This window comes from Ptychodera flava, chromosome 13 (genome assembly GCF_041260155.1).
Source record: "Ptychodera flava strain L36383 chromosome 13, AS_Pfla_20210202, whole genome shotgun sequence".
In the NCBI taxonomy this organism is placed as follows: domain Eukaryota; kingdom Metazoa; phylum Hemichordata; class Enteropneusta; family Ptychoderidae; genus Ptychodera; species Ptychodera flava.
This window is the reverse complement of record NC_091940.1, coordinates 28,282,087-28,426,265: the sequence shown is the minus strand read 5'-3', so window position 1 is coordinate 28,426,265 and position 144,179 is coordinate 28,282,087. Positions and strand designations below refer to the sequence as shown.

General features: G+C 38.0%; 8 protein-coding genes and 2 long non-coding RNA genes across 16 annotated transcripts; 2 read left to right on the top strand and 8 right to left on the bottom strand.

Moving 5' to 3' along the window:
- The first annotated feature begins 2,362 nt into the window (after positions 1-2,362).
- On the top strand, positions 2,363-12,762 carry LOC139148553 (tyrosine-protein kinase Fer-like). Its single transcript, XM_070720039.1, has 5 exons — positions 2,363-2,487; positions 10,174-10,214; positions 10,943-11,039; positions 11,577-11,673; positions 12,144-12,762. The coding sequence occupies exons 1-5, from the start codon at positions 2,363-2,365 to the stop codon at positions 12,174-12,176; spliced, it is 393 nt and encodes a 130-aa protein (XP_070576140.1). The 3' UTR covers positions 12,177-12,762.
- A 3,978-nt stretch (positions 12,763-16,740) lies between these two features.
- Positions 16,741-21,712, top strand: LOC139148055 (uncharacterized). 4 transcript variants are annotated; one of them, XR_011555863.1, is made up of 5 exons: positions 16,741-17,021; positions 18,070-18,142; positions 18,586-18,715; positions 19,005-19,079; positions 21,218-21,712. XR_011555863.1 is itself a non-coding variant. In XM_070719327.1 (5 exons), exons 2-5 carry the CDS (start codon positions 18,122-18,124, stop codon positions 21,264-21,266), a joined length of 225 nt encoding a protein of 74 aa, XP_070575428.1. In that variant the 5' UTR covers positions 16,741-17,021; positions 18,070-18,121; the 3' UTR covers positions 21,267-21,712. The 4 variants fall into 4 exon arrangements, 2 of the variants coding, with proteins under 2 accessions (XP_070575428.1, XP_070575427.1); XM_070719327.1 differs by having other exon boundaries at positions 18,586-18,665; XM_070719326.1 differs by lacking the exon at positions 18,586-18,715 and having other exon boundaries at positions 16,747-17,021.
- Positions 21,713-23,091: 1,379 nt separating this feature from the next.
- On the bottom strand, positions 23,092-36,456 carry LOC139148742 (bone morphogenetic protein 1-like). The gene is made up of 9 exons (XM_070720208.1): positions 36,358-36,456; positions 35,428-35,609; positions 32,772-32,914; positions 31,962-32,300; positions 28,008-28,218; positions 26,308-26,528; positions 24,976-25,183; positions 24,553-24,727; positions 23,092-24,044 (listed from the first exon to the last, which is right to left on the bottom strand). The coding sequence occupies exons 2-9, from the start codon at positions 35,534-35,536 to the stop codon at positions 23,900-23,902; spliced, it is 1,551 nt and encodes a 516-aa protein (XP_070576309.1). The 5' UTR covers positions 35,537-35,609; positions 36,358-36,456; the 3' UTR covers positions 23,092-23,899.
- Positions 36,457-48,311: 11,855 nt separating this feature from the next.
- LOC139148740 (uncharacterized) lies at positions 48,312-52,400 on the bottom strand. The gene is made up of 3 exons (XR_011555992.1): positions 52,285-52,400; positions 49,219-49,426; positions 48,312-48,389 (listed from the first exon to the last, which is right to left on the bottom strand). It is a non-coding gene; the product is annotated as an uncharacterized lncRNA (long non-coding RNA).
- A 2,940-nt stretch (positions 52,401-55,340) lies between these two features.
- LOC139148741 (uncharacterized) lies at positions 55,341-63,856 on the bottom strand. The gene is made up of 4 exons (XR_011555993.1): positions 63,771-63,856; positions 62,838-62,990; positions 57,288-58,516; positions 55,341-56,149 (listed from the first exon to the last, which is right to left on the bottom strand). It is a non-coding gene; the product is annotated as an uncharacterized lncRNA (long non-coding RNA).
- Positions 63,857-68,220: 4,364 nt separating this feature from the next.
- LOC139148054 (tolloid-like protein 2) lies at positions 68,221-84,825 on the bottom strand. The gene is made up of 8 exons (XM_070719325.1): positions 84,717-84,825; positions 84,145-84,316; positions 83,365-83,504; positions 82,718-82,922; positions 82,142-82,293; positions 72,919-73,135; positions 70,663-70,828; positions 68,221-69,306 (listed from the first exon to the last, which is right to left on the bottom strand). Exons 2-8 carry the CDS (start codon positions 84,275-84,277, stop codon positions 69,090-69,092), a joined length of 1,230 nt encoding a protein of 409 aa, XP_070575426.1. The 5' UTR covers positions 84,278-84,316; positions 84,717-84,825; the 3' UTR covers positions 68,221-69,089.
- Positions 84,826-86,608: 1,783 nt separating this feature from the next.
- LOC139148052 (tolloid-like protein 2) lies at positions 86,609-95,992 on the bottom strand. Of its 2 annotated transcripts, XM_070719321.1 has the most exons (10): positions 95,742-95,992; positions 93,850-94,020; positions 93,083-93,221; positions 92,071-92,427; positions 91,444-91,669; positions 91,140-91,313; positions 90,082-90,282; positions 89,294-89,419; positions 88,164-88,329; positions 86,609-87,240 (listed from the first exon to the last, which is right to left on the bottom strand). In XM_070719321.1, the coding sequence occupies exons 3-10, from the start codon at positions 93,119-93,121 to the stop codon at positions 87,072-87,074; spliced, it is 1,458 nt and encodes a 485-aa protein (XP_070575422.1). In that variant the 5' UTR covers positions 93,122-93,221; positions 93,850-94,020; positions 95,742-95,992; the 3' UTR covers positions 86,609-87,071. The 2 variants fall into 2 exon arrangements, with proteins under 2 accessions (XP_070575422.1, XP_070575423.1); XM_070719322.1 differs by lacking the exon at positions 93,083-93,221.
- Positions 95,993-100,454: 4,462 nt separating this feature from the next.
- LOC139148049 (tolloid-like protein 2) lies at positions 100,455-115,304 on the bottom strand. Of its 3 annotated transcripts, none has more exons than XM_070719318.1 (11): positions 115,118-115,304; positions 114,275-114,322; positions 110,293-110,463; positions 109,765-109,904; positions 108,781-109,137; positions 107,864-108,089; positions 106,597-106,770; positions 105,207-105,407; positions 104,423-104,548; positions 102,956-103,127; positions 100,455-102,373 (listed from the first exon to the last, which is right to left on the bottom strand). In XM_070719318.1, the coding sequence occupies exons 3-11, from the start codon at positions 110,402-110,404 to the stop codon at positions 102,205-102,207; spliced, it is 1,677 nt and encodes a 558-aa protein (XP_070575419.1). In that variant the 5' UTR covers positions 110,405-110,463; positions 114,275-114,322; positions 115,118-115,304; the 3' UTR covers positions 100,455-102,204. The 3 variants fall into 3 exon arrangements, with proteins under 3 accessions (XP_070575419.1, XP_070575420.1, XP_070575421.1); XM_070719319.1 differs by having other exon boundaries at positions 114,283-114,322; XM_070719320.1 differs by lacking the exon at positions 115,118-115,304 and having other exon boundaries at positions 114,283-114,544.
- A 4,111-nt stretch (positions 115,305-119,415) lies between these two features.
- Positions 119,416-129,181, bottom strand: LOC139148552 (neuropilin-1a-like). Its single transcript, XM_070720038.1, has 11 exons — positions 129,043-129,181; positions 128,862-128,933; positions 127,985-128,136; positions 127,567-127,706; positions 125,889-126,254; positions 124,913-125,138; positions 123,552-123,725; positions 122,804-123,007; positions 121,947-122,060; positions 121,178-121,355; positions 119,416-120,134 (listed from the first exon to the last, which is right to left on the bottom strand). Exons 5-11 carry the CDS (start codon positions 126,051-126,053, stop codon positions 119,966-119,968), a joined length of 1,230 nt encoding a protein of 409 aa, XP_070576139.1. The 5' UTR covers positions 126,054-126,254; positions 127,567-127,706; positions 127,985-128,136; positions 128,862-128,933; positions 129,043-129,181; the 3' UTR covers positions 119,416-119,965.
- Positions 129,182-133,770: 4,589 nt separating this feature from the next.
- Positions 133,771-141,444, bottom strand: LOC139148739 (neuropilin and tolloid-like protein 1). The gene is made up of 8 exons (XM_070720207.1): positions 141,263-141,444; positions 140,591-140,727; positions 139,931-140,180; positions 138,580-138,762; positions 137,136-137,315; positions 135,625-135,750; positions 134,902-135,082; positions 133,771-134,478 (listed from the first exon to the last, which is right to left on the bottom strand). The coding sequence occupies exons 1-8, from the start codon at positions 141,390-141,392 to the stop codon at positions 134,097-134,099; spliced, it is 1,569 nt and encodes a 522-aa protein (XP_070576308.1). The 5' UTR covers positions 141,393-141,444; the 3' UTR covers positions 133,771-134,096.
- Positions 141,445-144,179: the final 2,735 nt, after the last annotated feature.

Sequence of the window (144,179 nt, the reverse complement as noted above, 5' to 3'; positions counted from 1 at the left end):
AAAACAAACTCTCTGGCTACATTTTATGATGTTCGAGCAGGCGGTTGTGTAATGTACATATTGTACTACAATTCAATACAGGTTTAGTTTCATGTTCATTCTGTTGTTATTCCAGGAATCACCTTATCATGACTTCTAGTATGCGCAAACGCTGACTTTCATCTTATTTATCTTCGCTTACTGTATCGGCAAAACGTTACAGTGCTTGTGCTTTTGAATTTTTAAAATCTGTCATTTTTTACCTTCCAAAATGTCAAACCAGTACATAACAACTTCCTTCAAGAGTGATCCTAACCAAATAAAAAGGAAAATTGTCCACGTGTACAGATAGTGATTACAATAGAACTAGGCATTACTTATCATGCAGATATTTTCTTCTTAGTATATATAATTGATTCGTATGTAAATCTGTATGATCATCGTTTATCGTATAGCCATTACTCAGATTAGTCAACAAGATCGGTTTGATATAAAAATGTGTCAGGCCTATATCAATGATGTATTTCGGAAATATAGCGATTAGCCTAAGGCTTACTGACAATTACAAGCTATGGCAAACCCACAACGGTCTCATGATGTTTAAAAACTCCTGACCAAACGTGTAAGGTTTCTGTCGTAAACCAAATTCCGACTCTTGGTGTTTTCTATGAAGCAAATACGAAATTTGTCTGCTGATAATAGATGCCTGATGATAACTTAACATATGTTATTATTTTGTACTTCAAGTACACATTTAAAATACCATAACACAGAAACAGCACTGAACTTTCAAAATGCACAATCTGAAGGGCAACAACAGCACTACAATATTAAACAGTCAATTATCGGAAAGGACCCTAACCTATTCAAATAAAACCAAACGCTGTAACCTACGCATAACAGAAAAGATTTATATATAATTTATTCAGATAGTATATCAAATGTTAACAAGCGAGCAGAATCCCCTCTATATGTTGACACAGCCCGAAACGTCATAATAAAAAATGTAAGTTGTTTTCTCTTTCGACATTATGCAGTTGCGTCTACTAAGCAAAACAATTATTGGACCATCGTGACAATCACATTCTCTGCCGTATTTGTCGTGGTTATAATAACGACTATACTCATACTACGCATGTGTATACGCAATGACTACAAGCGTCTACGAACAGAGGAACCGGAAATAGCCGCATTGATAAAGGTAGGAGTAATGATTAGTGATCAACTTTCTGCATGCATGTAACATTTCAAAATATAATTTGTTAACATTTTTCTCTTCCACTAAAAGGTACAGAGGTTTCTTAATAGGAAAATGAGTAATCAGTTGAAACGTACCTGCAAAAGTAAGCAGGAACATTATTTCTGAGGTATCGCAATTTCAACACTGTAAAATCTATTCTGTCACCTGTTTTAATAGCAAATCACAAAGTTTATGCGGGTGGCCGCTTTTTAAAAAAGGCGCCTCCACACAACCAGCCACGGCATCCTTAGCAGCGTCGTCTGCATGTTCTTTGACGTATCAAATATGAAGGACCGACAGCTACAGGTGTTACGGGGTAGTACGCTAAGCCCGCACCTTTATCATATATAGAATATGCAAATTTACGGTGACCTTGTACCTTAATCTGGTGTCTCGGCTGGCAAGTGATGAAGACATTAATCAACCGCCGACATTGAAAACGTGGAAATTAATTCCACGTTGGTTTGTTTTATTGCTTATGAGGCTCGTTACATAAGAACCACAACACAAGCATATCAAAGACTATAACAGTTCAACCATTCAATAGCTCATAGAAATATTGATTTCTGCAGAAAGAGCTCAAGCAGTTGAATACATGGCAGGTACAAGATAGACATATCACCAAAACTGGACCGGTCCTTGGTCAAGGAGAGTTTGGTCAAGTGCACAAAGGTGTTCTAAAGCAACCTGATCGAAATGCTCATGTTGAGGTAGCTATCAAGCAGCTTTTACCAGGTACGTGTCTGCAAAGGGCAAAGCTACAAGCATACTTGACGCCTTGTTCATAATTGTTTTGTTCATTCTTTTCACCAATTTGAAACTTCGGAAAAGAGCGATTTGTAAGTTATTTCTTATTTTCACTCTTTGCAAACCATCGACACATTAAAGATAAATCAATTTTGACTTAATCAAGATGACATCACAAGTTTAAATTAATCAAGACGCAATCCTCTCTCTATCAGGTCTAAACAACCTTCAAGGTAACTATCTGTTTTGTCGAGAGATACAGTGTTTGATAAAACTAAAAGGTCAACCTTACATAATCGATTTTAAAGGTTTCGCTTTAAGAGGAGGTAAGTTTTCTTTCGATAAAAATATCTTTCCCGTGTCTTCAGCTAAATATTACCAGCGTAAATCGTAAAAATGAGTACTTATCAGCTTTATTATCCAACATTCACAAAAATCAGCGTAAAGATTGACAATGTGGTTGCGGTACCAGAAGGTATTCGAAAATTGCATAATGGTAGACAGCAGACTGATGATAAACAGTAAGAAAAAAAAGGTATCGCCAAAGGAGCCAAAAAGAATATGCCCTAATGTTCTTAAGAATCATAGAAAATGAAATTTCCTATAGCGTAGTAATTCGTTAAACGCATTCATTATCTTGTTATCCCATGGGATCGTCACCACTACGTGGGGAAGTTTCATGCTTGCAAAAAAATGACAAAATGAATACTTCCAGTAAGATAAGCATGCATTATCGCAGATAAAACCTACTTTTGGCAGTACACGCCTCAAAACTGAAAACTTAACCTTTTGCTCAAACTTGTTTCAAGGAATTTTTCGATCTTTCTATTTCCAGATCATAAATGAAGATCAGTTTGCCAATGCTTGTACTTGAATGACAAACTACCTAAAATTTAATGTCATTTGACATTTAAAAAAACGCCGCCATCATCAATGTGTTACTCTAAGGAGAAAAAATTAATCTATGATTTTCAATAAAATAAGAAAATCGAAAAGTTTAGTTAGCCCAGAAGCTTTCAAAATGAGCCATAATTAGTGGTAAACCAATATATATTGTCTAGCTTTGAGTGTCTGAAATATAAGTCCCCGAGGCGTTGATGATCATTACAATTTCAAGCTGATTTCGTCTTTGAACTGTTCTACTTTTTTCAATTTGTTTTTTCACAGATGGAGCGGTCTTTTTGATGGAATATGCAATAGATGGCAATCTAAACGATTATGTTCGACGTCTTGGTGAAACGATACCCAAACTGAAAGGGCTTGAATTGATTCAATTTTTGAAATGCGTTACTTTCGGCATGCAATATATGCAAGAGAAAGGGGTAAATATTTCTTTCATGGCTATTGTGTACATTTTGATGGGTCCTGACATTTTTTATTCAAGTTTTGAATTCATAGTTTTGAAAGCAATAGAATTTGGGCTTGATTCAAGTATTTCAGTAATAGATTCAGTAATTTGACGCCTACGTTATTGCCAGATCAAATAATAATACATTCATCACACCGCTATCATCTGGCGGCCAGAAAACAACCCATAAGCAGCAAATATCTCAGCGATTTGATGACACCATCGATTTTAAAGGCAAAACCGTTGAACGTTTCCCTTCATTTCATATGATGCCAACGAAAAACTGGTAATTTATTCATCTCATGTGTACATTATTCAGAATATCACGGGCGTTTTTAGAAAGGCAGCCCTTTTGACCGCGCTTCATCGATAGTTCAGACTACTGAATCGTCCGATAATGTTTTGCAATATTCATGAAAGTTTTAACTGAAAAACTAGAAGTCGATTCCACTTAACTACTAAAACAAGTGCCAAAGCGATACACAAGTTACTGTAATTTGTAAAAACTGACCCACATAACTCGAACTTTTTGTTTCCTCTGTCAATGACATTAAAGATCGTCCATCGAGATTTAGCGTCAAGAAATATACTGCTGTGTGCTGAAAGTGTGGCCAAAATTAGTGATTTTGGCCTCAGTAGAGATATAAGTGAAAAAGGAGTATACGAAAATGTACCTTGGGTAAGTTAAAAGTGTATTTTGTTAATTTAAGGGTTTATAGATGGAGGGAGAGCGGAAGGGAAGGAGGGAGGGAGGGCTCGGATGATCAGATAATGAGTGGATGGCAACATGCAGGTAGGTATATAAGTTTGTACGTATATACTTGTAGACTTCATGTTTGAGGCGACTATCTGACAAAATGTGCTTACCTGACAAAATCGCAACCTTTCATTGTAAATCTCGTTGAAGGAAAATAATCCGAAACTTAATGAATGGATGAGAGAAAACGGGCATATGGCGTAGACATCTTCTGTACATTAGGCCAATTTAATCCATTGGCTAGCGCTACAGGCTAGTCCCATGGAATTTGAGGTCAATGTGGATGTACACTAGTGAAATCTGTATTTTTAGTATCATACCATTTTTAGTTATTAGTTCGCTAATAAGATGCCTCTAATTTATTCCCTGTATTATTGTAGAATAAAAAAATTAATACGTTAAAAAGCCTGCCGCCTTTTCAAAGTATTCTATTCATAGTCAGGCTCGCTACAAGAGATAAGGTGCAATTGCTGGTTTTATGTGAACGAGATATGATATGTACGCTGGTCTCATAAAACGACATTATAGGTATATGTGCTAAACAGCGGTTCCACTTAATTTACGGCCTATGAAGTTTTAACCAACAAAATTATAACAAAGTGAACTTTTTAAATTAAAGATAATAACCTGTTTACTTTTGCGATACCTAATTTTATAGCTGATTACGCGACTGCTAGAAAAAAAAAAACTTTTAAAGGGCATGATTCGGTTTTGCAACAGCCACCCATAGAAAATTCTGAGAAAATTATTTCCGAAAATTTCTAGAAAGCTTATTGTGCGCGGACTCAAAACAGAGTGTGTTTTATAACTATTGCCTTATGTTCACTAATGATATTTTATTCTTTTCATGATGAATTTTTAACCTTTGCACTTAACAAATAAAGTTAAGCTTAATACTGTCTGTAGCTTTTGGGTCCGTTCGGTAGCCCTTCGTCAGCATGAATGACACGGGTTGATTAATTTGCATCGGTCACGTGGTTCCGTTATCACATGCTAATCACATGACTGAATTAGACTACTGTATAATGATTGATAGGCCGGCCTTGGTCACGATTCAATTCTGGATATTTTATTAAATGTTTATTTTACTTTGTTATCATGGCAAAACCCCCTTGCACAAACTCTGTCGCCAGACACTCATTACAATGACAATACAGAAGTGTACACAATGTTTGCTCTCCATAAACACCCTGTGTTTTTGTAAATAAACAAGCGTGTTTACAAACTTGCACAGGGGGACTGGTAACAGCCAGAGTAATTTACAATGACAACAAGAGTGCACTTAATCAGGTGTGAAATGATTGGTCTGGCTACTGTTGGCGCACATGCCACTTGACTTTTAAAACACAGTCTCGTTAAAGGGGTTTATTTCTTAGGTTAAGAAATAACTGAAATTTCTAGTATCCTGTCTCTAATGTGGCTATTCTAACTTATATGATATAATATGATATGATATGCCGGATTCACCTATGATTCCGGGAGAAACTCCCCTGTATAACGTTCACATCACTCCTTGCGTGCACCCCACTCACGCGTGTTACATGAAAACGGAACAGAAAACATCGCGTTCACCCCACTCAAACATTCACAATTCACAGACTTAAATCAAGTCTACAGGTCAGCGTGTGTCAGAAAACAAGCGATGTACTAAGCACTTTGCCACGCATAAAATTATACACAAGAAGCAGACGAAGTTCGATTGATGAAATACGGAGAGAGTTGGTATTGAGTTGTTAATGTTTTTATTTGCTCGCCACAGAATTTTATCCAGTCACGAGAAGCATTCATCGTTGTGTCGTTTTCCTTTGTCGGCACGAGTAGAATAGTATACCATCATTCTGTGACGCGTGCCGCGCATCCCATTAAACATGTCAATCATGACAAGGTGTCAACAACATAGGTCTCATCATATGTGACCATCTTTTGTTACGTTATCAGGATGTGCACGACAAAATTTCTCTCCGGGAAGTTAGTTGTGTCGATCAACTCGTTCTCACCTTTGACTGTAATCCGGCAAACGACGGTTTTTCACCGCCGTTTGAGGATTAGGCGAGATATGGACCTGCAACGTTTGTGCCGGCTTAGTTTTTGGCATGATTGGTAATGAACCTATAAACATATAACGTTCATTTTAGAGGAATAATAATTTTTCACAAAAACATGCAAAAGTAACCAACATGCAAGATTTAAACCGGGTGACATAAAAATAATAAATTATAAACGAGGAGGACTAAAGTCATCGAGTATGACAACCTGAAAAGGTTTCTTAACCCAGATGAACATAATTCTTTTTTTCAATCTTAGGAAAACATTATGTATAGGTAATAAGCTTCTATATTTTCTATCTAACTATATTTATACTTAAAAAAGGTCTTGCTGAAATAGCATTATAAGTAAACCCCTAAAGAAAACCTTAACAAACGCAATGTAACAACATATTTATTTTAGCTAAAGTTTTTAAACGTAAACTCTTAAAAAACTAGTCAGATGCATTTTTTTTAAGTTTAGCACGTTACAATGTCAGATACTGGCCTTACATGCGTGCATACATATGTTTCTCTGTCTGTCTGTCTGTCTGTCTGTCTGTCTTGTCTGTCTGTCTGTCTGTCTGTCTGTATGTCTGTCTGTCTGTATGTATGTATGTATGTATGTATGTATGTATGTATGTATGTATGTGTGTATCTATCTATCTATCTATCAATCTATCTATCTATCTATCTGACTGTCTATCTATCTATCTATCTAGATCTATCTATCTATGTGTGTGCATGAGTATGTTAGATGTTTGTATGTATATATGTATCTATGTATCTATGTATGTATCCATGTGCCTATGTATCATTCTATCTGTTGTATCTATGCATCTATAGTTTGGTGAATTGATGAATGGAAGTGTGGCTCGCAGATGTTTATATATATACGACGCTTACAGCCAAGCCTTGCCACTTGGATGCCTGGTATGCACGTAATAGTGTGCCTGACTTTAATTTGGATATGTGTGAGTCAATAGCCATCTGGTCGTAAAGACATTAATTTGCGCCCCAGACTGGTGAAAGTAATCTGTCTCAAGGCTTGCATGTCAGATATATTTCGGTGTCGGTTTTCTGTTGTTTATCCTTTACAAACAATTCAGTCATTTGGTTCCTTCCTGTTAATGATATGAAAACGTTTAGTGTGTGTAAAAAAAACATGCATACCAGGCATCGAAGTGGCAAGGCTTGCCTGTAAGCGTTGTATATATATATCGTGTGCCAAAGCATAGCGAAGGTATTCCTTGCTTGAAACTGTGCAATGAAGGAAGCAGCAAATTTTTTTGTGTGACTTTATTTGGATAATTTTATCGTAAGTGTACTATTTTCGGAATCACCTTCAGGCCGAGGGACAAGTAGCTTTGCCATTAAAATGGATGCCACCTGAATTCCTGAAGAGAGGACTATTCTACTTCAAAAGTGATGTGTAAGTATTGCCAAAACATATAAAATACCTGTCTCTTTCAGTTCGAGGAGCGCTAATTAGATGCTAAATGAACAGATGAGAGAATAAATAAACATAGTATGACAAAATATACTCCACATAGGCTTGTTTGTTGTTTCTCATTAAGTACACTATTACTTTGGCAGCAATGTGACCCTGACGTGCAATGTTGATATTGCTAGGATATAGGATTTGTATGTTGTATCATTGCCGTAAGTAGAAGTGTGTGTTTGCAATTATGTATCTGTTTTATTGAACTCTTAATATATCATTATTGGTCAAATTGAGACATTTATTCTCAGCTGCAGGAAATACGTTTCATGTAAGTAACTGTCGTCCGGTGATTAGCTTGATGAGTTTATATCTAAGATTTTCAATTCAGAAGCCTTAGAAGACTCTTCAAAATTTTATAATGGTTAATGGTTGTAAAAATATGTCCCACGTTCCGCGTACATACAAAATGAAATAAACAGCAGTAAAGAGTAAGGCCAGCTTCACAAACACTAAATATTGGAATTAATAAGGAAGTTAAATGTATATCAGGCTATTTTGGAGGATCATCCACAACACTTCTTTGATACGGTCTCAAGACATGTATGATTGTTCTAAGATTCACTGCAAATTGCAAAAGGTAAATGAAATGGAAATACAAGTTAATTGATACTGTCGTCGTTTACGTTTTCTGAATCGTAATTAATTATAGTGGTAGAAAGCCTTAATCGGGACATTAGTTGTTTCTTATTTGAGAAATGAAATGTCAAGTTTTGTGGAAAATAATGACAAACTGGTAAATGTTGACAAAAATGAGACAAAAACAACAAACTATTAAACTGTTGACAGCAAATGAAATATCACAGTAACAGTATCTCGAAACCTTCACTTCTAGTAGATGTTAATACTTGTTAAGTGTATCTGTTAAGACAAGTGCAGACGTTTGTCTCATACAGTCAGTGTTGAGAAGAAGGAGTTCTAAGAGTTCATTCCTTTTAAGACTTGTGTACCTGACAAAGGTAGCTCTATTATGACCTATAAACAACTTGATTCATGGCCTGAGAGACGTTCAAGCAGTTTGCAACTGAAGAAAAACAGAGAAATAGATTTTGCAACAGCATACCGAAAGCCACAACGCTCGTTACACTTAGTGGACTAAACACCACAAATCAAAAGAGGTCACACATAAATAATTATATCAAATTTTGCCTAGTGACTTTGTATGTCAATCGTAAACGGCACAGATTATTATACTTGGCAATGATAAGTAAGGCTGCCGTTGATCAGATGATTGAGAATGTAGCGCTACGGGGCTAAAATGTCATGATCAACGATTCATATTGAGGCAAGGGCCTAGCAAAGCAGTTTAAGTAGCCTTTTGATAGTTTTGAGTAATGTTTTTCTCCTGCCAGTGATTCAAGCTATATTTCCTATTCTTGTAGCGTTTTTCGGAAAGCCGCATCAGTTTGTCTATTTATGACTGAATTAACATCAATTAGTATTACTCATTATGATGCTTTCAATTGCAAAACGATATTTCTTGGGGTCCACTCGATGGTCTAGGATTTGTCATCTTTGCCTGCATCTGTACCATGGCTCGTTGTTCATAATCAAATGCAACAAAATCGTCTTTTTCATGTTTATCGTGTGAGTGTGCATGCAATTGCACCAAATTACATTTTAACTCATACAATGTTCACACTCAAGTAATAATATTCGCAACCTTCCTCCCGCGGTTAACAAGGAGGCTGACCATTTGTCTCCCTTCGCACATATGCTTTTGGGAACCCATTTTTTTACCCAATGTAGCCAGTCGAGATATGTTTTATGTCCCCTAGGCTGTCATTCGTCTAGTAAAGCGATATATTCATTGTTCTGACAATTAAAAGTTTTTGTGCGATGTGTGATAGCGAGTATGTGAAAGCGAGTCCTTCACGAACTCTACAGCGTGTGGAGGGGTCGCAGTCAGAAAAATTGTAACAACTTAGCTCGGTTATTAGACCACTCTTTTTAGGTTGGAAATTTGGCCGAGCGGTTTTGACTGTGATGTCGTCTCTAGTTGACTGCATGGATGCCGTACGTTAAGTTCGAATCCGATCGAAAAAGCTACTGTATTTAAGTGTCATTCATGTACAATTATAGATATAGTTTGTTCACCATATATTTATCATATGCAATCCTTTTTTGCTGCAGTTGAGTGGAATTCACCCAGTTTAATTGTTTTTATTCAGTGATCATTCTTTTGCTTTTTACGACAACTTTGGGTAACACATGGTCTGCTGTTTGCAAGCGTTTGCTGGCTAGAGAAAGTGGGGCACCATAAGTCTCAAGTACAAAACCATTATGAATAAAAAGGGGAACTTTAACTATACTTTTGAGATTGTTTGGTGGAGTCTTTAAAATAATCAGAAAAAATTTTCTGGATCTCTTAAGCACCTTGAGGTATTTGTGAACACAGCCTAATCAATTTTCTTATCTGCTTTTTCTTCTTCTTGAAATCTGTATAATTTGTTATCGATCTATCTATCTAGATCTATCTATCTATCTATCTATCTATCTATCTATCTATCTCTAGAAAATTGTATAGCGCCTAATATCCAAAGTTAAACATTGCTCAGTTATCCCTATTCTTTTCAGATGGTCATTTGGTGTTCTTCTCTGGGAAGTATGTTCACAAGGTGAGCGATTTTACCCGCAAGTCGCTGCTCTAAATCATTGAACCCCATCTCACTAGCGTACCTCTACATAGTACTCGCAAAGTAAAGAACACGCTTTTGTTATATTAATGTTATGTATCGGTTTTAAAACATACTATGGTGACTATTTGTCTTTTGAAGCAATTACGAAACTGCCTGTACTCTTCTATATATGCTTTATAATTATTGTTGTTGTGTGGTGGAAAGCATATTCATGTCAGATTCATATCATCCACCAAAACCCACTTACAAATCTCCTAAAATGTTTAGGAAAGTAAAATGTATATAAAATATACTGATCACCATGTACATGTTAAAACTATATGTAAAGATTGGATAAATTGATGCCACCTCGTACGTATATAAACAATATATATGTAGAGATTGGATCATATGACGTCAACATCTGCAGCAGATTTCCTGAGGTTCCTGACGCCTATATATCGAGGCAGTTATACCAGATTGTCTCAATACTGTGTTGTGGTATTCAATTGGACCTCGTACGATTCATTTCAGCAACGTGCTCAACATACATTTCTACTGTATAGTGCACACAGGATGTACTTTCCATGAAGGCGTTAAGGAAAACAGAAACCAAGTCACATACTAAAGCCACAGCGTGAATGAATGATGAAACGTGACTAAACAATGTTAGACCACATCGTGACATTGTAAAGTAAATCTACATAACATGTATTTTTCCGTTGCAGGCGAATATCCATATAAAGAGTTGACAGGCCAAGAGTTTATTGGTAAAATTAACAGAGGTGAAAAGTTGGACAAACCAAAGAAATGCACTCGAGAAGCGTATGATTTTTGTTTGTTTATCTTCCAAATACATGATTGTAGATACAAATCGTCATCTAGTTTTAACGTATGCATATAAACTTCAAATTACAGATAAGAGATAATCAGAATTCGAGAAAAGAAACAAACATATTATTAACTTTCTTGGATATGTTTATTGAAAATAACAATTCAACATTGAAATACGAAATGTTAACAACACGCTCATGGAATCAAAGTCACCATGCGAAAAACCAAAAAAAATCACTAAATAAAATTCAGTGTCAAAGGTTGAATGTTGAAAATTAGCGGCCTTTATATCTGTTTTCGTCACATCGTAGAGCTGTTAGAAATACTTAATTTGCGTCGGCCTATCAGATGCTTCGAAGCTGTTCACAAAATTTTGCGTGACATGCTATTACTCTGTCCGTGTCATGTTTCTTGCAACAAATCCCTATGTAAAGAAACTACACTACACATGACTTAAAACTTAGTACAATATTCGCATGCGACGACTTAAGTGTACTTAAGTGTTCTTTGTCAACGTATTTCTTTCAGATATCAAGTGATGATGAAATGTTGGGAGTACCCATTGCAGATTAGACTATCTGCCAGACAGCTGACTGAAGAGATCAAAGCTCTCGAGAAAGGAGAGGTAATACATTCTACATTCTCTCACACTTCAGGGTATTTTATACAACGTAGGTTATTTCCTTTTTTCGAGCTGTCAGTCGTCATACTCGTCAAAACATTAGTATAAATTTGGGAAAATGTTCCCAACAGCTTGCATGTACAAAATACACAGCATGTGATTGTATCGAAGCCTTTACGTTGTCATTAATTTATTAAATATTGCCAATTAGTCTCGATCACAACTTTTACATAGGATACAACGTATTAAAAAAATATCTTAAAGGCTTACAACTGTCGAAACGTATGTTGTACTGTATGTAACTTTCCTCATCTATAAGGTACCCATATTGACATTAAAATATGACGGTTTTCTGTGTACTCTGTACTCTACAAAGAGTTGCCAACTGGATGAATTTGTAAATGCTGATTTGATACATAATGTGTATGCGAACCATTTCCATTCACAAACATCAATGTGTTCTTCCTTAAAAGGGTCTCTTCAATGATGAAGACACAGTGCCATAAGAAGGAAAGACGTCCGATCATGTCGCACCCATGAAAGAGCTACTGAAATAGACATAAAAGGGCTGAGAAGAAAAGTGCTTTCTCCGCGATTAACAAATATAAAATATACGACTAGCATTTAGGAACAAAAGAAACGAATTCTATCATCACAATTCATTAACATATCGAGGAGTGAATCCTGAGGATATGGTAATCGACCGATATGCCATAATAATAATTAATAGAAAGTCGACATGAGCAATAAGCAAGATAAGGATGTTAATTTACAATGTTACCTATAAAATTTAATATCTTTATAGCAGATACTATTATGCTGGTCAATAGTATATGAATTCATTCCGCATTTGGCCTTCCAGTTTGTAGATTAATTGTAATACAGTTTACTCTCGGATTTGTAATATAATTAATTGAAAACAAGACCGTTCCTTCCTAATAATAGCATGGGCCTTAAAAACGGAAAGTCTTAATCGTTTTGTTCATACCTTGCCCTATGAGGCTTTGATTTATTTCAACCTTTCACAAATGTTTTCCTGTGTATAATCAAGAATACTGAGGTATCACTTTGCAAATCTGAGTGGATTAAAAGAATAACCCGTATAAAATATCCTGCGGGGATAATAAAGTCACGGTTTTCACCAAATACAACTATGGACAAACTTAATTTATCCAAAGGCTTCCTACGTGCAGCAAGCCAGGGGTCATTGTAAACATTGGTTCGCCTAAATCTGTACCAGGCGAATTCTCAATCTGTGTTGTACAAATGCTTTTTGCTTCCATTAACAAGCTGAAGTGGCGTGAGTTATGCAAAATGGATATTTCTTGGACGTGAGATGCAAGTTTTTTGAAAGCGTTTTTTTCGCTGATATTGCTACGTGATTCAGAACTTCCTGCTTAATACCGGAAACATTGCACGGTATGACATCTAAAAATGCGGTAGCTTGATGTATTTATATGCTTAATGTAGTATTTGTTCGTTATCACATCTCTTAACGTTATTTGCAAAGGAAGCACACCCCTGCGTAAATTGATAACTGAAAATGAAAAAACAAAATGCATAGTTGAATTACTACTAAATTTTCTTTCTGTGTATGCAAGAGCACGTTTGATGAAACTCATTGAAATCGGTTTGAAAATTTATAATTTATAATCAGAATCAATCTATTATGATTATACAGTTTGTTTTTTAAACCCTTTGTCTTTTTTTATCATTCGCCATAAAGTACTGAATGCTGTTTCATTGACAACAATATCACTTTGAGGTACTGCCATAGGTTGCAACACTCGGCTTGCAAGAGAACGCGATACAATCAAATTATATCGGAGAACATGGCTTAACTGCCACGTCTTCAGAATAATAATGCTCCGTAAGAAAGCGTAAACGGAAAACTGAAAATATCGAAAGAGAGTTTCAATTAAAGGTACGCCTCGGAGACATTTGTTCGGATTCTAATACTTGTTTTCAATTCCTCAGTAGCTCTCATAAGCAGATATGGTGATATTGATTTTTTTCTGCAGCTTTGTTTGTTTTATGTGTGTTTAGCTGTTTGTTGTTTGTGTGTTTGTTTGTTTGTTTCCCAAATTTGCAAATATTTCTCTCGATTCCAAGAGCCGAGCACTCTGTTGTTGCACTAAGCAATTTTAAACAGACTCGTAGTCCATGTAGTTTTTTCATTTAGATGAACAATAAAATGCTCATCTTTTCCACTCTTAAAAGTTATCTTGTTTTTATTAATAATACAACTACTAGCGATAGGTTTTTCTGTCTTTCTTGTCATTGATGTTCTGAAAATCACTGTTACCCTTTCGGTATCGGCAATTCCTAAAGTGGGTTAAGTGGGAATTTGATATTGCAGACGTTTTGCTTAGGAGCCCTTTTTCCTAAGCAATCTTGCAACCTTGCCATGTAATCGTGTACGTAAAGGGCCCTGAGTTATAAAACATACCGTCATCTAGCCCTATGGGCTTTGCAGGGGCACAATGTCTTGTTCTTTGTTGCTACACTCGACTTACTTCTCGACTTACACTTGAGAATTATCAAAGACAGCTGCTTACGGAGCGTGAGGTTTTAGTAAAATCGAAGATTATTTATTTATTATTTTTTTATTTATTTCATATTAAAGGATTACCCATTTACAGACTCAAATAGGAGTAAAGACGCCTGTAAGGGTGTAATCTACCATGGGGTCCTACATAAAGTAAAACAATATTAAAACTTTACGACATGAAATTAATTTTCAAAAAAGTAAAATCAGTACATGTACACTGTTAAAACGGTGACTACAGATAGAATTATATATTTAAAAAAAACACTGCTGAAAGTAATAGAAGTAGACTATCTGCTTTCATTGTCTCTGATGTAAAAGTGTGGGTATTATCAATGGCATACCTTTGGCTGTCATTTCTGCAAGATCATTGCGAAAACTTACAGAGTGAAAGATATGGAATTGGTCGTCGTCTAGAAGATGTGACATTCTGCTTTCGTGAATATTACTGTTAAATTTAGAAATTACCGACAAATATTATTTTGTAAATTACTGAAATGAAAACATGTAGGCATTCTCAAAATAAGATCAAGAAAACTCACGTCAACAAGTTATTTTAGATTTTGCCCACCCATTTCTCTGCAGCTTGTGTTGTTCTGGCAAATAGTGCTAGACCTGAAAGTTTAGCTCTGCTGCAGTGATGATTAGGCTCAGGCATCACTTGTCCTTCTGCCGGTGAGGTTTTGTTCTTGTCAATTTGTTGTGTGCGTGTTGGATGTCTTAAAGGCGCGAGAGGATGACTGATATAATTCAAAGAGGTGTCAAATACAAAGATAGAAGTGTATGTAGTTCCGCACAAGGCACAGCTGCTGTAAACGATTCGTTCCTGAGCCAATACCGATAAAGAGCACCTCTGCCAGTTGCAATGATTGGGAGCAATAACACTTATACAGTTCTCCTCAATAACGATGTCACCTGTCTGGGTTATAACCCTTCTGTAGTTCATAACAATACAGCTATTGTCAGATGACAATTCAAAAGCACACTCTTTACAGGCATTTCAATATTTTGAATAACCCTACAAAAACCTGTTTGTATTAAAGGTATGTGAATAGCGCCCTACGCATTTCAACAATTTAAGGCAAAACAGCTGCCGGATTTAGACTTCCGTCTTGCGCGTAAAAGAATTTGTTGTGATATAAATACAGGACAGAGGGGACTTCATTGCTACTTTAGTTCATAATAGCATAAATCACTTAATATCTGTATCCATGCGAATAGAAAACACTACACTGCAAATTCTTCTGGCTTGAAATACAACCACTTGGTTTGTAGGTGGCTTGCGGGTGAACCAGTTGAAATATTTCGGTTTGCCCGAAATCCACGAAGGTTTTTAAGGTTTGAAGTCACGCCACCACACAGAGTATAGATGGCGTGTATTCATACCAATACATTGGTGGCTTATTATCAAGCCCGTCATGGTATAAATTCAAGCCGAATGGCTTCTTTTTAAGCCCGTGACAATATAGGCCTAATTTATCGGTTTAAATTTGAGCCACTGGCATCGTTGGTTTGTTTATATACCGACAAATTCATTGGCTCATCTTTAAGCCAACCACAAGTGGCAACTTTGTGGGCATGGTTTGAGTATAAACCATTCAAGTTTATGAAATTAATCGGCCTGTTTTCAAGTCATTGTCATCATCAGTCACTGGTTAATTTCTAAACCAGAATTTTACATCACGTCACGACTTGACAGGCCTTTCGCACGATAGTGAGGACCATGCACATTCAGTGCAACAGATTGATTAGCTTTACTTTTGGGCGATACGATTTTGTGAAGTTTCCAATTGAACAAAAGACATGGACTTGCTTCAAGTCTGTGGGCACATAGGCCCTAAATATCAAAACAAAAAGAAGGAATTAGCCTAATTGACAATAAAAAGCGTTGATCTCAAATGACGTCATTTTTCTTTCATTAACATGCAAAAATAAATGTAGGGCCTATACGTCGGATTGTCAACATGTTCCAAGACAACGACGAAAGTAAAAACCAAAATAATTCATGGCTCAGACTAATGCTACCACAACCGTGAGTCACGCATGCAACAACAAACTTTGGCGGAATGCGCGCGTGTAGCAAACCTGAAATCGCGATAAATGCTATTCTCTGTAGGCCGGATTGTAGGCATATCCGTAATTTTTGCCAGGCCACAGCCTTGATCCTGGGACAAATCTGACGCATTTTATTATTAAGGACATGTTTACAATGGATGTTCTATGCCTCTGAATGTGCCAAAAGTATACACAAGCCATAGCAAACGCAACTGATATTCAGACGGTCGTTCAAATTACCAAAACAGACCTACAAGGAGGAAGTCCTTAACCTTTGACCGTCGTTTCACCCTTTGTAACATTACACTTTAAAATAGTTCAATTTTGCAAAATGATTCACCTAGCCAATGTTTAAACTTCGTTATAGATATTATATATCTGTGACATATGTAAGAATCATAGTACTTGTTGATTGATCGTACTCTAAAAGGGACCGCTGGCTAGTGGAATCCCCATCCCTTCACTCAAGGCAGTTGCGTATTAATTCCTGTGTGGCACAGTACTGCACTGCGCGCCAAAAATTCCGAATTCCACTGGCCTTCGCATCGTAGCCGAGGCGTTATTGACGATCGTATCAGCGCTTACGATTCCGTACTCCGGCACAAGTCGACAGTAATGGCTTCCGTCACCGATGAAGAATTACTTCGCAAGCAAGAACTGGTTATGTACCTCAACGATAGCTATTCACGGGTCATGATCAGATGCAAGTTGCAACCGACGTCTTGGAATGAACATCCACAAATCAAACGTAAGTTTGTTTTTGCATATTCCGTGAAAGATTTGCAAAGTTATTGATTTAAACCGGGCTTGTTTTTTCCTCTAAGCATATCGATTAGCTTGAACCATTTTTTAGTAACATACATGCGTTTGAATATTGTCGAAAACAGTGAAAATTTCCTTGTCACAACTATTCGCCATTGTCTTCGACATACCGCTACACCATGGACGGGTGCACCAGCGAAAATATTGATAGCACTGCTTGCACTCATTGATATTATCAATGATCATTGCCAAGGATGTAACAAATTAGCCTTCAATTTCATTTTATCAGGCTGAACTGATGTGTGCTTGTCCCTTTCGTATGTTTATCGTGTTTGTATGGCTTTTCACGACCGCGAATGAATGTGTTTCCCGAAATCGTCCGTGCTGGGTGAATAATCAAATGTGTTTTCTTAGCTCCACTGTGTCAGCGGGTCGGCGACGAGGAGCTTTTCTAAGAGTAGCCCTAAGTACAGGTATGTGTGTTCCCGGCGTTATACGGCCTCCACCACTAGCTAGCCCTGCAACGGTCTATGCATAACTGGGGTTGTTGCAGCGAGATTCAAAATGGCGATCCCCATGGGTAAACAACTTGTCGAGTACGTTATGTTTCAGAAAACGAGCGGTTTTGGATGTTAGGAGAAGTTAATCGCATCTTTCCGTGGGTCAGTAAGGAGGTTAAGGTAGGCAGGGAAAGGATTTTGCCCCGATAGAGCAGAATTTCGGCCAAAAAGACAGCGTTTTCGTTGCAGTCCTCATCCGGACTGCAGAGACCCCAGTTACATGTATGTCCATAGACCGTTGCAGGGCTGTGACGGATAAGTTATAATGCTGGGAACACACAGGCTGTACGCAGGGCTATTCTGAATGGTGGATCATGGATGCGTCGTCCGGTGTACGTCGTCCGTAGTCCGCTGTGCATTTAATAACTCCTTGCTATTGTCCATCCTGAACGGAAAGATGGCAATCATTTAAATTTTGTCATCCATCAGTTACAGGAAAATTGCATTTAATAATCCTTTGTCATTATTGTATAGGACGGAGACACCAACAAATAGCTGCAACAAGAGCTATTGCCACAGTAAAGAGATGCCCATTTTACCAGAAAAAGTGAGTAAAACTGCACATTTGTTTCACGCTACCTTTCTGTATGATTTTCAGGCAAACTGACTTGCCACAGCTTATTTGCAGGTATCCTCATGCCATTCTTTCAATAACAAACATACTGTTTCATGGATGATATTTCTTGTTTATGTTGATAATATAACCTCAAACTGGCAACTTAGATGATTAATACAGACACATACCTCACAAATCCTTTGGCCAAAAAGATGTAATGGTTGATTCTGTTATTCAAGGCAAATTTATGTTTCCACAGCATGATTTGAACTTTGGTCCTTTAACATTGCTTACACAAATTTTGTGAGCCATCTTGTCACTCAAGACGGGTAAATGTTAAACTGATTCATTTTCAGCAAATAACTTCCTGTACAAATGTGACTATTGACTTCCACTTACTGGTAATAGATAATTATTTGTTTCTTTTTCAACAGATTGTCCAGGACATAACATACTTGATACAGAAAATGCCTTCAGCTCCACAAATTAACAATGGATTCTCTGAGTACAATGTGTAAGCAGAATGAAGACTCAGATATGAAATTCAAAGAGCGGATGTAAAAGGTGATCAAGTATCGTTATGTGCATTGATAATAATTACATCAGGCATGAATGTTCCTCATCTTTCCACATATTACACTAATACTTTGGGTTTTGTTTAAATTTCAGCTGTTATTACATATCTGTGACATATTATCTTTGTCGTGGTCACACAACAGACAGACATGTTTAAACATTTTATTGTTATAATCAATCATATGAGGGGAGCCACTTGCTTGCACCTGGTTTATGATATTGAATCTTAGTCTGGTGTATCAAAACATAATAAGCCATTTCCCTTATTTTTAAACAGGCATCAAACATTTTTGGTTCTCAAGAGTGTCTTTGGTGGAAAAACTGCAGTTGGAAAAATGGTAACAGTTGTGACGTAAGTATTTCTTGTTGAAAAAACTTGTTACTGTGATTCAGTACATAATGTGCCTTGACTAGTTTGCTCTGACATTTGGTGTAAGTTTTAGCAATTTTCAATCTTCATTGTTGTGTGTACAAACTGCAGTTTTGATAGCTATATAACAGTCTCTTGAATACCAGTGTTCTGCTTGACAATGTACTGTGTACATGCTTAACAACCATTGTTATTGTTGACAAATGAATTCTATTCCAGACTGAAATTATATTTTTAACAATAACCATGCTGTACACATATGAACTGGGTTGATAATGTATGTTAGACATTCATTATGCCTTAAGAAGTAGAACAAGAAACTGCAGTATATACACACAACAAAACTACTTGGAAATTGCCAACGGCTACAGCTGATGGAATTTCATCATGCTGGATTTATAATTTCTGTCAGATTCAGTAGAACGATGTCCGTGTAACCCTACACTGGAAATCTCTCACAGCCCTGTTACATTCTGAGGGCTGGTTCAGGGATGTGCACATACCTGTACCAGCTCTGAGAAGCTACAGAGACTACCAGCTATTAAAATAATATCCTCAGTATAGTATAGTCAGAAAAATAAGTAGCACAGCTGCATTTCACATCCATGTACCTAGTGTGTCAACAGTCCTGTACAATAGTTTTGCAAATGGTACATGTAACATGGGTTTGAAAAAATGAGCTTGAAAATTTTCTTCCAAATCAACCTTGTGGAAGCAATGTGTACAGTTCTGTAATAGGCAAATTGCAACATAACTTGTACATGAATGTCTGCATAGGCACAATTGCACTGTGTGTTTAAAATAAGGCTGGTACAGGGAGGTAAGCTTGTATGTGACAAGGGTAAAAAGGGGCTGAAAATTTCACAGCTGGTATGTGGATGTGTTCATCACTGTGCGTCAAATGCTAAACACAGGTCCTGGTACAGGGCGGTGATCAGCACTTCTGGTACATGAATATAGTGCTAGGCATGTCACATACCTACAGCACACATTCATATATCAGGGATGTGTATAAAATTACCCCTGCTACAGTGTTGTCAGGTACATGGGTGGTACACAGAGTGTCAAAGCTGTGCTAGGATGTTGTACAAGGACATGGCCATGCCAAATATGCATTTGTCAATTTATTTCAAGATAAAAGGCTGATATGACCATCAACCATACCCTCATTCACATGAATCATATGTTTACTTGGTAGATTATGGCTTAGTTCTGTTGTTCTGATCTCAATTAGCTACAACTTGGGGGCTTTCTGCCAGCATTTTTGTTCTGCTTATCAACTGCAGTTTCCCATTCAAGTCATTGAAGCATGATGAAATCCTCAATGTTTAGCTACTCAGTACAGTATGTACAGGTAGCATTGTTATTGTTGAAATTTCATTTAGGGGTGGACAAGAATTCATTTGTCAATTATAAAAATGATAAAAATACAGGCTATGTTTACAAACATAATACTTGGCATTTTAGTATGCTGAGGAAAGTAGGCCAAGAAACTGTAGATGATAAACAGTAGTGAAATACTGAAGAAGTAGCTAAAAGTTACAGTTAATGGAGCCTCATTTACTTATTTCAAACTATATACATGTGAAGTATATCATCAATGATTGCTGTTGCATAGCCAGAGTGATAAAATGCTTTCTCAAAGTCTTTCCAACTTCTTTGCAAGTCTCAAAAGCACACTGCACTGTGACTCTAATATATCTTGCCTTGTAATATATTCATTTTGATATTCTGGATTTGAAATTCATTATCATGATATTCAAACCATAGTTTTACACATTTTTGCCAGTGCAGTGATGCAGCAAGGCCTATGACATTGACAATAACTTGTAAGAGCTATCTTTTTCATGCTAAGAGACTTTACCCTGAGTAGTCATGTCAGATTATTGGTGCACCAAGAAAGACTTGATAATAGTGTACCTTCAGTCAATTATGTGTTTAAGAACATGACTGTAATTTAGAATGCTGCCAATGAACATTCCAATATACTTGCACAAATTCCCTAAACATACCAGTAGATAGGCCTTGCCCTCATTGTACTAGTAGCTTGGCACTGAGTGTTTTACCATGATCTAATCTTGTGCCTCAAATTTTAAATGTTTACATCTTTTATATTCCAGGATACTGGAAAACTACGAGGAAGAGATGCAAAGCAGCAGCCCTGTTTAGGTATGCTCGTCTATGAAGGAGCAAGCAGTTTGTGTTGTTTCTTGAAGGTGTAATATTCTGCAGCATGGAAAGAGACAATGTTATGCTGGGTTTGCTTAGTTATCTAGGGTTTCAAAGTTTAATTACATCAGATGTCTGAAAGGAACTTGTCAATTTGTAGAGTACTTCAGGCTTGACAAAGCTGGGATGTGAACTAAATGTGCTGACAATTATGAGTGGTCTGTAATGCGCAGTAGATTTCCCGGTGAAACAGCTAACAATTTTGCATCAGATGCATGAGGTAAACTTTATAACATCAAATTATGTTATCAGTATGATCTTACAAGTAGCATTCATAAGAATGTCATTTTCAGGGAGTATACCCTTGTAAGTATTAGATTTAATTATGTTGCAACAATTAATGTTTCATTTCTTGTAAATTGCAATAAATGTTTATCTGAAATTAATTTTGATGATTGTTGTTGTTGTTTTTTAATGTAGCTTGCATGCAGGATTTCTAACTATTTCAGGTGTTGTTTGTGTTTCAGATATTTTACAGTCCTGTTTTGTGTAGCTCCATCACATAGAGGACCCAATAGGCCATTCCATGGTATGATAATCCTCCCCTGTGTCTGCAAAATTTGAAGAAATCCAATTTGAATTTGAAGGATGGTCAGGAATAATTATCCCTCCCCATCCTACCCTCCCACCCCCCCCCCCCGGCAATATGGCTAATATTGAACTGGTTTGTCAGCAAGCCATACGAAAGCCCTAGAGTGGCATGTCTGCAAGCCAGCTTGTAATGGCTTGTTGGTAAACCAGAGGAATCCTTATAGTGGCTTGCATGTAAACCATAATTAGTCAGAAATTGGTTTGTTGGTAAGCCACATTGCAGTAATATTGGCTTATCTTCAAACCAGATGGAACCAGAATTGGCTTACTGTTGAGCCAGAGAAGTGTGGTATTGGTTTACAAATAAGCCACTGTTCAGCATTATTTGGTATATGGGAAAGCCACAGTATCTAAAACATGGCTTGCTAGCAAGCCTAGTTCAGATAAGAGTGGATTGCCTGTAAACCATTGTTCAGTGCTAACTGGCTTACTGGCAAGCTGAAGTGATCTCTACTTGGCATGTATATATGCCGTATCAAAACGCAAACTGGCATGCACAGAAACCAGACTTGGCATGCCAGAAAGCCAAAAATAAGCCAAAATTCACAATTCGAAACAATCCGTTTACTGACAAACAAGCCGGTTTATTTTTTGGCTTGAATTTAGCTGGCCGGCAAACCAGAAAAATTTGCAGTGTAGGTATTGCTATTTCAGAAGTCTAAAATATAAAAACAAACCTCAAAGTTCAAATTGGAGTGATGCGAATTTCGGAAAGCGTTGCTTGTCGTCTTCGTCCCTTTAGAGTCATGTAATATCAGGTTTAAAAACGCAATACTAAATTATTTCAACTCATTTCACACGAATAATCTGCAAGTGGTATTGTTTTCCAACCGGTGAAAGATCTTGCGCTAATCCAGGCCGCGGGTTGTTTGGGTAAAGTAAAGTAAAGACGAATACTGTATCAAAGTCATCACATTTGCTAAATGTCGACTACTAAAAACACATTTTTTTCTCGACTAAGTCACAGTCGGTTTAGATGGAAAAGTAGTTTCATAACACATTTCCTAATACAAGCCTGTTGTTTAATAAACTCAGAATGTATTTTAATCGAATACAGACACACTGAATAATATGCAGATATGCAAACAAACCCGCTATCATATATATATATATATATATATATATACTTATATGATATTAAGTATGTGTAAATAATTTTTCATATGTGTTTCTTGAAACAAGGACATTTATCTTCAACATAGAGATCTAGATAACAGTCACGTATGACGATAGCATGTATATACAAGTGCCTAAGTTTTACCAGAAGCACTGGACAAATTGAGAATTTACAGAACAAAAATGACATACATTGACACCATTATAGACTCAGAGTTATGTTAAATGTGAGTAAATAGACTATACACTGCAAGATCCGAGGTATATTCAACATAAACGAGTACTTCTAACACATTGAGCTTTCAATTATAGCGTTAATTTGACTTCGCTACACTGCGCAACACTTGTTCTCATTTGCATACAACTTTGCACCTCCCTTCTTGCAATCATAGACAAGCTCTGTTGACATCATCAAGTCTCTTAAGTCTGAAATTGAAAATGGATATATGTTTCCACGATAAACTTTGTGTTCAGCCGTTTAATTTTAAATAGTATCTGGAATACAGTATACGATCAGCAAACAAACGTAACCTTGCTTCGTACACAAACACCAAAGCAAAAGGTGTCGAACGATCGTTAAACCTTTAAGAATGTATCATCATAGATCTAAGCATAACTTATTTGTTTGTTGTGTTAAAACAAAGGTATTCCAACCCGACTTTTAAAGTTCCTAAAATTACAAATAAGTGATTCGCTGCTCACTAGGTTTTGTCCAGTGCTATCACAGCCATATATTTATGTCTTACTAATCATGTGACTTATATAGATAGTCTGATATAATGTTGCATCTCAGCATCCTTGTTATCAATTACTTGTATCGTCGCTGCAGCTACATGGACAAACATTCATATCTTTCCCATCTTTCACTACGGAGAAAAAATATCCTCAAGAGAGCCCGGAATGTTTGGTGACGGACTTTCTATTGCCGATGGCGTGTTGGTGGCATTACGGTTAGTTTCCCCGGCGTCGACTGATTCCGGATGTGTCTTTGCTGTTGCGTCTGGTTCGGGTCTGCGAAAAATTTCAAAGAATTAATTGTACAAATCATTGAAAACGTGAAATCACGCATACTCAATATATATATATATATATATATATATATATATATATATATATATATATATATATATATATATATCAGTTATATGTGAGTATGGTTTTAAATCTACATTATTTTGAAACTTAGGTTGTAACCTATTCTATTTAAGGTTATTTTGTCTAAGGCACAAAACGGAGATGCAACGTATAACTCTACCTTCACATCGTATTCAGTTCATAAATGCATAACAGTTTTAATGAACATCTTCAGGTAATTTAAATTGCATACATTAAAAAGAATATTTAAATTGCCTACATTAAAAGGAATAAGCTGAAAAATAAGGATCCGTGGAGTATTTTTTCTAATCTGTGCAGATTCACGCAATGTATTCAAACATGTATGGCTTTAATATACTCAAATACCTTCCCATATTAAAGTGATTATGGTAGTTTTAATCTTGCAAGATATAAAACGACTTACATTGGATCGCGCATTGACAGTTTTGGACGGTCAATCGGCTTTGTGAGGCGTGTTGTCGACTTCTTTTTCTTCTTCTTTACTAGGATATGGATGATAGCGACGGCCGAAACCAATGCAAGGAGTACAAAAGCCCCCACTACGCAGCCAACTATCACCCAAATGTTTCTTGTTTGATCTGAAACGGAAACGCAGCCTGTAGACAAACCTACAACAGCAGGTCGTTACGTTGTATATCACATAGCTCAGTTCTTTCATGCCGACCCTTTATCTTATAACAAAGGACGAAGGAATAATGCGTTAGTGATGGTGACTCTAAATTACATAGATGCAGATTGAAGAGCTGGATATGAAACTCTTACTGTTTATTGCCACAAACTCATATTTTTTCTATCAGAACAATGGAGTAAATATGTCCACACATACCTGTGCTGAAAGAGGCATAGAAACCTTTTCGGGTTTCTGAGTGGTCGGAATGAAAGTGCACGAATAGGCTGCGTCCTGATGACTTGATCTCGGAATCGATTTTCGAGCCATAATACCTGCCAAGAGATGTATCCGCTGTTTTGGAATTCCCATCAAAGACTTCGACGAAATCACAACATGGCTCTGTGTCAAACATTGTGAATTCCAGCTTTCGGACAAAATTAAAAATAGAAAACCATTCGTAAATCATTTTTTTTGTGGAGAGACACAGCAATATCTCCTGCAAACTTATAAATCAGGGTTACTCAAGAAAAAGGTGTTTATCTACATTTAAAATCTCTACATTAAAACCGTCTTTTTGGCAGGTGTCGTGAATGCTACAAGCCGAGCACCTAACCATAATTCAGAGATTAGAATGAGAAGGGAAGCACCTTGCCTGCCCATGAGGTGGCTAGAAGAAACAGCAGTGCCAACGGAAGACGCCGCGTGTACATCGGTGCAATGGGTTAATGAGGAGTATAAATTGAGAACACATAAAGGTTGATTCTATTTACAGAGACAAGTCAAAAGACCCTTGCAAAGCGCCTTCGGGAATTCAGATAAGAAATGTCGGGTGTGTCCTGCTATTGCGAGAAATGCCTTCGAAACGCCACAGAGCGACCTCCGAGATCATGGAGTTCTGTCATAATATCCCTTCAGGGGCCGAAGCAGAATTCAGAGAGAACCAGGAAAGAATAGGAAAAAATATTTTGATGTCAACAAATTTAGACAGTTACAGCTATAGTAGGGCTTTAATGAGACACATTGATTAATTGCTATTGGTCTGTGATAAGCCAATTTTCGGCAATGCTATGAAAGTAGTGAGAATTACTGCAGCTGATTCATGGACTGAGAGAATGGAAGTGGAATCGAATATGTCATCTGCATAGCAGAAGGGCGAAATACGTCTTCTTACTACACGAGTTGAACCAAGTAGGGAGATGGGCAGGGGAAATGATTGGGTCGATCATGTGTCTCATTCTCGTGTATAATCGATTATCCGATCTTTTCTCATAGTTAACAACACAAGTGGTGGTGACAAAGTTCTTGGAGAACTTCAAACATTCAAGCCATGCATACAGCAATGCCACAATTCTTTCTTTTGCATACAATATTAAAGATATGAATCTGAGTAAGTAATCAGATTTGCCTGTTGAACTAAACTTTGTCATTTAACCAACTGTGAAAATATACCATTGGCAAAATTAATTTTAATGTAAATTTTTTCTGACTAGGGTTTGTCAATTTATCTGAAAATTACATGTAACGTAGAAGTAACATATACAGTCTCACCACTACAATGTTGCCTGAGGACACTGTTACAGTATAATAACAGTCTTGCTGATTTTGGTAGGCTTCTGGATATGATGGTGAAGCAAATGATCCCGAGTTAAGGGAGAGATCGCCACCACACTCTCCGAGCGCATACATGTAGCTTGAAATATCCGTCGTCCAAGCAAAATGCCCACCTGAATCAGTCTGCCAACCAAAGTCTTGATAAAATTCACTGAATCCTAAATAGCGGAAGCGAAAGATTCAGGCTTTAAATTATAAGATACAGAATGTAATGAAAGATATTTATGCATGTTTGAAAGACAGAAACTTCGTCTTTCTTTCAGTAAATAATTATTATAAAAATGTTATGTTATTTGCTCAAGAATATTATGGTGCTGACATTCCAGGTTCTAATCTAGAAAATATGAGCAGTCTGGAAATTAATAATAAAGATGTTACAACTCAATTGGTAAAAATGATAGTTTTTGAACAGTTCATTTCCAAAAGCACTGTTGCATTTCTGCAAACGCCATCATGATTACTATAAAACTGAAGCAACTTGATATATGGTTGTTTGATACGACACAATTTTTGTAAAGTGTCTGATTTGAGTAGGATTTTTCAACCGTGTCTATACGAAATGAATTTGCGGGATTATAAACGACCAGAGACTGATAGTTTATCTTCTGTTTCTTTCATGGACGTGGTGAAATATGTACTTTTGAATGATATCGATAATGTTTTTAATGTAAAATTTAACACAGCAGCCTTTTCTGAATTAAATCGCGGTCCTATAAGCATTGTCTGATATCCCAATAGTTTAAACCTTTGATCACGATCCCTTAATTATACGGTAAATGTTCTGAAACACAGTCTTACAAATCAGTATTAAACAATTAGAAACGCTTTACTTTTATGTTTCAAACCTCTGAATTCAGTAATAGCTGTCCGACAAACGATTGGGTGATACATAGTGAGTGGCGTTTATACATACTATATATCATTAACATCAATGTTATAATCAACTTGAATGAACATGGACAGCGTAATTTGCATTCTGAAAAACTATTCACTTTGTGAAAAAGACGGTACTTTCGACCAAAATTTGTTACAAGGAACAAAAGCTGACCAAATGCGAAAGGACTAAACCATAGAAAAACGTCTTTTAGTAACTAATGGCGATTAAGCAAGGGTAAAACGGGTTGTGTTTCTTGAAGAAGTTAACGATGAAACTAATGGTAGCTATCGCTCACACGATAAATTATTATGTACTAATGATGATGAATGATATTTTCTTTCAGAAATTGTAAGTATAAATTGAAACACTCTTTTAAAACGTTTGAAATGCTTGAAGACCGTCCATTCAAAATACCAACCTACACTGCGTGCTTCGTCCAAACGCACTACGCATTACGCATTATCATTATCATCAAAATATTTGTTACACTTTTTAACACTTTAGGCACCTCTTAATTTTGAAAATCTTTACATTTTACACACTACACGAATTAAAAGTACCGCCATGAATGCGATGTTGAAATTATTCAAAACGCTGATACATAAAAACTTAAGGATCATGTAAGGTAATGAAAAACAAATAATCATAAGCATCGTGAATTAAAGTATAAAAAAGTCTTCAAGAATTATTCAAGCTTAAGTGCAGAATGAAAGGATCGGCTGGTGGACCTATATAAATTGAACTGATTCGATTTTCTTACCTTGCTCGGTAGAAGTGTACTCTACATAAACATCAGGTGCGTAGCGTGAGTGAATTTGAACACAGAGCATCTGCCCTGTTGATCTCGTATAGATCGGCGGCTCGTAGTAATCAACGAAGCTTTCTGTACCGAGAAAAACGCCTGAATCACATTGCCCATCATATGCGGTGACCGAAACGTTATATCCATGAAACTCTACCGACACCTTCGCCTGAAGAATGAAAAATAAAATATCACTGACAACTTGCCAAGCTTCCGACACTCTCTGACACAAAATCAATGAATCCAAACTCCCCTTCTCTTTTGTACTTTAAAGGATCCGTGTAACACAAAGAGCAGCTTAATAATGGTATTTCCGGTACAGGATTGTATGAATGTAATTAATATCGATGCGTATTCATTCTATCTAAAACTAAGACCTACAACATCTTTTGGTGATACAACCATTTGTATTTTAATGTATCGAACAACAGATAAGGATATCAGCCGAATCGATGTGGTCGACGAAATTTAATTGCATTTTATGAGGAAAGACTGCATCGCATTACACTCAAAGCGATCACCATGTCTGATACAGAGTGCAAAGTGTACAAGTAAACCCCAGGGAGTCTGGCGGATGAAAGTAACAGACTTACCTATGTTGATAATGTGGTAATTCACTTAGAGTTTGAATTGAATCTTATTTTAAAGTTTATTCGCTGTTGAGTGCAATGGCTAGTAATATTTTTACTATTATTAGCGTATATTCCCCCGACCTTTTTCAAGTTTGAGGGCACTAAGTTTTCCATTCAGCAGACGCTCTGGGATTTTGCGTAAACAATGCGTAATCTCCTACAGGAGGCACATGAATTCACTTTTAATAGTCACTCAAATTGTAGCATTGACGAATCTTCTGGCTGTCGTTTTTATTTCAATATTAAAATGCATTTACATATCTGGCTCATACAAGTAAATTCACTTTTACAATAGCTATTTTGACTGTAGATTTCCTATACATTTTGATTTTTGTTTTAAAGTTAGCATCATCTTCATTTTTGAAAATGAAACTCTTTTCATTTCAAGATGAATTTCAATTTTGATTTTATTCCTCGAAATTAAAATAAATTTCGATTATTTCCAGTTATGATTTGCAATATACAATTGCACAATGAAATTCATTTTCCTTTCTATTTTCACTTTGATTTTGCGTTGATATTGAGGGTAAAGTCATTCTCATTTTAAGTTTCGTTCCGAGTTGCATTTTGATTTTTAGTTTAACAATGAAAATCATTTTCGACTTTCATTTTTATAAATGTTTTGATTTCACTTTTATTTTTGTTTCAAACATTATATTTACTCCGGCCCACTTACATTTTAATTTTCGCTTGTGTTTTGACTTTATTGTAACAGTTCACTTTAAAATCAAATTCTCATTTCTGATGCAATCTGTTATGGCAGGAAAAACAAACACCTGACAAACGTCAATCAATGAGTGCCTCGCTTAGGTTTACTGATCAGACGACAATACAGTCCTATGAGTCCCAGTTTCATAAGTTTTTGTCTGCAGGGATTTCAATGACAATATATGTTCTCAATCGTTCTTTGAGCTTTCGGCAAATACTTTTCAACCACTTTTCAATCACTTGTATGCAAAGTTTCAAGAAATTCGATGAAAAAAGATCACATCTCACAGTAGTACAATTGCTTATTTAAAGGTATACTGTCACCTGTTCCAATTTTGCCTCAGTTACTATGGAAAGAGAAAATTTAACCAATCACAGATTTTAAGCGGGTGGCCGCTTTTTAAAAACAGCGCCCTCACATGGGCAATTTGAATACCAAGGAACGTCCCTTTGACCATATATGGGCATATTTAGATTATAGGTGACTGTATACCTTTAAAATCATCAGGAAAAATAACTGTAATGTTTACCTTCATTTAGTTTGGCTTTTAACTGTACAGAGAGCACTATTATTGTTTACCAAGAAACGTATTATAGCCTAAAGGTATATATTAAACAAGATTTACATATAAATGCACACATATAGCAAACTTTGTCGGGGAAAATATTTAATAGTTTACCCATAGCTTAATATTTTGGGTGAAATTCTGAGACCATATTTGTTGCCGACATATCATGTTTTTTCATAGACTGCCATGTCCAGTGAATCCACATTTTCGGTGACATTCCAAAATCAAATTTCATGTCCACATATATGTATGCATTTGCAAACATCCTATTCCGAAAAAAGTACATGTATATCAATTAAAAACATATGCACAGATATGGCTAGGGTTATATTTAGGAGTTATTACACGAATTGGGAGATACCTTGTCTGTTCGAGTGATGTGTCCATATTTTGACGAGTTGCGCAGCAACGAGTCAAAATGCAGATACATCATATGTGCAAAAAATTCAAAAAGGCAGGCGTGCGTAAAATTGTATGACCCTCCAAAAATGCTTGCGCAAAACATTACAACCCGATCTGCCCCCCCCCCCAAAAAAAAAACCCCGGGCATTTCCCACTTCAATTGGTAGAGTTCCTTAGAATGAGGCAAATAGAGGGAGGCAGGAGGGTGCATTTGAACGCATTTTGGGTTTGTTACGGGGAGCATTTAAACAAATCCGAGATTTTTTTATTCTTATCCCCCGGCTCCAGAAGTGTTTGTGAATTCAGCCTAAGATTGCGAAAACTTAATAAACTCAATTAGGGTTAAAAGTAGTCCCACAAGAGGTATGCCAGCCGAGTGTCAGAACAATTATTAGCGTGCGGATATCTGTTCCAGAACCACATCCTTTCTTAACTAAATTTTTTCCAATTAATTTCAGTAATTTTAATCACGAGCAATAATTCTTTGTTACATGGACAGGGCAGAATTTTTCCACTGTTGCGCCGTTCACACACAGGCCATTCAAACGCCTCTACAGTGGCTCTGGTCCAATACTGGCACAACAAGTTCTGTGTAGACGCTCCGAAGTGCTTCTGAAACGTTTCAAATTTGAGACGGGTTAGCTGGCTAGACCTGAATCGGTGTAGGGATTAACTATATCCGAAACTCGCTGTTTGGACGGACTGAACCGCGTCAGAGCAGTCTTAAACTACATCACGCGACAGGTATTTGTAACATATAACAAACAACAACCAACACTAAATTTATTTCGTCATGGCTGCCGAACAGAACACTACATTCCGTGGCAATAATTGATTTGACGTTGAGATCAGTCCGCTTATCTCAGTCTGAGCGGACGAAAGTATACAGAGAATACTGAAAGGAACATGTAGAGAAATCCTAGTTTACAAACACAAAATACTGAAAGGGCTCTACAAAAGGCCTGAAACAGGATAGCTGATCAGTTCCAGCGCATGATAAAGGCACTGAAACTGAAGTACAAAGAAGTTGTTGACAGCAACAGGCAGTATGAAAGTACGTCAGCACTCGTGTTAGCCATTTCGTTACAATGCTGTTTCGTTACAATGCTGAGCGCATTAAACCGGCTTAAATACCAAAACAAAAACTTAATTTTTGTGTGTGTGGACACAAGCGGACTCAAACTAGTAATCCCATAGAAACGTTTCCAATTTTTCCCGTCTGAACGTCGTATACGTGTTCTATACAAGTGTACTCGGAACGAGTCGTTTCCGTTTTGTTAAAACTGTGAAGGTATTGCTGTGAAAAGATGAACGAAGATTTCAACTGAAAATTATTGTAAATGTTTTTAAAATTAAGGGAAAAAACATATTCATCAAAATATTTGAAGGGTGTTTGTTGCAATTCCAGTTTATTCCGTGAAAAGGTAACACGATTAGGCCTTTCAAATGAAAAGCATTGTATATTTTAAAGCGTGAGATAATATGGATTCATAACAATGATGAGTTCCGAGGCAGAAAAGGTTTGACGCATGTTGTTGAAAATCATTGCAATTAAAAAATGTCATCCATGCATATTTGTGAGACAAATCAAAAGTCTATACCTGCATTGCTTTGCCCGGCGATGCAATTATTAGGAGGAAACATGTCATATCCTCTAATGTGCTCCAAGGTCTCAACCATGGTGCACTTCCGTAATCACCCATCATTACCCGATTACATGGGTTTTCTTTTGAAGAAGTTACATATCCTGCAAGAAATCCTGGTCCGTTGGCGGAAAAATCCGAGGAAAATGTCAGGGTAAGAGCGGACGTTGTTGACGTGACTAAATCTGGTATTGAATCGCCGGAATACTCGCCAATCAGTGTACCGGAAAACGATACACCATCGTATATTTTGACGACATCGTAGATTGGTTCGAGATGAAACATTCTGAAGTACAACTGAAGGAAAGATCGGTCATTAGCCACCTGCAGTGTCACAACTATATGTTAGCAGCAAAACATCTCTTTATCAACTCGACTTAATTAAATTTTATATGACAAACGGTGTGATTGTCATTAAAAAGCAAGTTGTTGTCAATTGATAATAACAAAATTAGGGTTTGAATTTGTTACGATTCTTAATAATGTCATATTAACTGAAGAGAAAGTGAAAGACTATTAAGTGTGCCAACTGAAATTGTGAAACTGTGCTTACATTTTTTCGGAACGTCTTCTTGAACGATTGTTGCAATCTAATTATGTTAAAAGTTGTCGCGTTTGAAATAATGTATATCACATCTGCATGTAACATATATTGCAGCCTGCAGCTAAAGTGATATATATGACAGGAACACCAAAGAAACGTGTAACAAAGCCTACCCTCCATACAATTGAAGAAAGGTAATGGTATATTTATATGTCATTACTTACGAATATCTGTGCGTCACTGATGTCAGCTAAAATGATATACGTGCAATCTTGTTTGGTACCATAGAAGCTAGGATATCCAGGTGAAGATATCTGTCCGAAATCGTCATAGAAAATTCCGCCACACTCCCCCAGTGCCTTCTTTTCTGTAAAGATTTTAGAGAGTGTTGATTGTAAGACTCGGTTTTACGATAATCTTAAACAGGAATGATTCTTTTTTGACATCTGGCTGTGCTGCATATCAGAGGAGATATCAAACCCAAAAGGGTGATGTTCGCAGCTCTTTTTGTTTGTCAATAACCCATGCATAAATGAGCTGCTAATCTGCATACCTAGACAATACATTGACAACTATATTGACATAACTATATTGACATCTGCTTAAAATCTCACATTAACACGTCTTTAATGCCTGACTTCGGGTTGTGAATGACAAGGGCAACGCTGCGCTGCACATCAGTTGACAATAACAACCCAATAAAAAAGTTTTGGCGGGATAGTCCTGTTAAGGCAAATATCCGAATGACAACTATCCCCCATAAAAAACCTGGAAAGTATGTATTACACGCCAGTGCGGTTTATTTACCAGTTTTTACAGTTTTGTGTCTTTTCATAAATACATGCCAAGTCGGGACTTTTGTCAGAGCACTGGACATTTTGAATTGCCCATTAAATGATAGTAAAAATACTGTACGAGCCGTTTTTCTTGTTCCTTGTTCCTTGTTCTCTTCTCAGTCTCGCCCTGTGCTTTCTCGCTCTGTGTATTGTTAATTATGTATGCAATATGCAGTGAGCCCTCTCTTGGTGACCATTTGACATTCAAAAGTATGACGTCAAGGAAGAAATCCTATACAAAAAGTTCACCAAGAGAGGGCTCACTACTTACTGCATACATAATTAACCAGATAACTAACACTGAACCGTCATGACTCAATGCACAGAGCGAGGAAGCATAGGGCGAGAGAAGAGAGCAAGGAATGAGGTAAAAAGGCTCGTACACAAAACTAGGTTTAATAGCAGTATTCTTTACTATCTTTTAATGGGTCATTCACAAGCCCTGTGGTCTGATTGGGTCCGCGCTAAAGCATTTCGAGGCAATGGCATTAAACATGCTAAATACCATCGTTGTAGTAAAATATATGTCATATCATTCGATCGACAAGTCCTAAATGCAACTTTTACGGAAACTCACATCTATACCGAATATTATGCAAACGAGTCTCCTGTCAATACAATTATGTTTGTGGTTTGGGTTTTTTGTTTGTATTTTTTGTTTTTTTGGTTTGTCTTTTGAATGAAATGATAAAATACCATTGATAGTCTATAAATAGGCTTTCAATAGAAGGATAAGACGTTGTTATACTGACGCGGGTCTGAAGTCTTAAACGCTGACCTCAGTATCACAGCCATGCATTTACATATTAAAATCAAACGACACAAATAATGATGGACATAATGATGGTAATATGACATTCGCCATACATCGATTTGTTAGTACTTAAAGGAGATATTTACATTGAAAGACGGTTTCAAGGTTTCGTGATATTCAGATAATGATTAACAATCAGCGAATCAGATTTGAGCGATCTTCTGATTTTGAAGTTTCGTCGCTGGCGTCCTTCAACTTCAAATGTTCAATTTACCATTCAAGCAGTACGCGTCTCTTAATCTAAAAAATTAAAATTGTGCTCTTGTAAAACCTCTTCTTAATGGAATCGTCCACCCACGCTTCAATCTGCCTATTCAAAGTTTAAGAAGATTTAAAATTGTGTAACATCTATGATGAAAGGACGAGAGATACGGTTTACTTTAAGAGAAAATTATTTTCATTAACTATCATTAATGGCTTTATACGCCATTTTCGCTGTATTGAAGCGCAACTAAATTCAGATGATGATCATTTTTCTTACGCCGAAAGATTTAAAATTAGTCGTAACAGGCGGAAAAATAGAAGAGAATCGAAAAACTTTGAGAGCTCAAATATCTGTCCCCGAGGAGCAGTAAGTTATCGTATCTGAATACACAAACCTATTGAAAGATTTAAAGACAGAATTTGATATAATTAAGATTACTTGTAAAGAGGCTAAGGCTTTCTGTTGTATTCTGAATTTGTCTCCTACCTTTCAAATTTCACCCTGATGCCTTACAACACACGTTTGCTGATCTACAGTGCCACACGTGTGCTCTTGATGAACATGGTTTATAGTAAGTAATTGCGTACCGGCTTGTGTCTTTGAGACATATGGTGTCATGGAGACAATGTCAGTCAAAGTTCATATGTGGATATATTTATTCGTAGGCAGTCGCGTTATTTCTAGTGTTCATTAAACCTCAAAACACTTTGAGGACCTTCGTCTGCAATGGGATTTCTCGCTGAAAAATCTGGACTTTTTGGACTGTTTTTTGGTACAAACAATGTATCGGAAATGCTTGATCGAAGGAAAAGGTGGTTTAGACGCGTCTGAAAATTTGAAATCAACATAGTTGACAATTTAAGTTTAACCAGGACTTTTCACAAACGTAACTGTGCGTGTCCACTGGTATGCTGTGTTAAGTTTTTGCTATTTTCCTTTAGAGTGTTTGGGATGGCCTGAACTCCATAGTGTTTTATTTATTGATATCATCCGTCGGCTGTGTGTTTATCAAATTGTATACTCACCGATGTTATGATGATTGTCTGTGAGTGTCCCTCCAGACAAATTTGCAGCCCGGACACACACGACAGCAAAAAGCATTGCCGCGACTGGAGCTGCCTTCAAACCCATCATTGAAAGTTTGTTGTTTTCTTTTCAGTTGTCGATTACGTTGTCCTGATAATGATAATCTGATCATATATATGTCCTGCTTGAAAAACAAAAAATAGGTTTGAGTGATAAATGAAGCGCAATTAAGGAGATTTATTGTCTTGTGAAATATTTTGCTATTTCATACGCAATTATATATGGCATCTGTATTGTCAAAAATGTTCATTCTTTCCTCTGAAAACCAGATTCCATCAGTTTTACTTAAAAGTGTACAAGTCACACTGCGTGCAGAGATGATAGTTGGGTGTCAGACACTCGACATCGACTCTTTGAAGTTGAAATTGATTTTAAAAATTGAGACAGTAACAAAGTGAAAATCATTGAATACGTCTCTACGACGGGAATGTAGGTCTATTCTTTAACTGGACTACTTAGGGATTATAAGATAAGAATTGTGGACGAAAGCTGACTGGTCCACTATCTGCACTCAAATACATATAGGAGCGTAATTCATTAGACCGTGACCGCATGAAGTTGATTTCAGTGTGAATTAAATACAGGTTTTCAAAAATTCTGGCGTGCCGAACGTGCACTTTTAAGGTGAATCGCGAACACGCGAAATGAAATATTCAAAAGGGAGACTGGGAACACAACAGAACTGGCGCCGCCACAATATGATCAAAGATTTGTAGTTTTGGAATTCGTCTCTATAGCGGCAATGGGGGTACAGTTCACGAAATAACTGGACTCTCTAAAACAGTCTCAAACTTTTAGATGTAAACCGATAAACAAACGCGAAACAACATCTTCAAATTGTCGGGATAAATGAGAGGTTTGACACTCACGATGTTGGTCCTTCATCTGTCAATTGTCAGTAACGCCGTTATCCTTTCCGTCGACGATGTACAGGTCGATTTGATGTTTCAAGCTGTTACTCACCGTTTGTTTGCGCTAAAAGTTACCCTAGCAACACTGATGACATCTTCGCATGACGGGACAAACCCTTGAAAGAGGCTTCCGTCCAGGTGACCTCATTATACTGGATCAATCAACACGAACAAAGGCTTTTGTCAGTTTCAACAACAATAACGACGAGAGGCATCTTAACTTCAAGGAGGAAGTATAGAAACGAATATTCGTTTCATACTAGTCTTCTTAATGGCGTAGGAATCGAATGAGAACAACAGCAGTTCAACAAAACAACACAATAACTTGTGTGCTTACTTTGAAGAAACTTGGCTATTATTTATAGCCGTCAAAATTGCACTTGATCCCTGACGGAACTTTGAAGTATTGTCGTCCTAGAAAAATGTATAAAAAGGAAAGTTTCATGGTTTTCTTTTTGTTTCGCATGTCAAATATTGTGAAAGATAAAACGCAAATATATTACCTTCAGATATGCAATACATTGTCTGATACTCAGATCTCTTTCATGAAGTTACAGTATATTACTGAGACGAATTTTTTAAATCTTCAAGTTGAAATCTCTCAACTGGTTGTTTGATGCTGAAATTCGTCGAATGATACAAATTACATTCGTTGATGATATTTCCCGGCAAACACGCATTCTTCACTATATAATTTTTTATTCGTAATCTTGCTGTTCTGCCAAAATTTTAAAAAGGGGATTTAAGCATAATTTGTAACTTTTAGTAGTAAAAAGTCATCTTAGACATAAATGATTTTTAAGTCTGGGAAGAAAGTTTATTTCTTCCTGTCTTCGATGAAACTAGGTCACTTTTTGTATTGTGATAGACTGGTAGATCACCGCTTTCAACATCAACAACTGTAATGGTTCCTCTTCAGTCCACTGAGACTTTTTTCAATTGAACTTTCCATAGATACCACGGCAAGAATCACTGACCCGTGATCATTTGTACAATAGCGGTGCAGTATGCAAGCAACGACGACGCTCGTCTCGACATTCTTCTACTGTGCAAATACTTCAAATATAGCGTACAACTGTTGGCGCTATCAAAACGGGCAATTCACTTGTACTGTATTAGTGTATTGATTAACCTTTAAAGTTACAAGTATACTGTTTTGGTGACATCTAGACTTCTTAATTTCATACCTAGAATGGTGAATATTTGAATTTGTAATTACGCGCGTATCTAACAAAGTCGATTAAGAAAACTGATGCCTTTTTGGAGAAGTTTTCTCTTTAATGGCTCGCTGATTTGAATGTTTCGAAGATCGAACGTTTGTACACTGGTACTATTGTAATCTGAACAAAGGAGTACCGACATATTCTGCCGCTTGTCGGCGTTTACTTCTGGAGTGGTCGTCATTGAGCTCAACTGAGCTTTACATATACGCGGTAAGTGTCAAGATTTCCCTGCAAATAAGCTTCAATGTTATTGGCTGTCACAAAGACGCGCTGATTTGTGTGAATGGCTGATTCGTTGGGTAGAACAATTGGAAGTTTGCCGACACTAAAACATCCACAAAACGAAAGACGGAAAATACCTGAAGTTGTGACAATTTGATATTTTTTGCCTTTCCTAGCGAAAACTCGCATTGCATGCTGTGTAACTTTTCAACGAAAAACAGTATATTCTAATTTTTGAAAGTTGACGCTGATCGTCGTCCACAGGAATCTGGCGGTGTAAAAAGAGAGACTCTCTTGTCGAGAAAGATCAAGTCAACTCAATAAAATGATAATTATATGGTTTCTTTGTACCTTTTGAAGATTAGTGTTCAAATAACTTTTGATGAGACCTTCTAGTGAGTAACAAATTGATGTTTAACCATGTGAACCTGGGGTGGACTTCCCATAATGCGCTACCCTGACATATTGTCGGTCAATATCAGCAGTGTTTTACTACCCTTTTCATTAATAGAGCGCGAAGCCACTGCAGTGAACTGCAATAAAACTGCTCACACTAGTTAGTTTCAGCTGTAGCCAGCTGGCAAAGTCGACAACATTGTATGTCCCATGCAGACAGTTTGTCTGGGGAAGTTGAAATAAAAAAGATTTGTATATGGACCAGTGCATGGTAATGTTACATTGTATCTTAATCTTGAACATAGGGTGCCAATCGTAAACTCTCATTTACAACTCGAGCCTCAGACAGAGCTTGTTTTGCCTTTGTACAAGCAGACTTTTTGGTCTTTATCAAGTAGCCTTGTTCAACACCAAAGTGGCCACGGCTACAGCTGAAACTAATGTAAAAGGTTTGTATTTCTTGCCCGACTGAATGATATTTCCAGCTAAAAATGTATAAAGTATTGCCAACTATAAGCTTATACATGGGAAATTTGTAAATGCAAAGTGCCGGCGGAGATTGAGTGTGATGGCTATTCCATTTTGGAGGAGAATATTTAAAAAAAAAAACACGTATTACGCTTTTTAAAATTCAAAACCTTCACAATGACACCATTAAATATGACTTCTTCGCATATAAGCTACCCATTAATGGAAAAATTTGCAAATGTAAACTCATATCTGAGCTCTAAACATAAGGGTCAATCGCCTCTATGTTACGGTTTGCTGAATGCTCTTGACTCTCACGGTTTCGGCTTTATATCTACAGGTGTCATTAAATTTGAGCTTCTATCTTATCTATATATCTATCATAGGAGCAGCTGACAACGATACGATGCCACCTGGAAAGTAGCTTCCATCTAGATGTGTGGAGAAAGCATTGTCTGGTGAACGAAGAGTGTGTGATGTAGAACGCGGTGTGATTGAGTTCCTAAGATATTGTCGAGAGAGTCCATTGAGAGTCTTGTAAGTGATGAGTAGAAGTTTGAACACAATGCGATGACGTACAGGAAGCCAGTGATTTTTTTTAACAACAGGAGCAATGTTGTCCGATTTTTTTTAGTTTTAACAACAATTCTTGCTGCTGTGTTTTAAGTACATTAATCGCTGTAATTGATGATCGGGTAAGCCATACAATAGAACAATGCAATATTCCAGCTTTGGTCACGGTGATTTAAGGGCATGGATGAGAGTGTCAATTATCCAACGTCTATATATGCACAATTATTGCAAGTTTCATATTGGGAAAAAATTATTCATAGTTTCCTCATAGACTCCAATGTACAGTGAATGAACATTTTCAGTGAAATTCCAAAATTAAATTTCTTGTACAGATGTGCACTAGTAGCCCTGTATATTTATGTCAACTATCAAAAGATTACAAATGCACAGACATTCTTAGTTTACATTGAAAAAATTGTTTATGGTTTTATCATAGATTACCATGTATTGTGAATCAACATTATCGATGAAATCCAAATGTTACATTTTTAGTACACATGCACTTTATACCTGCCACTTCAAGCAAAGTACATCTACATGAATTATCAAACACATATAAATGTATAGATATAGCTTCTTTTATGGGGAAAATGTTGACAGTTTGTCAAATAGACACCCATCTATTATTGGTATTTTGGACGAAGCACTACTAGTGTACAGTATAATATTGGCCACATTTTGCCTTCCTTTGAGGTTGGGTGGGGGGGGGCTTAAAATTACAGCAAGTCAGAAGATTGGATTTGAACACATTGTGAGTTTGTTAGGGGGCGTTTGAACAGGTTTTTGAATCCCTCCCCTTCCAGAGGTGTTTGTAAATGCAGTCTTACCAAAGGCCTTTATCAATCTCATCAAGGTCAATGGACACATACTAGGGTTTCGCACAGCTCAATCGCTAATGTCGCACTGAGGGGAACACCAGGGGTAGGGGTAGGGCATGAATACATAAGAGGCCCCTGGAAACTCATTACTATCGCTAGCCAAAGTTTGTGCCCACCAATCTCATACCACTGATACCGACAGCCCGAACTTCAATAATAATATGAAATACCTTATAAGGGGAAGTAGACGGGGGATTTCTATTAAATTGATCAAAAGAAATTTAAATACAAATTTAAAGACAAAATTTCAAAATGGAACAAGACGGCAAGTGATATGTATATTGCAAATTGTTTTGTCGATAGTTTTTGCGCTTGGATTCATGGATTGCACCCGTACAGGCCATTTCTTGACACCTACACTTTCAGGAAATCCATTTAAAGCTGGCAATTTTGACTAGCCGTCTTGTGCCTTCTCAAGCGCTTTCAGGAATAGGTTTGGCACTAGCATGAATCATGCCAATCGTGATTTAAAGGAGTTTACTTTTCAAAGCAATGAAAAAGCAAGTCTGAAACTGTACGAGGGTGAGTCATAGAGTATTAATAGCTATGAAATTATGGCTCTTAAAATGTACGGTGGATGTAAGTTCGATTCAGGCCACCGAGATATTTTTGACAAACTTAAGATAATGCAGCCATGGCTAATCGCCGGTGAATGTCTGTACTGTATGTAAGCCGCTCAGCGAAACAGGCATTGACGACAATGTTGTCTTAACATTCTTTTACCACGACAACCCTTCGAAAACAATGAACAGTTAGCGATATTGTCTGATTCAGGCATTTGCTATTGTGCTGTATTGTGTTCCAGTTAAACAGATTGTTCGGGTCACATAATGTCAACACGCCCAGAAACCTCCGAACAATATCGACGTGATATCACGACAACGGGTAGCACACACAAATGAATAATGGCCTTGGAAGTACTTGTATTAGTTGTCGTCCCAAGGTGTTAGCCCTATAACAAATATTTCGGAATTGGCTGTAGGCGTTGATATTTCTGTGTAAACCCGGTGACGGACGACATCTTCTCCATTATCGTCGCAATAAATCATAATTCATCTTATGGATTTAAAATTCATTGAGTTGCAAATATTTATTCATCGTCGAGTGTTACAGTAGTATGGCACAAGAATCCGATCGTCTTTCTCTTTCGGATTCTGTCCTCGGATTCTGTCCTAGTAAGTTTATTGGCTTGATAGTATAATATCTAGTGCGCGCTCGAGTTATTCTTGTTGTTTTCATGTCGGTATTTTTCTTTTGGATATATTCAACAATTCCTCGTTTGTGTACGATCTGCTGGCTGCTCGTCAAGGCATCTATCTCGTCATTTAAAAAGTCTAAGCTTACAGCATGCATGATGGTGTGTATGACTCATTATATCTAAACTCTGAAACGATAAAGTTATGGAATAAGTTTCTTTTTGTATAACTTAACCAAACTGTGTATATTTATCACCAGATTTTCTTTCGCTGTAATATGGACAATGAGTCCGAAATAAAGTCTATAATAATAACGCCCTCTATAGACATTAATTGAATTATTCCTGCATTTTAAATGAAAGTCATATTATTTATGATATGACTTTCATTTATTAGTTTAAAAATTTCAAGCATTATAAATAAAAGTCTAAATCGAAACATGCATTTTTTCCAACAATTCTGATGATAACGTGTGTAAAATAATACCTCAGGCAGATATTTTACAACGTGATAATATAATTTTCTCCGCATCATTTTCCGAATAAATAGGCGATTTAAACCGTACACCATTCTACTAGTTTTTAATCTTCTTACAAAGTGATCGATTTAGTCATATAAATTGTTTGGGTTGCAAACAAACAGGTTTAATTTACAAGACGGAAACGCTAGTTATCTGAAACAACAGGTGAGGAATTCAACGATTTAGGCTTTTGTTAAACAAATGCCTATATTTTATGCTAAATCAGACTATTTTTGGGTGATGACTTACTGGTTTATCGTATACTATACAAAACATTGGGTAGAACCGCCACCGAAACTTTACAGCGACTAACGTTTCAGTTCTACCGGTATCAACGGTGTTGTTATACCTGGCGATCATTATCCTCAGGCTATTTGTTCAATAGCTAGCACCTGACTGAGCACAACATCCTTTGGCTACTCAGCATATCGACTGGTAACGGTAAACTTTCGGCTGACTCGCAGCGTGTTTGCAAGGTTATATCTGATTAGTCGATTGTCACTATTCACAGCATATTAGGGAGTTTATTTGTATTGTTTTAATTATATTGGTAAGATTCAGCCAACCAATAGGATAACAGCTTCCAAATCGCTGCAAGTCGCCCCTAAACTTTTCCTCAAACTTTCCTCAAGGAATACTTCAACCATCCTCTCTCAAATAAAAATTTGGGATCACCGTGTAAATTTTGGTAGCGTATAGCTAGAGAAACAGATTTTACCAAAGATTGGCCAGCATTTTAAATTCTGACTGGTCACCAACTTTCTGTCAACCCTATGATGAAAAATAAAATCTACGATTTTTGAAAAAACAACAAAGACGGTGTAAAGTTTTTATACACCAAAAGCTTTAAAATGAACCCCCACAAGAAGGAGATCAGGGAAGAATTGAAAATGTTTTAGAGTCCAAACGGCTGTCTTTGAGGCGCATTCTACTATTGCAGATTAGACTATCTGCTAGACAGTTGACTGAAGAGATCAAAGCACTTGAGAAAGGAGAGGTGATATATTCTACATTCTCTCAAACTCCAGGGTATTTTATACAACGTAGGTCATTCTTTTTTCGAGCTGTCAGTCTTTACACTCGTCAAAACATTAGTTTAAATTGGGGAGAAAAGTTCCCCACCGCTTACATGAACAAATAAAAACTGACTGACTGACTGACTGTGACTATATCGAGGCCTTTACGTTGTCACCAATTTATTGATCATTGCCGATTCATACAACGTATTTTGAAAACAATACCTTAAAGGCTTACAACTGTCGAAACGTATGTTGTATTGCATGTACCCTTCCTCATCTATAATGTACACATATTGACATAAAAATATGACAGTTTTCCGAGTTTGCTCTGTACTGTACCAAGAGTTACCAGTGGATGCGTTTGTTATGCTAATTTGATTCATAATTTGTATGCGAACCATACCCATTCACATACATCAATGTGCTTGTCCTTAAAAGGGTCTCTTTAATGTTGAAAACACGGTGTCATAAGAAGAAAAGACATCCGTCCATGTCGCACCCATGAAAGAGCTGCTGAAATAGACATAAAAGGAGCGGAGAGGGAGATGCGCACGTGCCTTGTTCCTAAAATTAAGGATTTGCGTTACAGAGGAAATTAAATATTGCAGAAGTTTTGCTTAGGGGCCTCTTTTTCCGAAGCAATCTTGCAGCCTTACCATGTAATCATGGACGTACAAGCGCCCTCAGTTATAGTAAAACAGAGCGTCGCCTAGCCCTACGGGCCTTTGCAGGGGCACAATGTCTTGTTCTTTGATGTTACACTCTACTTCTCGACTAACAATTGAAGATCATCAAAGAATGCTGCTTACAAAGCGTAATTTTCCAGTAAAAATAGAAAATTATGAACGGCACACTTTTGTTTGTAATTTTTGCCAACTCACTGCGAATACTTTGCGAGCGGAAGATATAGAATGGGTTGTCGTCTGGAAGATGTGATATCCTGCTTCCGTGAATATCGCCATTAAGTTAAGAAATTATCGACAAACATTATTTCGTAAAATACTTAAATGAAAAAATTAAGGCATCCTCAAAATTAAACCAAAGAAAACTCATGTCACCAAGTTATTTTAGATTTTGCCCACCCATTTCTCTGCAGCTGAATGTGTTGTTCTGGCAATGAGTGCCAGACCTGAAAGTTTAGCTTTACTGATAGAGATGATTAGACTCAGGTATCACCTGTCCTTCTACCGGTGAGGAGGTTTTGTTATTGTCAATTTGTTGTGTGCGTGTTGGACGTCTTAAAGGCGCGAGAGGATGACTGATATAATTCAAAGAGGTGTACAATACAAAAATAGAAGTGTATGTAGTTCCGCACCAGGCACAGCCGCTGTAAACTATTCGTTCCTGTGCCAATGCCCGAAAAAGAGCACCTCTGCCGGTTGCTAGGATTATTGGGAGCAATAATACTCATATACACACTTCTCTTCAATATCGAATCAATTCATAACAACACAACTGTTGTCAGATGGCAATTCGCAGGCATACACTATTGCTGGCATTGTTAATATTTTGAATAACCCGACAAAATCCTGTTTGTATCCTACGTATGCGAATAGCACCCTGACTCTTTTGAACAATTTACAAAGGCAAAAGACTTCGGCCTTGCGTGTTAAAAGAATTTGTCATGATATAAATACAGGACAGAGGTCACTTCATTGCTACTTTAGTTCGTGATAGCATAAATCATTTATCTGTATCCAGACGAAAAGAAAATTTCAGGTATTCTTATTTCAGAAGTCTAAAAATGAAAACAATCCGCAAATTCCAAAACCGGAATGATGCAAATTTCGAAAAGCATTCAAAGTGTTGAATCTATGTTTGTCATATTCGCCCCTTTAGAATAATGTAACATCAGATTTAAAAATAGTTAATGATTGTTCATCGCGTCAATATCCTGAAAGAAAATTATGCTTTTGATTCAAGAAATAAGAACTTGCTAAAATCATTATGTTTTAGAAGTTTGAAATTTTAACTTGTTTTTGAAAGACTTGTACACGAAATTGGCAAACTTTGACTTATTTTCATCAGCCATTACGACATGGCGAAATATCTTTATGGTCGATATATTTTAATTGTTCAGGATCAGTTTACCATTAAGATGGCATGTTGACTTCACACTCTTAATCGGTTATATTTTATATATATATTAGTGAGTAGCTATTCTAGATGTTAAACGTTGCCAATTGTTATTTTGTCTTTCCATGAGGCAGTTACAGCCTCGTTTTACACATATAGAGGAGAACAAGCAATACAACTCACATGAGACGAGGCTGATGTTGTGGTAAGTGTGTGTATGCCAACATTGAAATCGTGTTAGTTCATATTAGTTGATACTATCCTACACCTAAACAGAACAATGCCTTTACTTCGCTCTCTGGAAGAAAAGGTAATTTTTGGTTATTAACAGCAATCCACAACAAACAACGAGCGCAGAACTTAAAAGTTTTATCATCAGTGAAACTACTAAATTATTTCAACTCATTTCACACGAACAAACTACAAATGAAATCACATTTGCTGTCGATTTCTAGAAACGCATTTTATATTTCTCGACTAAGTAGCAGTCGGTTTAGTAAGAAAAAAAATTTCATAATACATTTCATAAAATATATCTGTTGTTTAATAAGCTCAGAATGTATTTTAATCCAATACATTAACACTGAATAATGTGTAAACATGCAAACAAACCTGCTATCGTACATAGATTCCATTTAAAGTTCTATGTTTGTACAATACAATACTCACTAACTCATCACTCGCTCACTTATATGATATTAATGTTGTGCAAATAATTTCCATGTATTTTAAAACAATGACAATGTCATCTACTTTCAACATATTAGAGATAGTGCATATCATTCATTCACTTATGACAATTAAGCATCCATTCAAGTACCTAAGAGTTGAACAAAATTGAGATAAATCGATACCATTATTCACTCAGCGTTATGGTAATATGACATCAAATCATTTCTACCAATCGTTATCAATCAAGGGAGAAGGTCACCAAGTCCAAGAACAATACAGAATACACTAACAAATTCATTAATGTAACGCGAACTACTAGTTAAGTGGTGGTACCAGCTGACCGGAATGGTAGTATGCTACGCCAGTCAAGACTGAACTAAAGTGACAAAGTAACTATACGGAAATTCAGCTAGCTGAATTTATGGAAATTCAGCTAGCTGCCAAAATTACTTTTGTGAGTCAAATTATTGCCAAAAATTTGTAAAGGTAGGTGAATACATAAGCTCTGCTGACATCGCAAACTTTCTCTTAAGGTAGTATGCGCCTCGAAAGTGAAAGACTTGAACTTTTGCTCAAACTTTCCTTGAGTAATCTTTCATCCATTCTCTTTCAAAATCAAGAATAATATCGGGGTCACCACGCAAATTTTGGTAATAGGGAGACAAATAACGTAAGATTTATGACCGCCACCTCTAGGTTTACCCAATGGAGAAAAATAAAATGTAGGAATTCCAAAAACTAAGCCGGTAAAAAGTTTTCCCACACAAAGAGCTTCAAAATGAACCGCCACAAGAGGTAAATCAGAAAGAATTGTAAAATTTTGAGAGTCAAAACATCTGTCCCCGAGACGCGTTCTACCTTAAGTCTGAAATTGAAAATGGATAAATGTTTTCATATTTAACTTCGTGTTCAGCAGACTTTTATTATCGTTAATTGTTATTAAATAGTACGTCCAACCACAGAGGAACATAGACAGAGTGGCAACAGGTATTGTTTAAGGCGTGAAGCGGTTACGTAACCCATCCATGTTCGCCTCGCCTCAGGTTGCTCTCGCCTCTCTTTTCCGAAGAGTGCCGACCATGCATCCTTCGGTAATTTTCGGATTTTCGCCAATTGTTAAGCGAAAGTATGTTCGGCAAAGTTTGTGTTCTTGTTGTCGTGTGGTGCTGAGCGGAATTGACGTGCTGGCGAAAACGGGAGTGTTTTGAGCTTCAGGAAAGTGAGTTTTACCGTTTTAAAAATCCCTCTCATATTTTTATGAATATATAATGAGTGTGTTTGAACCAAATTTGAAAGTCTTTTATCGATACTGTCTGGTTTTACTCAATGGTTTACGGTCAGTCATACCGTCTTTTTCACATGCGTCAAGGAAGGACATGTTTATGAAACTGCTGGCGTGTTATGTTTTGATTGGCATGAAGCAGTGTTTCTGGCCTGAGAGCTCACAAAGTAACTATGGTTGCTACGCGACTGGCAGTACGATGCCATCTCGTCGTATTTTTCGCATAATCTCGTGTAATTATCAACCACAAACAAAGTCTCCAAAAAGTTTAACACCTTTGAAGCTCATTTTAATATGAAAAGCCAATAGTCTACCGAGACGACCATGGAACAAAAGGCATGCAAGCGTTGCCACCCTGTCTATGTTCCTCTATGGTCCAACGTAATATACGACTGCTAACAAATGAAAACTTGCTTCATGAATGGACTGTATATACCCAAGCATAAGTGGTCGAAACGATCATTAATCTTATAAGAAGAGTGTCTATGTCCGAGCTACAATCATAAACTGAAAATACCAGTAAAGATCTTAGCATGACTTATTTATGATGAATGTTAAAACGAAGGCATTTCAACCCCACTGTTGATTTTTTTCAAAATTTACGAATAAGTATTTCGCTGTTACGGTAACTATGCTTACAAGGTTTTGTCATATACAATCGAGGGGAGATTCCCCTCTACTGTCTAGTGTTTGTCTAGTGCTATCACAGTCAAATGGTTATATCTTAGGAATCATGTGACTTCAATCCATAGCTCGACATAATGTTGCGTCTCTACATCCCAGTTAACCAATTTCTTCTATCGTCGATGCTGATTGATTTCCCGATTGCGTGTTGGTGAGGTTAAGGTTATTCTCCCAGGCTGGTTGCTGTTGGTGATTCGCTGCTACGTTTGGTCCAGGTCTGCGAAAATATTTTAACAAGTAATTGTAAAAAGATTATCACGGCTACTCATTTATGAGTTACATGCGAGCATAGTTGTAATCTACATTATTTTGAAACCATATGTGTTTAGGGTTGTAACCTTCCCAATTTTAGATTATTCTGAGGCAAACAGGGTATAACTCTACCTTCACATCGTATTTTGTATGAGTGGACATCTTTCGGCAATATGAAATGCGTACAGAAAACGAAATAAGCTAAAAAAAATCTAAGAGTCCATCTGTTTTTTCCCATTTGTACCGGTATATAACTGTTAAGAATTTTTCCTCAGCTTCACAGTCACAATGTTTTCAAGTGTGGCTTGAATAAGAACATTAAATAGGCTTACATCGGATCACGCATTGACAGCTTTGGACCGTCAATTTGACTTTGTAGCATGTATTGTCGATTTCTTCTTCTTCTTTACTAGTATTAGGGTGACGACTGCAGCCAATGCAAGGAGTGCAACCGCCCCCAGTACACCGCCAATTATCGCCCAAATGTTAGTTGATCTGTTCGTTTGATCTGTATAGGAAAAGACGCCGTCTGTAACAGCGAGTTGTATTCGGTCATTAATTCTTAGATTTCTATCATATGTTGGTCTTAAAAACTTAAGAAGCATATATGCATATGCAATTAAAGATCTCTCTCTCTCTCTCTCTCTCCCTCTCTCTCTCTCTCTCTCTCTCTCTCTCTCTCTCTCTCTCTCTCTCTATATATATATATATATATATATATATATATATATATATATATATTATTATATTATATATGTCTAGCTAAATATTAGTATCACAATAAACAAAGCTTCATATCTGTTTAATCAAATTTCTTCGTTCAACGGTATTTTGCAGGGTTGAGACATATTCTTAATATTTAATATAACAATTACCAAATTTATCAATGGCACTTTCAGATTGCATGTCTCTTAGCATTATGATCTCGTTGTAACAAAATGAATTTTTACCTAAAGTTGCTTTCGCCCACCTATACGAAAATACCGAATTTCGAAGAAAACTGCACAAAGTTGTACGACGAAAGTAAGTCCTAAATCGGATATACCTAATAAATACTTTTTTGTTACAGAATGTTTAAAAGTCACACATTTCGTTTATGTACTGACAAACCTACGGTGGTTGGTGGTGGTGATAAGAGTTTGAGTACAGCGTAGCTCAGGTCTTTCATGCCGACTATTTGTCTTAAAACATTTTATCGGTATTTTCCCAGAGTGGGAATAATGGCATTACAAATGTTGACCCTAGCTTGCATTTGGTTGATACAGATTTCAGAGTTAGACATAAAAGTCTATATTATATATTGCTGCAAACTCCCATCTTCTCTGTCGGAACAATAGAGTAAATATGTCTTGACAAACCTATGGTAAAAGTGGCAAAGAAACCTTGATGAGTTTCAGAGTGGTCGGAATGAAAGTGCACAAAGAGGCTCCGTCCTGATGACTTGATCTCAGAATCAACTTTCGAGCCATAATACCTTCCAAGAGATGTTGCCGCCGTTTTGGAATTTCCATCAAAGACTTCGACGAAATCACAACACGGCTCTGTGTCAAACATTTCGAATTCCAGCTTCCGGACAAGAAAAACAAAAAGAGTCGTAAATCACTATTTTGGGGGGAGACACAGCATCTCTCCTGCGAGCTGGTAAATGAGGATCACGAAAGAAAAAGGTGTTTCTCAACATTCAAACGCTTTTTGACTGGTGTCATGAATGCTACAAGCCGAGCTCCAAACCCTACCCTGGAGGTGTAAATCTCGCCTGCCCTTAGGTGGCCAGAACCAATAGCACTCACTGTCAACAGAAGACACTGTGAGCATATCAGTGCTATGGACTAATGAGGAATACACATAAAATGGTGACTCCATTTACAGAGACTAGTCAAAAGGCAAATGCAAAGCGCCTTCAGAAATTTAGGTAAGAAATGCCTGGTGTGTCCCGTTCTAGTTGCTATGATGTACATAATCGTTACTAAAAAGATGACTGTGAAGCTGATATTATGCCGTGGGCCAAAATTGTTGTAACCTCGTATGATGTTTAAAACGGCAAGTTGAACTTGAATAAAATTTAAGTTATCCCCTTGTAATCATGTTTAGTTTCGGCAAATTTGGGAAGCATTGATGTTGGATTTATTTTGTCCTTGCTTTTGTTCGTACATTAGAAGAAATCCGTTTTAAAATTATCGGTTTGCATGCATGTGAGGAGTACGGTTGTTATTATATTGGTTGAAATTTAGCTATGGATAAGGCTACAATCGATAAAGCCAGTCCATGTATAGAGTAGTTGGTGATGCAGAGGCAGGTCTCGTAGTAGCTAAGTAACGCACAGGCTTTGTATAGCTCACAGTTGGTGTCATTTGTCTGTACTTTCTACCGATGGCACCATTTATAAAGTGGTACGCGTGGTTCAATTGATCCATATCTCAAAGGACGAGAATTTCAATGCTTCAACTTTGCCTGTTGGTTTGGCCTGCTTGGTGCAAGTTGTAGCATGACTGATCTGGGATCACATATGCCACAAAGTATGGATAGTGTTGCTCTTAGTGGAGCATCTATGGTGTAAGTGCAGGCTCATAGGTATAATTCTAATTTCCACTATTGAGCTATTGTGGCCAGAATTTTTTTATTAGGTGGACACGGTAGGAAGGTCACAAAGATTGAAATAATGGTCTCCAAGATCGTGTGTCTCATGGTGCTTTTGCTAACATTAGGCGTGCGGGCACTTTGAGTATGAGGTAGGAAAAACATTGTTAATGAATGGCAGGTCTTGGACTTATGTTACGTTTTGTCGTGGTAACTTAATGAGACAGATTAATTTGCTCTAATTTTACCGGGGTTATGAAAAGTACTGCAGCCGATGTATGAGCAAGGGGAAGGAAGTGAACTCTCTGTCTTCTGCAAGCAGAAGGGTGGAAAATGTCTCTTTCCTACATGATTATAGACAACAGGAAATAGGCAGGGGAAGCGGTCAGAGTCAATAATGTGTCTCATTCTCGCGCACAATCGATTACTTAACCTTTTCTCGTATACATATAACAACACGCATAGCCATACATACTGAAATGTCACAATTCCTTCGTTTGAATAAAATGTTAAAATATGACTCTGAGTAAGTAGTAAGATTTGCCTGTTAAGCTAAATCTTGTCATTTAATCAACTGTCAAAGTTTTCAATCGGAAACTTTAATTTTAATTGTCTCCACCTTTACTGTCTCTCGGTTGAAGTACCAGTCTGGGATCGTAATGCTTTCAGTAACTGAAGGTGGCACCGAAGTTGTCGGTCGTAAGCACCATTGAAAATCTTTATAACAAAACAGCAACGGAGACTTTCTTAGCTGTATCCCGTTCTGCGATCTACTCTACTTCTTAGAACTTATACAACCTAAATCGTTTCCAAATCTACATATAATAATGAATGAACCACTTAACATACAGCTTTAATTAAATACAGATATGTCGGAAATATTAAAAGACGGGAAATATTATCAAAACAGGATAGGGAGAGCTTTCAACACGAAGCGTAAGTCAACGTCAACCTCCGGTAAACGTCAACCTCCGGTCATTTCTAATGAGTTTAGCATTTGTTAAAACAAGTCCCTCCACATAAGACAAAAACTGTTACTTCAAGGTTGGGAATATAAACATTCGTTGTGAAACTCTACTGTCAATCGTCAAGGGAATAAGCAAAGAAAGGAAGTGTAGTTTGGGAGGTTGCTATCAGTCAGGTTTTACAAGCAAATGCACAGGCGACCCAATAAGTATTACTGAGTTTTTCACACAGTTTTCTCTATCATTTTCTCTTCTTCCTTCATCCCCTGAATGATCGGAATAAATAAAATAAATGGTTTATATACCCGAACTTAGCCTCTGTGACTCTTTATTTATTTTACACTCCATTACAAGGACGTATATCTCTCATACACACATGCTGTAATTAATTAGTCAACACAACTGATTATGCTAATCCATGGACTTATCAGAGGTTGGTCAACATCGGAAAGATAGTGATGTTAATGAAAAGGGAGTTTTAGTAACCATTCCTATCTTTCGCGATGTTGACCAACCCGTAAAATCCCTGATAAGTCCACGGATTAGCATAATTAGTTGTGTTGACTAATTAATTACAGCAGGTGTGTATGAGAGATATACGTCCTTGTAATGGAGTGTAAAATAAATAAAGAGTCACAGAGGATAGGTTAGGTTATACAAACCATTCAGAGCATGAAGAAAGAAGAGAAAATGATAGAGAAAACAGTGTGAAAAACTCAGTAATACTTATTGGGTTGCCCGTGGTCAACGTTAAACATCTGAAATCATGGATAGGGATGAGGAGGGTGTTGCATAATAATAACTTTTCTGAAAAGGACACACTGCATCGGTTTTAATTTATTCGAACGTTACGTATAACACAGAAGTATTATACAGTCTCACCACTACTATATTGCCTTGGGACACTGTTAGGGTGTAATAACAATCCTGTTGGTTTGGATAGGCGTCTGGATATGATGGTGAAGCAAATGATTCCGTGTCAAAGGAAAGATCGCCACCACACTCTCCGATCGCATAGCTTGAATAATCATTAGCAATGTAACTCGGCCATGACTCAATAGTATCTAAACTGTCGTAGCTGTGATAAAATTCCCCTGGGAAAATTCCTAAAGGGCAGAAGCAAAAGTTTTCGTATTCAAAATTATGACACAATGTACACAAAGTGGCACTTCCACTTGGTAACATTTTAAACACATTTTTTAATGCCAACGGTCGATAGTGACGTGGCGACTGAGCGCGGATCGCGAGATATAGATAAAAATATGTCATTTCCCGAGTGTATTTTCCACATCCCGAAGTTTTACGATCGTTTCTGATAATGACCCGAAATCCCCCGAAGGTTTGTTGTTGTGCTGATTAACGATATTCTAAGGAGTCCATAATAAGTTCGAACGACGCAATTAATTTACCTCCCACTGCAAAGACTTTATATACAGCATTATGCCTTTACCTCAGGTAAGATTTTTTAAAACTTCTCCTTATTTTTGTTGATTTTATTATTCTCAATCAGTTGTATTATATTTTTAACTAGTACCACATAGATATCAATTGTTTACGTGTAAAATATTAGCCGCCTCTGATGACTACATTTTGTCGTCTGCCAGTGCTGAGACAGCCTGTCGGCCAAAAACTAAGTTCCATTTCGTAAAAATATTTTCAAGTTGAATATGCAAGAAAATGTACAGTTCAGATTTATATCACTGATATCATTTCCAACCGCGTCGAGGTAGTTTTTGCCATTTTCAGTTTAAAATGTTGAAATCCTGTCAATGTCCATTGCCACTGTATTGTATTGCATTGTCAACCCGAGTCAGTTATCCGTGCAGTGCTTTTTTAGCAAGGCAAAGATCTGTTATACTTAGGTGTGCCGACCGCGATTATCCAGGGTGTTTCCATGATGAAATGTTTATTTACAAGTCAAATGTACTCTTAATATTTAGACAGTTACTGTAGAATAGAAAGGGTTAATCTGTGTGCCACCAGAATTGAGTCACAGATCACCGATGCATCGATTATCAATGGGTAATACGGCTATTTTTCAATCGGGTTCGAACTCACAACATGCGGCATCAGTCGCCTAGCAGAGAGGCAACAGACAGAACCGCTCGGCTAAATCCCCACTTTCAAATAAGAGTGGTTCAATAACCGGCTAAGGGACCGTCTCAGATTGTCGCAGAAGTTCAAGAAATTCCTTCGTTTAGATCAAAAACCCCTCACCCTAAACGAAACTTCAAAAGTGTGAAATGTTCATGTCTGCCTGAGAGTACAATGTTGCATTTTGGTATAGCTACTAAAGACGTATTCCCCTTGCCACATTTCAATTAAGGTAATCGATCAGATTTGAGTACTAACAGGGCATTTTACCGCATAAAAGTTTCATTTTAGTTTCCTTTCCCTTTTTGCATCTCTTTGCGAACACGAAATTTGTAGTTGGTAGGGGCGGTAAATAAGCAAGAAACTTTGACAAGGGGTCCCAGGCATGTTCAATCATATTAAAACGACTATGACCGGGTGCATAACAAGTGAGAATAAAGACATCTAGTGGTTAGAGCAGACGCTTATAAATAGCACATTTAAAAATGATACTTTTTGTCGTTGTATAATTTGATGCATGAAAGGTTTAGGATACAATATTACTATTAGTAAATTGTGTTTGGTGCACGAACGAAAAGGAAACAGTTACAAATTTGTAGGCATGAGTGTGCAGTTTTTCATTAATTTAAAATAAACATACGAAACTTGTGATCAAAAATAAAAGTGTGATGGTAAAGTTCACTAATTGAATTGAGGTCAAACGCCCTCCCCCCCCCCTAAACGAATGAATTTCGCTTTTTGAACTTTTGCGACAATCTGAGACGGTCCCTAAGTTGTTACATTTTTCTGAATGCGAACGCTCCACACGTTCAAGAGTTCGTGAAGCACTCACGCACGTACGCTTACTATCACACATCGCACACACAAATTTTATCGAAGCGAAGCAATGAATACATCGCTTAAACTGGGCGAACGACAGTCTCGGGGACAATTCTGTCCACCAGCAGAGCTATCAACCCAGGGTAGAAAATACGGCTAGTTTTCGATCGGGTTCGAACTCACAACATACGGCATCAGTCGCCTAGCGGAGAGGCAACAGACAGAACCGCTCGGCTAAAGAATGCCGAGGCGCTCCCGATAGTGTTCCCAGCGGCTATACTAGTCACCTATGCAAATTCTGATGGAATCAGCAAACTTTCTTTTACGTTTTTTGCCGAGTCAGTACTAGTCGGCTTTCTCCCAAGGGGCATGACCGATCACCGACGCCAGTGGTACTGTTGCGTACAGCAGCGTCAGCGTAGGCTTGTACGCCATAGCTTAGTTGACAATGGCCCTAGTGCCGAACGTTCGATGTTCGGAAGCTGGATTCAGGTGGGCCACCAGAATTCAAACTTTTACTTTTTTGAGGACATGTTTTTATCAATATCTCATCGTCCGCGCGCAGTCACCACGTCAAATATCGTCAAATATTAAAAAAAATTGTTTTAAAAATGTTAGCAGGTGGGAGTGCCACTCTAATTATTTAAACGAAAGATATAATGCACATTTGAAGGAATGAAACGTCTTGCAAAAGGGACGTTATGTCAAGGACACACGCTTAAAGAGATAACCGTTGATCTGTCTAGTCATCCAGTAAACCTGTGCAAATGTAACACACGGCTACTTGTCAAAAAGGAACTGTAATATTATTCTTCAAATAAACTTTGAACAAATTTTATTCAGAATTCCAATAATACCGTCACGTGGCGATCAAAATTCGCCCGGAGGAACAAAAGAGCTCCTACAGTGCGCAAGGATTGAAACTACTACAAAAAAAGACTTTAATAACAAAATTATTGAGATAAAGCTAGGGTAAAAGAGATTGTGTTCTTCTCTTCCTTTTTTTTCTTTTTTTCTTTTTTTTGATGGAGTTAATAATGAATATAATTATTGCAGATAGATATTGTAGAAAATACCAAAGGTATCGCTCACAGGATAAATTATGACGTAATAATGATGATGAATATTTACAGAAATTGTAAACATTAGTCGAAACACTATTTTGCAACATTTGAAACGCTCGACCACCGTCCATTTAAAATACAAATATACACTGCATGATCAGTCAAAGTGCACTACGTACACGTATTACGCACTTATTGCATCATCATCAAACTAGTTGTTACTCCTTTAAACACTTCAGGTAATTCTTAATTTTGAAAGTCTTTACATGTTCATAAATCTGATTAACTATTGTCTGACTACACCTTTTTACACACTGCGCCGATTAAAATTCTAGTCAGGACTGCCATGTTGATATTACTCAAACTACTTATTCGTATGAACTTAAGGATCATACATGTATGGCGAGGTACGAAGAAACAAATATAAACATGATGGATTTAAGTAAAACATACCGAATGAACATACTTGTAATTTCTGGTCATGCATCTTAAGTTTAAGTAGAGAAAAAAGGATTCTTGTGAACTAATATAAATTTAATTTAGTTGATTTTCTTACCTTCCTTGATAGAATTGTATTCTACATACACAGAAATTGCATCGTTTGTCCGAAGATAAAGGCAGAGAGCCTGCTCTGTTGATTTCATGAGGATCGGGGGTTGTAATTCAGTTAAGTCTTCTTTGCCAAGAGAAAGGCCTGAATCGCACAACCCATCATATGCGGTGACCGAAACGGAATATGTGAGGTCATAATAATCAACGGATACCTTCGCCTGACGAACGAAAAGTAAAATACTGTATCAGTGACAAACTGTCAAGCTTCAAATCGTCTAACATAAGATTGATACATCCAAACTTCCCTCTTTCTCCTAAATGGTGGATTTTTGGTCCCCCTTTATTTAAAAAAATCAGTGAAACACATGCGTATAGAGCAGTATTTTGATCGTGTGAACGTAATAAATATCGATGAATACTAAGTCTACTTTAAACTAAGACCTCCAACATCTGTTGTAGTTAAATAAGTTCTGCACCGTTGGCTTAATTACCCTAGGCCTCCTACACGATGAAGTGGTACATTTTACAATTTTTTCCAAATTGGCTCTTTGAGGTGACGCAAATACATTGCAGCGTCCACTTTAATTGATGTGCTCCTCAGAAGCTTTCGAACATTCTCTTCAAAATCAAGAATAAAATCAGAGGTGATCGACGACGTGCTAATTTCGGCACCAGAGAAACATATCATCTAACAGTTAATTGCTGACACTTGGACCGCAATCCCTGTGTTAAGTCCACCGATATATATAAACTTCCTGTTTTCACAACGATAAGATTGCGATTATCCATTTACTCCAAGAACTTGAAAATAAGCCCTTTGCCACAATGACAAGGGTTAGACCAGCAGAGTGTCAGAATAAGTTTGAGAGTACGGATAATCGTCCCCGAGCCGCAACCTATCTTAATTGACTTTTTTTCGCTGTTAATTTTAGTTATTTTAAATCGTGAGGGAAATAATTCTGTGGTACATTTCCGTGATGTATGTTCTATGCGAGCGTACTCGAAACGAGTCCTATCTGTTTTGTTGATATTATGAAGGTAGTGCTTTGGAAGATGAACGAAGAGTTTAATATACAGCTAATACGCTTGGGTAATATTTTTTATGTTTAAAGATTAAATATATGACTAAGAAAATTCGGCGGGTGGTCCTTGCCTTCCGCATTACAAAATATGCCTTTCAAAGGACAAACATCATACATGAATTAATTTTATAACAGACAATATGAATTCATAACAGGACAGAAAAGTTTCGAAAGGCATCGGAAACTTTATTGCACGTGTACGCTTATGGGAAAAATTGTTGTAAATAAACAATTTCACGCATGCACTGGTGAGACAAATCAAATGCGTCTATACCTGTATTGCATAGCCCGGCGATGTAATTATTCGGAAGAAACAGTTGGCATCCTCTGGTGTGTACTGATAGTTCGCCCATGATGAAATCTCGACTATTTTTGTCCGATTACAAGAGCCTTCTGCTGAAAAGGTTAAATACTCTGCAAGAAATCCTGGTCGGTTCGCGGAAAAATCCGATGAAAATGTTAAAGTAAGAGCGGACGTTGTTGACGTAACTACATCTGGTATTGAATCGCCGGAATACTCGCCAATCAGTGTACCGGAAAACGATACACCATCGTATATTTTGACGACATCGTAGATGGGTTCTAGACGAAACATTTTGAAGTACAACTGAAAGGAAGATCGATCATCAGTCACCAGTGTCACCACTATAGGTTAGCAGCAAAACAACCATTTATCAACTGCGAATCGACTGAATTAAATTTATAGGATAAACGGTGAAATTTTTATCGAAAAGCAAGTAGTGTCAAAAGATAAAAGCAAAATCCATTAAAGAAAGGAGTTCAGATTAAGTCAAAGTGTCATTTGTCTAAAAAACTTACAGCAAGCAGCGATGATTTAGTAAAAGTGAAACACTATTCTTTCTAGTCCTTGACTGCCGCCGGCTTAGAAGCCATATGAATGTCAATACAACTATATGCAAAACCGTATTTGTCAACATATTGCATACATTTGAACTTGTTGTCAAACCATGATGTTGTTAATAAATACATTGTCTACATTTAACGGTCGGATTAAGCGTTCAAAGAAACAAGTATAAATCAAACTTTGGGGTTGAATTTGGTACGATTCTTAATAATGTCTTAGTTACTGAAGAGAATGTGAAAGACTATTAAGTGTACCAACTGAAATTTTGAAACTGTGCTTACAGTTTTTCGGAACCTCTTTTGGTTCCAATGAGGCAATCTAATTATGTTTAAAGTTGTCGCGTTTGGAAAAAATGTATATCGCATCTGTGTATAACATATCTTGCCGCCTGAGTTGATATATATGGCAGGAACACCAAAGACACGTGTAACAAATCCTACCCTCGATACAATTGTAGGAAGGTTATTGTATATGTATTAGATATATATTACTTACGAATATCTGTGCGTCACTGCTGCCAGCTAAAATGATATACGTGCAATCTTGTTTGGTACTATAGAAGCCAGGATATCCAGGTGAAGATATCTGTCCGAAATCGCCATAGAAAATTCCGCCACACTCCCCCAGTGCCCTCTTTTCTGTAAAGATGTTTTAAAGTGTTGATTGTTAGATTCAGTTTTACGATAATCTTAAACAGGAACGATTCTTGTGCTATATCACAGAGGAGATATTAAAAGTATAGTGTCACCTGTTCCAATTTTGCCACAGTTACCGTGGAAATAGAAAATCTAACCAATCACAGATTTTAAGCGGGTGGCCGCTTTTTAAAAACAGCGCCCTCACATTGGCATTTTGAATATCAAGGAACGCCCCTTTGACCATATATGGGCATATTTAGATTACAGGTGACTGTTTACCTTTAGAGGCGGAGCCTCTCTTTAAAAGGGAGCGAAGCTATGGCGGCGTTCATTGTGCAAGTGGACATAAAACAGGCAACACGCGGGCACTCGCTCCAGAAAATGCCACTTGGTAGGTTTTTTCCGGCTGCAAAATTGCAGACAGACTGTCAAGTGGTCAGCGTGAAGTTGCTGCCGATCAAACTCTATGGTTATATTCAAATTCTAAAGCGACTGGAAGACAATTTTTTAGGAAATTCGAGCGTTGGTGGTGGGGAATCAATGATCTTTGGCGATTTGAACCGACCGTCAATCAAACGCTTGTATAAACTCTGTTTGCAGGATTAGCAAAAGGTGAAAAAGGTTAAGATCAGTATGTGTAATTAATGTTATAGAAATCAAACATCGTACTAGCCAGGTGTTTGACTGGGAGGAGATTTCCACTAATGCGAAACACAGGGATTGAAAATTGCTGCTTTAAACAAAGACGGTAATATTCACAGCTATTAATGTTTATCAAGTACTCATGCATAGACGAGTTGCAAAATTGCATACCTACAAAGTCATGTAACTATATTGACATCTAGAGCAGATCTGCTTAAAATCTGACATTAACGAGTCTTTAAAGCATGGTTTTTGGTTATAAACAACATGCTGCGATGTACATCAATCTAGAAGAACAACCAAATAATCAATTTTGACGGGGAAAGGCAAATATCCGAATGACAACTACCCCCCCCCCACCCCTAAAAAAATGGAAAGCAGTGTTGCGGCCAGGAATTTTAGATCAGTGGACACTGTGTCCCACTACCATTTATTTTTGGGGACAGGTCGTACATTTTAGGGACAAACAGTTGTAAATCAGATTTTGCATTATTTCGTAACAGGCCACACCTTAGTTTCACTGAACATAATTCAAGCTTTGCTTGAATTTCAGGCAATTGAAGCAGTATACCGTGTCTGCCGCAAATCAGAGCTCAGAAGGACTACAGTCAAGCAAATTATGATATGAAGTGCAGCGTTTTAATTACTTTTAATCATATAGCTAGCTCCGAAAGTACGTAAGTATAAGCCTCAAAATAATTATGCAAAACAGAGATCATCATCAGTAACAGTACTTGCAGACTACATCCATCACAGTCGACTCACGAGTGCGCCCGAGGTGACCCGCTGTACGCAAGAGTGCGGGACAACGGGTTCCGTTTGGGGGACATTGTCGCAGGGGCGCGTCCTGGCGGCAACACTAGGAAAGTATGTATTACACGCCAGTGCAGTTCATTTACGAGTTTTTTACATTTTTGTGTCTTTTCATCATTACAGGCCAGGTCGGGACTTTTGTCCTAGCACATGGAATTTTGAATTGCCCATTCAATGATAGTAAAAATACTGTACGAGCCGTTTTTCTTGTTCCTTGTTCCTTGTTCTCTTCTCAGTCTCGCCCAATACTTTCTCGCTCTGTGTTGAGTCATTGAGTCATGCCGTGATGGTATAGTGTTAATTATATATGCAGTATGCAGTGAGCCCTCTCTTGGTGACCACTTGACATTCAAAAGTATTGAAGCAGGAATCCTTTACGAAAAGTTCACTTAGAGAAGTCGCACTACATATTGCATACATAATAAACCAGATAACTGACACTGAAAAGACGTGACTCAATGCACAGAGCGAGGAAGTATAGGGCGAGAGAAGAGAGCAAGAAACAAGGTAAAAAGGCTCGTAAACACAACTAGGATTAATAGCAGTATTCTTTACTATCTTTGACTGGGTCATTCACAAGCCCCTGTGGTCCGAGTTGGTCCGGGCCAAGGTATTTCGACGCCATGGCATTCAACATGCCAAATACCGTAATTTTAGTACAAGAAAATATATGTCATATGATTGGATTGACAAGCCCTAAATGCAACTTCTACGGAAACTGACATCAATACCGAATATTATAAAAACGAGTCTCCTGTCAATACAATATGTTGTTTTTGTTTTTGTTTTGTTTTGATTTTGTTTGGTTTGTTTTTGAATGACATGATTAAATACCATCTCCTATAAAAAGATTTCAATGGAAGTAAAGATGCTACCATGACCGACGCGGGTCCTCAGTACAATAGCCATACATTTACATATTAAAATCAAACAACACAAATAATGAGGGACATGACGTTCGCCATTCATCTGTTCGTTAGTACTTAAAGGAGATATTTACATTGAAAGACGATTTCACGGATACTATTCAGATGATGATTAATAATCAGTGAATCAAGTTTGAGCGATCTTGAGATTTTTAAGTTTTGTTGCTGGCAGTTTTCAACTTCAAAAGTGCAATTATTTACCATTCAGGCAGTACGCGTTTCGTAATCGAAAGAGTTAAACTTGTGCTCTTGCAAAACCTTTCCTTAACGGAATCGTCCAACCACGCTTCAATCTGCCTATTCAAAGTTTAAGAAGATTTGAAATTGTGTAACATCTATGATGAAAAGACTAGAGATACAGTTTATTTTAAGAGAAATTTATTTTCTATTATCTATGGTGTTATACGCAATTTTGGCCGTATTGAAGCGCAACTAAATTCAGGTAATGATCATTTTTCTTACTCCAAGAGATTTAAAATGAGTCCAAGCAGGCGGTGAAGAAAGAAGAGAATCGAAAAACTTTGAGATTTTAAATACCTGTCCTCGAGGAACAAAGTTATCTTGTCAGAAGACACAAACCTAAATTTAAAGACAGACTTTGATCTGATTATTCGTAAAGAGCCAAGTACTATCGATTGTATTCTGAATTTTTCTCCTACCTTTCAAATTTCACCCTGATGCCTTACAACACACGTTTGCTGATCTACGGTGCCAAATGTGTGCTCTTGATGAACATGTGTATAATAAGTAATTGCAACGACACGCAAGGCTGTGGTCTTATCGTGGGACCAGAAGAGGCCTAAATTTCTGAAGGGAGAACGCACCGTGGGGACAGGTAGTCGGACTCTAAAATTTCTACAACTCTTTTCTGATCTACCATTTACATGTGTGGGCTCATTTTAAAGCTCTTAGAGAAAGAAAACCTTTTATACCGACTTTGTTTTTTCGAAAATCAAAAATTTAATTTTCCCTCCATAGAGTGAACACTGGAATGGTCGCCATTTTGAATTTCAAATCTCGCAAAATTTTGGGATATTTGTTTCGCTAGTTCCAAACTTTGCATGGTGACCCCGATTTTTATCGCTGATTTGATATGAGAATGGTTGAACGTTTCATTTAACATATTTGAGCAAAAGTTTAAGTCTCTCACTTTCCAGGCGCATACTACCTTCAGATGTAACTTCAGTAGTTTTATCCAAGTCGGAATGGTATAATGTCTATGAGCATTTATTTGCGACCAAGTATTGAAGAGATCAGACAGATAAAGTTTATTTACTGTTTTGAACCAGGTATTGGAAAATGAAATTGTATAATACATAATCATAACCATAACCATCATGACTTCTATTCATATGTCACCAACTATGAATATTTTAAGAAAGTTCTTAAAATTTAGTTAGTACTGAGTACTAACTAAGTTTAACTTAATTTATCACTTGCGCTTAAATCACCTTTTCCTTCAGTCAAACCTTTCCAAAAACTCCAATTTTTTCAGCGAGAAATCACATCGCAGACAAATTTCCTCATAGTATTTTGAGGTTTAATAAACACTAGAAATAGCGCGATTGCTTTCTAATAAATATATCTGACAAAACCATATATGAACTTTGACTGACATTGTCTCTATGACACCATATGTCTCAAAGACACAAGCCAATATAGACATCTGAGTGTAAGTGAAGCCGTCTCCATGGACAACTGCTCGTTGGAATAGAAGCAAACAACAATTACTGCCACTCGTTAAAATTTGAAATCAACATAGTTGACAATTTAAGTGTCACCAGGACTTTTGACAAACGTAACTGTGCGTGTCCACTGGTATGGTGTGTTAAGTTTGCTATTTCTTTCGGGATTTACGATGTTTGGGTGGCTTGAACTCGATAGTATATTATTTATATGTATCATCCGTCGGTTCTATGTTTAACAAACTGTATACTCACCGATGTTATGGTCAGTGAATGTCATGTGAGACAAATCTTCAGCCCGGACAAACACGACAGCAAAAAGAAGTAGTGCCGCGGCGGGAGCTGTCTTCAAACGCATCATAGCTTGTTGCTTTTAGTTGTCGATTATGTTGTCCTGATAATGATAATCTGAACATATATGTGTTCGGGTTGAGAAACAAACAAAATTGGTTTAAGTGAATGGATGAAGCGCAAGTTAAGGAGATTTATTGCCTTGTGAAATATTTTGCTATTTCATACGCAATTATATATGGCATCTGTATTGTCTGAAATGTTCGTTTTTTCCCCCTCTGAAAACCAGATTCCATCAGTTTTTACTTAAAAGTGCACAAGTCACACTGCGTCCAGAGATGATAGTTGGGTGTCTGACACTCAACGTTGACTCTTTGAAGTTGAAATTAATTTTAAAAATTGACACAGTAACAAAGTGAAAATCATTGAATACGTCTCTACGACAGGAATGTAGGTCTATTCATTAACTGGACTACTTATGGATTCAAGTTATAAGATTAGAATTGTGGATGGAAGCTAACCGGTCCACTATCTGCACTCAAATACATATAAGAGCGTAATTCATTAGACCGTGACCGCATGAAGTTGATTTCAGTGTGAATTAAATACAGGTTTTCAAAAATTCTGGCGTGCCGAACGTGCACTTTTTCATGTGAATCGCGAACACGCAAAATGAAAAATATTCAAAAGGGAGACTGAGAACACAACAAAACTGGCGCCGCCACAATATGATCAAAGATTTGTAGTTTTGAAATTCGTCTCTATAGCGGCAATGGGGTTCAGTTCACGAAATAACTGGACTCTCTAAAACAGTCTCAAACTTTTAGATATAAACCGATAAACAACGCGAAACAACATCTTGAAATTGTCTGGATAAATGAGAGGTTTGACACTCACGATGTTGGTCCTTAAACGGTCAATTGTCAGTAATGCCGTTATCCTTTCCGTCGACGATGTACAGATCGATTTGATGTTTCAAGCTGTTACTGATCGTTTGTTTGCGCTTAAAGTTACCCAAGCAACACTGATGACGTCTTCGCATAACGGGACAAACCCTTGAAAGAGGCCTTCCGTCCAGGTGACCTCATTATACTGGATCAATCTACACGAACAAAGGCTTTTGTCAGTTTCAACAACAATAACGACGAGAGGCATCTTAACTTCAAGGAGGAAGTATAGAAGTGATTATTCGTTTCATACTAGTCTTCCCAATGGCGTGGGAATCGAATGAGAACAACAGCTGTTCAACAAAACAACACAATAACTTGTGTGCTTACTTTGAAGAAACTGGGCTATTATTTGCAGCCGTCAAAATGGCACTTGATCCCTGACGGAACTTTGAAGTATTGTCGTCCTAGAAAAATGTATAAAAAGGAAAGTTTCATGGTTTTCTTTTTGTTTCGCATGTCAAATATTTTGAAAGATAAAACGCAAATATATTACATTCAGATGTGCAATACATTATATTTGTCTGATACTCAGATTTCTTTCATGAAGTTACAGCATATTACTGAGACGAATTTTTAAATCTTCAAGTTGAAATCTCTCATGGTTGTTTGATGCTCAAATTCGTCGAATGATACAAATTATATTCGTTGATGATATTTCCCGGCAAACACGCAGTCTTCACCATATAATTTTTTATTCGTAATCTTGCTGTTCTGCCAACATCATAAAAAAGTGATTTAAGCATAATTTTTAACTTTTAGTTGTAAAAAGTCATCTTAGACATAAATGATTTTAAGGTAGGGAAGAAAGTTTATTTCTTCCTGTCTTCGATGAAACTAGGTCACTTTTTTGTATTTTGATAGACTGGTAGATCACCGCTTTCAACATGTACGCTGCAATGGTTCCTCTTCAGTCCACTGGGACTTTTTTCAATTAAACTTTCCATAGATACCACGGCAAGAATCACTGACCCGTGATCATTTGTACAATGGCGGTGCACTATGCAAGCAACGACGACGCTCGTCTCGACATTCTTCTACTGTGCAAATACTTCAAATATAGCGTACAACTGTTGGCGCTATCAAAACGGATAATTCAGTTGTACTGTATTAGTGTATTGATGAACCTTTAAAGGTACAAGTATATTGTTTTGGTGACATCTGGACTTGTTCTTTCATACCTAGAATGGTGAATATTGTAATTATGCGCGTATCTAACAAAGCCGATTATAAAAACAGTACTGATGACTTTTTGGAGTAGTTTTCTCTTCAATGGTTCCCTGACTTGAAAGTTCCGAAGATCGAACGTTTGTCCACTGGTACTATTGTAATCTGAACAAAGGATTACCGACATGCCCTGCCCCTTGTCGGCGTTTACTTCTGGAGTGGCCGTCATTGAGCTCAACTGAGCTCTTCTAAACGCGGTTAGTGTCAGGATTTCCCTGCAAATAAGCTTCAATGTACAAAGACGCGCTTGATTTGTGTGATTCGCTGATTCGTAAGGTAGAAAAATGGAAGTTGGCGACACTACTACATCCACAAACGATAGACGGAAGATACCTATAGTTGTGACAATTTGATAGTTTTTGCCTTTCCTAGCGAAAATTTGCACTGCATGCTGTGTAACTTTGCAACGAAAGGCATTATATTTCTATTTTTGAAAGTTATTGCTGATCGTCGTCCGCAGGAATCTGGCGGTGTAAAAAGAAGGACTCTCTTGTTGAGAGAGATCAAGTCAACACAATAATAAAATGATAATTATATGGTTTATTTTTACCTTTTGAAGATTAGTATTCAAATAACTTTTGGTGAGACCTTCTGGTGAGTAACAAAATGATGTTTAAACATGTGAACGTTGGGTGGACTTCCCATAATGCGCCACCCTGAGATATTGTCGGTCAATATCAGTAGTGTTTTAAAAAGTTGTATTTCTTGCCTAACTGAATGATACTTCAAGCTTAAAATGTATTAAGTATTGATAACTATAAGTTTATACATGGGAAATTTTTAAATGCGAAGTGCCAAGATTATTGCATTAGAGTGATGGCTATTTCATTTTTGGATAAGAATATTTAAAGAACGTATTATGCTTTTTAATATTCAAAACCTTCACAATAGCACCATGAAATAAGACTTTTTCGCATATATGCTACTTATTAATGGAAAAATTAGCAAATGTATACTCGTGTCTGAGCTACAAACATCAGGGGCATGCCTCTATGTTTCGTTTGCTAAATACTCTTGATTCTTACGGTTTCGGCCTTTCGGCTTTGGTATATAAAGGAATGGATGATAGTGTCAATTATCCAACGTCTATATATACACAAATCATTGCAAGTTTTACATTGGGAAAAATTATTCAGTTCCCTCATAGACCCCTTTGTAGAGTGTATAAACATCTTCGGTGAAATTCCAAAGTGAAATTTCTTGTACACATGTGCACTAGTTATGTCAATCATCAAACGTCTTTAAATGCACAAATATTGTAGTCTTATATTGGAAAAAAAATTGTTTATGGTCTTTATCACATGTATTGTGAAACAACATTATCCATACAATCCAAAAGTCACATTTTTTAGCAAAGTACATTTACAAGCGTTAGTTCTAAAAACGGGTAAATTTTGCACATAGTTATTGACACAGAGGGCGCCTTTCTAAAATTCAATCCCAGCATTCTTTGCGAATGTTCTCGTTCATATGCACGACAGTTTTCTCTCTTCTTTTAATTTTTAGGCGTGATAAGAAATTTTGTATCAGCGACAGGGTGGATAATAATAATTACTCGCTAATAAAAAGATATATTTTATTAATGGCATGTTATAAAATAATAGAGAGCACGTTTCAAATTTGTTTATTTACGAGCACTCAAAAAAACATGGCGGCGCCCACGAAAGAAGGGTACACTTCCGGTTACTCGCATAGTATATTATGAATACGCGCATGCGTAGTCAGTAAGCCGCTGGCGCGACTATAAATGTACAGATATAGCTTCTTTTTTATTTGGAAAATGTTAACAGTTTGCCAATAGACATCCATGTATTACTAATATTTTTGGACAAAGCACTAGTAGTATATAATATTGGCCTCATTTAGCCTTCCTTTGAGGTGGGGGACTCCAAGTTCAAAATTACAGCAAGTCAGAAGGTTGGATTTGAACGCATTGTGAGTTTGTTAGGGGGCGTTTTAAAAATCTGCAAACATTTTTTTGAATCCCTCCCCCTTCAAGAGGTGTTTGTAAATGCAGTCTTACCAAAGGCCTGTATCAGTCTCATGAAGGTCAATGGACACATACAGGGTTTCGCACTGCTCAATCGCTGGTGTCGCACTGAGGGGAACATCAGGGGTCGGGGAAGGGCATGAAAACATGAGGGCCTGGAAACTCATTACTATCGCTAGCCGAAGTTTGTGCCCACCAATCTCATACCGTCAGTTCTAACATCAATTCATAACAATTTAAATACCTGAAAAGAGGAAGTAGGAGGGGAGATTTCTATTAAAGTGATCAAAAGAAAATACAAATACAACGTACAAATTTAAAGACAAAATTCGAAATGCAACAAGACGGCAAGTGATGTATATTGCTAATTGTTTTGTCGATAGTTTTGCGCTCGTATTCATGGATTGCACCAGTACAGGCAATTTCTCGACATCTACGCTTTAAGGAAATCCATTTTAAGCTGGCAATTTTGACAAGCTGTCTTGTGCCTTCTCAAGCACTTTCAGGAAACGGTTTGCCGCTAGCATGAACCAGTTCAATCGTGATTTAAAGGAGTTTACCTTTCAAAGGAATGAAAAAGCAAGTCTGAAACTGTACGAGGGTGAGTCATAGAGTATAAATAGCTATGAAATTATGGCTCTTAAAACGTACGGTCGATGTGAGTCCGGTTCAGGCCACCGAGATATTTTTGACAAACTTAAGATAATGCAGCCATGACTAATCGCCGGTGAATGTCCGTACTGTATGTAAGCCGCTCAGCGAAACAGGCAATGACGACAATGTTGCGGGCAATGTTGTCTTGACATTCTTTTACCACGACAACCCTTCCAAAACAATGAACCGTTAGCGATATTGTCACATCCAGGCGTTTGCTATTGTGCTGTATTGTGTCCCAGTTAAACTGATTGTTCGGGTCACACAATGTCAACACGCCCAGAAATGTCCGAACAATATCGACGTTATAACACGACAACGGGTTGCACACACAAATTAGCCTTAGAAGTACATGTACTAGTGGTTGTCCCCAGGTGTTAGCCCCATAATAAACATTTGGCTGTTTCTTTTTTTTTTTTTTCTTTTTTTTTTTTTTTTTTTTTTTTTTTTTTTTTTTTGCTATTTCTATGTAAACCCTATGAAGGACGACATGTTCTCCATATATCGTCGGAATAAATCATAATTCACCTTATGGATTTAACAATTTATTAAGTTGTAAATATTTATTCAGCGTAAAGTGTTACAGTAGTATGGCACCCGAATCCGATCGTCTTTTGGATTCTGTCCTTTCGGATTCTGTCCTAGTAAGTTCATTGGCTTGATAGAATAATTTCTAGTGCGCGCTCGAGTTATGCTTGTTGCTTTCATGTTGGTATATTTCTTTTGAATGTATTCAGCAATTGCTCGTCACGGTATCTTTCTAATCTAAATGGCGAGAAGAACTATGATCTTACAACATGCATAACGCCCTCTATAGTCAGTAATTGAATTTTCTAGCAATTTAAATGAAAGTCATATTATAATATGACTTTTATTTATTTGTTTAAAACTTCAAGCACTATAAATGAAAGTGTAAATGCGAAACATGCATTTTTTTTCCAACAATTCTGATGATAACGTGTGTAAAATAATACTTCAGGCAGATATTTTACAACGCAAATGTATATAATATAATTTTCTTTACGTCATTTCCTGAATAAATAGGCGGTTTAAACAGCGTACGTCATTTTAGTAGTTTTTAATCTTTTTACAAAGTGATCGATTTTGTCGATTGCGATCGTTTAATGAGTGAATATAAACCTACTTGGCATCGAATGATGGTCATTGTGATCAGTATTACAGAACAAATTCCTATTTTAACATATTTTCAAATTTAACTATTACTATCGTCACATTTAGCGATGAAGCTTAGTGTTTCTTATGCGATGTTTGCTGTCTCAAGTTGAAGTCGTCATACGTTCTGCTAGTCGATAGAAAAGCCGATCTCAGTCAATGAATATTGCTATGGCGTTAGTTAATTTCTGTAGGTCGGTCATGCATGCGCAAGTCACGGCATTATCAGTTCCCAACAGCTCCTGGCATTGGTGGGTATGCTGGATCCGACTGCAGCTGCACGGTATTCGGTGCAGGGTAAGCCTGGTTAGGATAGTAGTAGCCTTGGTTGTAGTAGGGCTGGTTGTACGCCTGCATTGGTACACCGTGACCGGTCTGAACGACGCCACCGTGCGGCGTATACATTGGTGGGTCGTTCTGAGACATGTCGGTGACACCGGGCCTGCAAACGGGGAACGAAAAGGAAGTGACTAGTACTGAAGATAATAAATATGAGACTATACCCCGGCGACAAATCTTTCCAAATTGCGATTCTAATCTTAACCGGCAGATTTAGCAATGCCCCTTGCCCGACAAGGAGAACAACTGATGAATGAACTCCACATTCTCCCCTTTCATTCTCTGATTTTTTCAACAAAGACAGGTATTCGCCACCAACGGGACCCCCTCCCTTTACTGGAACGTTTACTACAGTAAACACGTGGAACTAAATCGGTATAATTCGATTGGCATAATTTCTTCAGAATTCGAGAAATTTATTAAACATCGTATTTGTTAACCATATTTAAAACTGTACCCGAATTTTTGATTGTGCGCAAATGTTATGAATAAAAATCATTGCATGACTGCACCTAATGCAACATTGTTGAATACATATTAACAATATTTATATTTGAATGAAAATTTGTGAATTTGCCTGACTGCATTTACTGTTTATTAAGCCCCAAATGACGAAAAAAGTCAGGGACATTTCATAAGTGCACTGACTCAAAAGTCATAAATTAGAGATATTTTGTCATTTTGTCTCGTTTGTTAATGGCATTTACACAAAAAAACACAACCGTTTCATAGAAATGAATGTGAATTAAGGGATGTAAAATAATCGATGTGTTTTTTGTTGTTTTGTTCGATGAAAACAACATGTCAGTTTTTTACAGTAATCGATCATACAGCAAAATTTAAGCTGTAAGAAGTTCAATTTCATTAAAATTTCGTTATAATTACTCTCATTTAATTATCCCAATTTAGTTCCAATTGTGTTAATAGCTTGGTGATTTAGCCAGTGTTATCATTAGCCCAAAATCATTGCCTAATGGTCTGAGGTAGTCTAAATGCTTTAAAACCAGCTGGAAGCCTGAGTAAGAGTCAAACAGACAGAGATGTAGATATAAATATATATAGGGATTGAAGGGAGACGGACAGAGGGTTTGAGACGGAATGACAGCGCTTGCATACTATGAAATCTCCTTATTATCTCTTTCAAGACACATGCCGAATACGGATTTTTTCAGCATTCGTAAGTTCAGTGGCATGTATGTATTAATCTCAGCTTTCTTGAAGCTTTCATTTCTATCAATTATTTAAGTCGTTTTCATTTCTATCAGTTATTTAATTAATATATTCCAGATTGATTAAAAAAGTCGTGCTTTTCTGTCATACCGATCTCTTTTACGCAACGTACCTGATCGGTTCTCGATTGAAATTGTCTTTGAAGAAATAGGGTGAAAAAACGTATTAAATGTACACGAAAGTTGCGAAATATAATTTATGCGCCAAAAGCCTCTGGCACATTACTCACATTTGACCATTTGTTGGGTGGATTTGAGCCCTATTTGACGTAGAAGACGTCGTCTTGGAGGATTTTGGGGAGTAGTAACAACAGGCAACAATGATGGCGATGATGATGATTATGAAAATGATACAGCCGACCACCGATCCAGCGATAACACCAGCGTTACTGCTTCCTGTTGAAATTGATTGATGATTATTTATCATGAGAAGAGTCTTAAATTCGATTTGACGCACAGTATAGTAGACAATCACATGTCCCCCAACCCTCTTGAAAATAAATGATGGACGTCCTGATTTTTTCAGACACTAGTGAGACTTGAAAATGTCTGGACATGGACAATGATAATTATTGTTATTACGTAACACATTTTAAACGGAAGGTTTCATCAGTCCCTGGAGCCTAAACGTGCATTGCAAAAATTCGTTATCTCTGTCTCCTTTGTTTTTAATCGCTTGCAGCGCTTATTACTGAAAACACTTTCGAAAATGTCTTTATTGACATAGTCTTTTGTAATACTATAAACGAGATTGCAACATCATAATAACATTTTCTAGGCGTTTCTACGCAAATAAATAATTAGCACGACGCATTGGTAGTCATCATGCAGTTATTAATACATGATAATATGCTTTATGTAATAACTGCATGAACCATATTATCATTACTCATTACCATTACTCAGTGATATGTTGCTTCAGGCTTCGAAAGCTATTGAAGTTTTTGCCCATGATCAAAGAGAAACCTTCTTCGCGAACTTAACAAGGAGTCCGTTGCTTCGTCATTGTAAGCAAGAGAGCTCTTTTGTTTATGTTAGGGAGCCTTTAGTAATTACAAGAGCTGGGCCGGGGGAATTCCGTGCATGCCTGTACTATAAATTGTGACGCTCCCAAATCCTTCTATCTAAAGTATGACCCTGCCCTGACCGACATTCTAAACTTTGACCCTCCCGCCCCTCAACCACTGCAGTATCCTCCCCAGGAATAACTGAAACAGTATCAGCTAAGTTACATAACGATTGGTTTGATTGTTATGTAAGTTAGGGACAGAAATTACAGGGGGCTTACATTTAGGGAGGGACGGAATTTATCAAGCAAATATTTTTGAACGGACATGATATTTCATACATTTGCGAGAGGGTCACTATATTTGGGCAACTATAGGAGGCAATCAAGATAGTGGCTGATATAGTGCTTCACCCCAAAATATCAAATCATAATACATGGCGTATATTAGGCAAAATATTGACAATCCCCCTTCCCCGCCCACAAAACAAGCTATATCTGTACATTTATATATGTTTGATAATGTATTTAAATGTACTTTGTTTAAATTAGGAAGTAAAAGGTGCATTTCTGTACAATAAATTAGATTTTTGTATTTCACCGAAAATGATGACTCACTGTACATGGTAGTCTATGAGAGAACCATAAAAACTTTTTTTCAAATATAAAACTAGCAATATATGTGCATTTATGGACGTTTGATAATTGATATAAATGCACTTGATTAGACTAGGGTGGTTACAAGTCTATGTGTGTGTAAGAAATTTGATTTTGGAATTCCATCGAAATGTTGATTCACTATACATGGTAGTCTATGATGAAACTATGAATTTATTTTTTCCAATACAAAACCAGATAAATCTTTGTATTTATGTACTTTTTATTATTAATACTAATGTTCTTGATTAGACTACGGTAGCTGCAAACCCATGTGTGTGCAATTTTTTTTTTTTTTTTTTTTTTTTAATTTCTCCGAAATGTTGATTCACTATACATGCCAATCTATGAGAGAACTATGAAGTTTTGTTTTCAATATAGAAACTATCAACGTGTGCATTTAGAGACGTTTGATAATTGATAAACACTTTGCCACCTGTCCCATGTGTTTTTGTCTCATGTCTTTCATCAGTTTTAACTGTTCAAGGTGTTTAATGTAGGATATTACCGTATCTTCTTTGCTTGTGAAACTTGTTGATAATGTGTATGTATATCGTCGGTGATTTCCTATTCAGGAAATATCAAATGGACAATGAAGGTTTAGCCGTAAAATCAGCTTCAATTCTGTTAAAAGTGACCCCCTAGATAGGTTTATAACAAGTGCCTCTCCCCAATGGACAGTTTTCTAAAAAGTGACACTACCCAAATTCCCCCGGCGAACCCACCCCTGTAATTACTGAAGGCTACAGAAAGTTATCATCATGGACCACGATAAGATAAAGTATTTGAAATGGTAAACGCCGCCAGTAGAATGGGGTCTTACCAAAATTATTGACTGTGTAAGTTGCGTAGAATCCTCTGTCGCTCATCGAAGAGTCCGAATGAAAGTGGATGTATAGATTACTCCCTGACGAGGTGATGGGATCAATTGAGCTATGGCTACCGGACAAGCGACGTAATGACGTGGCCGTTCGTGATGTTCCATCGAAGACTTCAACGTAATCACAGCACGATTCAGTGTCAACATAAGAAATATCGATCTAGAGTAAACAATATTAATAGAGAGCCTTGAAATTGGTGTTATGTCTTCTAAAGAATAAAGGCCGAAAATAAAATGCAATATTTTAGAGATTCGGTTCACTGACACGTTCCTGTTTTGAAAGTTGCATTTACAAACACCTCTTGAGGGGGCGGGAGAAATAATGAGGATTTGAAAATGTGAAGGGTATGTTGGGGGCATTGAAAAGATTTGGGGACTTACAGGGGGACTGGAAACAAAACTGTCTCCATGATTGATATGGAATGTGTGTTGGGTTATCAATTTATAGCTGTATCGTTTGGCTATCTTTTGGGTGGTTTTGTTTTGTGTATCCACTGCAGTATCTTGTTCAACTCCTAGAGGCGGCTTTATTGTTGTACTTGGGCCTCAGCCCAAGTACATTTGTTTTCATTCCGTGGGAAAAAACTGTAAGGTATAACCATTTCTGGCTGAGACCAGGGAGGGCAAAATGTCTTGGCTTCATCTTTCTCGGCATAATAAATGGCGTAATGATGTTAACTGAATGGAAGTGCTGCTCTCAGCCAGTCTTGATAAGTGAGATGTGAATATCAATGCTTCTCTATCTGAGTTTTTGCCACAAATCTTCTGAACATAATCAAAATGTGCATCGAAATGCAACAATTAATGCACCCTCCGTTTCCTAGGCGATGGCACGACCCTTGCTACACCCACTGGACGAGCCAAAGTGGGAGGGGTAATTTCAGTTTGGTCGAACAAGAGGGCTCGAGACCAGAATTTAACATTTAAACTCGAAACATGTTTAATCACTGACAAGATGTGGACTAGTGTTAATCAAAGTGAAATTGTGAAAAGGAAAGGTTTTATATCCCGGACACAATGAAAAACATTACGACTGGAAACTGTACCCCCAGTTGAGAATAGTAATGCCTACAGCGATGGAGAACACTTATCCTTGAGCTGAGAAAGCCAGACCACCATTTCGAAATAGAGCTGCAGATTCGAGAAGCTCGTTCAAAATAGCTAGGTACACCCTGTAAAGGGTGGTTTCGAGTTTTGAGGGCAAATTTCGCCTCCTTCATTTAGAAATCGTACGTTTGTTTTTCCAGGAGAACACACCATTTGACACAAAATTTGCATGTAAAGGGGTCGCCAGTAGCACGTGGTCAAATCTGGCATAAGAAACAATATGAAATGTTGGGTAAAGCCAGTCCAAAATAAACTGATTTGAACTTTTGTGTTTTGTAATTTATACCACTGCAGTAACATTACCTTTTTTTAACAACATCACACAATGTAATACGTTTTGAAACAGAATACTCCGACGTATTCTGTGTCTCCTTTGCTAAAAAATATGGTATGCCGATTACCATGTAAGGAGATGATGACGTCAAGACAGATTTGTAGTGCCTTTGGTCCTGGATGGTGCACGAAGTTTTGTCAAGGTAGCTTGTGTATTTATTTCCTAAATGGGAGAGATTAGGGTCGATCTAAACGAAGGCCGAAGAATGTTATGATACTCTAAGCGAGCTGAACTCTAACGCGAATGGTTGGATAATTTGGAGGATGTCTAGAATGATCTCGTCTCATTAAGATTATTGGGGGTCAGTATTGAATTTCAACTGCGTCACAAGTTTGCGAAATAAGTATTCCGTCGAACGGTCAACGAACGATATTTAAGAAATCTGGAGACATGGCACATCGCATTTTTATTTTAGTATTTTATATTTTACAAAAGATTTAAGAAGCAATGATTTTGTCGAAAATTCTGAAAAAAATATAGGAAGATTTGATCGCGAACACATTTTCACTTGGGGTCAACTAGCCCTGCGTACGATGCTGTGTGTTCCGCTACAGCTAATCGCCCCGCAAGGCCCGTACGTAGGACTTGACGTAAAAAGCCAAATTACTGCCGAAATTCAGCGTTCTTGGGCCCAAGTCGTATCCCAGCCTACCTCAGCTACTCGATCGCTTCCAAAAATGACAGTCTTTTATTCACTTCTCGTAAATAACCGTCGATGTCGGCAACTCTCTCGCTAGCCCTGCGTACGATGCTGTGTGTTAGCTGTAGCACATAGCATCGTACGCAGGGCTGGCGGTCAACATGGGGTCGCAGCCATGTTGCCTCAAAACTTATTTCTGTCTGCACTCAAAACTCAAAAATGTCGGATATGAACCTGAAAAATCGATGCAATTTTGTCAAACTTCGGCGAAATTTCAGCCTATAGACAAAATTTCATCTAGGTAAGGTAAATTTACTGAAATTTGATCGACAAATAATCCTGAGCTTGAACGTGACAGCTCGCCTTCTCCAGGAAGTCAAGCATCCAGCTGCCCATACACAGTTGCCCATATGGCCAGGTTTATGAGATTGTTTTCAAGCGACGGCGGCAGACCGTACGGGGCTCTGGATATGAACCTACCGCCGGTGTAGCTGTAATAACTGTTGCGTTGTTTTTAGTGCCCACGGACGAAGTCCTGAGGGAGTTATAGGTTTGGTCATGTCAGTCCGTCCGTCCGTCCGTTCACGCAGATATCTCAGACATGCCCTGGTCAATTTCTTGACAAGAATAGTACCCAACCCCATACAGATGCACGTCGATTTGTTTGACAATGCGATCGAATTTGGCCGTGTTAGAGGACTTTTTAGTTTACACCTCCATAGACTCCCATGTATAAGGCCAAGAAAAATAAAAATTTAGTTTCTCATCGTATTCATATTGCCTAAAGGATGCAGTGACACAGTTTTTTTGTCCCCACGGATAAAGTCCAGGGGGCTTATAGATTGGGTCATATCCGTCCATGAGTCCATCAGTGAGTCCATCGGTTCATGCAGATATCTCAGACATTTTGACAAAATATCATGTGACCTTGGTGACCTTTGACCTCAAATATACATTATTGTCCATAACTCAGTAACCACAAGTGCTAAACCTTTCATATTTGGTATGATGGGACACCTTATGACGCCACATATTGTACCCCATTAATTATGCGCATATCTAATTTTGAGCGAGCCAATAAGGCTAGAGGTCTGATTTTTTGTATATAGGGACAAGTTAACAATATAATTTGTTTGACAAAACGTCACGCGACCTCAATGACCTTTGACCTCAAATATACATATTTGTCCACAACTCAGTAACCACAAGTGCTACACCCTTCATATTTGGTATGATAGGACACCTTATGACACCATATATTGTACCTCATTAATTATGCGCATATCTTATTTTGAGCGAGCCAATAGAGCTAGAGGTCTGATTTTTGGTATATAGGAATAACTTAGCAATGCAATTATTATGACAAAATGTCACGTGACCTCAATGACCTTTGACCTCAAATATATATATTTGTCCACAACTCAGTAACCACAAGTGCTACACCCTTCATATTTGGTATGATAAGACACCTTATGACACCACATATTGTACCTCATTAATTATGCACATATCTAATTTTGAGCGAGCCAATAGAGCTAGAGGTCTGATTTTTGGTGTATAGGAATAACTTAGCAATACAATTATTTTGACAAAATGTCACGTGACCTCAATGACCTTTGACCTCAAATATATATATTTGTCCACAACTCAGTAACCACAAGTGCTACACCCTTCATATTTGGTATGATAAGACACCTTATGACACCACATATTGTACCTCATTAATTATGCGCATATCTAATTCTGAGCAAGCCAATAGAGCTGGATGTCCGATTTTTGGTATATAGGGATAACTATAGGGTAGAAATCTAAATATGCCCATCTAAATATTAGACATCTACCATTGAGAACAAAAGAAATTGCTGTAATTTGAATATTTAAGGAGTTTTAGCAATTTCCACTATAAATAAAGAACCCCTGCCTCAAAGTCCACAAAAGTTGCTAGACATATTTTGCCGTTGTCATGCCATTGCTTCGTTTAATAACCAGTTAATCAAATGCCTAATTGACAGGAGGACATTCAAGACCATATTTGAATAGTAGTATATATTGTCCTCAAAATTACTCTATCACGGCCCAAGTACTCATTGCCTTCAGCAATACTGCCTTGTTTAAAATTGAATTCAATTCCTGATTATAATTCATTTGGCATCAATAACAATGATAACGGTCTTTACAAATATACAGAATATTTGCCAAACAGAATATTTGTTATTCTAGCATGATGTGGGGAGTAGAAAAAGAAATTGCAATTGATACACAGAACAAAAAATACATGATTGGTCAAAAGGTACTGTAGCTCATGTCATTTCTATACAATTATGTTATGTTCAGTTTTTCCTGACGGTTGAGGAAAGCCATCCTTGTAATTGTACAGAGAGCATTGTTATTGTTTATCAAGAAACTTATTGCAGCCTAAAATTGAATATTTAACAGCATTTAGTAGATAAAGCAAGTATTTTTTTCAGGAAATATATTTAATAGTTTACGTATAGACTAATACTGAGATGTAAATAAATATTTGGGGTGATATTCCAATATCATGTTTGTTGTCCACACCTTCACTTTAAACACAACATTCTAATGAAGTACATTTGTACCATTTGTCATGGAAAAGTACTTAATCAAGTACATTGACATAAATTATCAGCTTACGTCTATAGATGCAGGAATATTGCTAATTTTATGATAGAAAAATATTGTTAATAGTTTTTTCATAGATCGCCATGTATAAAGGATCAACAGTGTATAATTTTTTGGTGAAATTCTAAAATCAAATTTTTTGTACACACATGCACTTTTTACCTCCCATGCCACTTGAAGCAAAGTGCATTTACATAAATCATCAAACATATATAAATGTACATATATGGCTTGTTTTGAGGGGCGAAGATTGTTAATAGTTTGCCCAATAGACTTCAATGTATTATGATTTGATATTTTTGGACGCAGCATTACATAGGCCACATTTTGCCTTCTAATAGTTGCACAAAAAATGGTGACCTCCCTCAAAGGCATGAAATTTCATGACTCATCAAAATGCTTGCGCAAAAAATTGCGACCCATGCCAAAACACTAGCCTACCCCACTGTAATTTTTGTAAAGTCCTTTGGAGGGGTTGTAAAATTATTGCAAGTCAGAAGGGGCACTTGAAAGCTTTTTGAGTTTGTTTGGGAGGGCTATTTGAAAAAGTCAGACAACATGTTTTTGATCCCCCCCCCCGAGGTGCTTGTGAATACAGCCTTACGGTTTATAAATGTATCAGGATAATCAAATTCACACTTAGCATAGCATTTGAATGAGCAAGTTACTGATCGCTAACAAAACATTCCACGGTTATCAGCCGACGCCACGTCGTATCAGAACACCGTCAGCTTTGAAGAGACTATCATGGCGATCTATGAATTATAGTATCACTAAATCTAACTTTGTCACATGAACTTGAAGGAGCGTGAAGGCACGGGCAAGGTGGTTCGTTAAGTTTAAATGATGCAAAAACGTCTCATTGGGCCATCAACATAGATTTTGTTTCTTTTTTATGTGTAGGGTTTCTTCAACTGGCAGGCTTTCCTGTTGTGTGGACAGTTCAGTTCAAATACATTCTACTGTGACAATACAAATGTACAAGGCGTGCTGGAGCGCTGGAATACACTCGGACGAAGCTATATATTAAGTCAGCTCTTTCACCGTATAATTTATAGTGTCATCCTCTTTGGGTCATTCAAGACGTCATATTGTTGTTAACAATGCCGGTAGTACGTAAGATGCATCAGCTCTATTCTTATAGATTACAGTGTTCTTTTCAAAATTTAACGAGCTATTGACTTGTGTTGAGCCAAGGAAAAAAAGCTTAAAGGTTTTAGGGTGTGTCTTAGGGACAGTGTATACAGAAATTTAAGAATGAAATAAAAAATATACATATCATACTTGTGAGCCAAAATACATTGATTGAACAACTACAATCTACATTCAGAAACATTGTATCTTCAACACATCAGCAAGTTTTGGGCCGAGGTAAACCTTGTAAACGTAGCTTTAAAGTATTTCAGCTGATGTTCTCTACTCCTGCCTGTTCATTTTAAATACGCAACTCTGCGTTAAACTAGAAATTCGATAGTACAATTCAGTCGGGCAGTGACACAACAATGAAAGGAAATAGAGAGAAGAGCCTTACTTTTGAATAAGATTTCTTTAATTCAGGGCACTGGCATTAGCATTAGTTTCCTATTTCCTTTTGCTGTTTGCTGTTATATTAAATGGATATATGTGTTGCACTTGTTGAGGGTTCATTTACAAGTATACGTTGTGGATAAGCTGCAGGCTATCAAGCTTCACCAGAAGAGCCAGCTGGTATAAATTTGGATGGGAATTGCTAGCTAGTATTTGTGTTTCCGACATTGCTAAGGGTTACCCAGCACTGCTAGAGTTAATTGATCCAGTGTCAATGTAATGCACAGGCTACCAAATGTATTCACTAGGGCATTGTGCTGCAACAAAAAAGAATATCTGTCACGCACACCATACTGTAACTACTTTGGTGAAGATGACTGCTACAATCCATACATTAACAGATGGCACAAGATCACCAATTCACTTCCGGGTTCGTTACCCAAAAAGGAAGATAGTTCGGAAGAAAAATAGAGCAGACCTTGAAGTTTTGATATCTGCATGGATGCTTGTTTAGTTTGAACTTTAACGTCAAGAATTTTTGTAAAGATATTTTTCTGCCTGAATCAAAATGCAGACTGTTGTGAATAATGGCTGAAGCATTTGGTGGTAATATGAGGAGTTCTAGGGCTAATAGAAATCATAACAATAAGCCTGAAATTTGTCAAAAACACCACTGAGGGCGCTATTTTCATCGCTATCTCAAAATTTCCGTGGACTTGCCCACACGAAAAATTAATCAGTAGTCAAGCTGACATTGACCTAACACCTGCTAAGAGGATTCGTGCCGCTGAATGTTTTAAAATGGGAAAATCGAGCTCAAAGCTACTGTGGTGGCTTATGGGAAATGAATTAGTTGTCTTGTGCCAGATGAGTTCTTCAAGCAACAGATGGCGAGGGTGTTGGCAAGGAGGGTGTTAGGGAGGCTACAGATGATGACCAGGGGATAATGTTGACATAATGTTGAAGAAGAGAATGATGGGGATGCCGGAGCGGATTTTTACAGCAAGGACAATATTATGGATTGTTTTTTGATCCTGGATATGCGTGGGAGCACACAAATATTTACAATTCATTGCCAAAATAACACATATTGTGTACTCACACCTATTTAATTTTGAGTATCGGTTCTTGTGGCCTGAAAACAGACTTCACATAAAGAAAATCCGAGAGAATCATCGGTGTTTATAAAGTTTTTGTTTCCAACTGTTGCCAAGCCAAAAGTCAAAATTAACCTTGACCTGACCTTTAACCTGTGAATTTGACCATTGACAAACAAAGTAACATCAGAAATGGTTTCTACACCTATGAATACCCCAGAAGAGAGGTATTACATATCATATAAGGACGTGAGGGCAAAAAGTTAAATTTAAGAGGTCATGTTGGCGACCATCTTTGATTATGCAAGTTACGTTAGTCTGCCAACATAACTTTCGGGCAACCAAGCTAAAATTGTTTCAAATACCAAAATGAATGTAAATCGACAAGAATCTTCATACCAAGAACATGTGTTGGCCAAAAGTTAAATTTTAGTAATGATTTGGCGGCCATCTTAGATAATGCAAATTACGAGCATTGCCAAACATTACATTTTGTGTGAAACCAGTCTAAAATTGTTTCAACAACCCAAATGAATGAAAATCAACAAGAAACCTCATACGAAAGAACATTTCTAGGTCAAAAGTTGAACCTTAGAGATGATTTGGCGGCCATTTTGGATTATGCAAATCACAAGAGTTACCCAACATTAATTTTTGGGCAACCAAGCTAAAAAATTTTCAGGTACTCATATGAATGCAAATCAACAAAAAAACTTCATAGAAAAGAACATTTCTAGGTTCGTCAACTATATTGCATTGTATTGCAAGGGATGCTGTAAATGGACTAGATATGAAGCTGCAAAGTACAATCTGACAAGTTTGTGTTTTGTTCTATTATCTTACGGCGTCTTAGTCTTACTGACTATAAGAGATAAATTGCAGCACTGAGTGCACTTACAAGTTGCATTTGTATTAATTTATGGAGACAGCTGATAGGTCTCTATATATGTCTGTGTGATGGTGCGGTTTGGGGGCAATTCTACTTCGCTGTTTAAAAGGAATGTGTGTTAAATTTTGGGCATTCCTTTTTCTGAACGTCAACGACCGAATCAATACAGGTCATTTGATAAGTGTACACCATTTATGGGCCTAGATATGGAAGCATTGAAAGTGGTCTTGAAGTGCCAAAAATGTCGAATTTTAGCGTTTTGGGCGCCTGTTCAGGATGAAACTTAAAAGCAATTCTGCTGAAATTGGACGGAAAAGCGACTGACCACGTTGGCTACTTGACGACAACATTTGCCGTTGGACAGATTCCATTCACGGAAGACAGGGCAGAATTGTATATAATAACAATAGTTTTAATTTGTAGAGTCACGACAGTGATATTACATGACCTTTTTTCCTCTAATCGACTTTGTTGTAACAAATTTTGCAAATTTTGACAAGGGGAAAAGTTCGGCTCGGTTTCTGACAGGACGAAATGTTTACTGGTAAACAAACGGTTTGTCACGCCCACATATTCTTGGACAAAGCAAATGCCAGAAGGTAATATTATGGGAAAATGATTAACGCTTTCCAGTCGGGAAATTTTGTATCAAAACAGAGTCCTGCTGCCTCGTGGTGACGCACAGTTCGATGAAATAATGTTGGCATCAATTGCCTGTGAACAAATTTCGAGAATGAATAATATTCCGACAAAGTCAGATATTAAACGGTGTCTGCATCATGCGTTTACCTGTAAATCCTGTCGCACCCAGACGGGCAAGAACGAAACAAACATACTTCATATTGTGATGAAATATTTTGTCGACGTCAGTCGAAAGCAGGACAGGGAGTAAAAAGGAGACTTTGAAAAATTGATTGTCGCCTGCTTACCGTGATGGTGTTACCGCTTGACGTTGATATGTGGTAAAAACAGTCAGCGGAATCCGAATAGCGGCTTGGATAAGACGGCGATACGAGAGTGCCAGAGTCAGATGTAAACGTTCCGCCACAATCTCCTGATGAATACCCCGAGGTCTGAGTTCCTGTTGAAAAAAATATCTATAACACATGAATGTCGGTAGTAAAACGGAAGATCATCGTCTATTTTTTGTAAAATTTCCTAGTTGACGTTTTTGTTGTTCGCGAGAGTTCATTTCAATGTGTTTATGTCACGTCGAAATTTGTATTATTAAAATGATTTTTCAAACAAACGGTTTTTGTAAAAAGTAATAATCAACTGTACATCTGTCATTCTGATGTAATGCCGATATGTAAAGTAGGAAGGAACGGAAAAATACTGTGGCGGCTATGCTAATGGAAGAAAGATACACTATTCATTAATTATATATTATGATCTCATCGTCCAATGATATGATTGCAACTTCCTCTTTTAAATCCATTCACGCAGTATGGGTGAAAATGACTGCGGACCAGAGAGTTCGAGAAGAAAACCATAACCGTGTTTACCAAGCCTATAAGTGGCATAGAATCCGCTTGCTGTGTTAGAGCCATCTGAATGGAAGTGTATGTACAGGCTTCGTCCCGATGATGTAAATTGTGAATTTATGAATGAACCAGAAAACTCTCCCAGCGACGTATCGTATCGACTGTTTCCATCAAAGATTTCGACTGTGTCAAAAGTTGCTTCAGTTACAAACAAGGAGAACTCCAACTATAGGGGGGTGAAATTGAGGAATCATGGTTAGAATTAATTCTAGCTAGGGACTCATATTCAATGCGAAGATATTGCAAAATTGAACTCAAAGTTATTTAGGACAAATTATAAAAACACTGCCAAGCTAGCTCCCATGATACTGAACGCATTGTGATGAGGAATAGCCTATTGAATATAATGAGTGTTTGGGCATATATTATATTCACTGAGATATGATGTAACCGATACCGTTTTGCACCTTTAGGGCTTTTTAAAGTTGTAACAGCGGTTTTACCTAAGTTGTAACAGACAGCCATTTACTACACAAAGAGACGTGCATTTCAGAAATTTATTGTCAACCATAGTTTCTTTTTTGTCTGACAGTGTGTGACCTTCATTATTCTATCCTTAAAATTGATTTTCTTGTTTCCTTTAGTTGTACGTTGTTCTTGTTTCTTACCACGATTGTGTAGCCTTGCGTCACGGTTATGCCATAATAACAATCGGCATAGTCGGGATAGTCAAATGGATAGGACGGCGATGTAAGCGTACCACTTGACGACGTGAACGTCCCTCCACAGTCACCAATAGCCCTCTTAACTATCAAACAATGAGAAGAAAGTATATGGTTACTGTAGCAGAGGATCTATGTTGTGGTTCTTTTTAACTCTTTATGAAGGGATCTTACTGTTGTTGTAGCCAATGAACCAGCACGGTCCATTTCGACAGCAGGCCTGTTTTGCTTTTGCTACTTCAGGTCTTGCGCAGTATTGTGATTGCATATATCAGGTTTTTTCCGAATTGGTCTGTTTACTGATCGATTCGAACTTTACTTGAAGGAGGCACGTGGACCAGTGGGTAGGGCAACGGACTCACTATCGGAGGATGGTGGGTTCGAGACCCGGTTCAAGACCCGGTATGTCCAGAGTAATGGACTCACTGTCGGAATACGGTGAGTTCGAGACTCTAGCACGGTGCTGTGCCCCTGAGCAAGGCACTTTACTCCTCAGTGCTCCATTGGGGGTTAGTGGGTTATGCGTACCTCATCCTGTAAGTGGGCTAACGCCTGTTGGATGTTGGACTAATAAAAAATAAATAAAGAAATTTCCGTGATTGTGAAGTTCTTTTCCCATTTTTTCTTATAGAGAACTCACGATATGAAGTTTTCTATTCTGTACACGCTTTAAGAGAAAAACAAACTCGTTTCAGGACCATACATTCATTCTAAAGACTCACTGACCCTTGTCGTATGCCGTCAAACTGTCGACATCTGTTCGATGGATATCAACTTCCCTGCCGTGCGAAAGTGTCAAACACGTGACGCAGATTATGGCAACAAGAACTCGTACCCCCTCGTACTTCGACGCCGCCATGTCCAGGCGTAATTGTCGTATCACGATGATTTAGTGAATCTGAAAGGAACAAACGACATTTTATTTGAGCTGACTAGGATCTAGTGTACGGTTCATTGCATGGAGCGGCCGGGGTGCACGAAGCGGGAGGAAAACTACTTGGATTTCCATATCAAAACAACAAGAGTCTGCTGTTGACCCAGCGGCGTTACCGACGGTCACTGGCGGACCGATATGCACATCTGAGATGTGCTTATTTTAAGATATCTGCTCCATAGTATTTACCATAATGAATCATATTGCCAGTAAGACGTTCTCTCACAGGAGAAAACAAGAGAAAATAAGATAATGACGCCACGGCTGCGGTCAATACTCGCTGACAAAGAAGTAAGAGCTCGGTTAACTAAGTAGTCGAAATAATTTACAGCGACCAAATCACGCCAGCGTATAAAGGTCTTACCTCACTTTTTCCCAAAATTGCTGACTGATAGAAGCTACTGCAAGCGCCTTTCGTCGCAATGACGGGCAACTATGCGTAACGGAAATGACGAACGTTTACACTTCGGCTCCATGGCGACGTGACATCGTCACACCTGACTGGGGATAAAGCGAAACTTTGTGAAGTCTGGTTCTGGAAGAAACAAAGCATATTATATGTGTTTGCCCTCCTGATCCGCCTCGCTGATGAAGCGATTTTCAAGTCACAGACCTGATAATCCAACTACTTTGAATCAGTGCTGATACTGGGGCAACGATGTGACAAACCAAATTAAAATTCATTAAATCAAAAATATATCACCTTATGCTCAATCTAACGATTTAACAAGTGAGTTAAATGCTCTTTAAATGAGCTTGATATGCAGTCAATGATTATTAACCCTTGAGTATGAAGTTGCAGTTTTTGTGTGTTTTTTTTATTAATATACTTACATCTAGTCCATTTTAACATTTGTATATTACTCTTTTTAATTTCATCACGCGAAATTGTGTTTTTCATGTCGTTTTAATAATTAGGGTTCACATGGTAACAAGTCAGTGATAACAGCTACACTTTCCAACTTAATGTAGGGTGATTATTAATTCCTATGGTATTAAGTCATACTGAATTCGATCTAGGATATTTAACACACAAAGAGGCCATGAGTAATGTTCTGGGATTATAATCCATTCACTGAATTACTTTTCGACAGTCCGTGTTGAAGAAATATTTAACCAATTTCAAGAAAGCTTAGGGTCTGGATAGAATAAAGGGGGGAAGGGCTGATGCTTTTTTGAAATAAGCTAGGTTTATAAAATTCTATGTTGTTTGTTGTGTTGACCTTTTCTCTTCTCCTTGATCATAACCAGTGACCCTCCCCAACGCCAAATAATTTGCATTTCAGAAGCCTAAGGCACTTTACAAATGATGTCATTGTTCTCTAATAAATTAAAATGAATTGCCCCTCAAACTAGCTCGTGATGATAAATGATGACCTACCAAAATCGCACCACCAGTCTCCTAGTTAATTCTCTCCATCATAATGCTCCTAAGCTTGTAGGTTTTGTTTACCGATTGTGCTATTAAAACACGACCATGACGCACAGTCGATCCCCGTCCAACTTTCCCCTCTATTGTCACGGTGGAATGAAAAAAAAATATCGATCTGGCGTGTGACCACCCGTATCATCGTGTACTTTCAATAAGTGCCAGGTACCGAAGATCCTATGACCCCGCAAACTACTAGCCCAACCGTATTCAAATCAGCAAACAGGTCACAATTTTCAGGCACCCATTTCCGTCTTGTAGCCAGGATTGTAGTCACTGCAAGTCCAAGATTAGTACTGTAACAGCTTTCATTACTGCCGAAAAAGGCTCAGCCATGAACTTGAAAATTACGAATGTGAATGAATGAACGTTTAAGGAGGGCAAATGGTCTCCTGCCCCGAGGGTACATAGTCCCATGTTTGGGCTATAATTTTTTTATTACATGCCTCTCTTACACAGTTTTCACTCAAAATATTTAGATTCATTGGCAAATGATAATCCAATGCTTTATTTTCATCTTAGACGAAAATCCGTTAACAACGGAATGATTTTATCATCGAATGGCACAATGATATATTTAAACTACTGTTATGCGGTTTATCATTTTTTTTTCTGCAAAATTTTCCCACAACCTAATTTCCTGTGCAAAACATGAAATTTCGACATTTTTACATAAAAAAGTTGTCAAGTTAAAAATAGTTCCGGTTCACTTTCAGTCCAATGATGACTATGCGGCCCAGGACGTCATCGACGAGTTACCATTGAATCCTATGGAGCGCGCGACGTTCAATATACGAGGCATGTAATAAATATATCTATATATATATATATATGTACATATATAATTCTGCTCGATTGAATGGTTGTATGTTGAAATACAGAGTCAGCAGGTTGAAATTGCGTTATGTGGTGTCACTGCCACATTTGTTTTACTTAAACGAGAAATTGTAGATCGTCGGTCACCTGCTTATACAACGTTCGTACCTGTAAGGACAAACTTCTTAAATCTGAAACTTGTCTAACTCGGTTAACCTGTCATTGCACTTCTTTCTGCCATCATGGTATTAGTTTTGAGTGCAGGATGAACTCTTATAACGAACAGGTGAGGGCGAAAAATTCAAGTATAACAGCACACAGTAAAAATAATACATTGCTACAGCTAAAACAAAGTTTAAAGAGGAATTTTCTCATGACACGTGTCCCGATGTGGCCTTGTATTGTAGATTCGAATGTGTTTCCGTACCAATGAAAGTACTGTACAGGCCAGATGTATCTTACAGAGGTCACAGATCATTCTATTGGTACGGGGTAAGCAGCATTGTAGTAGCCAGCATGAGCATTACTTTGAATTCCCGATGAATGAAATAGCGTGGTGGTGTCCGCTTTGTTCTCATAGCTTACAAACTGTGGGTTCGTCGCGTTTTCATAGCTGACAAACTGTCTGGTTGGATCCACTGGTCTGTAGGAGAAGAGGAGATAAATTTAAAGACTCTTTTAATAATACTAATAATAATTATAATAATAATAATAATAATAATAATTTATTTTTCTAGAGCGATCTCCATCAATAAAATATCAAATCGCTTTACAATAAAATACACTGAAAGATCATAAAAATACACTGAGAAAAAGACACTCAACAATACATGCTAAAAGAAATTAAGAACAACAAACCAGCGAACTTTGTCACAGTGCTTTCTAAAAAGCTATGTTTTAAGAGACGGCTTAAAAGAAGTAACTGATGGTGAAAACCGAATATCTTTTGGTAAGACATACCACAGAGTTGGAGCTGCATTCGACAAAGAATGGTAGCCAAAGTCTTTGCTATTTTCATGATGGTTAGGCAAAGTATACGTGTCGGCAATTTTCACGGCCTTCTACTCGAGTCCACGTTCAAATAGCAGAAGATCACTAACTTTCAGATGAATTCTGTGCTGTAAAATTTCAATGTATGTCCGCCACTGGACGTTTTTTTTTTGCCAAACGTTGCCTGGAAAAACTTAAGTCTTTTGAAAAGCTGCAGTGTTCTAGTCATTTTCACTAAATATGTGAACAGAATGGTTTTACTGATCCACTTGATATTTCACAACTTCGAACAACACCCAGGGAAGATAACGACACCTGTCTCTCGCCTGCTTATAAGACAGCCAGTGACCAAAATTAGCTACCCTGAGAAAGCGATCTTTGTCACGTGTTCTTGAAAATGAAGAGAATATTAAACTTGAACATCGCCCTGCACATGCGTAGCTTTGCTACAGGTCGTTAAGTTATGTCGGATAAAGGGACAAAAGATTTTTTTTTGTCAGAAACAGATGTTACACCGATGTGAAAAGTTACTTGCCCTGGATGCATTGCTACCTGACAAACTCGCTGATGACTTACCCCGATGCAGCATTGAAACCACTCCCGGGCGGCTTATTTGCCGATGAGGGCGCTGTGGACGTCGGTTCCTTGCAGCAACAACAATATACCACCAGTACTATGATGATAAGCAACAGCACCACGCCACCGAAGGCTAACCCAACAATCAAGATTATGTCAGGGCTATCTAGAAAACCAATCAATCAATCAATATTTATATGCCACCGGATTCAGCTGAAGATGAAAGTAATAAACCATAAATTCTTTTTGTTCTGTTCATTTTTTTAAATCCTATTCCTTCTAGTTCAACTACAAATGCATCATGTTTGAGACTTCAAACGGCGTTTTTGACAGTCACGGTTGGATTAGAGTCCAGGCTGGAGTTCACTTTTCAACACAAAAACTGCATGTTGTAAATGGGGCGCTGTATTTGAAACGCCTAGGTAATACTTGGCGCTTATTGATCTTTACCTGGAGGAATGAATACTTCTCGAAAGTTACAGTTACTGTCGCTAATAATATAAAGATGCTATTGCTACCTAAGGAAGTGTTACTGTTTTCCAGTTTTGTAAATGAAATATGAAAATCGCCAGAAATCCAACCATGGCAGCGTTATGCGTTACATCGTGTTGGAAATTCACCTACTGTTCAGCGAAAGTTAAGCATGTCGCAGAAAGATACCAATTTACTTTAGTAGACCTCTAGGCTCCAACAAAATTGTTTTATTTGTATATAATTTTGAAAGTCAATATGATGACAACAAAAACACAAAGATAAATGAAAGGGAGAATTTTAACTTATTCTTCCGAAGTACGGTGATCAAGTCTCCCTCTGGTCAGATTTCGACCAGAGTGTTAATTACCTTACTTTTCCTCTTTGCCTACAGTATCACCGCAAAGGTGACACGGTAATATGTTACGTGCACGGACATAACGGACAAAATTAAATAAACATGTTTTCAACCATGACGGCTGATGAATGAGCAGGGTTAAGACTCATAAATCCGTGACCAAAATAACACTTATTAGCGTCAGACGCAATTTTTGTCACAGATCAGCGTCATGAATGGTCTGAGCGTCGAACTCTGTTCTATCCGCACGACTAACGCATGCGTATCGGCTCATCATTGGAGAAAGCCGTCGTGCACGCACCTGACTCGGAATCGGAGCAGTTCTCTTCATCGGAGTTGTCGGAGCAGTGGTCTGTGCCGTCGCATCGCAGGCCATTGGAGATACACCTTCCGTTAGAGCAGGCGAAGTCGTTTACGTGACACGTTCCTGTGCAGAAAAGACACATGAAGTTTTTACACCAGCGACCGTACACTACTGCATTGATAAACGCGGCTGCAATTCTCTCGCAAAATAGCCTCAACTCAGCGGTGGTTCCATTGTTACAATCGTATCATCAGGACCGGTCGTCACAGCGTGGCGAAGACCAGAGCGAGTCAGCTGAACATCAAATTTGTTCCGTATATCCGACAAAAGTGCAGAGAATCAAACCATAATTTTTTATTGACTGCAGATTGTAAGCTGGAGTGAAGGTGCTTTCTCGCGTGTAACTCAGATGCGTGCAATTTAAGATTCTCGGCTATATTTTCAATTTGGTTTTGAGCGCGATTTTTCTTTATTTATAATGACTTTAGAGTAAACACATCACTCCTCCTGTCCCCGTCAAAACAGAAGAGTGTACGCTAAATTCTTGCCAAAATGCTAGGAAGACGAAAGACTGGAGTAGAGAGACAGAAAACAAAAGAAACACACTAAAAATTTCAGAGTCATTAGGGAGAGGGTAGAGGAGAGGGAGGACAGAGGGGTCGAGTGAGCCATCGCGAAAGTAAAGAAAAAGCAAAGCAAAGTAAAGCAAGCCCGGAGAAAAAATTACAGGAGATAATTTCACACGAGCTAGTGAAAACAGAACTAACAACTTACGTGCAACTTACCACTCGGGATGTAATAGAGGGCAAATACGGCGCTGAATCCCTTGTAAGAGGTTGAGTGACTTCCAGTGCTCTCAAAAGTTACGTTTAGGCTGGGGAGGTCGGCCAGAGTCTCGATGCTGGGTAGGTAGTCGTTGTCACAGATAGTCTCAGACACAGTCCCAGTGCTGTCTGTCACAGTGATTACGTCAGAGCCACTACAGTCTGCAGGTGTAATAAAGATTTGCTCGGGTACGAACTGTCGAAATGGCAGTTAGGTGCACCCAAGTGTTTGGCAGGGATTGTATATCAGAATATAATTGATCGGGGACAGATATAACCATAGATGGCAGAGGGCGATAATACTGTCTATGCTCAAACTTTCACAGCCTTCGCTGAATCTAACACTGACTTGTGGGAGGGGGGCTAATTTTGAAGCTCTTGAGGTAAATAAAGTTTTCGTTCCGCTATTTTTGTGAAAATTGCATTTTGTTTTCATTTTTACCCATAGAGACACAAACGGGGTTGTGGCCTTAGTTAATTTTAATTGTGGGTATAAATGTTGGCTAGTTTGTTGTTACTCCAGAACCAAATATTGCATGTTTGACCCCTGATTTTCGTTCTTGATTTTGAAAAGGAATAGTTTAAAATATGAAAATAAGTTTGATCAAAAGATTGAGTCTTTAGAAAGAAAACGTGGTCAATTTTAACGAAAAAATATGAAGGACGTCATGATAATGTCGAGGCATCCGGTCGACGACGATGCGATCAAAATCCTGTGCATTGTACAAGGAGCGCCCAAAACGCAGATATTTAATACGTAGGCTGCATGCGAGTTGCTAATGGAGACTGCTTCTGATTTGCATTTGCTTTGAGCGAACTTGATTTCGCAAAACATTGTAAAAGACTGCCGCGACCAAGCAGTGTCGTCGTTAGCCTATGCAGGCCACATGTCTACACTTAATCGTCTACACAATCACAATTGAGGATTTATGAAGTCGATGAGCAATTTACTTTACAGGGTGCCGGTCATTATATAAACTAAGTAGGGTAATTCGGAATTATTTGTTAAACAAACGTACCTTCAGAGTTTGCGTAGAATAGATCTATGTCGGTGAACCTCAGGTAGATTTGGTTGAATGAGTGTTGGATAGGGATGATCAGCGAACATTGCAGATTGACGCCGTAGTAGCTGGGATATGATTCGTGTGATTGAATAGCGCCACCTTGTGCTGAGACTAAGTCATCGCCACAGACTAAAGAAAAACAATATTTAGTAATTCAAAATCGTCTCTGGCTGGTCAGCACTACATATGGATAGAGGAGCTTGTACAAAGACGCAATAGACGAAATGCACGTTCATCTATTACTGTCCTTTTAACTTACCAGAATACGTCTTGGAGGACGCAACGCTGTATATCGCGTAGAAACCTCGAAGCTGTGTGCTCCCGTCCGAACGAAACTTAACGTAGAGACTGGAACCCGTGGATGTGATCGGGGATGGTAGATTTGTTCCACTGTACCTGCCAAGACTTGTGGCTTGCGTATCGCTTCCGTTATACACCTCGACGTAGTCAAAACTGTTTTCGGTTGCAAACTCCAGAAACTCGAGCTTGAAACAGATAGAGAATTTTAAATTTACTGAGTCGTTAATCAAAATACGATCAGATTGTATGTCCATCTCTCTCTCTCTCTCTCTCTCTCTCTCTCTCTCTCTCTCTCCTCTCTCTCTCTCTCTCTCTCCTCTCTCTCATGAACAGAATAAATTGACTTGTAAGAACATGACATAAAAACTCTTTGGCGACTTTGAAAAGGCCAATGTAGTCACTCAGTCCTGTTTATTATTGCATGTTGTCCTCTCATCTTAATATTAAGTTCACCGTTTATTTTCACCTCATTTTCGCGTTAAGTTTTTTAGACAAAAGGTTTGTACGTATCATTGACTATTTCTGAATTCCGAACGTATACTCTACGTTTGCCGTGATTTATGGCACTGAAATACAAAAATCTTACTCGTATTGTGCTTCCCGTTGCCAGGGAGATGAGATAAAAGCAGTTCATATGCATAGGATAATTCGAAGGGTACAACGGGGAGGTGAAAGACCCCATGTCTGTGAAGTGATCGCCAAAACACATGCCGTACGAGGTGTGACCTTTCATGCTGCTGTACTTGGCGTAGAACCCTCGCGCCGTTGTGCTGAAGTCGGAAACGAATACCAGGAGGAGGCTGGAGGCGCTTGACTGTATAATGCCCGGTATTTCTGCCCCGGAGTACCTTCCTATTCTGTACTGCGAGTCGTACACGTCTCCGTCATAAACATCGACGTAATCCATGTTGTTAGCCTCGAGGTCGAACGTATGAAATTGAAGCTCCACGTGCAATGGTAAAATAAAAATGCGAAAAGTTAATTCCCGGGCGAATGTTTTAAGACAAACAATAGATTGTCTGTTTGTTTGTTATTTCTTTCATTTGGTTCAGGAAAATTGCAAATAGAATAAATAAAATAGTGTACTGTGGGTCATATTGGAATTATTTGACAATACACAAGCAGGGTTTAGAGGGTAACAATGTTTGGGAATCGCTTTGTCATTTTGTTTGTTTCTTGTTTTTGTTTTGCTTTTACACATCAGTCAAAGTCTCAATCGGCAATTTACATTCTGATAAGATCAATGCTATATCTTATGGTCGTTTTGAAGCCAAATTAGTTTATATGGTTTGATTGCAGTTACTGCCAGTTAAAAAACCGTCACGTACCGGATCAATAGCAGTTAGAAACGAGTTGTGTATAGAAACAAGAATGATTTTTGAAGACTATTAATTTACAAACCTATACTCAATTCGTAGTGGCCATTGGAGGGATGCTACATATCAAAATACCTTTTTGAACGTAGCTGTTGTGTATAAATTCTAATGGACCACACTACAGATGCAATTTCGTCAGGTATTTAAACATCCCCTTATAACGTTGCCCTCATAATGCTGCCGTTTGAACTGTGTGTGAACAATATTCATAAAAAGGCCTACCACTATGAACACATCCAAGGGTACACTTATACTATACATGCAATGCTGGTTGTTGCCATAGTAACTGGGATAGTTGGGAGACGCCAGTTCCCCGGACGTGTCGGTGTAAACCCGCCACAGTCACCCAGGGCCCTTAGCTCTATGGGAAAACAAAGGCAATTTTGAAATTAGTTATACCACGGCCCCTCTACAGTCCAGGTATGTTTTGTGTCTCTGAATAACAAGTAAGCAAGTCCAAAATACAATTGCAAAGATAACAATACCTGCAAGTTATTGACCGCCAAGTGACGTTAGTAGATGAAACGCACGTGAGCGAGGTAAATGCGAGATCAGACGATACAGAAGAGCGAATGATGCAGAAATTATGTGAAAAAGTAGCAGTAAAAGTTATGTCATTTATGTATGTTGAAACAATGAATATTGTTGGTTGAAAAATCCGAACTTAGATTTTTTTTTTCACTTTGCTGTGACGCAAAAATGACGTAAGAACCAGCAAGTACCCGAATGGCCCGCGGTCGACAATACGAGCCCCAGGCTCTGATGTTGGTCACTGCCGGAAGGCATCTTCCAAAACTTAGTTGGAAAATATTGCCAAATAAGTCGTGCCTTCAGTTATACTGAGCGTGATATTTTGTGTAAACGACGACGATTGAAGGATGGGCAAGCTGTCTCATACATCATCGAGTAAACAGATCATGAAATCCTAACAACGACTGTATGAGCAAACATGTCGACAGTTGACGTGGATTTGACAGGCCATACATTACCTCTGCTGCTATGTCGTTTCCCGTCTACTTCTGACGAGTCATACTCTGCAATCAACGGCTGCGATAACCAAACCACGGCTGCCAGAACTGTCAAACGCCATGCTCCGCTCATCCTTCTGTGAATTAGTCCTGTTCGAATTCCTTGTTGGTGATCAGTAAGTTTAAAGTTAACTGGAATAAAGAGCATCATTTCATTACTGTAAGTTCTAAACTATTAATTAGCAAATTCAAATACTTGTAAGTTATGTAGGCTTTAATGCATATATTTTATGAGTCTCATATTCTATTCCTAAGGTTTACTTCAAAAATATTTGTGCAGAAATTGAAATGCAAGCCAAACGAGTTCGAATGCTATACTCTGCTTCGTGGGAAAAAAGCAAGACAATAAGTTTCTGCTTATAAATTTATGTTTTGTTTTTTCTTCAACTTTATGCATTGTATCTCTAAAGATAATACCAGGTTAGGGAATAAAATTATAGAAGAACATTCAAGACGATTAGCCAGGGTGCAATTCGAGTTGTAATAAGCTGTAACATGTTCAGAATATGACACGCACCTCTGAGTGAAATTCAATTCAAGCAATTCCTAAACGAAGAAGGTCGAAGGGAATGTACGCATTATCCTGAAAAGTAGAGCGGCGAAACCCTGCAACTACCGCGTGTGCGTCAGCGGAGACTTACCGGATAGGCTTTTGTAAGCTTATTGTGATGGCATACATGTGAAACTATGGAATTCCAAATAACAAACTGTCAAATTTTGAATGTCACAGCATTTATTATATTAACAGTGAGAACATTAGGTACCATATTTTCCGATACACTATCACATCGAAATCAAGATGCTGACAATATGAATTGTTGGTTGTTAAATTCGTTTGAGGTGACTTTACAGAAATATATATTTGACTCCGCTTTCTTTCTGCTCTCGAAACGGAATATAGACGCATCATTGCCTATCCTCAACTTGACAACAAAACGATTCTTTTGTATTCAAATTTGCCACGATCCGTTCGGTTGAATAACGTTATACAATAACCATATCTAGTCGGATGCATTCAAATAATTTAAAGCGAAAACACTGACGCATTTGCTTCGACGCCCTACACATGTTTTCTTGTTTTATTCTTTGCGTGCTGCTCTTTTGGTTTCGTTCTTATAGTGTCACAGTGTTTTCCATTTTATCCGATATTATAAGACGTTTCCGTTAATGTTAGAACATGCTTTGCCTGAACTCAACGAATCGTTTCATTCATTCAGAGAAAATGGCGTTTTGTTGAACGAAGGACAACCGTTATAGTAGCAAGCTTTTACTTGAAATTACGGCTAAAGCCAGGTCATCGTCCATGGAGACGATCAAACAGTACCGTTACGTTCTTCTTCACAAAGGGTAAATATAGACTATAAACTGATTTGACACAGAGTAACAGTGGCGTCTGGCTGTGTAATTTCAGCGTGCGTGAACCTTATTAGTCTACATTTTATGAATGTAAAAAGAAGATAATCTTTTATTTCAGGGCTCCCAATGAGCTGTAGACAAGGGCCACACTCCGACAAACGGCGGTATGCCACCCTATGAGTCTGTGGTTGCCAGTGACGTGACAATGTCACACTGCTCACTGACGTATGTGTAAATAATTTCAACCTATCTTTGTAAGTCGACAATATATTCTGCTGACGGCTCAAAAAAAACTTCGGATAGATATTAAGCCAGAGAAACCAAACTCTACGCAGTCAAATTTTTAATCTTGTAACCTGCATGAAACATTTGTTTGATTGAGAAGATTGTTGGAAAGCTGTTACAGTAGTCCGACAAATTTTACTTAGTTATTGGATTACTTCAGACGTGATTGGTTGGCAGATAGTAACATAATTTGTTAGCATTTACATTCTTACCTCTTCGTCTCCAAATGAATCATCTATGAGGAAGCACCACCTGTTGATTTTGAATAATTTTTCAGTCGCTTCCAAGCAAAACATTAAACTGAGTTGAAAAAACTTTTCTTCTATTAAATATTGTAATCTTTCACCGAGTTCTGCGTACAGTCAACATGTCGAGGTAGACGATATCTGTCCTGAAGATAGCGACGCTTTGTCTAATTTCAACGATGTGTATACCATCCCTAGTAAAGGAGTGCCAAGCTGAGTTGTATTAATTCAAAATCGCCTTTCAGAAAACTGTCAAAATCTTTGTTTAGCTGTAAGACAAATGAGGTCAGCTGGCCGTCACCATATGATAACCCCACTCACTCGCAAATAAATAATGTTCGTACTTCATCCGCGCATGACAGAGATTGAGTCGACGTGGTTTGTTGTAGGAGTAGAACAAATTGTATAGAATTATATGCACAATAAAGCACAATTCAGTAGGGCGTCAAATTAACATGTGAAGTCAAAGAGAAAACGAATAGAACAATCCTCAACTATTTAAAAGAGTTTGATGATTTGTAGCTAGTAGAATGACGTCACAATTAAAATGGCGGTCAAAATGTTCCGTAGCAACAAAACGAGGTTCGCACGCCATGGCAACGTTCAATTAAAATCAGATGCATGTCCAAAATAGTCACGGCGAAAAAGCTTCCAACTCTGTGGATTGAGTAATAATTTCAAATTATTTTTCAGTACTGTAACAGGAGAACCAAATCGTCCACCAGATAAAGGGGAGAACATAACCACACTTTACTGCTCTGATCCATCAACGAAAAAATAAGTACAATTAGAGAAACCTTCACAGTATACTTACGTCACAGCGCTGCCGACAAAAGACATTGTGAGAAGGAATGGGTGACCGGAAGGGAGTCACGAACACCATATCCCATTCAATGCACGAACGCTGAGTCTTTCATTTACATTGGCTCGACATTGTCAAACACTGTGTAGTTTTTGACATCATGTAGTATTTAGCATCGGTGTGTGTGTGTTAGCCAAGACGGTAGCTGTGAAGTGATATGTCGAAAGTCGCTTCGACCTGCTTGGAATGCACGTCCTACTTTCAAGATCAAATTCTTAAAGGCTGACACCGCTATCTCGGGGATGTTGAACATTTAAATAATGAATGAATGATATATATATATATATATATATATATTATATATATATATATATATATATATATATATATATATATATATATATATATATACAGTACATACATACATACATACATACATACATACATACATACATACATACATACATACATACATACATACATACATACATACATACATACATACATACATACATACGTGTACCGTCATTTCAGTAGATACGGTTAACTTTGTTAAGAAATCAATTCCCACGACTTTAGAATACCATTTATGGTGATTTTTCGCGTTTTAATATGTTACGATGTATATATTTATTCATTTAAGAATACGTAAACGTAAAACTATGTTTCAAACATAGAATGCGTACATTTCTTCTTGATTAAGCCCTCAACGGCGAACTTACGATATACCTGTTTTGTATTGTTACGGTGTACAATGTAGCAAGGGTAATACATATTAAAGTTAGCTGTCGAGGGCGTACAAAACCTGCTATTTAAAGAGGCACTCCCACTTGGTAACATTTTTAAAACACATTTTTTTAATGCCAACGGTCGATATTTGACATGGCGACTGCGCGCGGATCGCGAGATATCGATAAAAACATGTCCTCAAAAAAGTTAAAGTTTGAATTCCGGTGGCCCACCTGAATTCAGCTTCCGGACATAGAACGTTCGGCACTGGGGCCACTGTCAACTAAGCTATGGAGTACGAGTCTACGCTGACGCTGCTGTACGCCACAGCAGTACCACTCGCGTCGGTGAGCGGGCATGTCCCATGGTTGAAAGCCGAGTCCTACTGACTTGGCAAAAAAAACGAAAAACAAATTTTGCTGATTCCACCAGAATTCGCATAGGTGACTAGCACAGATAGGTGCGGTTGATACATGTATAGTGGCCGCCGCGTGGTATGCGCGCATACCACACGCGGCGGCCGCGATGTATCGAACCACGCGTAACTGTATGGCAGACGACAAAATGTAGTCATCAGAGGCAACTAATATTTTACACGTAAAAACTGATATCTATGTGGTATTGTTTGAAAATTTAATACATCTGATTGAGAATAATGAAAACGACAAAAACTAAGGAGAAGTTTTATAAAAGAATTACCAGAGCCCAAAGGCATTGATAATGATGTATATAAAGTCACCGCAGTAGGAGGTAAATTAATTGCGTCATTCGAACGTTTTTGGACTTCTTAGAATATCGTCAATCAGCACAACGACACACTTTCGGGGGATTTCGGGTCATAACCAGAAACGATCGTAAAACTTCGGGATGTGAAAAATACGCTCGGGAAATGACATGTTTTTATCGATATCTCGCGATCCGCGCGGAGTCGCCACGTCAAATATCGACCGTTGGCATTAAAAGAATGTGTTTTAAAAATGTTACCAAGTGGGAGTGCCTCTTTAAGGTAGAATGCGCCCAACGGACAGATAGTCGGTATCTCAAATTTCTACAATTCTTTTTTGATCTACCACTTGTGGGGACTCATTTTAAAGTTCTAGGACAAAGAAAAACTTTCAGCGCCGGGCGTAGTTTTTCGAAAATCCAAAATTTGATTTTCCCCAATGGAGTTATCACAGGAATTGCGGTCATTTTGATTTCCAAATATCATATCGCAAAATGTTAGGTAATTTGTTCTCTATTTTCTATACAAATTTGTTCCAAACTTTGCACGGTGACCCCCGATTTTTATTGTTGATTTTTTAAGAGAATGGTTGAAAGCTTCATTCAGGAAAGTTTAAGCAAAAGTTTAGGTCTTTTACTTTCGAGGCGCATACTACCAAAATGTTGGTCGCAAGAGGATAAAGAGACAATCAGCACAAAGTTTTACACATCAACAGCTATTCCTATTAAAGGTATAAAGACATTTTTAAAAAAATCCTTTATTCACAAAACAGCAAGTTGAATAGAAAAACGAAAAAGAAAAAGGATAGTAAGAAAAGTAATACGTGACACAGCGAAGGAGAGAAGGAAATTATTACAAAACCAGTGCTATCATGCAAGACATTAAAGGTTGGCATTATTCATTATTGGCAATACATATCATAGTCCAATGTATTAAAATAAAATAAACCATAGCAAGGAGAACCTTGTGCTGAACCCAAGGCACGACTACCCCCGCCCCTGTCCCTGGAGACGGACAGTTTGTGCATCCCCTATGATAGCGACAAACTTGGGCAGCACAAAATGACTACAAATCAATTTGCAGTAAATTTTACTGTCAAAAGAAGGACAGAATTTTATTAAAAAATAAACAGGAAGATGGAAATGCATTGAACTAGCCTAACCGACAATATGATTCTGTACGACAGGGTGGATGACCGGCGGGGATTATACCTGTTCCCATTCAATGCGACGAACGCTAAGTCACATGGGCTTTGCATTGTCAAACACTGTATAGTCTTTGTCAGTATGTTATAACTGTACGCCATATTTATTGCAATTCTTAAATTTATTTGCAGTCATACATGTAGTTTCTTGTTTATCTGACAGTGTACATCATTTATTGTTCTCCCCTGAAGAAAAATTTTGCAGATTCTTTTGTTGTTTACCTGGTATCTTACAACTATTGTGTAGCCTTGCGTCATGGTTATGCTATAATAACAACCGGCATAGTTGGGATAGTCGTATGGATCAGACGGCAATTTAAGCGTACCACTTGATGACCTGAACTTCTCTCCTCAGTCACCAATGGCCATCTTAGCTATCAAACCATGACAAGAAAGTATCATTATGGTTACCATAGCAAGATTAAAAGATATATGTTCTGCTCCTTAAAAGTCTTATAGTTGCAAGATGTGCCATTGTTGTAGTCAATGAATAAGGAAACAAACTGCCATATTTCACTGAAGTTTGGTTATTCTTTGACATCAAATACGGTCCATTTCGACAACGGGCCTCTTTTTGCTGTTACTACTTTCTGGTCTTGCGCTGTAGTTGTGATTGCATTTATTTGGGGTTTTTTCACTTTGTTTTGTTTACTTAATTTAAATCGATTCGAACATTATACTCATTAATTTCCATCTACTGTGGAGTGAAAAAAATATCGATCTGGCGTGTGACCACTCGTATTATTATGTACTTTCAATGAATGCCAGGTATACACCAAAGTTCATTTGACATCGCAAACTACAACCCCAACCTTATTCAAATCAGCAAACAGGATTTCGCAATTTTCAGGCACGTTTTGCTGTCTTGCAGCCATGGCCCTAGGCATGGGTAGATTGAATTTCATCAGTTCTAAACCTTTCAACATTTCCTAGGAGTATAACATATATTAATACAAAGCAGAAATTAAATATTATATATTACTGCATGTACAATAGCAACCATAGCTAGTTTTGTGACGAGGTTCGAAATCTGGACTATTGGCTAATTTGTTTCTCCGATGCTTAATTTTGCACGTTGACCCCCTGATTGTTATTCTTGCTTTTGAAAGGAGATGGTTTAAACTTTACTTTCAGAAATTTTAAGTCTTTCATTTTCAAATTTGAACTTAAAAGATAACAACAACAGACACAAGCACCGAATCAGCAATCTCACAACAGAAATTTCACAGGTAAAGTTAACATTTTACTAGTAACATATGTCGGGGTTACACTGAAGAAAAGCAAATAAAAGATACTGTAGACGCTTGTTTCTGTGACTTCTAAAAATATGGTAAGTAGATCGGGAACGTACCTTACTACATGATATTTTGGATTGTTTGATCCACGGAACAGTAATGTGAAAACATTAGCTCGATTAAATGGATGTATGTTGAAGTAAAAATAGAATAGGTAGAAATGGGCCTTGGACCAATTCTGTTTACAGCTCATTCAAGTACATTGTTCCACGTCAAAAACAAACATTTATTATACAGTCATGGTTATGGCGACGATACACATCTGTTGAAAGTGTTTGCACCGATCATGATGAAACCACAGCACTTGAATGTGTACAAAACTGTGTTTGTGATATTCAAATTAAAATTGGATGTTGGAACATAGGTTGAAACTTAATGATGACAAAACAGAAGTTGTGATTTTTGGTACCAAACAACAGCTCGCAAAATTAACTTGTGACTATGTTCAAATTGGTAATGACAGAATTAAAATTGTTAACAAGGTTCGTAATTTAGGAGAGTATCTTGATTCGACCTTGTCAATGGAGCACCATGTCAACCAGATTTGTAAAAAAGCGAGTCACAGCTTATACAACCTCCGACGTATTCGTCATTATTTGAATCAAGACACTACTGAAATTCTTGTTCACGCTCTCATTAGCTCCCACCTCGACTACGCCAATTCAATCTTATACAGCATGCCAAATCAGCATTTTAATAAATTACAACGTGTTCAAAATGACGCAGCAAGAGTGGTAATGCATCTGAGAAAGTATGATGGTGTAACTGACTCACTGATCCAACTACACTGGCTTCAAGTAAAGGCCAGGGTTAATTTCAATTATCTTGCAGGTCTTTAAGGCTCTAAATGATATGGCACCACAGTACATTTGTTACTTGGTAGAAAGAGTCGGCGTTAATAGGTATAATCTGCAGATAAATTCCGGTATGAATCTTGTATTAGTACCAATATCTTTCAACAAGTATAATGATCGAGCATTTACAGTTTGTGGTCCAAGGTTATGGAACTCACTCCCACTTGCATTAAAGTGCATAACAGAAATTCAACCTAAGGCTTTTAAATCAAAATTAAAAACATTTCTTTTTAAACAATTTTATCAACTGCACTGAATACTTTTAATATTATTGGACATTTTAGAAGATTTTTGTTTAAATCTTGTTTTGTATTTTTATTGAATGCATACTTTTTATTGTTTTACTTGTGTAAAACGCTTTTGAATATTTTATTAAAAAAAGCGCTATAGAAATATATTAAACATTAAACATTCAATGAAATAGCGTTATGTCGTGTCAGTAAAAATACACTTTTGTTTTACTTGAACGAGCAATTGTAAATCGTCCGTCACCTGCTTATGACATTCGACATGGGAACCGTTTGCAAGAACAAACTGCTTAAAATCTGAAACTTGTTTAACTCTGTCAATCTATCATCACACTTCTTTCTTCCGTGTTGACAGTTCAGAGTGCAGAATGAAATCTTAAAAACAAAAAGACAAAATTGAAAAGGCTAACAAATTCAAGTAGGTCAGCACACAATAAAAAATACATTGCTGAAGCTAAAACAAACGAAAAATTTTCTCATGACACGTGTCCCGATGTGGTCTTCTTTTGTAAAACTGCATGTATATCGATATCCGTGCCAGTGAAAGTAATGTATAGGCCACAGAGGTTAAAGGTCAGTCTACTGGTACGGGATATGCAGCATCGTAGTAGCCAGCGTAAGCATTATTATGCATTCCTGGTGACTTAAATAGGGCAGTGGTGTCCGCCTTGTTCTCATAGCTGACAAGTTGTTTGTTCGTTGCGTTCTCATAGCTGACAAACTGTCTGGTTGGATCCACCGGTCTGTGTGGGAAGAGGAAATAAATTAAAAGCCTGCTGTTTTTCATGATGGTTATGCAAACCACACGCGTTAGCAATTTTCATAACCGTCTACCCGACTCCACGTGCAAACAGCAGAAGATCACTGACTTCCGTGCTGTAAATTTCTATGGATGTCCGCCACTGAACGTTTTATTTGCCAAGCGTTGCCTGAAAAAACTTGCAAGTCTTTTGAAAAGCTGCAGTATTCTAGCGTTTTCGTTTTTTGAACAGAATGGTTTTACTAATCCACTTGGTATTTCACAACTTCGAACAAAACGCAGGGAGGACAACGACGCCTCACTCTCGCCTGCTTATAAGTATCCAGTGACTAAAATTGACTGCCCTGAGAAAAAGAGTTTGTCATGTGATGAAAATGAACGCACGTCGGAATGTTTCTTAAAAGTCCCCCTGAATATATGGAGTTTTTCTATACGCCGTGAAGTCATGTCCACGTAATGGGGACACAAAATTTCTATTTTTGACAGAAACAGGTGTTATACGGATGTGAGAAGCTGCTTGCCCTGGACACATTGCTATCTGACAAACTCGCTGATCATGACTTACCCCGACGCGGCATTAAAACCGCTCCCGGACGGCTTATTGGTCGATGAGGGCGCTGGGGCGCTGGACGTCGGTTCCTTGCAGCAACAACAATATGCCACCAGTACTATGATGATAAGCAACAGCACCACGCCACCGAAGGCTAACCCAGCAATCAAGATTATGTCAGGGGTATCTAGAAAATCAATTAATCAATTATAAATATTCAAAAACTCGCCGGGTCCAGATGATGGTGATAAACTACTTTATTTTTGTCCTTGTTCTATTCACAAAATCATGTTTAAATGCCTTCTGGTCGGCCTGTCGACACAGCCTGCATGTGCATGATGTGTATGACTTCCAACGGCATTGATGACTCTTGAATTCAAGTTCAAGCTAGAGTTCATTTGTCAAAAAATACCACATACTGTAAACAGGGCGTTGTATTTGGAAGGCTAAGTTAATACTTGATACTGGGTCTGCAATTATGCTTTCGAAAGTTAACAGTTACTGTCGCTTATCACAGAGAGATGATAGCGGTGTCATTCGCAGCCAGAGTGTTACAGCATTTCAGTTTTTCGAATAAATGCGGAAATCCCAAGAAATCGAACCATGACAGTTATATGTCAAATATATGTTGGAAATTTGCCAGCTGACTAGCGAAGATTAAAAGAAGCACATCGCGCAGAAAGTAGAAGTGACTTGTAGTTATGAGCAAGACCAATAAACTTTCGGCTCAGCATAATGCAGAATTAGGATGCCAGGTTACTTTAGAAGACAACTAGACCCTAACAAAATAATTTTATCCGCGTATCTTTTTGAAAGTCATAAATTCGTGCGATAAAACTCTAATCACGAGCAAATTCAATGCAAAATATTTACGCTAGCCATTATCAATCTGCTATCAAAACTTCTTGTGTTACTTGTTAACTCGGTCGTTACTTACAAAAAAATCGACAACTTCATAGGTTGCCCATCCAATTTCATAGAGGTCGATATTGTATCAATTTAAGCGCGAGTAAAGTTTACCTAGCACGACTTGTAAAGGAGAAGAAAAATAAATTTTGAGTTTGCAAAAGTTCAATGATGTCAAAAAGAAAAACAGGTAAATGTGAGAGGGAATCTAGAATCAGTAAACGTATTCTTCCAAAGTGGTGATAAAATATGTGAGAATGAATCTCTCTCTGGTCAGAGTTCGACCCCAGTGTGATTTCACTTATCCCCGTTGCCTATCACCGCAAAGGCGAAAGTCTTTTGTAACGTGAACAGGCATTGATTAAGGAAGATAAATAATTAATGTTTCCAATCATGACGGTTAATGAGTGAGCAGGTTCATGACTCATAAATCCGAGACCAAAATAACACATGATTTATCGATGGTTTTAGTGTCGGGTTCTCATTCGCACAAACCGAGTAACGCACGACTAATGTGGATAACATCACATGGGTATCTCACTGCATCATCGTTGGAGAACGCCGTCGTGCACGCACCTGACTCTGAATCGGAGCAGTTCTCTTCGTCGGAGTTGTCGGAGCAGTGGTTGGTGCCGTCGCATCGCAGGCCATTGGAGATACACCTTCCGCTGGAGCAGGCGAAGTCGTTTTCGTGACACGGTCCTGTGCAGAAAAAATAGACATGAAACGTTCACTACACCACGGTATTGATAAATACAACAGATGCTTCTTTCGTAATAGCCTTAGACTTCACTCATCAGTGAATACCCGTTGTTACGTACACTCGTATCAGAGGGACCGGTCGTCACTGTGTGGCGAATGTACAAACGAGACTATTTGCTATCAGCTGAACAATAAATTTGTTCCATTGATATATAAAAGTACAGAGATCAAACCAGAAAATTTTACTGACTGCAGATTGTAAGCTTGGGTGACTGTATTATTTTGCATGTTATTCACTCGCAGGGAAATATAGGCCTTGAAAAATCCTTAGGGGTTTCAATATTGTGCGCATTTTGCTCTTTGTATAACGTCTTTACAGTGAACACATCAGCACTCGATTCCCAATCAAAACGAAAGAGTGTACGCTAAATTTTTGCCAAATGCTCATAATACGAAGGACAGGACCGGAGTAGAGAGATTGAAAAGACTGGAGAGCACTAAGAATTTCAAAGTAAGGGAGAGAGGTAGAGAAGTGAGAGGGGAGGGAGGGACGGAATGAGCCATCGCAAACGTATAAGGCCTGCTAAACAAAAACAGAAATATAACGAATATCATACGAGAGAGTGAAAACAGAACTTAGAACATATGTGCAACTTACCACTCGGAATGTAATAGAGGGCAAATACGGCGCTGAATCCCTTGTAAGAGGTTGAGTGACTTCCAGTGCTCTCAAAAGTCACGTTTAGGCTGGGGAGGTCGGCCAGAGTCTCGATGCTGGGTAGGTAGTCGTTGTCACAGATAGTCTCAGACACGGTCCCAGTGCTGTCTGTCACTGTGATGACGTCAGACCCACTACAGTCTGCAACAATACCAGGTGCAAGTGATATTTGCCCAGGTACGGGCTATTGAAATTGACGTTATATCTAAGAGTAGACGAAGTGTAGAATGCGCCTTGGGGACGTATATTCAAATCCTCAAACTTTTACAATTCTTTTCTAAACCACAACTTGTGGGGACTCATTTTAAAGCTATTTGCGTACAATTTTTTTTATCTTCTTAGTTTTTCGAAACTTGGAAGAGTAAGCACGGGGATGGCGGCCATTTTAAATTTGAAATATCGGTACATCTAGGGTAATTTGTTTCTCTATAGTTACTGTACCAAAATTTGCACGGTTACCCTCTATTTTTCTATATACTTTTGATTTTGACAGATAATGGTTGAACAATGCCTTGAGGAAATTTTGAGCAAGTCTTTCACTTTCGAGGCGCATACTACCTTAACATCGGAATAGAAATTATGGCAACTTGAGGGGAAACAATATGCAAACGCCTCCGACTCAAACCAAGAACAATTGAGGACGAAAAATACTGTCTACGCTCAAACTTTTACAGTATTTTTTGTCTCCCACTTGTTTGAGCTCAGTTTGAAGCACATTAAGTAAATAAAATTTTCATTGATTATCACATTTTTTTTCACTGAGTAAAAACAGAGATATATGGTGGCCATTTAGAATTTCAAGTGGCGGTAATTGTTGACTAGTTTGTTACTCTAGACCACATTTTGCACAGTGACCCTGATTTTTATTCTTCATTTCACAAAGGACGTTTAAAATTTCTGTACGGAAAGTCTGAGCAAACGATTTAGTCTTGAACTTGAAAGGAAAAGTGGTCAATGTTAAAGAATTCATGAGAAGAAGGTCATCATGTCACCGCAACCCAGCAGTGCGATCGAATCCTGTGCGTTCAAGTTTTGTACAAAGAGCACATCAAAGATGATCAGTATCTAAGTTGCTACTGGACTCTTTCTGATTTACATTTTCTGTGATAGCACTTGATTTGGCAAAATGTTGTCAAAGTTGTCCGACAAGCAGTGTTGTGTTTAGCGTATGAAGCCCTCCAGCTTGTCTCTAGAGAATTAATCGTCATACACAGAAGCATTTATAAAGTCGATGAGCACTTTACAACGGTGGCGGTCATTATACATGAACCATGTCGTGGAATTTGATGTAAACACTTTGATAAAAAAATCATATGATATCGCAGCCTACCTTCAGAGTGTGCATAGAATAAATCTATGTCGGTGAACCTCAGGTAGATTTGGTTAAATGAGTGTTGGATGGGGATTATCAGCGAACATTGCAGATTGACGTCGTAGTAACTAGGATATGATTCGTGTGACTGAATGGTGCCTCCGTATGCTGAGACTAAGTCATCGCCACAGACTATAAAGAAGCAAATTGCTATTCTATTTCAAAATCGTCCCTGGCTGGCTAGTAGTTTTATACTGGGTCAATGCCGGGTCAAGTAGGGTGTTAGTACATGTTTGTCATTAAAACCCCATTAACTGTACCTTTTGGCATTTACTTGCCAAAAAATATCACCCGTTCTTGAGTGGTGCTTTGGATTCATATTTTGACCAATTTTTTCTTTGAAAATGTTTAACTAAGTATTACTATCCTTGGTGCTGGATATATATATATATATATATATATATATATATATATATATATATATATATATATATATATATATATATATATATATTATTGACCAATTTTTCTTTGAAAATGTTTAACTAAGTATTACTATCCTTGGTGCTGGATATATATATATATATATATATATATATATATATATATATAAGATAGATAGATAGATAGATAGATAGATAGATAGATAGATAGATAGATAGATAGAAATATATATGGCCCTCGATGCTAAAGCAGAGCGCTATACATAATAACACAAATTAGTACGAAGTAATAATATATATTCCTTTGATTATGATATGCGTATCGTATTCTGCTAGATTTTAAACATTTTGACCAAAGATATGGTTTCATGAAGGAGGCGTAAAGTTGAGTAGGGTGAATTTAGACAGAGTTCTCGTATAGGTGTTTTGCAGTCATGTTTATAGTTTGAAGCAGTAGATAACAACCTTTTTATCAAAATAGAAGTTCACGAACGTAAAGCACCAGTAGGAACAAAATCAAATGTACTTCACGTAGGTCAACATCGTTCAAGGTTAAATGCTTCTCGGAAGTTTGCATGAGGTTATAAGGTTACATTTTACATGGTCACTGATATATACTTCTACAGTGTACGCATGGTGTCCTTAGCTTCGTGGTCACTCAATCTGTAACCATATTGCGTTCCTGACGCTGGGTTGACCATCATCAATTTTTATTGTTCACTGTTGTTAGTTCAAATACAGGTAACGCTATGCAGGTAACGCTATGCTAAATTATAAGATTATACGAAGACGCAATGGACGAAATGGGAGTTCTTGAAGAAGTTACTGCCCTTCTAACTCACCAGAATACGTCTTGGAAGTCGCAACGCTGTACACCGCGTAGAAACCTCGGAGCTGATTACTTCCGTCCGAACGAAACTTAATGTAGAGACTGGAACTCGTGGATATGATAGGGGATGGTAGAGATGTTCCACTGTATTTTCCAAGACTTGTGGCTTGCGTATCACTCCCGTCGTGCACCTCAACGTAGTCAAAAGTACTTTCGGTTGCAAACTCCAGAAACTCGAGCTTGAAACAGACAGAGAATTTCAAATTTACTAAGTCGTTAATCAAAATACGATCTCTCTCTCTCTCTCTCTCTCTCTCTCTCTCTCTCTCTCTCTCTCTCTCTCTCTCTCTCTCTCTCTCTCTCTCTCTCTCTCTCTCTCTCTCTCATATATTGTGATAGATATTAGACATATGTTCACACATCGTACGGATTAACCAGGAAAACACTTGACATGGGTTTGATAAACAGAAAATTGACTTGCAGAAATGAAAATTGGAAAAGGCTAATAAAGCCATAAAATCTATCTATTTTAAAGGGAAAGTTTACCCAGGCTGGCGTGAACGTGAATGACAATGAGCGATCAGAAGATGGTCCCCGCTATAGTACGTGATGAAAGCGCCAAGCTTGGCGCTTTCCCATGATTCAAAATACATTAAGTTGATGAAGCCTTAAACTGCAAATTCAGCCTCTATTTTTGTGCGTTTTGTAAAAAATCGAGTGAGTTATGAACAGTGAAAATGGCTTTTCCGGAACCAAAGCTAGCACATATGAAAAATTAGCGTTGGTGATTATCGCAGGTTGTCCTGTCATGATCTTAAAATTAATTTTATCGTTTACTTTCTCCTCATTGACTGTTTCTGAATTCCTGAGCATAAACTCTATACGCGTACGCTTGCCGTGATTTATGGCACTGAAATACAAAAATCTTACTCTTATAGTGCTCCCCGTTGCCAGGGAGATGAGATAATAACATTCCCTATGCATAGGGTAATCCGAAGGGTACGACGGGGAGGTGAAAGACCCCATGTCTGTGTAGTGATCGCCACCACACTGTCCGTACGATGTTTGACCTTGCATGGTGCTGTACTTGGCGTAGAACCCTCGCGCCGTTGTGCTGTCGTCGGAAAAGAATACCAGGAGGAGGCTGGAGGCGGTTGACTGGATAATGCCCGGTATTTCTGTCCCGGAGTACCTTCCTATTCTGTACTGCGAGTCGTACACGTCTCCGTCATAAACATCGACGTAATCCTTGTCGTTTTCCTCGAGGTCGAACGTCAGAAATTGGAGCTCCACGTCAAAAGGTAAAATAAAATGCAAAAAGTTAATTCCCTGTCGAAGATGTAACGACAACTATAGGTTGTATGTTTATTCTGTTTCGTTTTATTGCTTTCATTTGGTTAAGGAATATTGCAAGTAGAATAAAGGAAATAGTGTACGTCATAAACTGTTGGAAGTTACATAAACAGGGTTTAGAGGGTTCGCAACGTTTTGGTATCGTTCAGTTTGGTTTGGTTCGGTTTTTTCACTATACATTCAAAGTCTCAGTCGGTGAATTTATATTCTGATACGGTCACTGCTGTAGCTTGTATGGCCATGTTGCAGTGAAATTATTTGGTATGATTTGATTACGGTAACTGCTAGTGGAAAGTAAACGCCATGTACCGGGTCTATAGCAGTTCAAAACGAGCTGTGCAAACAAACAAGAATGACCAGTGCACTTAATGATGCACTCGCTATACCTCGTGCATATGAGTCAACTGGTTAACATCTCGTGTATATACCGTCCCTGGGTGTGGTGTATTGCTAAAATGGGGCAGTGTGACTGCGATTTTTTTTAAATTAATCAATTGCATTACCGTATAATTACCCTACCGTTTGAACTATGGTCTGAAGTATGTTAATAAGAAGTCCTACCACTATGAACACATCAAACGGTACACTTATAGTATAGTTGCAATGCTGGTCGTTGGTATAATAACTAGGATAGTTTGGCGACGCCAGCTCGCCGGACGTGTCAGTGTAAAACCCGCCACAGTCACCCAAGGCCCTTCTTTCTGGAATAATGAAAAGGTAATGTTGAAATTAGTTATATCACGGTCCCTCTACAATCCAGGTCATATCTTGTGTCTCTGAATAATAAGTAAACAAGTCAAAATACATTTGCGAAGTTCACGATATCGGCAAATGCCGCTCACGGCGAGCCGCAGGTCCTTTTGCTGATCACTGAAGGTCTCTTCCTAGACTTAGTTCGGAAAATATTGCTAAATAAATAGCGACTTCAGATCTACTGAGCGTGATATTTTATGTAAATCACGACGAATGAAGCATGGGCAAGCAGTCTCATATATTATTGAGTTAATAGATCACGATATCCTAACAACGATAAGTATCAGCAAACATGTAGACTGTTGTCGTCAGATTTATAATAACGTATATCATTACCTCTGCTGCGAAGTTGTTCTCCGTCTACTTTTGACGAGTCATACTCTGCAATCAACGGCTGCGATAACCAAAACACGGCAGCCAGAACTGTCAAACGCAATGATTCACTCATCGTTCGATGAATTGGCCCTCTTCAAATTACTTGTAAACGATCAGTAAGTTTAAAATTGACTAGAATAGAAGAAACATTACTTCATAAGTGGCGAATTCTTTATGATAAGAATTCAAAGACAAGTAAGTTTTGTTGGCTTTTAAATGTGTATAGCTATGAGTCTCAGATTCATAAGGTTTCTTTCAATGAACATTTGAGAAGAAATCGCGAGAGAAGCCTAAAAAGGTTAGAAAGTTTTATCCTGCTTCGTTTAGAGAAACCACAGGGCTCGAAATTAGCGGTAGTCCCACGTCCACAGACTACCAACTTTTCTCTGGGACTACCAAAATCCGTGAAATGGTAGTCCGCATGGACTACCAAAGCCTGTGATCTGAAGTATAGTCAGTATACTTGGCATGTCGTGTCCGGTCCGTTATTTTGCGACCAGCTACATGCAGTCAAACCCAGATGGACACAGAAAGGCCAGAGTAGGCCTTTGACTGTGTAATAGAAATTACGAAGACCACCGTGCAGTGGAACTTTGCAATAAAGTTTAAATATTTAAACTGTGACTTATTTGAATGACAGGCACAGGAAATGATTGCCAATGGAAACGCACTTTCATTGCATTTTGACAGGGACCATGATTTTGATCATTATGTATCAATCACAATTACAAGAAAATTAAGCCTCCTCCCGACAGAAAGCCCATGGTCTATTTTTAGCCCGGCTACAGTATGTCTCAGTGCCGAGAAGGTTGTGCGTTGTCATGACGACTCAAAATTTGCATACAACTTTGAGAGTGAAATGGGTTGTCCATAGGTCACCAAACTTTTGAGTATCACTATCGTCCATTATAATACCCGTTTCCGTGAGTATTAAAGATGTGCAATATTCACATCAAATAACTAGGAAATTCACTTCACGGGCATGCAGAATCTTGAAAAATAGCCTTTTCTTGTCTAGTTCAAAAAAAAGATATCCTTTAACTAAAATATGTATGGGCTACCAACCATTGTCACTGGACTACCAATTTCAGAAAATGGTAGCCAAAGTGGACTACCAGGGAAAAAAGTAAATTTCGAGCCCTGAACCAAGACATGAATACTTCGCTAAATTGATCACAACGGGTTTGTGAAGTTTTTGCTTTTTATCTGTGCTTTGTTTTTTCTTCAACTCTATGCACTGTATCTCTATATTGAAGATAAATTTCATTTTCTGTTCGAATGTAATCTTTACCACAATCTAGACGCATTCAGTTTTTGCCGAATTGTGCGACTAGAAACCCAGGTCAACGAACTTTAACCAAACTTTTCATGAGTAATGACAGTAAAATTATATGTAATTTAGCAAATTTGACTTATGAAGCTTTTGAACTAAGGAAAAACCCTTGATATATTGATAATAAATATGTATTTTCTCTTCAAATTCACGATAGTGGTGCAATCTGTTTATGTAATTCTTATATCTGTTTAAGTTGTATTGATGTGATGGGCCGGAGGCCTGAACACAATCAAGTTGTTGTTGTTGTTGTTGTTGTTGTTGTTGTTGTTGTTGTTGTTGTTGTTGTTGTTGTTGTTGTTGTTGTTGGCATAAAATGAAAGAAAAATACAAAGACGATTAGCGAGTGCGCTTTGAATTGTCAAAGTACTAATAAGCAGTGACACGTTCCGAATATGATATCCGACTCTAAGTGGAGCATTCATTTAAAGCAATTCCTAATGGACAAAGGTTGAAGAGGGTGTACTTTGAAGGAGAAACAAGGTCATTGCCGACATCGTCCTCCTTTATCTTTACATTAATTGTGACACGCATTTACTGACATGTAGAGCGGCGTAACCTACATCTGCAGGGTGTGTCCCGGCGGAGACATATCGGATAGACTTGTTAATTGTTATGACATATATGTGAAACTATGGAATTCCAAATTACGAACTGTCAAATTTTGAATGTCACCATATGTATGATATTAACAGTGAGAACATTTGGTACAAATATTTTCTGGTACGCAATAAATCAAAAACGAATTCAAAATTCTACCGGCAGGCATGCCCAAAATTTAAAGTTGTTGATTGTTAAATTCGTATAAGGTGGCTTTACAGAAAAATATATTTTACTTGGCGTTCTTTCTACGCTCAAAATGGAATATGGACTCATTTATCATTGCCATGCTCATCATTGCATCTTCAACGTGACGACCAAACGATTCTTTTGTATTCAAATGTGTCCATTCGGTTTAGTGAAGTTGTACAATAACCATTTGGTCGAATGCCTGTAAGCGACTTAGAATATTGACCCATTTGCTTCGTCGCCCTACACCACAGGGGTTGCAGAAATTTACGTCCCCAGGGGGAGGTGCGGGGGTAGGGGGTTATAGTCTTGGTGCAGGTTTCTTCTCGCTGTGGTTTATTTTAATTTTAATACGTTTGACTATGATGTATTGCCCAATAAAGAATATTACCAACCTTTGGTGGCTTGGTCTTATGTTAGCTCTGGTTTTGTAACGATTTCTTATTCTCCTTCGCAGTGTCACGTATTTGTCCTTCGACATTCCCACGCGAAGTTTTGTAACTGTGTTGCATCACGGTCCCTCCACAAAGTGGATGCGCCAGAGCGAGCAAGGGTAAATTACTAATCTGAGGACGCTGTCACCAGATTATCACCGGATTAACTTTGAAAAAGTCAACAACGAACGCACCAGCAAGTCTTCTCTTATACCATAGACCCTAAAAAAGAGGTCTATGGTTATACTTTGCTGGTGCGTTCCTTGTTGACTTGCTTGCTTTGGCGCATTAGGTAATCAAACGCGTCAGGTAATAGACGCAACACACACAGAACTTCGCGTAAAATTGTCAAAGGACAAATAAGTGACACAGAGAAGGAACAAACTAAATCTTTGCAAAACCAATGCAAACATAAGACCACGACACCAAAGGTTTGCAGTATAACTCTTCATTGGCAATGCATATCATAGTCAAATTTAAGATGTCAAATTTAAAATTACTATTGATGTTTGCGCTCGAACAGAAGGGATTAAGGACAGGCTTTGCAACGAATCTTTTTATTGACAGAAAATGGCGCGACGTTGAGCGAAGAACGACCGTTAGTAGTTGGCTACTTGAAATAAGGCTAAAGCAAGGTCATCGATCATTGGGGACGATCAAACAAGACCGATACGTTCTTCATCGTCGACTTAGAAGACAAATTTAGCAAGTTACCAGGAATGATAAGAAAAGACCATAGATTGATTTGATACTTTGTATATCGTCTGTCTGTAATTTCAGTGCGCATGATCATGAATCGTACGTATTTATCGAAATGACTTAATGTGTCTCCCGACAAAACGCAGCGTCTTGTTGATCAGAAGGAAATATCTAGCATTTTTGGATAAACATAAATTTGAGACTTGACTACCAAGAAAAAGACCAATGTTTTGACATCTCATGTCTGTGTAACGGTTCGGAGTGGAGACATACAAAATAGCCTATACCACTGGACAAAAGATACCTTGCTATGTCAAGGCTCCTGGTGAGCGATATATTTTAGACAAGGGCCACACTCCGATAAACGGCGGTATGCCACCCTATTAGTGTGCGCGGCGGTTACCACTGAAGTGACAATGCCATACTTCTGGCTGACATATGTGTAAATAGTTTCAACCGATCTCTGACCTCCATGTAAGTCGACAATATATTTTGCTGACGGCTCAAAAACAGTCCGGATAGATATTGAGCCACAGAAACCAAACCCCAAGTAGTCAATTTATTTGTCTGCTTGATTGAGTAGATGTGTACGAAAGCTGTTTACAGTAGTCAGACAAAATTTTCCTTATTATTGTAATACAGGTGTAATTGGTTGGCAAATAGTATAACGTAATATGATAGCACTTACGTTCTTACCTCTTTGTCCCATAAGGAATCATCTACGGAGCGGTACCACCTGTTGATTTTTGAATAATATTTCAGTCGCTTCTGAGCAAAACAAAATTAACAGTTGAAAAACTTTTCTTCTATGAAAAATTATGATTCGTCACCAAGTTCTGCGCATGGTCAGCACATCAAGGTGAACGATATTTGTCCCAAAGTTAACGGCGCTTAGTCGATAATTTCAGCGCTGTATATATCATACCTGCTCAAGGAGTGCCAAGCTTGTGTAAAGTCGCCTTTGAGAAAACTGTCAAAGTCTTTGTTTAGCTCTAAGACAAATGAGGTCAGCTGGCCGTCACCATATATGATAACCCCACTCACTCGCATAATAATGTTCGCACCTCATTTGCGCATGACAGAGATTGAAACGACGTGGTTTATATGTAGAAGTAGAATGCCCCTGATAGATTTTATATGCACAATAAAAACAACAATTTAGCAGGGCTCGGAGTTGGCATGCTAAGTCAAAGAGAAAACAAACCAGGACAAGTAGACGGGGTTTGATGATTTGAAGTTGTTGGATGACATCACAATATGGCGGTCCATCTGTTCCTTGACAACAAAAACGAGGTCCGCACAACCTGACAACAATTAAAATCAAACGGACGTCCAAAGTAGAGCATCTCTGTCGAAACCGAGACGACGATATAAAAGCTTCAAACTTTCTGGATCGAGAATATTTCAAGATTAAATTTTACAGTGATAGAAGAACCAAATCTTCTAGTAAACGGGAGAAAGTAACTGCGCTTCATTGCCCTGACCCTTTAAGAAAAACATAAGTACAAACAAGCCTTCACAGTATACTTACGTCACAGAGTCATTATGAGGAGGGGTGGTTGACGGGAAGGGAGCCACGAACACCAGTTCCCATTCAGTGCAACGAACGCTGAGTCTTTCATTTACATCGGCTCGGCATTGTCAAACACTGTGTAAGCTTTGTCACTATGTTCAATTAAGCATACAGGTACTAAGCCTAGACGGGGTACCTCTGAGGTGATATGTCGAAAGTTCGTATCGACCTCAGGCTGGTTTGAACGCATGTCCTACTTTTAGGATCATATTTTAAGACGCCGTTGACACCATGTTCTCGCGGATTACGAATTTTAAATAATCAATGAATTTCCGGGGATTACGAATTTTAAATAATCAATGAATTTTAATACATATAATATATATATATATATATATATATACATACATACATACATACATACATACATACATACATACATACATACATACATACATACATACATACATACATACATACATACATACATACATATATGAACCATCGTTTTGATAGATACGAATTAGAATGCATACAATGGTGTTTCAAATAGGAGAAAAGTCTACATTGCTTCTTGATTTTTGTTGCAAACTATACGCTCTCAGCGGCCCTCAACGGCCAAATTAAGATATACCTGTTTTGACTGTACAGCCAGAGGGAAAAAGTTGGCCGTTGAGGGCGTTAAAAATCTACAACAATTAAAGGAAGGGCGGGTTGTCGGAACTCTGCTCAAGGGTTACCAGGGACCCCTACGACCGATGTGAACACTGTATCTAGCTAGGGTACGTTGGCGAATGATGAAAGATAAAACGGGTTTGTTAACATTGAATATCCTAAAAGATTATATGTTGCAACTATGTTGATGTGATTCATCTACATATCATGCATGAAATACATTGTTTGTAAATAAGAAAGTTGCACATGCGCAGTTCCGACGATCCCCTCCTTTTAATTCAGGTCAAAAGTAGGTCAAAAGGACAATCAGCGCACAGCTTTACGCACCTAAGGGAGACAGCTAGCCTTAAGGAATAAAGACACATGGAAACAGAAAAAATTCTTTATTCACAAAATAGATCAAGCTGAAAAGTAAAACGAAAAAGTAAAAGGAGATGAATAAAAAAAATTAAATAATAAAAATTGACCAATGCAGAGAAAACACTGCGTGTGCGTCCTTACCCCTTCATCCCGATAAAAAAGCATTTGATGAGTGGTACAAAAAGTTGAATAAGAAAAAACTTTTCAGGCAATTCCGATCACTAATATAAAGGAAAAGTCGAAAAACTGTTCTTCCGATTCCTTTAAAACTTTCTTTACTTCATCCAGTTCAGCTCAAAGTCAGCAGTTTGATGTCAAGGATATTCGTCACAAAGTTCACGGCGCCTTGCCAATAAATTCAGAAATGTAAACACCGACCCTGTCTTCGGGATGTACAGTATTAAATCGTTTGAGACGCAGCAGTCACTGTCTAAGCTTTGTTTAACTTTAGGGCAGATGAGGTCAGCTGACAGCGCTTAAAGGTATACAGTCACGTGTAATCTAAATATACCCATATATGGTCAAAGGGGCGTTCCTTGGTATTACAGATGTCCATGTGAGGGCGCTGCTTTTATAAAGCGGCCACCCGCTTAAAATCTGTGATTGGTTAGATTTTCTCTTTCCATGGTAACTGTGGCAAAATTGGAACAGGTGACAGTATACCTTTAATATGTCGATGTCGTAACACTGAATGAATGATGATCGTACCTCGTCTGCGCATGGCACATACGGAACCGGAGTGGCTTGTTCTAAAGTGTAGAACGCGCACCTCTCCAGGGATTCATATTTTCACGTAAAGCAACGCTTTTGTAGGTTCCAATGAGAAATCAAATAGTAGGAACAGGTTCTAGAACGATTCTCAAGTCGGCTTAATTCCCGTAGGACTGATCGCAATATGGCGGTTAGTTTATCCTCAGCAATAAACTTGGAGCAGCACAAAACGACTGCAAATAAAGTTGCTGTCCCGGACAGAACACTTGATTGTGTTGCAACAACGGTGGTGACCTACAGACTCTGGACGATTTAGTTTTATTTAACAGGCGGCAGGTTTCACTGGCAAAAGGGCAATATTTTTTAACTAATAAAAAGGAGACTAGAAATGCATTGAACTCGTCTAACCAACAAGATATTGTACGATAGGGTGGATGACCGGCGGGGACTACATCGGTCCCTATTTAATGCTAGGAATGCCTAAGTCTTTCATTTACATGGGCTCGGCATTGTCATACACTGTATACACTGTATAGCCTTTGTTTAGCATCGGTATGTGTATTGTGTACTGCTGTGAAGCTTGACAAGAGTGACTCTGCATTGTATGGCTGTCCTACTTTTAGGATCATTTCTTTCGGAGATATCAAGTAGTCAGGGAATGTTGAATTTTCAAAGGGAAATTATTCACACACGTAGTGTCACACACACAATCACACCCACACACCACAGCAACACACACACAGACACACACACACAGACACACACACACACATACGTACAATCTCGAAAGCTGTTATCCAATTGGTTGGCTGAATCTTACCGTTATCATTGAATTAACACAAAAGACTATTAATTGTGAATAGTGACAATCGACCAATCAGATAATAGGTGAAAGGTCAGCTTCCGAGCCAGCTGCACATCAACAGCATACACACGTATATATATTAACATGCACAAGTATTGGTATACATATGTATTGATACTATGATGAAATCAGTCACACATAATATACTTGCTAAGAAACCACATGACACAACTTTTACTATGTAATGGCGCTTGCTGAACTTTATATTTCCATATGTACAATTACATTTACACGTCATATAAAACTATAATATAAAGTGGACGGATGTCAATATTTCTTCTGAATATCCATTTGTACGGGACAGACAATTTTGTCGTTTGAGATGAAACACTGAGTATTTTTATATTCATTTTTGCAATATGAGGTACAGCTTCAGTGTCACTCTGATGGCAGCACTAATAAAGCCGTCAAATGTAAACAAGTGATGGAAGTAAAAGGATTCTCCATGGAGTAAATAGAAGAGTCACATGTCACGTTATCATATTACATAAGTTATTGCACAGGACAACTCTATCACTGCTGGAAATAGTCGCCCGCCATGAGTGTTTCATATTGTATAAGCATTGCCACATAAGCACTTCGACCTAATTGTATTTAAAATCTAGTCCGATATGGATTACTTTTATCTCAATATTTCAAGTAACATTAACAACCAATGAGACAGTGATGCTGATGGTTGGGGTTCATAAATATCTGCTCAGCAATCACATAAAATGACTCCTCTGTCGATTTCACTATTATGATCAAAGTGCATTTTGACGCAAGTTATTTCAGCGCCCACAACCAAACCACTCAAGTGGCAGGACGTGGTCTCATTCACAAAGCACATGTTCATGTTTTATTCCGAGTGAATTTAACCTTTGACCGCACTTGTTGTCGCAGTATTTGCCAATGCATTGACTGACCTTTTTGTCGTATTTGGTACAAAGCAAGCAACATCTATTGTTTGGCGTGTCAACACCGGCATCATTTGCTTGCCAGAGTAAGTGTGAGATGCATTGTAATTATGAGAACTGAAAATAAGTCCACACAGAAACTTCGTTGTCAACGAGAAAAGTGCACCTGACAGATATAGAGACTGAATTGAAAAGTCGAGTACTTGCATTGGGTATTTCAACATGCTGTTGGGAGTAAATACGGACTCTTACATATTCTAGTAAAGTTATGTTGGAAAAAAGTTGGAATAGCATGAAGTTTGGCCTTCACTATCTTTTTAAACGATTGGAACCGATCCTTCTCCCCACAAATTCAGACAAAATCTACTGCAGAATGTTCATGCCGTTATACGGAATCGGTAACGAATCACTTGCACGAGTTGATGCTCGTTTGTCTAATGTGGAATTTTAAATATCAAAAGAATAAACAATTCCAGCATAAATACCTATAGCATAAGACTGAAGAACTCCGGGCTCACATCGGACAACTTTACAAATTGGCACAATCCTAAGCGGTTCCGTTGTTTCAAAAAGCCTGAAGGAAGTCCCTAAAATTACCAATTTTTTTTCATAATGAAAATGGGCCAACGAACTTTGCAGGTGTACCCAGACTTTTACTCGTAAATAAATACAAACACTAGAAAAGTCATACGCCATGATGTATTCACAGGATGAATCTCACAAATTAAAGCTACTGGGATGCCATTCACTTTCATTTTTTCAGATTTACGCAAAATTTGTGGTAGAAACATTGCATAACCGTAAAAAAATTACTCTCTTTTACAGATCTTGGGTTGTTTCATATGTTTCACATATTTTTCAGAAACTTGTTTTTCGATTTTTTTATATTTTTGAAGTCTATTTTCAGAAATGTACTGTTTGAAATTTGTCTGATTGAGTCTATTCAGAATCATTCTACTGAATCTATAAAGCAAAGCAACTAATTTTTTAAATCCCAAACAAATAGAACTTCTATAAATATAGTCTTATAAATAGCTTTGCCAAATATGAATAAATCAACAAGATACTGTGATCATGACGAAAAATAGTTTGGAAAGGTCACCGGGACAATATACAAGCTTCCAAAATAGATTTTTATAGAGAATTTGTCACAAAAAAATGAAAAAGTCGAAAAATATAGAACTTCTAAAAATACATTTTAACTTGAAATATCCATAACCCCAATAGTCTTCCATTCTCTTTCAAGTTCATGTTCACTATAACATAATCCAAAAGCATCGGCCATGTTTGTGCTCATTTACTCCTAACTGATGATGTGCAAAAAGCAAAAATGGAAACGGATTTATGTATATGGTAGCATCAGTCAACGGGTGCAGGAGGTGGAGGGGGTCCGTCGTCCGGGAAGCCCGGATCGTAATAGCCATAGCCAGGGCCATCGTGTCCGCTCTGTCCTCCAAATGGCTGTTTCTGTACTTCCCCGCGTGCTGCGGTTTCGTAGGAGACGAAGTCTTTCGTGGGGTCAACCGGCCTATTGTAGGGGAAAATGAAAGTGGAAAGCTGGTTGACAAAAGAAAATTGACAAAGTCTAAAGCTTTGAAATCCATTGTACACTCCCACGCGTTTCAAATCCACAGGAAGCTAGAGGCATAGACATTCAATTCTTAATTCAGTGGAAAGGGTGGCGAGGTTATGGGACCTGTGACACAGAGAAATCATTGCGCATGCGTGTCTAACAGTCGCTGTCTTTACTGGCCTCACTTTATCTGGAAAACCTTAACAAACGCGACAACGTACACTGAACTTGCCCTGTAGCCGATGGGCAAGCACATCAAAACAGTAAGACAAAGTTGACGTTAGAGGTTTTTTTTTTAAATCAATTTGGCAATATGTCGTCCATTGCGAGCTAAATTTTGTAATTCATGCTTTGACTTCCTTGCAATGAATTTAGCAATATTGCCCCGTGTCAAAATTTGACGTATTTAGTTAAAATAGTTTACAGTATTGAAAATGTCGATGGTACCTTCATCGATCAACAATAAACCACACCCTACGATAGGTGTACCATGAGATTTTCACCATTTTACGAGATATATGCACGACCGATAGCAAATGCACATAAAGAGCGAACTGCAGCTGGTCAAAATCGAGTTAACTATCCTCTGCTCAGGTGGTTTATTGCCATTATATTTTTAATTCAGTATGGCGCAAAACGTTCAAAAGGGGATTTTCAGTACTAGTGCTCTCGCTGATCATGAGAGCTCGCACATGTTCCATCTATATGCCATTTCGCGAATATAGCGCTGTTATTTTCATGTCTCGACCAATTGGATCACTGCATTTTCGCCATCAACAGAGTGGCACAATGTAATAGGCAACACCGAATAAAATGTCACTCATCTTCCCACTGATAATCGAACGGGTACAGATTTCACTGCTCTTCCTCACAAGTGTCATCGATGTTGTAATATGCTCTGACGGACATCCTGGAATGTCTAAGCGAGAAAAACACTAAAATTTTGCTCATGACAGCAGAACATTTCTATGATTGAAAACCCTAGAGGCCATTCTTACCCGGTTGCAATGCCCGTGGTAGCGATTGTCTTCATGCCGGTATCAACGGGTTTAATCGACGAGGACGGCGCCGAGGATGTTTTCTTCTTGCAGCAACAATATGCACAGGTAGCAGCCAAGACCAAAAATGCAAATGAACCCCCGGCTATTCCGGCTATTACTTCCACATCAAGAGAAGCTGAAACAATTACAATAACGCATGCTCAATGATTAGAAATTAATGATCGCCGACTGAAATACTTTTGATCAAATTTTACGGACACAGATTAATATCGTTGTATTTTGAAGAATGTAAAATAATGACATATTACTCCTTCATTTAGATCTTTGCATGCGCAGTATTAGCAAGTTATTTAGTACCGCAGGTCACTGATATGACAGTTGTACTGTTCACGTGCTTTTTTCAATAACAGCTTCCCCGCAAACACATTCACAAAAGCACTCCTTTGATTACGAATGTTATACTATTTTTTTAATATTTTTAAATAAATTTACTTCTTGTTTGTTAAGTTTTTTATAGCTTATTAGCCAGTTGCATTCAACCGTTTAGGAAATATTCACGTAATTATCTGAATATAAGTATCACAAATTCCCAGGGGTGTTATGAATAATCATATTTTCACGTTTAGATGGGCTTATGATCAGCGAAACCGACCATACAGGTCATGATTCTAGAAGGTTTTCGACTTGTTCTTTCAAGCTGGTGTCATCTGGCTGGCTGTTTCGCCACAAGCCATTTCACCTTGCAAGAAACGGCCAACAGACGTACTTGATGGGCAGTCCTCTTCATCCGAATTATCTCCGCAGTGGTCAAATCCATCGCACCTCAGAGCGATAGAGATGCATCTTCCGTTCGTGCAGGAGAAATCGTCACCAGAACAAACTATGGATAATGTCAGACAAAATTTGCGATAAAATATCTCAAATACCGATAAAATATATATAATGGTTTGCATTTCCAACAAACAAGAACATCGAAATATTCAATAATGTTTGATTGCAATTAAGATGTTAGCTGCTGATGATTGGCTGATGAGGGCCTGGAAGTTATGTCTTTCATCTGTGACCAGAACCTCTTTCTAAGAGAAGACTGCGCATGAGTGGAAGAAAAATTAGAACCAGAAAAGTACAGACTGACAGTGATTACACGCACAGGCAAAGAGAATCTGTGTTTCTCTTTGTCTGCGTTACACGCAAGAGATCAGCCGTTTCAAAGAATTTTGGATGACTTATGAAACATTAGTCTGGGAACCAAAAGAAAAGCAAACATTTTCAACGAGTTCAAAAGGATGAATTCGTAATTCTTGCATTGATTTGTTATCGTTAATAAGGCAGCATGTGGTTTTTGACTTTCAAATGATCTCACGCGTGAAATGATCTGTCCCGGTGCACGGTGATCAATGTCCGCCTATAACGAGATCTCGCGAGATTCAGAGGGCGTCCTTACAAACCTGCAGACGACATAGGGCACTGATCAAATTATGTAATTGACCAAATTGCGTACAGCAGAAGAGTCAATTCAGTCTATTGTAAAAACATAGACCCTCGTTTCTGGAGGGTCTATGTAAAGTTATTCCCGAGATCAATATGAACGTTTGGACAACATTCTATTAAGCCTATACCTACCGAGTAGGGGCTGATAGTACAGAGAGAATGTCGCCTGGAAACCCTTGTAGGCAGTGGTTTGGATACCGCTACTGTCGAACGTTATGTTCAAGCTTATGACGTCAGCCGGGATGTCGACGATGCGTATATCGTCATTTTGGCAGAGAGTTTCGTCGACGGCCCCAGTGGAATCGGTCACCGTGATGACGTCAGAACCACTGCAATCTGACACAACGTGAAATAGTATGATAACATTTTTGAAGATATATAGGAGAAAACACGATTGGAACTAATTTGGGATAATTGGATGGTGAAGTAATTAAAATCTTCAAATGTAAGCTCATCTGCTTTACTTTTTACTTTACACACTTGTTTAATGAGTAATTTGTAATATTGAGACATTCAGCCATAGGGCACCTAAGATTTTTGAGAAATTTGGAAAATATGAAGATCCAATTATCCAAAAATAGTTCCAATTGTGTTAGGAAAATCCGTTCGGTTTTTTATGAATTTTATATCAACTTTTTGTATCAACTGCAATACATACACTAAAACAAACATTACATAATAATGTCACATTAAATTGAACACAGTCGCACATAGAATTATACGTCATCGACCACAGCATTTACCATTGAAAAGCATTTGACAGGCATAGTAATACAGCTTGTATAGCCTATCGATAAACACAATAGCTTGAATTGACTCAGAAAAGATGCCGGTAATAGTGCAAGAGACTTCTCTGGACAAAACCTGATGCAAAACTAACCGTCTGAGATTGATGAGTATAGGTTAATGTCCGTGAACTTCAGGTAGATTCTATCATATACTCCTCTGATTGGCAGCATCAGTAGACAGTCAAGATTACGCGAGTAGTAATCTGGATAAGAATTGTGTGATCTGATTATGCCGCCAAAACCTTCCACCAAGGTGTCGCTGCAGACTGCAACAAATTCAGAAAAATAAGTAAGTTTTCTTGTCGTTGAATCATGCTTGGTGAGATTTAGTGCTTTAGCGAAATGATACAGAAAGTACTTTTAGTTAGCATTTCGTTTGACACTGACCAAATTGTTTGCCTATTTGATTTACACAACGGTCTGACAACACTGTACGCTGATATGAGTGAGTCGACATCATTGTCGTTATCAAGGAGACTGTGTCTTGCACTTGAAAACAAACACTGAGTATGCCTCAAATGTCACAGTTGTTGCACTTAAGTCAGACTTTGGATTCACAAAACTAGTGTGCCGTATACCTTCAAGGTATAATACTCCTTCGGACAGATATTCGGAAATTGAAACCCGTGCCATATTCGTTTGGCCCACCACTTGTTGGGCCCATTTTGAAGCTTCTGGAGAAATTACATTTTTCACCGGCTTAGTTTTGTGTAAATCGAGAATTTTATCTTCCCCATAGGGATAACACTGGGATGTCGGCCATTTTGAATTTCGAATATCTGTATATATTGGGTAAATTGTTTTTCTAGCACCAAAATTTGGAGGGTGACCCTCAGTTTTTTTCTCTTGATGTTGAAAAAGAATGGTTGAAAATTTTCATTGAGGAAAGATTGAGCAAAAGTTAAGTCTATCATTTTCGAGACGCGAAATACCTAAAGGGAAGACAACTTTATACTTTAATGTTTTAACCTTTTGTTCTGCATTATTGTTTAACTTATCGGCAGTCACTTTAAAAATAAACTATAGTATCCCTATACATTGTCGATAATCGACTGCTTAGTTACCAATATCAGTGTAGATATACCAGCAAGTATAGTCTCAACGAGGTAAAGTTGGCTTAAAGCTATTACATAATGGTGGGTAATTAATAGAGAAAGTAATATACACCGTGACAGAAAAATACATGAAAACATCGAAGGTTGCAGCAAATCTCTATGTAAATCATTAAGGATTATAATGTAGCCGTGTCATTTTAAAGTTGTAGAAATTCATTGAAATCTATATCATTTATTGTTTGTTTCACTGAACGGTTACGCAGTATTCGTTGTCATAAAAGTATGGGGAATGATTTGTGAAAACAACTTTTATACCAAAAATATGGATCCGTAGAACAACATTTCTATTAAGTTCGCAAGGTATTTTAAACTTCACAGATTTCAAATCGATGGCTTACCTGAGTATGTTTTGGTTGACGCTAGTCGGTATATGGCATAGAAGCCTTGTTCGCTATTTGAACTGTCCGAGTGGAAGTGAACAAAGAGCTCGGGGCCGCTTGAAGTAACAGGGCTTGGCAAAGAAGACCCACTAAATTTACCCAGGGATGTGGCGTCAGCCGAATTTCCATCGTGGACTTCAACATAGTCGTATGAAGCCTCCGTCAGTATATAGAGAATTTCTACCTGAAATTGTATAGAGGCGCAAGTTTCGTTTGCTCAACTTATACGTTTACGATTAGGGTAGCTTTGCACTTAACCAACACACCTACTTTTCAATGCAATATTTTTTAATCATAGATGACATACAAACCCCGTCATACTATATATTTTCTAAAAGCAGAGAATAAAGTTTAGTGTGGTAGCAAAGGTTGCTCAAAATAATGAAGGGGCACATACTTAGGATAGAAAACCTTAATTTTCGTATTAACGATTAAATCAATTAAAGTCAAAAACTTAATACTACTTTATTTCATTTGAAACTAAAGTATATGTAGAGAATAACGACTATTTTGTTTTGCATTATCTATTCTCATTTTTAAATGACAGGGGCAGTAAGGGCTAACGTTCAAAAAAAATCACTGACGATGAAAATTGAAAGAATCTTTACAAGTGAAGAAATACAGAACGCTGTGTTATGTGCAACGCCACCGATACCTCTCAGTCAGAAAGATGATGGACAATTACTAGCACTTGGCACCAAAATCTATTTTCAATTTTGGACGAAAACAATAGTTTCATGTACACAATTTGATAGCGTTTACCAATATGAATAAGATTTATTTATTTATTTATTTATTTATTTATTTATTTATTTATTTATTTATTTATTTATTTATTTATTTTACGAGTCAACAGGCCTAAAGACCCAATAACAGACTCCGAGAAAATAAATACAAACAAACAAGCAAGCAAACAGTACAATATCACACTAACCTCTATCTTACTTCCAGCCGTTGGCATTGATATTGAGTAGTAGCAATCTAAACTGGGAAGATACCCGATCGGAAAGAACGGGGATGTGAAAGCACCCGATTCAAAATTGCTGTAGGTGCCTCCACAAGTACCCGTGCCGGACGAGTAGTCGCGAGTCGCCACCATGTACTTTGCCAGGAACCCTTGGGCACTAACCGAGGAGTCCGAGTTGAAGGTTACTAGGAGCTCTGAGCCCGAAGACTGGACGACCCCCGGGCTGGTTGTTTCGTAGTAAATCCCAATTCTGTTCTGGGACTGGTGGCTATTGTAGATCTCGACATAGTCCCCAGTGGTACTACTCTCGAGGACAAAAGTCGAAAACTGCAACTGTATATTAAAGATCATAAGAAAATATTGTGATATCTGTTACATTATATGTACCTATAAGTGAGAATCTGAAAATTACCTGAATTGCCGCTGGCGTTGTACTGATTTCCTAAATAACAGAAAATTCCCTGGGGTGGGGTACTCCCAATATTTCATATGGGGGTGTGCCGCCCGAGTTGAAAACATCTACCCATGTATATTCCATATATATGACCCATTGTTAGGTATTTCTTAGACAAGTTTTTGGAATCTCCACCTTTATTCTGTTAGATGTGAAGGTTTTCGAAAAGCATCGAACGCTTGCTTTGTTATCGATCAATGTTTAGAGTTTTTTCGGATGAAAAATCGACAAATGCATTAGAGATTTTTTCGTTAAAAAGTGACCCATTCGGGCAGCACATACCCGTACACCTTTTCTATGAAAAAGTGACCATTCGGGCAGCACATACCCGTACACCTTTTCTATGAAAAAGTGACCCATTCGGGCAGCATATACCCGTACACCTTTTCTATGAAAAAGTGACCCATTCGGGCGCACATACCCGTACACCTTTTCTATGAAAAAGTGGACCCATTCGGGCAGCATATACCCGTACACCTTTTCTATGAAAAAGTGACCCATTCGGGCAGCACATACCCGTACACCTTTCTATGAAAAAGTGACCATTCGGGCAGCACATACCCGTACACCTTTTCTATGGGAGCACCCCCACCCCGGGGGGAAAATTATCGACAGAGAAATTATAGCTACTCCTTAAAGGGTACTGCGACCTTCGTTAACCGATGTATTTTCTTTGTGACAGTCCACCCCTGGTCATAGCGATGCTCAGAATCGCCGATATATTTACTTCATAGCGATACAATTTGAAAGCATGTTAGCAGATATATCGATCATTTGAGGTAATAATGATCACTAGGTGACGAGGTGGATCTATTCCATAGTAACTAGTCCTAAACTGTTCACACTAATGTAAACAGTTGAGACGTGTTTTGCAGGTCAGTCCGTGGTGAATGGATGACGTCAACGCTCTGTCGTGCTGATTGTGTGATATGAAGGTCATTGTGAACGAAAGCCTTCTTCCATTCAGAGCACTTAATACAAAACTGAAATATGCATTGAGCTAGGATAAAATCGACAAATATTGAATCCTTAGCTAACCTTCCTGTTGAGCGTATATCGGTGTAAACATAACCTTGATATCTGGGGATATATTGTCGCGGTCAAGGTGACAATAGCGGCAAAGGCCTAGCATAGCCACATGTTCAAGCAATCAAAGAATTATTTGATCTGAATGTGTATTGAAAAGCTTACCACAATATAAAAACCATCAGGGACTGTTATGTAGTAGTAACATTCCTGGTTACCGTTGTAGTTGCTTGGGTATTGGGGAGACGAAAACTCGCCCGCGATGTCCGTGAAAGTTCCTCCGCAATAGCCTACATCTCTCTTTGCTGGGAAAGTAATTACAACAATTCTATCAATGACGGCCTTTTGGAATGTGTATGGCAGTGTATGCCTGTGCGTGGGTGTGTCAAAGAAACGAGCGAATTGGTCCTAAATATCTAAAATCCGAGTGCCATCCTACTTGAATTTTAGAATTTGCAAGCACATCATTATAAAAAGTTCAACAAGAAAAGGTTTCAAGACAATGTTATCATCAAGGCTGCTCACGAACACTTCGAACAATGTGCACCAGTCACGTGAACGATTCGTCATTAATATGACCCACCTCTATACAACACAGCCCCTCTGTCACTGTCGCCATATTCTGAAGTCAGAGATTTTGGCAAACAAAGTAAAGCCCCAAGAATTGCCAGAGAGAGACGCTCTCCTCATTTTTCAACAGCAACAGACAGAATTGAAACTTGGTCCACGAAACTTCTGAAAATGAAAAGATAAACCAAACAATTTTAAACTGTGAAACATTTATCAATTATGTGTCCGACGATAATATATATATATATATATATATATATATATATATATATATATATATATATATATATATATATATATATAATTGTATTATCTTTGCACTATAAACAATAACAAAATTATTTACTTAAGTTTCATACATCTTGCAATCTTCAGACAGACAAATCTATACACAATCTATACACACACATATATACCTGTATGTCTGCCTGTACCTGACAAAGATTGACTATCAGCATGCATAATACGAACAGCACGACATACTCGTATATTCTTGTATATAAGGTGTCCTCAGTTGATTACAAGGATTGTCTATTTCGGAAATTTAAAAATCAATATGGTCAGATTTCCCTCTCTCCTCAGCAGTATTGATCAAATATTTCTAAGCTTATATCCCGTCACGACATCCCATAAACAGAAAAAATGACAAGCTGCACAGGATACAGACCACATACCTGTTAACATTTTGGCAAGAATCAGATTAGTCGTTACAAATTTCATTTGACATAGACAGTCGTTCGGGAATACATGGTTCTATCTTCGCTGTCAATTGAACTTGGAGACAACGGGCTTGAAGCAATAAATCTGAATTTCATAACAAGGTGAAAACGGCTCTTTGCTTACCTTAACATGCGTCTCCTACAGCCAAAGAGATATCAAAAAAATCTTACCGTTTAGCGTTCCACAACTATACTCGTTGCCAGTGACCTACATAGGCGTTGTGACGTCATCCAATATGGCTCCTGCAATTGTACAAGCATCTCCTTAGCAACTCGACATATACACAATCAGTGCAAGTCTTGATCAATGTTAATGAAATTTTAAAAATAAATTTCGACGGAAACACTCAACTGTTTTTGAAAACGAAGGAAAATTGGTGGTGTTTTGGCACTCCACGAAGTACCGCCATACGTCTCGTCTGACTATAAACCACTGACACCTACAAGCAATCAAGTATAATGTAGCGATACGCGAAGAAAGAGAACAATTGTTGGCTTGACTTGCGCATTTCACATACCTGTCAATAGGGTTGCTTGGCAACGCCCTCCCATTCGGGGTCAATCATCGCGTACTCAAAGTATAAGACATTAATAAGACCATGACCCATAAGTCTAAGATAAGACCGAGTTTTCCGTGGGGTCCATTCTCGCTTACCATTTCGGACGCGTCAAGAGAGTCTTTAGTCTCGATTTAAAGACCGGTCGACGTTTGAAGAAATTGAAACTTCGAATCGTGGAGGTCATACGTCAGGTGAACGTTGTGATTGCGATTTGTCAGGCAGCGTTTAATTATTCCGCAATTTCACGTTCTATGTGCTCCGACCTTGCCCTTAGGGTCGCTTTACTGCATGGAATAGATTTACTGAATAGATTTACTACTGGTGCGTCGACATGGGTACATTTTGCTATAGATAATTATATTCTCTCACGCATACTATCATATAATGAATGAATAAACAAACAATCTCTCTCTCTCTCTCTCTCTCTCTCTCTCTCTCTCTCTCTCTCTCTCTCTCTCTCTCTCTCTCTCTCTCAATACAAACACTGTCCCTTGTTTACCAGTGGCTTTACCCCAAGCTGATCGTTAACGACGCACGTATATCGTGTTTTCGCTAATGAAAATGGTATTGCAATACCCCCCCCCCCCCTCCAGTTCTGTTGTAATGGAAAGCAGAAACTTCGAGATGACAAGATATATTGCATTTGAAACACGAACGAGTAGACCACGCACACGGTTTTGAACTTGAGACTGGTGATTTATTTCCGTTACCAAGTAGAGTCCCGGGCTTTGGCGTGAGGGCTAAAAAGGCAGTAAAACTATCCGTAACAGTGGTGGAGAGAACAGTGGTGCCGTGTGATCCGAAAAGTATAAGTGCTAAAAATACATAATTCGTAAGCTAAATTACTTGATGGAAGGAATCACAATACAAAATATTGTTGCAAACACAAACTGTCAGAAAATTAAAGTAAACGATACTAGGGACGTCGTTGTACTGCAAGTCGCAAGTCGTACAAAACTTGATTAAATCCTTGATAATGCGTAACACGGTGCCTCCACCCACGCCCCGTAGATATTGTCCGTTCTAAGCTGGAGGTAAAAAATAACATCACAATGCGAGACATTTGTTCTGTAAGGATCATCTAAGGGGGCAAGACAACTATTTTGAGAAGACTTATCAAAGGTCCAGAGGGCCTGCGAAATGCTAAATGAATCTTTCAGCCCGGTCACTCAAAATCTGCCGGCAAAGCTTGGCATGAATAGCTTCTGTAGCCGATGAATGGCGCCATCATGTATTGTGTTTTCTTTAGAGGTTAGCTTACTGGACGAGAGAATTATATTCCCGTGTTTACCAGAAGCATGCACATCGATAGCAAGGTACCGGAAAAACTAATAACTGACAACAAACGTGCTCAAATCAGGGATAGAACATTTGGCTTCTCAAGGTTTAGGAGACTTTTAAAGAAATCTCAACAAACAACGACAAAAATGTCGGCCAAAGATGGGTAAACGAAATCTACTAAAGATGGCAGGCATATGCAAAATTTAAAATACAAGGACAATCAGAAGTTATGTGGCGTTCTATGCTTTTCGTTTTTATCAACCTCTTTGCGCAGTGTAACATTTCAGTTCTCCATTCAGCCAAGTTGTCAGTGACACACGGAATATTAAGGCTGCTTTCACAAATAACGATTGGGAGGGCTGGGGGAATCGCGATTGAAATCATTTTTTTCAGATACCCCCTCAATACCCTAAAAAATTTCAATGCCCCCTCCATATGATCAAAATTTTTCAAGTCCCCCTCAACTATCATAGGCCCGCATATTTGTAAAGGATGTGCGCACAGAAATAATAAACACGTATTGCGTTCTGCTCACAGGTGTTCAACACTACCTGTTATTAGCAGTTTGTATTCCAAAGGCAAGTTCTTTAAATGCATCAGTGAACAATTTGGATTTATTGGTCTAAAATTCAACTTGAGTTAATCCAACTCCGGCTAGGTGAATTGCTCCTGTAGAAGAGCACACAAAATGTCAACCATGAGAGAGTAGGCAAATTGAGAATTCTAGCTAATTGCCATATTGTAAAAAACTGAGCAGAGTGACTTTCCAAAAATTTGTTTCAAATGTACAAGACATATATGAATTAGATGCTACTCAAAATTGACAATACTGGAAGGTTAAAATATCTCATCAAATAAGTGTTTTCGTCTCTGAAATTTTGGGTGTAATAATTGCAAATTTGGTTAAAAAATAAATAATTCCATTTAGTAACATATTTTTTCATTTCGTCTTTACTGTTCAAAGTTTTACTTTTGTATTATTTTATGACAAGAATGTGAAAATTTAGAAAATCAAGCATGGTGACTCTATCTTTTTTCTTTAATATTTGATTAATCTCATATTCCAGAATTCAAAAATTTCCATGCGTTCTTCCATATGTTGCTCTCTGCCCTGATCTTGTTCAGTAATGTTTCACTGTCATGAGCGTCATTTGACACAAACTCTTCTTCAACTACCATGTACATCAGAGTCAGAGCTATCTCTGTCACTTTTCAGGTATGCAGTAACACTAGAGCAGTATCTGACAGTGACAGTTGCCCGTAGGCAGTATTGACTTTGATAATTTTGGCAACATTTTTGTTCAGTTTATACAACTGCGTTCTTCTTCTACTCCCTACAGCATGTTGAACTGTCCAGTGTTCAGCTTGCTATCACAGCCTGTGTACGTGTACCATGCATTTGTATCACTGACAACTGACTGTCAGTCTGGACTCTAATTAAATTATCACCTAATACATATTTATACACAGGTTTTGTCGACAAACTGAATATTGTGTGTTTGAGCATGCTGTAGGGATACAGAAAGAAACTGTAGTTGATATATTGCATAGAAATATTGCAAAAATCATCAACAGTTGCAGCTTCTGCCCTGTTACTAGGCTCAAGTTTGTTTTTTTTTACGACAAATAACACATGTTTAGATTTTTTCGAGATAAAAGTCATGGAATGACAAAATGGTTCTAGATTTTGTTAAATTATTACTAACATTAAAACATTTTGATGACATAAAAATGGTATTTAATTTAAAATTTGGAATCGGAAAATGTAGAACATAAAGCGGAACATTTTCAAGTCCCCCTAAAGGTAGAGCAAAATTTTCAAGTCCCCCCTGTACTACCCCTAAAATTTTCGAACCCCCCTGAATTCCTCCAGATCCCCCGACCGTTTTTTTTGTGAACGCAGCCTAAGATCGCCAGTTTTTGTTTGTTTTTTTGTATCTGCATAATATAATGAATGGGCAGTAAATCCACAGAAGAGGGACCGATGTTTATCATTTCTGAGTCGACTGTCATTGGTCATTCAGTGCAGTCCTTCGTCGTCTTCTTTCGTTCAACTTGCACTTCTCTTAAAACCGCTTATTAGAAAACTTTCATAATTTAAACTCCTCTGTTGCCTGCGTTCGGCAGATCAAAAAAATATGAACTAAATTCTATATTTCATTTTCACAAGGCCTCAATTCCATGCGAAACTTAACATTTTCAAATGGATTCATTTTCATGTGAAGAAATCGCATATTGAATACTGTCCTATCGGCAACACTGTCCATAGACGAATACTGAAAGGCTGTGGGATCGTTAAAGCAGCCGAAGCCAGGAGCCCACACTGCTCGTTTGGAAGGGAGAGGCACTAATTAACCGGTTAAGTGACACAATATATAGCGGGCAAGTTCTCTTCTTTTGATGGGTAATCTGACTACAATGCTTTGCGTTTCGTAAATACTATATCTTGCCATATTTCTACGTTTTTCATTATTATTTATTTAAAAAGATACAGTGCGAAACACGTATTTTATACATTTCTCACTCATTGCGTCTCAACATCATTAGTACTTATTAACAAAACAGGAATCCATCAGCACGAGTGAACTTCTATCTGTCAACTATCTCATCGATTGCCTGCTACAGAAAACTGTCTCTTCCGCTCCGTTGGTACACTTTCACTACAGGAAAAAATTGCGAGACTGGAGCGAGAAAGTGACGCTTTCTCGCAATTGGTGAGAATCTCTTGTCATTCTCACTGCTACTGGTGAGAATTCAAATATTCTCACCAGTGAGCAATGAGAAATGCTTTCCTTGGTGAGATATAGATTCTCACCGGCGAGAATGGAAATTCTCACCAAGCACTGTGAGAATGGTAATTTTTACGGTGAGATTCACTGGTGAGAATTAACCAGATTGATTCACACCAGTGAACAGCAAGTCTGGCTGATTCTCACCAATGAATGGTGAGTCTGGTTGATTCTCACCGTAAACATTACCCTTCTCACCGTGCTTGGCGAGAATTTCCATTCTCACCGGTGAGAATGTATTATCTCACTTAAGAGTTGATTTCTCACTGATCACCGGTGAGAATTCAAAATTCTCACCAGTAGGAGTGAGAATGAGGAGATTCTCACCAATTGCGAGAAAGCGTCACTTTCTCGCCCTAGTCTCGCAATTTTTCCCTATAGTGTTTATAGCAAACCTATATAGACTAAATGTAAAATGTAAATGACAGTCATATCAAAAATTCCGATATTCAGACTATGGCAAGTCACTGTACTTTTATTTCCCTTTTTTGTTTTGTTTTGTTTTGTTTTGTTTCAAAATGGAACAAGGCTTTTTTAACCCAATAAACATTTTGGAAAATCAAGTGACCCGCCCACCACTAGCACTGTGCTTAAGTTAGCCAGTGTATGTGAAAAGACAAACACCCCGCCCCTACTTTTGTATTTCTCTTATAGATGACCCAGCCCCCTTATATTGTTAGGTCTTCCTCGGCCTCCTTTTAGTAAAGCCATTGTATATCGATCGTAAAAATGGTAATAGCTTGTAAAAATCCACTATTTGACAATCAAGGTCACCGTTAGACAGAAACTTTGACACATAAGCATGTTGTGAGTGGTCTCCGTTCATCCATTGGTTTATGCTTATCTGGTGGTACATAGGTTGCTGGTGGCGGAACGGTTTCGAGATCGTCGAGAGTGCTAGATTCCGTCTCGTCTTCTTGCCCCTCGTGTTGGAAATGACAGTGTTCAGTTTGACCGTGCTGGCCCGGAGTCTGCGAATAACCGCGGTCAGATACGATTGGAGGTAGGGACAGCAGGCAATGAGACACAGTGCTCATGTAGCCCATTCTCTGAATGACAGGAATAACAGGTTGGTCGACAAACAGAATGCACAGTGGCGGGAGGTCACTCAGTCTGGGTTCTTCATCGTCAATGGGTGTTTTCTGTTGATGCGTTCCGCTTTTAAAAAATGACAAACGCATATCATAAACTTGTCGTGTAAAATAGCTTCCATTTTATCGTAATTGTTATATATTTTCATTCAGTTAGTCAATTAAACGGCAGATAGATTGATTAACATGATCATTTGACCTACACTTTTATGGAACTATTTTGTGTTCTGGGCTGGTAAAGAGCAAATGTTATTTATTTGTAAGTTCATCGACAGACACCTCGAATGATGTTTGGAACATACTCATGTAATTGAACGTGATCTATTTGAACACAGGAAACATTGTCAAATATGGATGTAAAGATAAACAAATGTTACAGTGTGAAGTCCTGCGCAAAGTTGTGCAAAGTTGTGTTGTCACAAGCCGAAACAAGGATCTTTGATAGCGCCCTCTACGCGTGTATAAAAATAATTTACTGTTGCACACCCACCTGGTTGAAGGCAGTGTTTGTGCAGCTTGTGCGTCTTCCGTCGTAAGTGAAACTGATTTAGTGTCGGCTGAGGGCGCAGTAGCCGATGGATGCTTAGAACAATAACACAATATTATCAATATTACAGTAGCGGGGATCATAGCACCAACAACAGCCAGCATTATTATAACAGTACTTGTACCTGTGATAAACAAATGCAATATATATGGAAAAGAATTCAATTCAGGATTAGAACTTTGCTGTTGCTTCAAAATCTAGGTATTCTAAAGAGTGTGATCGGACATTTTTATTTGATACTTTCTTTCCATTCAAACATGCATATTTTACATTCTGTTCTGTGCGGAAGACGTTTCATTTTGGATATTTGGTTTGTTGTTCGTATAGAGATTATTAGGTCGAATTTGAGGTCCTACTTCAGGGAATCAATGCTCCATCACTCCGTGCTTAAGTGTTTAGTAATAAACAAGAGAGGGGTTTCAAAGTAATTGTTTTTCATGTTTACTTTCATATCCATTTTACCTATCAGAGAGCAACGGTCGACAAACTTACGTCTGATTGCAATATGATCATTTCTTCCTTATGTTCTCAAATATCATTTACTCTATTCATTTAAAATCATAACTTTTACTTAGGAGTCATGAACGTCTTCGTATAATTTATATTCGGAATGAGTTAAATGCCTTCTTTTGGATTTAGTTTGACCTATGGTGTTGAAGGACTTACCGCAGCCATGTTCATCCGAACCATCGATACAGTCGCTTGCGCCATCACACATCGACGAGTTTCTGATACATCGCGACCGATCTGTACACTCAAATTCGTAACTATCGCAGTGTCCGCCTGCAGGCGCTAATAAAAAAAACATAAATTTAGTGATCACTCTAAACGCGGGAACGACTTTCCGAGCGCGTTTGCAAAATGACAGAATATTGTGTTTTGCCTGTTGCCACTAGATTTTGGTACAATGCACGGCATAGTATATTCCTCTTCGTAGTAATCGCAATGAAAATCGTCTGCTATACAGGCTTTATTTTTTACATCGAAAATCGTTGTTCCTGTACGGGTGAGCGCTGCGGGCTGCACAAACTTGACCAAAGTTGACAAAACTACATCACAGGGATCCATCCTATACTTAATAATACTTATACCTAATACTTATCCTCGGGCCGAATAACGAGCAAGAGATCACATATGAGACAAACGAACAAACTAACAAATTGACCACGGACAGCTCATTAAATGAAAGAGACGAAAATACAGCAAACAAACAAAAACAAATAAACATCAAAGATTCGAGCTGGCACAAATATTTGACAAATGTAGAGTAGGGCTAGTTTGAGACTTTTAATCAGTGTACATTTTACAAGTAATAACAACTGCAGTGCTGTGGAATGACCCTCCTCGCTCGGTTCCGTCAAGTGCATCTGCGGTAGCATTCCAATGCTCATAGCAGAGTAAATTTAGCTACATTTTCTCAGCTGTGGTTCACTGTCGCTAGAAATTAGTGGATGTTTGTCAGTGTGGAGCTCACAACCGCTACTCAGACTCTCAAAAATTAACTAGGTGTACACGTACATGTAGCGTGGATTGCAGTCACGTGATTAACATTGTGTATCGACGTCTTTTATTTCACACTTGTATGAGAACAAAATGTAAAATTTACGCTGATACAAAAAGATCAAACTGACCAGCTAGCACGCTCGTTGCGTGGGACGAGCCTCAAAGAAGAAAGTTGTGCCAGTGTTTGCAGCGTGGTTGGTCAAATTGCGATTTCGAATCGCGAAGAGTCTCAATCTACACCGTGAGTAGAAATCTCAAGGATTCGTAAAAGTTACTAAATTACACTCTGTACAATGGATGATCTTTTGTGAGGTTACACTGTACTTACATACACTTAGCAATCTGCTATATATTATGAACCCAAGAGATTATGATTACTTCTATGGTAGAGTTTTTTCAGTTGATAATCGTCGATTTCATTGCGCTGTTCTCGTCAGTGCTTTCGCGTCATTTAATATATTAAACGGATTGTTTATACTTTTTAGCGATCTACTACAACTAAGGAGAAAGATTTACGGCGGTAAAATTAAGATATTTTCGTCACATCGAATGAGCTGATAACCTTGACATACATTGCGACCAGTACTGCTGCGCCGTGGGCAATAATTGACAATCGACTTTCACATAAGAACCTGACGATTTACATTTGATAAGAAAATGATAGAAGTACCTACGTGTGTAAAAAAGAGTGTATGATCCTCGAAATCGGCTGTACATTCCGCTCTGCATCGAGGACGTGAAATTTAAATAGATTCTGACGGGAAGTGTCAACTCGAAGGTCACGAGGTCATATCCACACACTAAATACGACACGTCTTCATTAGAAACTTTGACGAAGTCACCGGAAGAACAATCTGTAAGAAGAAGATCAATTTAATGTTCGAGCGATTATAAGGTTTGTGCAGCAGAATAGTGTCTTCAAGAGGAGTGAATATCTCGACAATAAAAGATTTCAACTTACAATAACACTTTGCAAAAGAAAGCTTCATAAGTTCTTTCATAATTAAGAGTAACTTCCTTCCAGTAATCAGGGACCATGTCCACTGTGCAAAGATTTTGACTTGTAAGTACGAGCGAGTGAACTTTCCAAAAATTGCTAATATTTGAAATTCAAAATGGCCGACATCCTCTTTTTTAAGTTACAGGAAGAATAATTATATATTACTCCTCTGAATTGTCAAACACGATTGGAACTAATTTGGGATAATTGGTTCGTCGTATTTTTCAAATTTATCAAAAGTGTCAGTTGCCCTATAGCTGAATGTTGAAATATTACAAATAACTCAAAAAATCAAGCGTGGAACTAAAACAGAAAAGTGGATGAGGTTACATTTGCAGATTAAATCGACACTACTTCACAATCCAATTATCCCAAATTAGTTCCAATCGTGTTGTCAATACTTAAACCAATTTGGAATATGTTTTGATAAAAGCTAATGCATACTTTGGACATTTTTGGTGTGCATATTTTTATGTTTTTTGGGGTTTTCTTCTTCCTTGGAACATGTGGAAATGCCCACAATTTGTTCTGTCAACACTGTCTATATATGTCAAGCCTCTATTATTGTGGACAGTTTGTAAGATCTAGACTCCAAGTCATCTGATAGTGAGTGATTTTGCTGTACTACGTTCCTAAAACATTTTATAAAAATCGCTCGCCGCCTCTGTGCCTTTGCTAAAAATATCCGAGGAAAAACGCTTTTTTCTCCGGCCTAAGGTCGATTTCACAAAGCCAATAAGGTGACATTTGATTTTATCAGAAAATTTCGAAAACATGAGCACACCAACTCACACTGAAGTGTATCGATGAATTGTAAGATTCTGAATGTCAAAGTCTTTCACTCTGAGTAATCACACTTTCCCGTCTCTTGAAAAAGTATATGGCAGAGTGACCACCGGTTGATTTTACGTATTCCCTTATACGTAGCTGATTTGCATATTGACTGTCCATGCGAAGTGGGTCTGCACATAAATTAATGACGTCATACACACTTTTTACCTAACAGCGATAACGGTAGGCTTGTTCACCTAGCAAACATTAGTCTAAGAACAGAACGAATATCCACACATGCAAATGTATGTTTCGTAAAATAGGTCCATGCATCGTAGTCAGCTTACCGTTGTGGTTTTCATTGTTGACGTCAACATCGGTGAAGCGAATGATGACGTCAGTGAATTTGTCACGTGGCAAGAAAGTCGACCAGCACTCATTCGGTTCTCCGTCCCAGTCCTGGGAATACACGTTCGTGTGAGATACAAACTCACCACCGAGTGCTTGTACCATACTATCTCCATTGCATACTGTGGGGAAATCCATCCCGGTCAGGGCCGATACAGAAAGAGAAAGGAAATTTTAATTTCAAAGTGCGTCCGGGATATTAGCAACGACACTCTCTCTAAAACAGATTTTCCAACATTTTCCAACATTCCAACAGCGTAGGGACTTGAAAAGCTTATCGACGGAAAAGATTAAAGTGCAACTAAGGATGTCGCTGGGTATGCATAGAATGTTTTTGAAAGAAAGTGGTACCACGTACAACTGAAACCACTGTGGAAACATTGCCTATAGTAAACTTGTCACAATGGATTGTTGCGATGCAAAATATCAAACCACATTTAAACTATATAACAAATTACAACATGAGTGTGTGATGTTTTATAAAACACCTAAAACCTGGTCTTTATTCGAGCTATAGCGCCCGTTTATTACCCCTCGCGGCCGTGTGTTACCAGAAACACATCGCTATACCCCTCGGCCTACTGCCTTGGGGAATAGCGAAGTGTTTCTGGTAACACACGACCACTCGGGGTAATAGACGGACGCTATAGCCCTCATGACCAGGCAATAGGTGTTTAATATCATATCATCATACTGTGTTCTTGCAGTGAATCGCACAGCGTCATTTAAAACCATATACATCTATAAATGATGTCGCTTTTTCGTTTTTGTGACTGTCGCACAAAGAATGGAATCATTACAGTTTGTATCTGCAAATTGTTGTGTTGTGCAAAAATTGCAAATTTGGCAAAAAGAGATAATTCGTATTAGTTTTGACATTATAAGATTTCTCACTGCAATGCGAGTAAGCTGCTATTTTACAGCGTGTAAGTTTCAGACAAGGCTACGTGTTCAACTCCAAGGAATAATCCAGTTGAATATTCGGTAAACTCTGCTAGGCTGAACTCGAGGTGAAAAGCGATAGTATACTTGACTGTTTATTACCTTCATTTCACTTAAGCGTTAGCGCTTTTTTTATTTCGTTACATAGCCGCTACTGAGAATCACGACAGAGTCAAAGGACACTGCTTTCCAAAAGCATGAGGGCAAGGATACGAAAACGATGCTTAACAATTGCACGAGTGCCAACCAGTCTTTATCCCCGGCGTAGCACAGCAGACAAAACATATCACTTCTCTCGTCAGAAAAGAATTCGGAATAAAGGAAAGGAGAGCAAATGACTCCACTCACCTACGACTGTCATTTCTTCGCCCCTCATCAACCGCCACTCACCATCGTAGGCGATATATGTAGCGTAAAATCCATCGTTGGCTCCACCACTATCGGTCTCAAATGTTAAGTACAGGTTCCCGGATGAGCTGGTGAAATCATTGGGCAGGGTTGAACCAGTGTAGGCGGTAGCGTCGTCGTACTTGTCGGGGTCGTCGTACACGTACAGGAAATCCAATTGGTTTTCCAGGTCAAAACTCATGAACAACAGCTGTGAATTGAGTTTGATTAATTTAAACACATGGAAGTTTGAAAAAAAAGATTGGCATTATTACTGAGCAGTTCAATTATGATACAAACATACATACATACATACATACATACATACATACATACATACATACATACATACATACATACATACATACATACATACATACATACATACATACATACATACATACATACATACGTACATACATACATACATACATACATACATACATACATACATACATACATACATACATACATACATACATACATACATACATACATACATACATACATACGTAAGTATCGTATCGTTTTTGGTGATCTTATATGTCACAAGATAGAGTAACCGTGTTTATCAATCAACGCATTGAATCTTCTCCACTTTTAGTATCACGTGACACTCACTTTAATTTGATACTCCGGCGGAGCCTCTATGTGGTACGTACAATTGACGTTGTTATCATAGGCTGCCGGGTAGTTTGGAGAAGTGACCACTCCCATCGGTCGAGTTGAATAACCACCACAGCTGATACTCCTACGAACTGCAAGAACAGAAATAATTTATTTTCGGCAAAGAACACAGAACTTCGATGCCCTCGACGGAAAAAGTAACTGTTTATTGGTTGTTTGAAAAATATAAGCACGATAAAAAGTAAGACCGGAAGTTAGTAATAACCCCTGCTACAATATTGTGTTCTGAAGACAATTCTATGATAAAATGATGTTGACGAAGACGGCGATAATAATGATGATCATCATCATCATCATTATCATCAAGATCATCATTATGATGACAATGATCACGGTCATGGTTATGGTCATGATGGCGAGCATTAAGATATTCAATGATGACAAACTTTTGCGATCGTAGTTTTTTTTTTTTTTTTGTTGTTTGTTTTTGTGTGATGTGAGAGAGAGAGGAGAGACAGAGAGAGACAGAGAGACAGAGACAGGGAGCTTTGTGTGAATGCTTGTCCAAAAATATACGCATCTCGCGATATCTACTGTTTGTCTTTCAACTTTGACTTCACTTATTCTCTCTGTCATGTTTCTACTGTCATACCCGGTTGTATTTACCTTGGTTCTGTTGTACTATCACCGCTTCCGAAGCATCGACCATGCCTCTTCCCGAATCAATACCGCAAAGATGAGTCAAAGCCAGTGAAAGGAATAAAAGCTCCAGATAGACAAAACTTGTTAGTACCATGATAGCGACTACGATGCCAAGGAGTGGATTATCACATCGAGTAACTGTGTGTGTTTGCCTGTTGTACGACGAAAAATAACGAATGCAGATTTTAATGTGTGATGTTTATTGCCTGCAAAATGATGAAAAAACAGACTATTAAACACCAAGAAGCCATGTTTATAAATCTGATATCAGCTTAATATGCATACCGGAAGTCCGTAAAATATCTGCTTATTACTTTATATATATAGGTAAATGAAGGATATGCAGTATTTGAACAGGAACTTCCCCTATAAAGCCGGATTATGTGTAAATCTATGCAAATGTAAAACAGCCACGCTACTGATCGGACGTGCCCTGTATGGTCCCAGAATCCCATAATTTTGTTATGTTTCAGGCGTTTATTGTCATTGAATCTTGCATATGATGTCTGTGAATATATAGCGACTAAACTTGAGTCGAGAATAAACTGAACAAATGTTCTGGGTTTTTTTTTGTCGGAGAACGCATATGTTTCAAAACGAGTTCCCTGTATGACCGTTTGACCCCTCTTTAACGCGTAACGAAAGTGCAAATCGCGATTATTCAAATTCATCATACGGTCAAAGCGATGCTATGAGAATTCAAAAACTCCCGCCCAGTGTGTGCAAATAGCTCCGTCATCAGTAATCCCCTATTGTGCGCCAACGGTCCTGTAACTTCCCGTTTAAACAGTAAGTTCCACAAGTCTCTTTCTGACCCATTTCTCGGAAACTTATCAATGTGGTGTTGAAAGGTATTCTTATTAAATATAAGGCTAACGTAAAAGAAATAGGTGGGCTACATTTTACTTTGATAAAATGATGAACGGTTGCCCACAGGTTTTAAGTGACTTGATAGTGTTGAAAGATTTCATAATCACAATCACACCCTGGCAGTGACCCTGCTCTATAATCCAAAACCGTATTTGACATTTACAAAATCCACCGGCCTTTTTTTCGTGTGATAGCGCCCTCTATAGTTGAGCACAAGTTTGGGCAGCTACTTTCGAGATGGCGCATATACATTAGTGCATTACCAGAGCCTCTTTCCAGCCTTCCTATTTCTTGTTTCTTACGACTTGCACGGTTCAGCTGTTGATAACCTTGGACGGGACATTAACCTTTGACATTTCACCAGTGTTATTGTGTCGTGAAAAATTGCTATGGTTACCCTTTTTGTCTATACTGATATAAATACCGTTTATCTTAGTCCTAACTTGATAGTTTAGTTGATCTCATATTTTATTGCTGGTATTGACAACTATAGCCTCGATGACGACCGGAACGTGTGCATTTACAGCCATTTTCATCCAAATGAATTGCAAGTAAATTTCTACCAGTGCAAGTAGCGAAAACTACTTTTTTCACCTTAGAACAGTTGATTCACAAATGCTTCTCGTTGTCTTAGAGGGTAATTTGCTGAATTGGAGACATACCGAACAGTATTTGATTACCTAGGGCGCACAAAAACTTAAGGCAGACGTTTGACAAAAGAATCCGTGTCCATTAAACCCGAGGTACAATCGGATGATCGATATTTGGCACGTACTTTTACTTTAATAAGTCACGAGTAACTTGAGATGGGTCTTTTTGTCTGACCTCGAAAGCTAAGACTCGTTTTCCACTATCATGATAGTCCTAAACCAACAATGCAAAACTGCAATACTATCCTACCGCAGTCTTTCGCAAAAAAAATGGGCCTAATGTGATTACTGTGCTGTGGAATCTTAGTATGCAAGATGAAGACTAGCACTGAGAAAATGTTAAAGTCAGGATGAGGATGGATTGAAAACAGGAGACAATCAGACCAAGACCAGAAGAAACCAGAGACAGGGACAGATAAGGTATGAGGGTAATAACGTCTATTCGATAAGGCACCAACTTTCGACCTTTGGCATTCATGAATATCGATTTATCACTTTCGCAGCAGTATTAGTTTCTCTGCATTTGTCCGTAAATATTGCAGAAACAAGAACAGAGACCGAACACATGAAAAATCTGTCGGCCTTTTTTATTATCATTATTATGAGAACACAGTATCGCTTTTATGATTGTCTACTGAGTGGTATGTTTTGAAAAATATTATTGTTAAAATGGAATGGCGACAATCTTTCCTCTTGTTGAGCAAGAAAACAACACTATAGGAAATTAAAAGCCGTGTACGCTATGCAACTTACCTGTTTCTGGTTGGCGCGGCGTGTGAGATCGCAATTCCCCGGCTAGCACTCAAACCTGATATGAACAACAGCTGAACGTAAATTGAAATCACAATGGCTGATGCGAATTCAACCTACTGGGATTCTGTATTTGTCCAATTCGAAAACAATCTGCTGAGCTCTAATATTGTCCCTGTTAGGACGCCTGTAAACGGCAGTGCGAAGCGACGGCGGGTTCACCCGTGGTCGTCGTCATGATACAATCGACCGGCTTAACTCGTTAAACACTCTCTTGCGTAATCTGCAATTAAATCAAAGCATCCGTTGATCGTTCTATTCCCACGACGAAGTGAGAAGTCTATTTACGTACATTGCCTTCAATTGTGCGCTGATTGAGAGTGGAAAAGAAACTTATACCATTTATGGTACGCCCCACATCATTGGCTGTTTTCACAGGTGAATGTGTGCCACTTCGTTCTCGGGGGCAGTGTTATCATTAATATGCAAATTGCTTTCTTGCTTACCGCCGATCCAATTGCATGATCGTCTCCCCACCCCACCCTCATACACACATACCCCTCTCTCTCTCTCTCTCTCTCTCTCTCTCTCTCTCTCTCTCTCTCTCTCTC

Coding starts and splice junctions, on each gene's coding strand:
- LOC139148052 (XM_070719321.1), bottom strand. CDS start 93,121: ATGTATAGTATAAGTGTACCCTTGGATGTGTTCATAGTG. Junction 92,428..93,082: donor CCTTGGATGTGTTCATAGTG/GTAGGCCTTTTT, acceptor TTGCACGTGGAG/CTTCAATTTCATACGTTCGA. Junction 88,330..89,293: donor CTGCTCCGATTCCGAGTCAG/GTGCGTGCACGA, acceptor TTGGTTTTCTAG/ATAGCCCTGACATAATCTTG.
- LOC139148054 (XM_070719325.1), bottom strand. CDS start 84,277: ATGGCGGCGTCGAAGTACGAGGGGGTACGAGTTCTTGTTGCCATAATC. Junction 82,294..82,717: donor CTATGCCACTTATAGGCTTG/GTAAACACGGTT, acceptor TTTTTTCAACAG/GAACTCAGACCTCGGGGTAT. Junction 69,307..70,662: donor CACCCAACAAATGGTCAAAT/GTGAGTAATGTG, acceptor CCCCGTTTGCAG/GCCCGGTGTCACCGACATGT.
- LOC139148742 (XM_070720208.1), bottom strand. CDS start 35,536: ATGATGGGTTTGAAGGCAGCTCCAGTCGCGGCAATGCTTTTTGCTGTC. Junction 32,915..35,427: donor AGACAATCATCATAACATCG/GTGAGTATACAA, acceptor AAATCTTTACAG/AAAAGAAGGCACTGGGGGAG. Junction 24,728..24,975: donor CTATGCCTCTTTCAGCACAG/GTATGTGTGGAC, acceptor TTTCCGTTTCAG/ATCAAACAAGAAACATTTGG.
- LOC139148552 (XM_070720038.1), bottom strand. CDS start 126,053: ATGGTGGCGACTCGCGACTACTCGTCCGGCACGGGTACTTGTGGAGGC. Junction 125,139..125,888: donor CGGCTGGAAGTAAGATAGAG/GTTAGTGTGATA, acceptor ATACAATTTCAG/GTAGAAATTCTCTATATACT. Junction 123,008..123,551: donor ATACTCATCAATCTCAGACG/GTTAGTTTTGCA, acceptor ACGTTGTGTCAG/ATTGCAGTGGTTCTGACGTC.
- LOC139148739 (XM_070720207.1), bottom strand. CDS start 141,392: ATGGTACTAACAAGTTTTGTCTATCTGGAGCTTTTATTCCTTTCACTG. Junction 137,316..138,579: donor CAACAATGAAAACCACAACG/GTAAGCTGACTA, acceptor TTCTTCTTACAG/ATTGTTCTTCCGGTGACTTC. Junction 134,479..134,901: donor CAAACACTGCCTTCAACCAG/GTGGGTGTGCAA, acceptor ATTTTTTAAAAG/CGGAACGCATCAACAGAAAA.
- LOC139148049 (XM_070719318.1), bottom strand. CDS start 110,404: ATGAGTGAATCATTGCGTTTGACAGTTCTGGCTGCCGTGTTTTGGTTA. Junction 108,090..108,780: donor CAACGGGGAGCACTATAAGA/GTAAGATTTTTG, acceptor GTCTGTTTCAAG/CTCGAGTTTCTGGAGTTTGC. Junction 102,374..102,955: donor GGTTTTAATGCCGCGTCGGG/GTAAGTCATGAT, acceptor CTTCCCACACAG/ACCGGTGGATCCAACCAGAC.
- LOC139148553 (XM_070720039.1), top strand. CDS start 2,363: ATGAGTACTTATCAGCTTTATTATCCAACATTCACAAAAATCAGCGTA. Junction 2,488..10,173: donor CAGCAGACTGATGATAAACA/GTAAGAAAAAAA, acceptor TATTCTTTTCAG/ATGGTCATTTGGTGTTCTTC. Junction 11,040..11,576: donor AAGAAATGCACTCGAGAAGC/GTATGATTTTTG, acceptor TATTTCTTTCAG/ATATCAAGTGATGATGAAAT.
- LOC139148055 (XM_070719326.1), top strand. CDS start 16,889: ATGGCTTCCGTCACCGATGAAGAATTACTTCGCAAGCAAGAACTGGTT. Junction 17,022..18,069: donor TGAACATCCACAAATCAAAC/GTAAGTTTGTTT, acceptor ATTATTGTATAG/GACGGAGACACCAACAAATA. Junction 19,080..21,217: donor AAAATGGTAACAGTTGTGAC/GTAAGTATTTCT, acceptor TTTATATTCCAG/GATACTGGAAAACTACGAGG.